Genomic DNA, 144,179 nt, shown 5'->3' on the forward strand with positions numbered 1-144,179 from the left:
TAACCGGGACCACCCCATCATTCTTTGACATGACACGTGCTACTTCTTGAGCTTGCGTTGGTTTTTCACTTGAAGAGGAAAGGGTGATGCAGCAAGGTAGAGATAAGTATTTCCCTCAGTTTGAGAACCAAGGTATCAATCCAGTAGGAGTATCAAGATGAGGCACCAAGGCACCTGCGCAAAAACAAATAAACTTGCACCCAACGCGATAAAGGGGTTGTCAATCCCTTTACGATTACTTGCAAAGTGAGATCTGATAGTGATAATAGGTAGATATAAATAAAGAAATAAAAGTGCAGCAAGATATTTTTGGTATTTTTGTATGTAGATCTGAATATATAATGTGTAAAATAGACCCGGGGGCCATAGTGTTCACTACAGGCTTCTCTCATGATAGCAAGTATTACGGTGGGTGAACGAATTACTGTCGAGCAATTGATAGAATCGCGTAAAGTCATGACAATATCTAAGGCAATGATCATACATATAGGCATCACGTCCAAGACAAGTAGACTGATACTTTCTGCATCTACTACTATTACTCCACACATCGACCGCTATCCAGCATGCATCTAGTGTATTAAGTTCATAACAAACAGAGTAACTCCTTAAGCAAGATGACATGATATAGAGGGATAAATTCATGCAATATGATATAAACCCCATATTTTTACCCTTGATGGCAACAACACGATGCGTGCCTCGCTACCCCTTCTATCACTAGGTGAGCACACCGCACGGTATGAACCCAAAACCAAGCACTTCTCCCATTGCAAGAATTATAGATCAAGTTGGCCAAACGAAACCCATAACTCGAAGAGAATTACAAGGATATGAAATCATGCATATAAGAAATCAGAGGAGACTCAAATAATATTCATAGATAATATGATCATAAATCCACAATTCATCGGATCTCGACGAACACACCGCAAAAGAAAGTTACATCGGGTAGATCTCCATGAAGATCATGGAGAACTTTGTATTGAAGATCCAAGAGAGAGAAGAAGCCATCTAGCTACTAGCTATGGACCCAAAGGTCTGTGGTGAACTACTCACGCATCATCGGAGAGGCAATGGTGTTGATGAAGAAGCCCTCCGTGTCCGAATCCCCCTCCGGCAGGGCACCAGAACGGTCCCCAGATGGGATCTCGCGGAAACAGAAGCTTGCGGCGGTGAAAAAGTATTTTCGTGGCTCTCTCTGTTGGTTTGGGGATTTTAGGGAATTTATAGGCGAAAGAGGTAGGGCAATAGAGGCACGGGGGGCCCACGAGCCTGCTAGGCGCCTCCCCCCTGGGGCGCGCCTAGGGGGCTCGTGGCCTCCTCCGTGGCCCTCTGCCTTAGTTCTCAAGTCTTCTGGATCCCTTCTGTTGTGGATAAAATCATCCCGAAGGTTTCATTCCGTTTGGACTCCGTTTAATATTCTTATCTCAAAAGGTCAAAAACACGGGAAAACAAAAACTGGCACTGGGCACTGAGTTAATATGTTAGTCCCAAAAATGATATAAAATAGCATATAAATGCATATAAAACATCCCTAGTTGATAATATAATAGCATGGAACAATCAAAAATTATAGATACGTTGGAGACGTATCAAGCATCCCCAAGCTTAACTCCTGCTCGTCCTCGAGTAGGGAAGTGATAAAGACCGAATTTTTGATGTGGAATGCTACCTAACATATTTGTTCTTTGTAACTTCTTTATTGTGGCATGAATGTTCAGATCCATAAGATTCAAAACAATAGTTTAATATTGACATGAAAACAATAATACTTCAAGCATACTAGCAAAGTAATCATGAACTTTTGAAATAACAATGCCAAATAAAGTTATCTCTACAAAATCATATAGTCTGGCTATGCTCCATCATCTCCACACAACGAATTTAAATCATGCACAACCCCGGTGTTGGCCAAGTAATTGTTTTTGCACCCTTACTTTCTCAAACTTTTTCAACTCTCAAGCAATACATGAGCGTGAGCCATGGATATAGCACTATAGGTGGAATAGAGTGTGGTGGAGGTTTTTAGGCAAAAAGGAGGAGATGGTCACATCGACTCGGCGTATCAAGGGGTTATGGAGATGCACATCAATAGATATCAATATGAATGAGTAGAGATTGCCATGCAATGGATGCACTAGAGCTATAAGTGTATGGAAGCTAAAAAATAAAAACTAGTGGGTGTGCACCCAACTTGCTTGCTCACGAAGACCTAGGGAAATTTTGAGGAAGCCCATCATTGGAATATACAAGCCAAGTTATATAATGAAAATTCCCACTAGTATATGAAAGTGACAAAACAAGAGACTCTCTATCATGAAGAACATGGTGCTATTCTGAAGCACAAGTGTAGAAAAAGATAGTAGCATTGTCCCTTCTCTCTTTTTCTCTCATTTTTTTGTTTGGGCTCTTTGGCCTCTTTTTTTCATTTCATTTTTTCCCTTTTTTTGGTGGGCATCTTTGGCCTCTTTTTTTTATTTAGGCTTCGTTGCCCTCTTTTATTATTTCCTCACATGGGACAATGCTCTAATAATGATGATCATCACACTTTTATTTACTTACAACTCGATACTTAGAAAAATAATGACTCTATATGAAATGCCTCCAGCAGTGTACCGGGATGTGCAACGATCTAGCTTAGCGTATGACGTTGAAACATCTTGCTAGCTATCTTATGATCATGCAATGGCAATATGAAAGTGATGGAACATGTCATGAGACGGAACGGTGGAAGTTGCATGGCAATATATCTCGGAATGGCTATGAAAATGCCATAATAGGTAGGTATGGTGGCTGTTTTGAGGAAGGTATATGGTGGTTTTGTGCACCGGTGAAAGTTGCACGACACTAGAGAGGCTAGAAATGGTGGAAGGGTGAGAGTGCATCTATACCTGGACTCACATTAGTCATGAAGAACTCATATACTTATTGCGAAAGTTTTATTAGTAATCGAAACAAAGTGCTAAACGCTTACTCCTAGGGGAAGGGCTGGTAGGAGTTAACCATCGCGTGATCCCGACCGCCACACAAAGGATGACAATCAATAAATCAATTATGCTCCGACTTCATAACATAGCGTTTCACCATACGTGCATGCTACGGGAATCACTAACCTCAACACAAGTATTTCTAGATTCACAACACCCTACTATCATAACTGTAATATTACCATATCCATATCTCAAAACTAATTGTGAGGAATCAAATTCTCTTACTAATCTATGCACTTGAATATGAAATTTTTTATTATATCCTCTTCGGATGCCTATCATATTTAGGACTAATTTCATAACACATGCCAATTACCAAGTTACTTAGAGAGAGCGCTCTCAAAATGATATAAGTGAAGATCGAGGGTTTTTATTTCTACAAAATATGACACCGTCGTTCTCTACAAAGATTTAAGTGAAGCACTAGAGAAAAATTATCTAGCTCAAAAGATATAAGTTAAGCTCATGGGAGCAAAATTATCTAGCTCAAAAGATATAAGTGAAGCACATGCGAGCTAAATTGCCTAACTCAAAAGATATAAGTGAAGCTCATTGAGTATTCTAACAAATTCACGATGAGTGCATGTTCCTCTCAAAAGGTGTGCATCAAGGATGATTGTGATAAAACACGACGCTCCAAGCAAAACACATATCATGTGGTAAATAAAAATATAGCTCCAAGTAATGTTACCGATGGATTGAAGACGAAAAAGGGGATGCCTTCCCGGGGCATCCCCAAGCTTAGGCTTTTTCGTGTCCTTGAATTTGGCTTGGGATGACTTGGGCATCCCCAAGATTAGGCTCTTTCCACTCTTTATTCCATTGTCCATAAGAACATCACCCAAAACTTGAAAACTTCACAACACAAAACTTAAACAGAAACTCGTGATATAATTAGCATAAGAAAACAAACCACCAACTTTTTAGGTACTGTAGTAAACTTAATTTCCATTTATATTGATGTTATATTACTGTATTCTCACTTCTCCATGGCTCGTTCCCCCCGATACTAACCATAGTTTCATCAAAATAAGCAATCAACACAACAAAAACAGAATCTGTCAAAAACAAAACAGTCTCTAGCCATCTGTATATTTCGTATACCTCTGCTATCCCAAATTCTGAAACAATTATGAAAATTAGGGCAATTTTCATATCAATCAGCATCAAAAACAATCAACTCAAAATATCTTTCTGGATAGGAATTAAAAATAATTTCGTGAGCACAAAGTTTCTGTCTTTTTTAGCATGATTAAACAACTATCACCAAAACTAATCATAAAGGTTCTACTTGGCACAAACACTAATTAAAACATAAAAACACAATCATAACAGAATCATGATGGTGTGGACTCAACAAAATAGAAAGTAAAAAGAAAAAATAAATTTATTCATTGGGTTGCCTCCCAACAAGCGCTATTGTTTAACGCCCTTAGCTAGGCGTGTGGCAATAGAATCAAGTATTGTCATATTTAGTGCTCAAACCACTCATACCATCATCATTACTAGGGAGTTCTTTAATTTTATCAATAATTATACTCCTAGGTAGGCAACAAAGATAATCATTAGTGATGATAGGTTTTTTAAAATATCAAGATAGGTAGGGTGAACACTCAACATTTTAAGATCTTCATCTCTCTTACTAGATGGTTCACCATTGTTTTTAGGAACATAAACAAGCTTAGTGGCCTTATTGTGGGCAAAATTTGGAATGTTCTGAACAGCAGCAAAAGCGGAACCCAAGTTGGTTATAACATCCTCTAGTTTGCCAATTCTAGCGGAATCATGATCTAGTTTTTCGTTAACTATGGGTTCCTTCTCCTTTAAATTTTTCAAAGTCATTCCCACCTTGGATCCATATTGAGTGATTTGATTGTGGATCTTTTTATCCAAATTTTCAATGAGTTCTATTGTAGCAACTTTATTTTCAATAATATCCAGCCTACGCATCACATGTTCCAAAGTTAAAGTAGTTCCATTAACCATGAGTGGGGGTGAGCCTAGCAAATTTATTAAAGCACCATAAGAATCAATGGTATGGATACCAAAGAAATTTACGCCTACGATGGTGTCAAGAACATACCTGTTCCAAGGGGAAATACCCACATAAAATTTTTGAAGTAAAACGATAATAGACTGCTTACGAGTAGATCTATTCTGAGCATTGCAAATTCTATACCAAGCATCTTTTAAGTTTTCTCCGTCATTTTGCTTAAAGTTAAGAACCTTGATCTTGGGAGTAATGATCATAGAGATAGGACTAGCCATAAGAATAAGTAGACTAACCCACACAAGCAAACAGAAAGTAAGCGAAAGAAAGGGGTGAACGAAAAAGGCGAAATAAAGAAAGGCAAATATTTTTGTGAATTTTGTTTTAGAAGTGGGGGAGAGGAAAACCAGAGGCAAACGGAAAATAATGTAATTGCAAGAGATTAGTTTGCGATAGGTACTTGCTAGATATGCTTCACTTGAATACTCCCCGGCAACGGCGCCAGAAATTCTTCCTGCTACTTCTTGAGCTTGCGTTGGTTTTTCCCTTGAAGAGGAAAGGGTGATGCAGCAAAGTAGAGATTAGTATTTCCTCAGTTTGAGAACCAAGGTATCAATCTAGTAGGAGTATCAAGATGAGGCACCCAGGCACCGGCGCAAAAACAAACAAACTTGCACCCAACTCGATAAAGGGGTTGTCAATCCCTTTAAGATTACTTGCAAAGTGAGATCTGATAGTGATAATAGGTAGATATAAATAAATAAATAAAAGTGCATCAATGTATTTTTGGTATTTTTGTATGTAGATATGAATATATAATGTGTAAATAGACCCGGGGGCCATAGTGTTCACTAGAGGCTTCTCTCATGATAGCAAGTATTACGGTGGGTGAACGAATTACTGTGGAGCAATTGATAGAATCGCACAAAGTCATGACGATATCTAAGGCAATGATCATACATATAGGCATCACGTCCGAGACAAGTAGACCGATACTTTCTGCATCTACTACTATTACTCCACACATCGACCGCTATCCAGCATGCATCTAATGTATTAAGTTCATAACAAACAGAGTAACGCCTTAAGCAAGAAGACATGATGTAGAGGGATAAATTCATGCAATATGATATAAATCCCATCTTTTTATCCTTGATGGAAACAACACGATGCGTGCCTCGCTACCCCTTCGGTCACTAGGTGAGGACACCGCACGATATGAACCCAAAACCAAGCACTTCTCCCATTGCAATAATTATAGATCAAGTTGGCCAAACGAAACCCATAACTCAAAGAGAATTACAAGGATACGAAATCATGCATATAAGAAATCAGAGGATACTCAAATAATATTCACAGATAACCTAATCATAAATCCACAATTCATCGGATCTCGACAAACACACCGCAAAAGAAAGTTACATCGGATAGATCTCCATGAAGATCATGGAGAACTTTGTGTTGAAGATCCAAGAGAGAGAAGAAGCCATCTAGCTACTAGCTATGGACCCGAAGGTTTGTGGTGAACTACTCACGCATCATTGGAGAGGCAATGATGTTGATGAAGAAGCCCTCCGGTGTCCGAATCCCCCTCCGGCAGGGCACCAGAACGGTCCCCAGATGGGATCTCGCGGAAACAGAAGCTTGCGGCGGCAGAAAAGTATTTTCGTGGCTCTCTCTGTTGGTTTGGGAATTTTAGGGAATTTATAGGCGAAAGAGGTAGGGCAAAGGAGGCACGGGGGGCCCACAAGCCTGCTAGCCCCCCTGGGGCGTGCCTAGGGGGCTCGTGGCCTCCTCCGTGGCCCTCTGCCTTGGTTCTCAAGTCTTGTGGATCCCTTCTGTTATGGAAAAAAATCATCCCGAAGGTTTTATTCCGTTTGGACTCCGTTTAATATTCTTATCAGAAAAAGGTCAAAAACACGGAGAAAACAAAAACTCGCACTGGGCACTAAGTTAATAGGTTAGTCCCAAAAATGATATAAAATAACGTCTAAATGCATATAAAACATCCCATGTTTATAATATAATAGCATGGAACAATAAAATATTACAGATACGTTGGAGATGTATCAACACGCACACACTTCCAATTCATGTGCACCGGCATCTCATCGAGTTGTTGGAACCGGAACGTGTCGTGGTTGTCATTGCATGCATGTTGCATTCATGGCATAATATCTTGTGTTACACGTATCTTTTAGACCGAAACTCCGTTGGAATTGAGCTATATATGTAAATCGACTAGAATGACGTGTAGTTGCATGTGCTACACTTTATTTTGCCGTTTAACAAACTTAAAATATGTTTAGGAAAGATCTAGACAGATTTCGAAGTTAATGTGTGGGGTCGTTTCGAAAATGCTATATGCCATTTCCGACCTCATTTGAAATACTTAGATAGGTAGTTTATTTCTGCTTCACCTCTTGTGATGCTTAAACAACATTTAATATTGTCGTGTACCTAAACGGGAGTGAACTAAATAATTTGTATGTGGAGTTTCTTCAATATGCATCTCGTTGCGTATTGAGCCTCACTTAATATGTAGTGTTTGATTGTTGTGAATTGCCATGCCATGCCTTGAATAATTAAACCGGACATGCATCATATGTGTTGGGCATCATACCGTGTGTTTGTAGTGGTGTTACCGTGTGTTGATTTTTGTTCCGGATTGTTTCCTCTCGATAGTGTTCCGAACCGCTTCGGAGTGTGAGCATCCATTCGACTATGTCGGTTCGTCTGCTTCACGGATTCGTTCTTCTTCCAAGCGTGATCTCATTCAAGATGACCATTTCCCTAGATGACATTACTATCAATGCCATGCTAGCTGTCCCATTTATTTCGTTATGTCTCGCTTCCTATCACCTGTTAAATCTCAGCCTCTCAACATTGACATGAAAACCTTCAACCTTTCTACAACCTAGCAAACCACTGATTGGCTATGTTACCGCTTCCTTAACCATTTGATAGCGTTTTTAGTTGCAGGTGTAGTTGCTTCCATGTGACAACAATGGTTCCTTATTATATCACCATATCAATGTTATTAATTTAATGCACCTATATACCTTGGTAAAAGGTGGAAGGCTCGGCCTTTCTAGCCTGGTGTTTTGTTCCATCTTACCGCCCTAGTTTTGGCTACCTGTGTTATATTACCTAATTAAGCGCTCCTAACACGCTCAGGATTTTATGGGGACCCCCTTGATAATTCTTCTTAGGTTAAAACTTCTCTGGCAGGGCCCAACTTACTAATAAACCACATAGGGTTTGATCACCCCGTGGATAGTTAATCAACCTCGGGCTAGTGCTTCTCATGAGTGATGGTCCAAAACAGAGCACCGTGCGGGGCCAACCCGGGGCAACTCGGGAGATGTCTATGAGGCCACCGTACGCTTCGCTTATCCGGTCGTGTCCTAAGAATGAGATACGCGGCTCCTGTCGGGTTCGTCGACACGTCGAGTGGCCTTGCTGGACTAGTTTTACCTTTTACAAAATATCTTGTGCATTAGGTTTCCGGTGATGCTTTGGGTTATCTTAGAGTTGAGGTTTTCCACTAAGGAATCCGAGGAGATCACGAGTTTCGTGATCGAGGCTTTCTATGCGGCTTGTGGTAATATGTGATGGACTAGTTGGAGCACCCCCAGCAGGGTTAAATCTTTTGAAAAGTCGTGCCTACGATTATGTGGCAAACTTGGAAACTTTGTTTAACATCCGATTCTAAATAACTTGAAGTAAGTTTAATTAAAATATGCCAACTGTGTGCGTAACCATGACTGTCTCTTCTCGTGAGTTGTGTATCCAAAAGAGGTCACGGTGGGGTTATGTCTGACATAAGTAGGTGTTTAGGATCATTCATTTGATCATCGTTAATACACGTCCGCTGTGTGTAGACCATTCCCCTCTTTTATTCTTGTACTCGTAAGTTAGCCACATCAAATAAATGCTTAGTCGCTTGCTGTAGCCTCACCACTTAACCATACCTCACCCATTAAACTTTGCTAGTCTTGATACCTTTGGAAATGAGATTGTTGAGTCCCTGTGGCTCACAGATTACTACAACACCAGTTGCAGGTATAGAAAAAGCGATACTTTTACGCGGGCGCAATGATTGTTCTATTTGGAGTTTCTTCTTCTTCTCCTTCATCGATCTAGGATGGGTTCCAGGCCGACAGCATGGGTTAGCAAGGATGGACGTCGTTCTTTTATCGTTTGTGTTATGTCCGTAGCCGGACCCTGTTCTCCTACATGGTGGTTGAATATGTTGAATTATTGATGTGATTTTGTTGTAACTTTGGTGAGTGTAAACCAATTCCATATACTCATATCTTCAGTACATGTACTTGTAACGATATCCATTCTTGCGAAACGAGGAGATGCACTTCTATCCCTGTCGAGGCGCTCGTGCCGAAATAAGGATAGGATCGCATCTTGGGCATTACAAGTTGGTATCAGAGCAGTACCGACCTAGGAGCCCCCTTGATTGATCGAACTTGGCCAAGTCGTGTCTAGTGAAAAACTACTTTGAGTCTAGTTATATATCGGAGAGTAGGATTATTTGTTTCTCCTCTTCTATGCTCTGGTGCGGAATCTTGACGTAATAATTTTAATTCTACTCCTCCTCTCACTCAAACTTTTTTAGGATCACACCGATATTTTTGGAATCTATATGACGTCGATGTGACAGAGTTCTGTCATGGTGCCTCCTGTCTCACTTGATTTCTTCCGAGGAGTTGAGCTCCAGGGGATTCTTGTGCACATCGTTATCATTCAGATTTCTTAGTATCTTGGGACGGAGGATGTTCGAAATTGCTTCAATACTAGTAGTGGCGAGAGGACTCCGGCATCCCAGTACTGGTGGAGAACGTTCAGATGTACTGCCATAGTTAGTGTCGTTGTGTTTTCGAGGGTTTGAGATAGAGGAGTTTTCGAGATCTTTGGTTATGTGTTGACGGATCTGATACACTCGACAGATAGTGTTATTGCTAGGAGTTGAGTGATGGATGTTACTCCCTGTATCCGTGGACCCGATTGCATGACGAGAAAATTTCAGAAGTTCTTACGTGGGAATTCAAGTAGTTACCTATAGGACAATCTTCCAACAGATGCATGATGTGAGGTTGGGGTTTGACATCTAGTTGATTCATTTGTTCATGGTCGTCTTACATCAGTTCTCGTTGTGTCTTAAAGAGTCCTTGTAGCTTGCTACAAATCGGGGACGCTTCGTATGTCGTGTGCACTGCCTTTTATATGATGGTTATTATAGGATAGAGCCCGTGTGGACCTTACCACAAAAATATCAAACCAAATCTTTGTCATGAATTTGTCCTGGCTTATTCTGCAAGCCTTATCCTTTGTTTTGTTGAAGTATGGTAATTCAAATTTCTTCGATGTTAGTTGGTGATTTCATATCTTTTCTAAGTGATGTTCTCACATTTCTATGAGAGTGGTAATTCTTTTTCTCAATCAATTTGTCTTATCAATTCTTTTCAATCACATACGCCATGTCAAATCTATCAATCGGTGCCCTTCTCTTCAAGTTAATCCTATCCTCTCCAAATTTGCAAGATCAATCTCTCTTTTCTTTCTAGAGTTCCTCTCATCTGTCGCAAGTTGGCTTTATTTTTTCCCTCCCTCCCGCCCTTTTCTTCATTGATTTAATTCTCATCTAAGTGCATTTCTTTTCATGATGCTTCCGCTATATTATATTTTGTATTCTATCTGGTGATTCCTTATGAATATTCTCAGGAGTTGCTAGTTCATCATTCCTTATTCTTGTTTTTTTCTTCCTGGTGGATTCAATTCAAGCTTTCGGTGTTCATCATATCCTTTTCATTCCTTCAATGCTTCCCGTATTGGAATTCTTATTCAAGCCTCTCTTGTTATTCATCCATCCCTGTTCTAGCCGGAGTGCTGAAGATGTCTTAGAAGTTCTTGTTTTCAATCATTTCAATTGTTTCAAGGCTCTCATCTCATCAAGTTTTTCATTTATACCGGTGCAATCAATCTTTCTTAGCAATCTTTTCAACGGTGTTTCTTTTGAATGGGCCCATAACCCACAAGTTTTCCGAGGATCTTTCCTCGCTCTTCTAATTTTTTCTAGAAATCTCTAGTTATTTTTAAATATGACGTAAGAATGGATTCCATCAATCATATTCCTTCCTCAAGGTCAATTTTAATTATTTCATCATTGGCTCAACTTCTCATATTCCTTATTCTGGAGTGTCTCAGTGGTTCATGGTGGTGTTTCTCGTCATCATTCTCAGCTTGGAAGTTCGAAGGAGTATTTCTCTCAAATCTTGTCCGTTCTTTTCAAGATTGTCATTCCAGCTTTGTGTTATCCTCTCAATTGTTTCCAATCATGAGTAATTCCTTCCTTATCTATCCGGTGCATTTCAGTGTTGTGTTCATTTCTCGATCCTCCGAAGGCCATCATTTCAGAAGACTTCTTCGTTCTCAACTTTCAGCGTTCATTCTCAAATTCTTCTCATTTGTTGTCTCTTTGTTCGTTTCTCAATTATTCCGATGGTTCATTCAAGTTTTCTCTCAGGTTGATCATGATCTCTTCGCTCTCTTGTATCTCCATACATTCTTTGAATCGCCATTCGTTTGAAATTCTTACCGATGGCTTGTTCAAGTATTCTCTAGTCCAATCATGCTCTTTTGCCCTCATGTACCTAGTTCACTTGTATTATCCTCTTTCATTCCAAATTCTTATCGGTGGTTCTTTCAAGACTTCTTCTGTTTGTGCTCCACCTCTCTCTCTCTCCAATCTTTTTCAAGAAGAATAAGTGGTATGCTAAATCCGTTGCTTGTCATCAATTTAAGTTGATGAAGGATGAGCATAGCATAATTCTTATTCCTGTTTCCTATTGTTCTTAATTCTTCTTATGGAGTGGCTCATGATATCAATTCTTTTCTCAAGTGCTTCATCTTTTCTTTTCCAGAGTTCCAAGTTTTCTATCTCTTCGTGAAGCTTCATCTAAGTCATGGACGGGCTTGAAACTTATTCTTTCCGTCCTCCATATCTTTGCATCAGTTTTTTGTAGACGGAGGTTCATCGTGGTGGTTCCTCAATGATTTCATTCATTCTCAGTGTTCTTCAATATTTTGTTGGAGGACCTCAAGTGTTCCTTATCTTGCATTTCCAAGTGCAATTCTTCCTCCTTTTCTTTGAGGTGGTGTTATAGCATTCTTGTTAATGGAGGAGTCTCGAAGAGATTTTGTTTCAAGAATGAGATATTTAAACCCACCAATTCCTTGATCATGAGTTATTTCAACCCATTATTTCTTCATTTAGCTAGCTTGGTTTAGATTTCACCTATAGCTTTTTCTAAGGATTGTTGCTATTATGGTGATTGTTATTGACCCAAGTTCTCAATGTATCCTCTTGGTGAAAGAAGTTTTCATATCTTGTTGCTCCCAATCAATCTTTGTTTCCGTTAGTAGCTGGTTGTCAACTCATTATTTGAGATAGTTTTCATAAGTCCACAAAAAGGTTTTTCTTTTCGTTGTTGGTTTTCCAACAACTCCGTTCTATTCTTCTTGTTAGGATGTTCTTCAATTCAATTGTGGTAGTAGTTGTCATTTTCTTCTCCATTCCTTCTTCCCAATGAGCTAGTTTCTATTCTCTTGTTCCGGGGTTGTTGTGATGTTGCTCTCTTTTATCCATTATCTAGTTTTATCAAGATCTTGTTCTTTCCTTTCTTATTCATTTAATCAGAGTGTTGTGTCTTATTTCATGTTCTTTCCTTACATATCAATTTAGTTGGTTTGTTGTGAATCTTCTCAATATCTTTCCATCTTATCAAAAAAATTGCCCTCTTTCCTACCGAAGTGCTGTCGAAATTTTTTTTGAATTCTTGCTTGTTTCTCATGCCATTCTTCATCTCGTTGCAACCTCTAAGAATCATTGGTTTCACTCATTTGTCAAAGAAGCAACTAAGTTTTACCTCTTGCTATTTCTCATCCTCTTTGTCACGCCCAAGATGCGACCCTATCCTCAATTTGGCACGAAGGCCTCGTCAGGGATAGAAGCGCATCTCGTCGTGTCGCAAGAATGGATATCGTTCCAAGTACATGTACTGAAAAGAAGAGGTATATATATAGAATTGGCTTACACTCGCCACAAGCTACATCAGAGTCACTGCAGTACAATACATATTCATCAAGAGTAAGGGCAGGGTCCGACTATGGACGAAAACAAACGACAAAATAAGAACGACGCCCATCCTTGCTATCCCAGGCTGCCGGCGTGGAACCCATCCTAGATCGATGAAGTAGAAGAAGAAGAAGCAACTCCAAATGAACAATCAACGCGCTCGCACCGAGTAACCTTTACATGTACCTACAACTGGTGTTGTAGTAATCTGTGAGCCACGGGGGACTCAGCAATCTCATTTCCAAAGGTATCAAGACTAGCAAAGATTAATGGGCGAGGCATGGTTAAGTGGTGAGGTTGCAGCAGCGGCTAAGCACATATTTGGTGGCTAAACTTACGAGTACAAGAAATAAGAGGGGGAAGATCTACGCATAACGGACGTGAACTACGAATGATCAAATGAATGATCCTGAACACCTACCTACGTCAGGCATAACCCCACCGTGTCCTCGATCGGAGAAGAAACTCACGAAAGAGACAGTCACGGTGACGCACTCAGTTGACATATTTTTAATTAAGTTAACTTCAAGTTATCTAGAACCAATGTTAAACAAAGCTTCCAGATGCCACATAACCGCGGGCACGGCTTTCCGAAAAGATTTAACCCTGCAGGGGTGCTCCAACTAGTCCATCACAAATTACCACAAGCCGCATAGAAATCCTCAATCACGAAGCTCGCGATCTCGTCGGATTCCCTAGTGGAAAACCTCAACTCTTAGATTACCCAAAGCATCACCGGAATCCCGATGCACAAGATATTTCGTCAAAGGTAAAACTAATCCAGCAAGGCCGCACGACATGTCGACGATCCCGATAGGAGTCGCGTACCTCGTTCTCAGGACATGACGGATGGGTCACACTAGGAGAACCAAACCTCGGGTTGCCCCGCGGTGACCCCAGAGTCTGCCAATTTGGACCAACACTCATGAGGAGCACTGGCCCGGGGGTTGATTAAATTAGTCCGCGGGTGCCGGCGGGTCCCTATGCAATTTTATTAGGTGATTAGGCAAATGTAGTACCAAAGTTGGGCCTTGCCAGACCAGTCTTAATCTAAAACGAATTATCAAGGGGGTCCCCATAACAACCCCGATCATGTTAGGAGCGCTCGTTTATGGAACATAACACCGGTAGCCGAAAACTAAGGGGGCAAAGGTGGAACAAAACACCAGGCTAGAAAGGCCGAGCCTTCCACCTTTTACCAAGTATATAGGTGCATTAAATTAAATAGCATTAATATGGTGATATAACAATGAACCGATGTTTTCACATGGAAGCATCTGCACCTGCAACTAGCAACGTTAAAACATGGTTAAGCAAGCGGTAACATAGCCAATCAATGGTTTGCTAGGTCGAACAGGTTGAAGGTTAACATGGCATTGTTGAGAAGGCTGATATTTAACATGTGGTAGGAAACGAGACATAATCGATAGAAGCGATAAAACTAGCATGGCAATGATAGTAATGGTATCTAGGGAAATGATCATCTTGCCTGAGATCCTGCTTGGAAGAAGAATGCCTCCGTGAAGCAGACGAACCGACGTAGCCGAACGGGTCCTCACATCCGACACGCTTGCGGAACTCTATCGAGACGAAGCAAACTGGAAACACAAATCAACACACGGAATTCACCACACGATGCACACACAAATGATGCATGAACAGCTGAAAACATGCAAGTCACGGCATGTCAATTCACACAATCAAACACTACACATTAAGTGAAGTTCAATATGCAACGAGAAGAAACTCACTTGCATTGCATATTGACGAAACTCCACGTTAATTATTTAGTTCTATCCTGATTAGGTACACGGCAATATTAAATGTGGTTAAACATGGCAAGAGGTGAAGCGTAATTAAACTACCTATCTAGGCATTTTAAATAAGGTCGGAAATGTCATATAGCACCTACGAAACGACCTCGCAAGTTAATTTACAATTCTGTCCAGATCTGAACTAATGCATTTATTTAGTTGTTAAACAGAAAAACAAATAGGTTCACGTGATTCTACGCGTCAAGGCAAGCAATCTACACATAAAGAACATCTCCAACGGAGTTACGGATCAAAAGTTACAAGCATCGCAAGATATGATGGCATGAATGCAATATGTGTGCAACGATGGCTACGAGCACTTCAAAACATACAAACAGCAAGACAACATGAAACTACATGAGATTCTAAGCATGTTTCATGTCGGACATGATCAGATCGGAGCTACGGTTCAACAACTACGAGCAAAACAAGAAATGACTACAATCTGCCAAAATCAGCCACATAGCATATTCTACGCCTCACAACTACGAGCTACACAACTCCGATAAACTCAAGCAAGGCATGGCACGAAAGAGGGCAAGACGCACTACTACAAACAGCTAACAACAACTAGCATGGCAGCAAGGGGCACTAGGAAAAGAAGACACAAAATGGCTTCCCACACACTATTTCAGAATTAGTGAAAATTACACCTCATGAAAGTGTTGACAGCAGCAAAACCTATAGCTACAGGACTCCAAATGGCATGAAAATTTACAGCATGCTAGAGAAACACAAGGGGTACAACTAACTCCATTGGACCAACCTCAAAAGAGCTACAGATCACAAGATGCAAGCAAGACAAGACAACAACAAAATATAACAGATTCCAGACTTAGAAATATTTCAGCACGTCCAAAACAGCACTATTTCTAGCAACTTGAGAGCAATCAAAACACACCTAAACATGCATTTCTATTGCAACTAAAAGTACCAGGGGCTAAACAAAACGTCCAAGATCAACTCTCTAGTTGACAACTCCGTCAATCGACGCACGGAATAAATCCTACGAATTAAACAAAAGGGCAACATGTCAAAATATCGCGCGAACTAACTTGCTCAAAAAAAACTAATTGCACAGAAAAATCCATGGGATTTTTCTACCCCGGAAACATACAAAATATGCGGGGTTTGCAACGCAAAATAATGCCACACATTAAAGCGGGAAAATAACCTATATACGGGAAAATATACTACCGGCAAACCCTACACGCAAAAATACAAATGACCGCTCTAAAATACACGGAAAAAAAGATCCTAAAACATAGGCATTTCTAATACGGCACTCGAGCAATCCGGACTTGCACGAAAATTAAATACGGGGCGTATCCTATTGAAACAGCACGCAAAACTAGGCGTTCGGCATGTTAAACTTCGTCAAATGATTATGCAAGTTTCAAAATCGTATTCTACGCGCGAAACTACCACAAAACCATATATAACACGTCTCGAACCGACTTACGGTTTAAAAGTTACGGGGGTTTAAATAATTAGCTAAATCGTGAAATATCTAAACCGATAATAATTCCTATAATAGCTACCGGGCCGAAACTGAGGCGTAAAATAACTAAGAGGCGCATATGCGTAAAATAACTAAGGGGCTGGTCACCTTAGTGGGCCTGGCCCATGTCGCGGGGAGGAGGCCGAGGCCTCGAGAGGGGAATGGACCTCGGCGCGTGAAGGAGGCACTGGCCCGGCGGTTGGTGGGCCGACTCGGGGGCGATGCGGGAGGCGGCCCAGGAGCGGTTGCCACCGCGGTGCTCGTCCCTCCTCGTGCAGTCTCGATTGGGACCGAGAGGAGGCAGCGGCTGGCGCTCGAGCTCGCTGGCCGGCTCGACGCGCAGGGGAGAAGACCGGGACGGGCCGGCGACTGGCCAGATCCGGCTCCTCCGGTAGGGGCGGTGCGGGAGCTGCCCGGCTTGGATCCGGCGGGGCAACGAACGGCGAGGAACGGGGCTCCCGGGAGGAGGACGGCCATGGCGGCGGGCTAGCGCTGCAGGCCACGGCGGCGGGGCTGGTCGGTAGCGGCGGCTGCTAGCCGGTGGCGGGGCACGGCTCCGGGGCGAGGCGGGGCTCCAGCCCAGCGGCGAGCGGGAGGACTCCGGCCAGGGCTGGCTCGGGCAGGAGGAGCAGCTCGGGATTGCGGGGAGGCGGCGCGCGGATGGGCTGCTCCGGGCCCAGATGGGCTCGGGCGGGCCCCGATCTGGGCTGGGAGGGCCGCGCGAGGAAGGAGACAGGGAAGGAGGCGGCGGGGAGCTGGTTGGCTGGGCGCGGATCCCAAGGAGGCTAGGGTTAGGCCAGATTAGGAAGGGGAGTGTGTCCATTTATAGACACGGGGCTAGGGTTGTCCGAATCCGGCCCCGTTTTCGCCCGCGCGATCGGAATCGTACGAACTCAAACGCGGGGTCGGCTAAGTGACCGTGTAGAGTAGGCTAGCCGGGGAAGAGAGGGAAACAGTGCGGCGCGGCAACGCGATTTTAAAACACCGAAAAATATGTCCGACGGTAGACCGAATACGGTGCCGCTACGGTCGACCGTTCGGGTACCAGACGGACTCCGATCGCGACGAAACTTGACAGGCGGCCTACCTATAACTAATTACGACCGCATGCCAAGTTTCACCTCAATCAGAGAAAGTGTTCAACACACTTTTAAAACAGGGTTTTGACGATGCCGCGGGCGCGTGCGTGTGCGGTCGGACTCAGAACGGACAACGACGAGAACCGGCAACTAACAACGGATGCAAGTTTTGAAAACGGGCGGCAACGGGATGCCGATGCAATGCTGATGATGCGCATGATGCGATGATGATGCGACAAAATAAAATAGACACACGACGAAAACGGAAAGGAAAGGGAATCTTCTGGGCGTCGGTCTCGGGCTGTCACACTCTTCCCCCCTTTCATTCTTAGATCTCGGGTCGAAATCTCTTGTTAGTGTAGGAGAGTTGTAACAGCCCGAGAGCATCGCTCTGGAATATTTCCCTTTTATTCCGTTGCCGCCGTGTGATTAGATTGTTTGTCGCATTCATCATCGCATCATTCGCATCATCCGCGTTGTATCGACACTCATTGTCATCAGTTTCAAAAATTGCATCCGTTATTAGTTGTCGGTTCAATCCGTTTTGTCGGTGACCATTTCGGGACCAATCACACACGCACGCACCCGCGACATCGTTAAAATACTTGTTTATAAAAGTGTGTATAAAACATTCTCGGATTGGGTTGAAACTTGGTGAGCGGTCTTATTTTAATGTAGGTAGGTCGTGTGCCAAATTTCATCCTAATCGGAGTTCATTTGATATTCGAACCGTTAAATGTATAGGGGCACTATAGCCGGTCAAATTATGAGAAGTTTCCGGTGTTCAAAAATATGTTGTCGGGAACCTTCGCCTACCCCCTCTACACAGTGCATAGAACCTTTGCGCAACCGAGCCCAAAACTCAGCCGGACCCGAAGTGGGTGATCGTTACCGTTGGATCCGGATAAACCCCGTTATACCCTAAACCATCATCGGTTTGTCTGCTGGCCTCGCTAACCTAGTTATTTTCAACCATCCGACTTAAGCGAAGGTTCTAGTTGTTCCTAGGCCTAATCCTAGCCCATCCAGCACATCCCAAGCAAACCAAATGCCTAGCAATTGTCGGAGCCGTTCGATTTTTGATCGGGAGTTGTAAACAGAGCAAAAAAAACCTAACCCCAACCCTAGATCAAACCCTACCTATTTAAACCCCCCTAGTTGGACAAGCCAAAAATTTAGGATTCATGTTCCGCAGCCGCCGCCGTCCCACCAAATCTCCCTCGGGTCCCAACCCGGATGTCAGTACTACTACTGTCAGTTAGGCAGTAGCAGGAGGGAGACGGCGATCAGGCTGCGGCAGCTGGCGCGCGATGGCTTATTTGAATCGGGCATGTACGTGATGCTGGGCTGGGATTAGCGTGGGTGAAAGGGGTGTGCATTGGGCCTGCTATATATAAAGCAGAGCGTTGTACTGATAGACATCATCGAATTTGAAAAGAGAATATTCTCCCGCATCCTCTCTCCTCTCTCCTATCTCCTGGCGTGCTCTCTCTCTCTCTCTACCTCTCGTTTCTCTCTGCTCCATTCTCCCTGGCTCGATCCTCACCGCCGGCGTAGGCACCACCTAGCACCGTTCCATTCACCGGCGATCAGCCCGCAGCGGGGACGTGACAATCTGGTATTCAGAGCCTCCGTGTCGCCGCGCGCTCCAAAAAAAATCTCCCGAATTGTTCCCGACAAATCCGAGGCGAAGGTTGCAGACCATACCTAGGGTTTGATCCGCCTAATTCCTGACCTGAGGTGGGTTGATTTGGGGGGACAGAGCAGCGATGACAGCGAACTTCAAGCCCAACCCGCAGTCGCGCTTCCTCGCGGACGAGATGGAAGCACTGCAGGAGCGGATGTTGCAGGAGTTTGCGGAGATTCGAGCCGCGCAAGGGAAGCTCACTCTGGTGGACGGAATTTGCGAGCAGTTGGCGGCACTCAACGCCAAGCTGTCCGAGAACACGGTACGCCTGGATCAGGTTCAGATGAAGGTAAACCTTTCATGTGATGCTCTCGGACAGGTGCAGCAACAGCAGCAGTTTCAGGTGGGGCAGAGAGCCAAACAACAGTCGGGGACGGAGAGTTCGTCACCAACGGCTTCGGATGGGTCTGAGGGAATACTGGGAGCAGCTCCACGCCTCGGAGTTGTCCCTCCTCCGCGTCAGGTTCATGTATCAGTAGTGCCACCCCTAGTGCAGACTGTTGTGCCTGTTACACGGGAGGAAGTTGGGGAAAAGAGACAGTGGATGCCCAAAATGGATTTCCCTAGATTTGATGGATCTGGGGTGAGGGTGTGGCTGGATAAGTGTGAGGCATTTTTCCAATTGTACCACATTCCTGATAATTTCAAGGTGGCTTCAGCTTCTCTGCACTTATCTGACAATGCAGCACACTGGTACCAGGCTTTCAAGCAGTCAGGTGGTTTTCACTCTTGGGAACAGTTTGCTGCTGCAGTGATCCAAGAATTTGATGTGGATGTTTACAGGCAGCACATGAAGGAGTTACTCATGCTGAAACAAACAGAGACAGTAGAACTGTACAAATAGAAATTTCTGCAGATAGTATACTCTGTTAGGTTGTATGAGCCTACAATCAGTGACACTTTTCTAGTCACTAGGTTTATTATGGGGCTTAAGGAAGAACTGAGAGCAGGGGCGGAAGTTCAAATACCTCAAAATGTGCAGATGGCTGCATTTTATGCTTCTGTTCAGGAAGGGTTACTGGCACCACAGAAGAGCAATAAGGTTCAGTACCCAAAACAGGCATATGCAAAATCTAACATTAGGCAGGGACTGGCACCAGGGGAGTTATGGAAGGCCAAACAGCTAAAAGAATACAGGAGAGCTAATGTTCTGTGTTTTAAGTGTGGAGAGAAGTTCATGCCTGGACATTTCTGCTCTCAACCTGGAATCAATAATCCTCAGCTTAAAGCTGCTGAGTTGGTGGATCCCCATGAAATTATATCTGATGTTGTATTAGATGCACTGGTGGGTAATGGTGCTGAGGCATGTGCTACAATTTCAGTGAATGCACTGTCAGGGGCAACCCATCCTAAGACAATTCAGTTAAGAGCTCTGATGGAAAACAAAGTGGTACTCATTTTGATTGATTCTGGGAGCACTCACACTTTTGTGGACCAGTCACTGTTGAGAAAAATTTCAGCAACCACTGTCCAGTTACAACAGCCAATGCATGTGAACGTAGCTAATGGGACAATCATACCTTGCACTGAGATGGTACCAGCCCTGAACTGGTGGATACAGGGGCATACTTTTAGTAATACTATGCAAGTGTTTCCCTTAGGGGGCCATGACATTATTTTGGGCATGGATTGGTTAGAAAAATGGGGAGTAATGAAGTGCCATTGGGCAGAGAAATGGATCCAGTTCCAACACCAGGGACAGGAAGTGAAATTGCAAGGGGTTTTACCTGCACAACAAATTCAACTGGAAGAAGTGTCTATGGAACAGTTACTGAAATTGGAGAAGGGCAATGATGTATGGGCCACTGCAGTACTGAACAGAATACTGATGGCTCCAGCTACATAAGTACATGAGGCAGTACAACAGGTGTTGAACAGAAACAAGGAAGTGTTTCAAGAACCCAACAAGTTGCCTCCCCACAAGGCTTTTGATCACCAGATCAACCTCAATCCTGGAGTTGTACCAGTAAATTGTAGACCATATAGATATTCTCCTCTCCAGAAGGATGAGATTGAGAAACAGGTTAAAGAAATGTTGGAGGCTGGTCTGATTACCCCTAGCATGAGTCCTTTTGCAGCTCCTGTGCTGTTAGTTAAAAAGAAAGATGGCACTTGGAGGTTTTGTGTGGACTATAGAAGGCTCAATGCAGTTACAGTTAAAAGTAAATTTCCCATGCCAGTAATTGATGAGATCCTGGATGAATTAGGAGGTGCTAAATGGTTCTCTAAGTTGGACTTAAGAGCAGGGTATCACGAGATCAGGATGAAAGAAGAGGATGAATACAAGACTGCTTTTAAGACTCGTCATGGCCAGTTCCAATTCAGGGAGATGCCTTTTGGTTTGGCCACTGCTCCAGGCACTTTTCAATGTGTCATGATTTTTTCCTTTGCAGGATCCAACAGAAAGTATGTTTTGATTTTCATGGATGATATACTGGTGTTCAGTGGTTCTTTAGAGGAACATGTGGAGCATCTCCACGCAGTTTTTGATGTACTGAAAGAAAATCAACTGTTTGTGAAAGAAAGTAAGTGTGCTTTTGCTGAGCAATGTTTAGATTACTTGGGTCACATCATTTCTGATAAAGGTGTAGCCACTGATCCTGATAAACTGAGGCTATGGTGCAATGGCCGACCCCTCAGAATGTTAGTGAGTTGAGAGGATTTTTGGGGCTCACTGGTTATTACACAAAGTTTGTGAAAAACTATGGGGTATTGGCTAAACCATTAACTGCATTGCTTAAGAAACAGGCTTTTGTCTGGTCACCTCAGGCTCAGATAGCTTTACAGTCACTTAAACAAGCAATGGTGAGCACTCCTGTGTTGGCTTTACCAAACTTTGAGAAGCCCTTTACTGTAGAAACTGATGCTTGCAACACAGGGGTTGGGGCTGTCCTGTCTCAGGAGGGACACCCTATTGCCTTCTACAGCAAAGCTTTGGGGGTTAACAGCCAGAAATTGTCCATTTATGAAAAAGAATTCCTAGCAATAATGATGGACATTGACAGGTGGAGATCTTATTTGTCCAGAGCTCATTTTGTGATCAAGACTGATCATCAAAGCTTGTGTCACTTGGAAGATCAGAATCTGACTTCTGATTTACAAAGAAAAGCTATGACAAAACTAGTGGGATTACAGTTCTCTACCCAGTACAAGAAGGGAGTAGAAAATGTGGCAGCTGATGCTTTGTCCAGGGTAGCACATTTGTTCTCCATCTAGCAAATATCATCCAGCAAACCTGTCTGGGTGCAGGAAATTTTGAATTCATATTCTCTGGATCCTGGGGCTCAGCTCATGTTGCAGAAGATGTCAGTCCATGCAGATGCTTGCCCTGGATTTCAGTTGATGGATGGCCTTATTAAACAGGATCAGAAGATCTGGGTGGGAGCTAACTCTGGTCTGCAAACTAAGTTGATCCAAGGTTTTCACTACACTCCTGTAGGGGGATATTCAGGGGTGTTACCCACTTATCACAGAGTCAAGCAGTTGTTCAGTTGGCAAGGGATGAAAAAGGATGTGGAGAACTTTGTGAAACAATGTGCAGTTTGTCAACAGGCCAAACATGAACTGTGCAAGAAACCTGGTCTGCTGCAACCTTTGCCTGTTCCTGACAGCCCATGGCAGGAAATTAGCATGGATTTTGTGGAAGGTTTACCTAAGTCAGAAGGATATTCTGCTATTCTTGTAGTGGTGGATAGACTGACTAAAGTAAGTCATTTTATTCCTTTAAGGCATCCTTTCACAGCTGCTTCTGTAGCCAAGGCTTTCTTACACAACATAGTCAGGCTACATGGATTGCCTCTGGTGATAGTGTTAGACGGAGACAAGATATTCACCAGTGCCTTTTGGAAGGAGTTGTTCACAACTTGGGGCACTAAATTGCACATGGGCACAGCATATCATCCTCAGTCTGATGGGCAAACAGAGAGAGTGAATCAGTGTCTAGAAATGTACTTGAGATGTGCAGTGCATGATTTTCCTCATAAGTGGGCAGCATGGATACCTCTAGCTGAGTTTTGGTACAACTCCACTTATCACTCTGCTTTAGGCTGCACTCCTTACAAGGCTCTGTATGGGCATGATCCAAATATGGGACAACTGCTGGGTCATCCTACCTCTCTAAACCCTGATGTCAATTAGTACACTTAAAGGAGAGAGGATGCGGGAGAATATTCTCTTTTCAAATTCGATGATGTCAATCAGTATAAAGCAGAGCGTTGTACTGATTGACATCAGGGTTTAGAGAGGTAGGATGACCTAGTAGATGTCCCATATTTGGATCATGCCCATACAGAGCCTTGTAAGGAGTGCAGCCTAAAGCAGAGTGATAAGTGGAGTTGTACCAAAACTCAGCTAGAGGTATCCATGCTGCCCACTTATGAGGAAAATCATGCACTGCACATCTCACGTATATTTGAACCAGATCGGGGCCTTGCCTCGCCAAGGACCCCGTCCCAGTGCCAAGGCTGCTCCAAGACAAGCCAAGGGCTAGGCTAGCATGCTTCCTCCCCAGCATCGCTAGCTGCTGGCCACAACAGCGACCGACCCAATGCATACCGTTGTAAGCAGTCCCGTCATTGCGAGAGCTTCGTTTTTGTTTTTCCTAGATCCGTTCTGCCACGCGAAGTAATAAAGAGTTGCCACTAGATTCATAAGCGATCACGCTAGCAGCCGAGCTGGTCATCCAAGCGAACCAGCAAGCTGGAGGTCCTCAGTTTGAATCCCACGCATAGCTATTTTGCATGTTGTTACGTTTTTTGGTTCATGGTTCATGCTTGTTGGTTAGCCTGATTCATATTGGGTAAAACCCATTTTTTTAACCACATCTACTTCCTAGCTCGACTAGTTCGTGCTTTCGTTTCCACCAGGGAGCTCCTTGGATAAAATCCCATAGAGACTGAATTATTTTGTGTTTTATTTTATTTTTTTATTTTATTTTTTTATTTTATTTTGCATGTGGTAGTATTTTGTTGCATGTAGCGCGTTATTTCTAACTCCAACACGTGGAAACCTGGTAACCAGGATCACCCCATCATTCTTTGGCATGATACGCACACGCTCTCAATTCGTGTGCACTGGCATCTCATCGAGTTATTGGAACCGGAACATGTTTTGGCTCTCATTGCATGCATGTTGCATTCATGGCATAATATCTTGTGTTACACGTATCTTTTAGACGGTAACTCTGTTGGAATTGAGCTATATATGTAAATCGACTAGAATGACGTGTAGTTGCTCGTGCTCCACTTGGTTTTCCATTTAACAAATTGAAAATATATTTAGGAAATATCTAGACAAATTTCGAAGTTAATGTGTGGGGTCGTTTCGGAAATGCTATATGTTATTTCCGACCTTATTTGAAATGTCTAGATAGGTAGTTTATTTGTGCTTCACCTCTTGCGATGTTTAAACAACATTTAATATTGCCATGTACCTAAACGGGGATGAAGTAAATAATTCGTATGTGGAGTTTCGTCAATATGCAACTCGTTGTGTATTGAGCTTCACTTAATGTGTAGTGTTTGATTGTTGTGAATTTCCATGCCATGCCTTGCATACTTAAACCGGACATGCATCATATGTGTTGTGAATCATACCGTGTGTTTGTAGTGGTGTTACCGTGTGTTGATTGTTGTTCTGGGTTGTTTCCTCTGGATAGTGTTCCGAAGCGCTTTGGAGTGTTAGGATTCGTTCGACTACGTCGGTTCGTCTGCTTCAAATATTCATTCTTCTTCCAAGTGGAATCTCAGGCAAGATGACCATTTCCCTAGATACCATTACTATCAATGCCATGCTAGTTGTTCCGTTTCTTTCGTTATGTCTCGCTGCCTACCACGTGTTAAATGTGAACCTCTCAACATTGCCATGAAAACCTTCAACCTTTCTACAACCTAGCAAACCACTGATTGGCTTTGTTACCGCTTGCTTAATCAGTTGATAGCATTGCTAGTTGCATGTGTAGTTGCTTAAATGTGACAACATGGGTTCCTTGTTATATCACCATATCAATGCTATTAATTTTATCCACCTATATACTTGGTAAAAAGTGGAAGGCTCGGCCTATCTAGCCTCGTGTTTTGTTCCATCGTTGTCGCCCTAGTTTCAGCTACCAGTGTTATATTCCAAAATTGAGCGCTCCTAACACGCTCGGGGTTGTTATGGGGATCCCCTTGATAATTCTTCTTAGATTTAAACTGGTCTGGCAGGGCCCAACTTTGGTAGTATATTTGCATAATTAAATAATAATACACATAGAGTTTGATCACCCCGTGGATAATTAATCAACCCCTGGGCGAGTGCTCCTCATGACTGTTGGTCCAAAATAGAGCATCTTGTAGGTCCGGGGCAACACAGGAGATGTCTATCTGGCCACAGTACGCTTCGCTTATCCGGTCGTGTCCTGAGAACGAGATACGCGGCTCCTATCTGGTTCATTGACACGCGAGACGTTTGCTGGACTTTTTTTACCTTTTACGAAATATCTTGTGCATCGGGATTCCAATGATGCTTTGGATTATCTCAGAGTTGAGGTTTTCCACTAAGGAATCCGAGGAGATCACGAGTTTCGTGATCGAGGCTTTCTATGTGGCCTGTGGTAATTTTGATGGACTAGTTGGAACACCCCTGTAGGGTTAAATCTTTCGGAAAGCCGTGCCCGTTGTTATGTGGCAAACTTGGAAACTTTGTTTAACATCCGGTTATAGATAATTTGAAGAAAGCTTAATTAAAATATTCTAATAGTGTGCGTAACCGTGACTGTCTCTTCTCGTGAGTTCTATATTCAAAAGAGGACACAGTAGGGTTATGTCTGACATAAGTAGGTGTTTAAGATCATTCATTTCATCATCATTAATACACGTCCGGTCTACATAGACAATCCCCATCTTTTATTCTTGTACTCGTAAGTTAGCCAGCTTAAATAAATGCTTAGTCGCTTGCTAAATCCTCACCACTTAACCATACCTCACCCATTAAGCTTTCCTAGTCTTGTTACCTTTGGAAATGAGATTGCTCAGTCCCTATGGCTCACAGATTACTACAACACCACTTGTAGGTACACATAAAGTGATACTTTGACGTGAGCATGATGATTGTTCTATTTAGAGTTTCTTCTTCGTATTTTTCATCGATGTACGATGGGCTCCAGGCCGACAGACTGGAATAGGAAGGACGGACGTCATTCTTTTATCCTTTGTTTTTCGTCCGTAGCCGGATCCTGCTCTTCTACATGGTGGTTGGATATATGGATGTATTGATGTGATTTTGTTGTAGCTTGTGGTGAGTGTAAGCCAATTCCATATACTCATATCTTCAATACATGTACTTTTAATGATATCCATTCTTGCGAAACAACAAGATGCACTCCTATCCCTGTCGAGGCCCTCATGTCAAAATAAGGATAGGATCGCATCTTGGGCATTACAACCACCCTCCAAAAGCTAATAGATGTGGTAGAACGATGAACTCCTTGCTCTTGTGCTTCAAAAGATAGTCTCCTCAACACTTAATCACTCTCTTACAGATTTGGCATGGGTAGGAGAGATTGATTTTTTGGAAAGCAACTTGGGGAGGCTAGAGATCGAGTTTCAAATGGTTGGATTGGAATCTCTTGATCTCAACACATGAGTAGGTGGCTCTCTCTCTCAGAAAAATGGATCTCACAAGTGTGTGTGTGTGTGTGTGTGTGTGTTATGAGTGCTTCCTCTGCGAAAGAGAGGTGGTGGAGGGGTATATGTAGGCATCCCCCAAAATCCAACCGTTACAACATTATTTCCCAACTCGGTGACACCTAAATGAATCTCGGTGGTACCGAGTTGCACTAAATGTGGCAACTTTTGAATTCTTGGTGAGACAGATATATAAATCTCGGCAGTACTGATAGGATGACCTAGGGCAATTTCCAAATCTCGATGAGATCGATTTCAAACTTGGAAATTCCAATGCTTGAAATCCGCTCAACAGAAAGTTGATCACATGCTTTCGGTGGCACCGATATGAAACTTGGTGGTACCGAGAGAATATGGCTTGGCAAAGGATCTGTCACTGGAAAATCGGTAGGTCCGAGTGGGAAAACTTGGTGGCACTGATTTTGCTGTTTTGGCTTGGGATAGAGATATTTGTGGGAGAATGACTGAATATTTTTGGTGGCTATCTCTAAGCACTTGAGCAACCAATTCATCATAATACCTCACCCCCTTTTAATAGTATTGGCTTTACTATGGACTCAAAAGTGATTTCTAACAAATGTAAAATGTAGAGGCCCCTTGCTTGAAGCTTGAGCCAATCATGTTCCTTGCAGCAAGGGGTTTCTCCTCACAATCCTTTGGTCAATGCTCTTTGTGGACTATACCTAAAATATACTAGGTAAAATTGTTAGACCAAGAGACAATGTATGTTGTCATGAATTATCAAAACCACCAAGGAAGCATATGTGCTTTCAACAAGTGTGAGAAAGGTCTAAAGACCTAACACATAACATAAAAATAAGATAGGCGATGATGTAGCTTACATGTTGCCTAAGGGAAAAGTGCAACTTGCATCAAAACACAAGCAATAAAAAAACAATAAGCACACATGGTTTCATATGAACCATTACACAGACTCCACTTCGCATGAGGGATACAAGACTTATCCTACCCTAGGGGTTCTCGGACTCAAGTGGTGGAGTGCTCGATCTCGTACTCACGCTCCTCTAGGTCTTCCCCCTGGTCATCATCCATACAGGCATCATCACCCGTTGAGGGGGTCGAAGGACGACGAGGTCCATCCCAACAATGCTCCTTCTGTGGATCGGTGAAGAGCGGACGATACTCCTTTGCACTCATGTGATGTCGAGGTGTGGGTGCATCTCTAGCTGGGTGTACTCCTCCTCTGTAAGCGATAGCTGGTCCTCCCTCGGAGGCTCCATCCTTCTTGATCTTGTCTAGCTTTGTGTTGGCTAGTCGGAGTAGCTCGCGAGTGTGTTGAAGTTCCTTACGAAGCTTCACAGACTCCTTAATAAGGTTGTGAGACACACTATTAATGGAGAGGCTGAAGTAGGGTGGTGTTCCATCCTCCGGGGAGGGGATCAACATCCATCTCTCGCCAATATGATCTTTCCCCAAAGGAAAGTGGCGAGTAGCCGGCTCGTCGGCCATATCTGGGATGATGTCTCGAAGGTGGATGAGTGTCTTCCGTGTGTAATGGAATCAGAGAATTTTCCATCTGTCAGTTCTTTGCCATCTGCCAGCAGACGACAAAGAAGATCTCAATCGTCAGCTTCCAAAAAACGGACGACAAAGAAGGGGCTAACAACAAATAAGGTATTTTCCATCAGGCCTTCTTTGTTGTTTGCTAGCTGATGGCAAAAAGACCTAAAGCATACGGCAAAGGGCCTAGATGGGCCCACTCGGCCATGGACCTGGTTAGGTCAAATGGGTGCCTTTTTTGCCGATCGCTAGCACACGTCTGTTAGTCGTCCCCACCCGATGTCGTCTGCCTACTTCCCCCACCCACAGACCGCCACACTGCCCCGAGACGATACCCCCTCCTTTCCCCCCTCTCTCTCCCCCTCTCCAGCGTCGCCCCACCTCCCCACGACGCCCCACATCCTCCCTCCCACCACGGCAGCACCCCACCATTGGAGCCAACCTCTCCCTCGGGGCGGCCCCCCTCCCTGCAGCGCCCCACCTCCTCCCTCGCATTGTGGCAAGCCCCCCTCCCGTGCGCCAGCCCTCCTCCACCGGCCCTCCTCTGGTGAGTTGTTCATCTTCTTCTTCTTTTCATTTCATTACATCTGTTAGTTTAGGTTACCATTAGTTTAGGTTGTTATTAGTATTAATTAGATTAGTGTTTATTCGGTTACTTTTAGTGTAGGTTAATCTGGTTAGTGCAAAAACATAATAAAATGAAGAAGAAGAATAGGAGGAGGAGAAGAAGAGAAGAAGAGGAAGAGGAGGAGGAGAAGGAGGAGGAGGAGGAGGAGAAGAAGAAGAAGAAGAAGAAGAAGAAGAAGAAGAAGAATAAAAATAAGAGAAGAGGAGAAGAATAGGAAAAAGGAAAATAAGGAAGAAGAAGAAGAAGAAACAGACGTGGATAAGAAGAAAAGAAGAAGAAGAAGAAGAAGAAGAAAAGAAGAAGAAAAGAAGAAGAACAAGAACAAGAACAAGAACAAGAAGAAAAAGAATAGAAGAGGAAAAGAGGAGAACAAGAAGAGGAGAAGAATGGGAAAAAGGAAAAGAAGGAAGAAGAAGAAGAATAAAAAGAATAAGAGGAGCAGAAAAGAAGAAGAAGAAGAAGAAGAAGAAGAATAAGAAGAAGAAGAAGAAGAAGAGGAGGAGAAGAAGAAGAGGAGAAGAAGAGGAAAACAGAAGACGAGGAGAAAGCTTAAGAAAAAGAGGAGAAGGGGAGAAGAAGAACAGGAAAACAGAAGAAGAGGAGAAAGGAGAAGAAGAAGAGGAGAAGAATAAAAGGAGAAGAAAAGAAGAAGAAGAAGTAGTAGAAGAAGAAGAGGAGAAAATAGAAGTGGAAAAGTAACTATATATAAAGAGATTTTTCTATCGGAATTGAATATTTGTGTTGATCGGGTGGATATAAATGTGCGGTTGTTTCGTCACTCGAGGGGTGTGGTGTTTGACGACCTCCCCATGCATTCGACGAGCGCTGCCCCTGCAACGGTGAGCACAAACGACCACTGCTCCCCCCTTCATTTGCTTTGTTCCGGTCTTCGTGCCGATGAAGCTTGCTAGCTATAGGTATATTAAATCATTAGTATGCGTGACCACTATGGGTATCCCATTCGAAAGAATTATAGTTATAAATATGCATGCATTTGCATATATTTATAACCGCGGTTCTTTCAAATTGTCCAGCGTTATCCATGGACAACCCGAGTATGTGTAGATTGGGTTCATGGTGGACTCTCATGGCAAAACTGGGTTGAAGGTTTATGGATGCACAAGTAGTATCTCTACTTAGTGCGGAAGTTTTGGTTGATATGAGGTGGAAGCAAGCGTCACATGCTAAGGGATCTCTATGTCATATAACATTGTTCGGAACCAAGCAAACATAATTTATTATGTTGTCTTCCTTGTCCAACATCTACTTCTAAGCATGTAATAGTTTAATGAGTGTTCACAATCATAGATGATGCCCAAGATGATAATATGTGAACCTCTCCTTCTTTATTACTTCTTATTAATTGCAGCAATGACCAAGGTCTACGTTTGTCCACCCTTAACAAGTTTCAATCAACATTCTTTTTATATGTGAAGCCATCACTTCCCATAAGATAATTACATGATCTTTCATGCTTTTATTCTTTCATCCTTCTTTCTTTAGATCATGGCATGAAGCAAGACCCTTAACTAGAACACTCTTTATTATATGACTCACGAGCTCGAATACATCGGGAGTGACACAAAGCAAAACTCAAGCCTAAAACACTAAGAACTTTATTCTACTAGAGAAAGATAAAACCAAAAAGGATCGAACTAAGAAAAGGTAAAGGCAAAATATGTGATGGTGATACGATACCGGGGCAACTCCCCCAAGCTTGGCACAAGCCAAGGGGATTGCCCATACTCGTGCATAGTTGTCTTCCTTTGATGGTGATGGTGGTGGAGTTGTTGCAACCTGGGTTTGATCCTCCCTCTTCCAAGGCATAGGTGCTCCATCATGGAAAGATGATCGAGTCTCCGGAATCCTCAAATCTGCAGCCAACCGTATTGATTTAAATCTATACTCATATTCATAGTTTTTGTTCTGCAGGTCGTAGATCTGGGCTTGGAGGTGATCAATTCTGTCATGGAGCCTGGAGAGGTGCTTCCCGATGTCATTGGCATCGATCTTGTGCTTGTTGGTGAACTCCGTGATCATCATGTGGTTCGCATTGAGTCCGCGTTCCATGATCCCTTGGCACCTGAAGACTTGCTGCTCCATTGCTTCGAGCCTCACTTCCATGCTTCTGGTCTTCTTGGGCCCCTCAACATCACGGATGTGCAGCACCCCCTCACGCATCTTGATAGATTGAGGGTGTTGCAGCACTCCCGCGAGGTAGGGATTGATGACCTTTTCGAAGAACTTGTCCTTCGGAGCTTTTGGGGACGCCATAGCGATCTAGATCTGTCTGCACAGCAGCTCGAAACGAAAACATAGGAAAATTGCGTGATACGAGGGTCAAACCTTTCGGGAGAATATATAATGATTTTTTCCGACCAGAAGGAGTACTCCGTAAGAAAACGGAGTCCGGGAGGCACACGAGGTGGTCACAAGCCCCCCAGGCGCGGCCAGGGGGTGGCCCGCGCCTGGCAGGCTTGTCGCCTCCTCGTGCGCCTTCCGGACTGCTTACATTTTTTTAATTTTCTAAAAATTCCAAAACGGAGAAAAATTCCTACTGAAAAAGTTTTGGATTCGGTTTACTTACCGAATCACATACCTCTTCATTTTCGGAGTATGAAACAGGCTGATAAATATCCCTTATGTACTCCTCCGGAGTTATGGTATTGATAATATGGCTTTCAACATTTATGGGAGTACCTGAGATATAATGCTTGATTCTTTGCCCATTTACCACTCTCGGAAAATTACCTTCCGTGTTGTTGATCTTGATGGCTGCGGAACGATACACTTCCTCAACAATGTAAGGACCTTCCCATTTAGAGAGAAGCTTGCCTGCAAAAAATCTTAAACGAGAATTATATAGCAAGACATAATCACCTACATTGAACTCATGTTTTTGTATCCTTTTATCATGCCACCTCTTAACCTTTTCTTTGAACAACTTGGCATTTTCATATGCCTGAGTTCTCCATTCATCAAGTGAGCTAATATCAAATAACCTCTTCTCACCAGCAAGTTTGAAATCAAAGTTGAGCTCTTTGATTGCCCAGTGAGCCTTATGCTCTAGCTCAAGAGGTAAATGACATGCTTTACCGTAAACCATTTTGTACGGAGACATGCCCATGGGATTCTTAAAAGCAATTATATAAGCCCATAGTGCATCATCAAGCTTCTTAGACCAATTCTTTCTAGACCTATTGACAGTCTTTTGCAGAATTAGTTTAATCTCTCTATTACTTAGCTCTACTTGACCACTGGACTGAGGGTGATAGGGAGATGCAACTCTATGGTTTACATCATACTTGGCAAGCGTTTTACGGAAAGCACCATGAATGAAATGTGAACCACCATCAGTCATCAGATATCTAGGAACTCCAAATCTAGGGAAATAACCTCTTTAAGCATCCTAATAGAGGTGTTATGATCAGCACTACTAGTTGGGATAGCTTCTACCCACTTAGTAGCGTAATCAACACCAACTAGGATATGAGTATACCCGTTGGACTTTGGGAAAGGTCCCATATAATCGAAACCCCAGACATCAAATGGTTCAATGACAAGTGAATAATTCATAGGCATTTCCTGACATTTACTAATATTACCTATTCTTTGACATTCATCACAAGACAAGACAAACTTACGGGCATCCTTGAAGAGAGTGGGCCAATAGAAACCTGATTGCAATACCTTGTGTGCAGTTCTATCTCTCGCATGGTGTCCTCCGTAAGCCTCGGAGCGACACTTCTGTAGGATCTGTCCCAGTTCATGCTCAAGTACACAACGTCTAATAACACCATCTACTCCTTCTTTATAAAGGTGAGGATCATCCCAAAAGTAATGTCTCAAACCAAAGAAGAATTTCTTCTTTTGCTGGTAAGTGAAACTAGGTGGTATATATTTGGCAACGATATAATTTGCATAATCAGCATACCACGGTGTACTACGTGAAGCATTGATGACATTCAATTGCTCATCAGAAAAGCTATCATCAATAGGTTGTGGGTCATCAAGAACATTCTCCAACCTAGACAAGTTATCTGCTACGGGGTTCTGAACTTTTCACATGCAAACATGACTACTAAAAATTCCATTTCAGTAGTAGCATAGTTTCTTTGGGCACTGTCTAGAGTTTTACTAGCATAGTGAATAACATTCAACTTCTTATCAACTCTTTGTCCTAGAACAGCGCCAACAACATAATCACTAGCATCACACATGATTTCAAAAGGTAAGTTTCAATCAGGTGGTTAAACAATACGTGCAGTTATCAAGGCCTTTTTAAGTATTTCGAAGGCTTCCTCAGAATCATCATCAAAAACAAAAGGAATATCCTTTTGCAAGAGATTGGTAAGAGGTCTAGAAATCTTAGAGAAGTCTTTAATGAACCTTCTATAGAAACCAGCATGACCAAGGAAACTTCTTATACCTTTGATATCTGTAGGGCATGGCATTTTCTCGATCGCATCAACTTTAGCCTTATCGACTTCAATACCTCTTTCAGAAATTTTATGTCCTAAGACGATGCCTTCATTAACCATAAAGTGGCACTTCTCCCAATTGAAGACAAGATTGATATCTTTACATCTCTGCAAAACTTGATCAAGGTTGTTGAGGAAATCATCAAAAGAAGACCTGTAAATGGAGAATTCATCCATGAAAACCTCAACAATCTTTTCACAAAAGTCAGAGAATATAGCCATCATACATCTTTGAAAGGTAGCAGGTGCATTACATAAGCCAAAAGGCATACGTTTGTAAGCAAAGGTACCGAAAGGGCAGGTTAAAGTGGTTTTCTCCTGATCAGATTGTGCAATAGGTATTTGGGAGAAACCAGAATAACCATCTAGAAAGCAGAAGTGTGTGTGTTTAGACAGTCTTTCTAGCATTTGGTCGATAAAAGGCAAAGGGTAATGATCTTTCCTAGTGGCTTTATTCAATTTCCTAAAATCAATCACCATCCTATAGCCAGTAATAATCCTCTTTGGGATCAATTCATCCTTATCATTAGGGACAACGGTAATACCTCCCTTCTTAGGGACGCAATGCACCGGACTTATCCAATCACTATGAGCAACATGATAGATAATACCTGCTTCCAGGAGATTTAGTATTTCTTTTCTTACTACCTCTTTCATCTTAGGATTTAATCTCCGTTGATGATGAGCAACTGGTTTGGAATCAGGATCGGTTTTAATTTTGTGCTGGCATAGAGTGGGACTAATGCCCTTAAGATCATCAAGAGTATATCCAATAGCAGCACGATGCTTCCTCAGAGTTTTTAGTAACTTCTTTTCTTCATGCTCTCAGAGGCTAGCACTAATAATAACAGCATATATCTCTTTTTCATCAAGATAAGCATACTTAAGAGTATCAGGCAACTGTTTAAGCTCGAACACAGGATCACCCTTTGGTGGGGGTGGATCTCCAAGCAATTCAACAGGCTAATTATTCTTAAGGATATGATGTTGTTCAAAGATAACTCTATCTATATCATTCCTTTCATCCATATGCATATCATTTTCATGCTCAAGCAAGTATTGATCTAAAGGATCAGTAGGAGGCACAGCAATAGAAGCTAGAGCAATAATTTCATCCTTACTAGACAACTCTTTTTCATGAGGTTGTCTACCAAACTTGGAGAAATTGAACTGATGTGACACACCTTCAAAGCCAACAGTGACAGTTTGCTTCTCACAATCAATATGAGCATTGACAGTATTGAGAAAAGGTCTGCCAAATATGATGGGACAAAAGCTATCTTGTGTGGTAGCAAGAACAAGAAAATCAGAAGGATACTTAGTTTTACCACACCAGACTTCGACATCTCTCACAATTCCCAAAGGGCAGATGGTATCTCTATTGGCAAGTTGAATAGTGACATCAATAGGTTCCATCTCGACAGGTGCAATCTCATCTTTAATTTCATCATATAAAGATTGAGGTATTGCACTAACACTAGCACCCATGTCACATAAACCATGATAACAATGATGTCCTATCTTAACAGAAACAACAGGGGTGCCAACAACAGGCCTATGTTTGTCTCTAGCATGTGGTTTAGCAATTCTAGCAGCATCTTCACAGAAGTGAATATCATGGCCATCAACATTTTCGGACAGGAGATCTTTGATAATAGCCATGCTAGGTTCAACTCTAATTTTCCTAGGCGGTGTAGGTTTTCTAATGTAGCCCCTACATATCACAGTTGAAACTTTAGAATGATCTTTTATCCTAACAGGGAAAGGTGGTTTCTCAATGTAAGCATTGGGAACAATATGATCATTATAAGCAATGACTTTATCTTCAACTGGATTGGGTTTAACTACATTGACTTCTAAGGGAGGATGATATTTAAACCACTTCTCTTTAGGGAGATCAATATGAGCAGCAAATGATTCACACAATGAAGCTACTATCTCAGAGTCAAGTCCATATTTAGCGCTAAAATCACAAAAAGTATTTGTTTCAACAAAGGATTTAAGGCAATCGAACTTAAGATTCATACCTCACTCCTTACCTTCATCAAACTCCCAATCTTCAGAGTTGCGTTTAATTCTTTCCAATAAATTCCATTTGAAGTCAATATCTCTCTTCATAAAAGAACTGCTACAAGAAGTGTCGAGCATGGTACGATTGTCATGAGAAAGCCGAGCATAGAAGTTCTGAATAATAATTTCTCTCGAGAGCACATGGTTGGGGCATGAATATAACATTGACTTAAGCCTCCCTCAAGCTTGAGCGATGCTTTCTCTGTCACGAGGCCAAAAATTATAAATATAATTCCGATCACGATGTACTAGATGCATAGGATAAAACTTTTGATGAAATTCCAATTTCAATCGGTTGGAGTTCCATGATCCAGTATCATCACATAGCATATACCATGTCAATGCTTTATCCCTCAAAGATAAGGGGAAGACCTTCTTCTTGACTTCACCCTCGGGCAAACCTGCAAGCTTAAATAAACCACAAACTTCATCTACATTGATTAGATGCAAGTCGGGATGTGATGTTCCATCTCATGTAAAAGGATTAGCCAATAGTTTCTCTAGCATACCCGAAGGAAATTCATAACAAATATTTTCAGTAGGTGCAGCAGGTTGAGGAGCAACTCCTTGTGCTTTCGTTCGAGGTGAAGATACCCCAACAAGCTCCTCAAAGGATTAGTTTCCATAGTGACAAGTGACAATAAATTTCAGCACACTATATAAATGTTTCCTTACCAAATTCCACTTACCAAAGGCGCTTCACGTCCCCGGCAATGGCGCCAGAAAAGAGTCTTGATGACCCACAAGTGTAGGGGATCTATCATAGTCCTTTCCATAAGCAAGTGTGTCGAACCCAACGAGGAGCAGAAGGATCTGACAAGTGGTTTTCAGCAAGGTATTCTCTGCAAGCACTGAAATTATCGGTAACAGATAGTTGTGTGGTAAGATGATTCGCAGCAAGTAGCAAGTAACAATAGTAACAACGGTGAAGAAAAGTGGCCCAATCCCTTTTGTGGCAAGGGACAAGCCTAAACAAACTCTTATAGGAGGTAAAGCGCTCCTGAGGACACATGGGAATTTCTGTCAAACTAGTTTTCATCATGTTCATATGATTCGCGTTCGCTATTTTGATAGTTTGATATGTGGGTGGACCGGTGCTTGGGTGCTGCCCTTACTTGGACAAACATCCCACTTATGATTAACCCCTCTCGCAAGCATCCGCAACTACTAAAGAAGAATTAAGGCAAAGTCTAACCATAGCATTAAACTAGTGGATCCAAATCAGCCCCTTACGAAGCAACGCATAAACTAGGGTTTAAGATTCTGTCACTCTAGCAACCCATCATCTACTTACTACTTCCCAATGCCTTCCTCTAGGCCCAAATAATGGTGAAGTGTTATGTAGTCGACATTCACATAACACCACTAGAGGAAAAACAACATACAACGCATCAAAATATCGAACGAATACCAAATTCACATGACTACTTATAGCAAGACTTATCCCATGTCCTCAGGAACAAAAGTAACTACTCACAAAGCATAATTATGTTCATGACCAGAGAGGTATTGAATAGCATCAAGGATCTGAACATATAATCTTCCACCGAGTAATCCAACTAGCATCAACTACAAAGAGTAATTAACACTACTAGCAACCTTACAAGTACCAATCGGAGTCGCGAGACGGAGATTGGTTACAAGAGATGAACTAGGGTTTGGAGATGAGATGGTGCTGATGAAGATGTTGATGGAGATGAGTCCCCTCCGATGAGAGGAGTGTTGGTGATGACGATGGCGATGATTTCCCCCTCCGGGAGGGAAGTTTCCCCGGCAGGACGACCCTGTCGGAGCTCTAGATTGGTTCTGCTCAAGTTCCACCTCGTGGCGGAGGCGATTCCTCCCGAAAGCCTCCTCTTGATTTTTTTCTGGAACGAAACCCTCCTTATAGCAAAAGAGGGGAGCCAGAGGGCCAACACGGAGCCCACAAGCCCCCTAGGCGCGGCTAGGGGGTAGGCCGCGCCTAGCAGGCTTGTGGCCTCCTAGTGGCTCCCCTCTGGTACTTCTTCCGCCTAGTATTTTTTATAAATTCCAAAATAATTCCTTGTTGATTTTCACGGCTTTTGGAGTTGCGCAGAATAGGTATCTCAAACTTGCTCCTTTTTCAGGCCAGAATTCCAGCTGTCGGCATTCTCCCTCTTCATGTAAACCTTGTAAAATAAGAGAGAAAAGGCATAAGTATTGTACCGTGAAGTGTAATAACAACCCATAAAGCGATAAATATCAACATAAAAGCATGATGCAAAAATGGACGTATCAAAGCAAAACAAACTTTCTCAATTCATGGGGACAACTTGCAACTAATGCACGTGAGCTCAGGGGGAGTCACCTCTTACACCTTACATATACTTCATGTACGAGACATAAAGATAGTGCTTATGAAAGTTTCCAACACTATCATAATGTTCAACAAATCATGGAAAGGATAAACAATGTTATCGATGGGCTCAACAACAGTTCCTCATGGTTTCCATATAAACGGAATTCCATAACAATGTGAACAATGTGGTAGCATCGGCCAGACCACCAAAAGATATAATGGTGTATGCTCGAGGAAAACAACCACGAGTAGGACAACATTAAGATCTTTGGTTCTGGTTTTGATTCGACGATAGCCCACACTCAAATCAAAAGATTGGACAAGATGATAGGTGCGACAATTGATCACAAGCACCTATCAATGAAGATATACTCTTTCTTCAAGGCTCACACAACACAAAAGATATCCCTTTGGGATAAACTAAGTCAGGCAAAGCTTTTATCTTCCAACTCTCCAAGTTATTGTTTAGCTTAACCAACTAGTTCAAGGGTATCCAACACAGATTCTTGGAGAAGGTGGTTTATTGGAAAATCAGCTTCATCTCAAATTCAACATAACGGTCAAGGAACACTTTGGTGATACTTCTGAGAAGGTATTCGGAAAATCACGAACCACCAGTATGTCATTGAGCTCGAGAACAAACTCGCTTTTCATGGAAAGATGATATGATCAATAGAGCGAGGGATTGCAATCCTAACTCACTCACCTGAAAGTGCACCAGGAAAAATGGACTAGGTTGCACAATCAAACTTCGAATGGTGATTCAATAACCAACACACTAAGAATGAATTTATTTTCCATTAACTTACAAGGCAACAAGGTTGCTAGGAGTATTGATTTCAAACAACATTATTTGCTTGTTGGCATTCCGGTTAACGCCAACATGGAGACTGAGAAATGAATAATTATGGCGAGAAGTATAACTACATCAATAATTCATAAGAGGTTGTGCAATTCTCATGACATTCATGACATAAAGAGGGTAATACTTCAGTGTGAAACAGAGCAAAAGCTGGATTGGCATTTGATCTGCAAAATACAACTTCATTGACCCAATCCCAAAAACGGATGAGGCAATGGAGTTTGCTTCTCCGAGTCATTCTGAAATAGAATTGCTTGACAGACCACAAGAATAATATGCATCAATGAATACGGATGCACAATACTCTTGACTATCCACTGATATCTAAATTAAGGTCAAAATACAAGTGAGGAGTAACAACTCAAAGAGCACATAATTTTTCTGAGTTGTGAATGCATAGATTAGCATGTCGAACGAGTTCGACATAATTCTTCCTAATAACCATGCAGAAAGGAAGAATTGGTAGAGTCAAAACTATGGAATGGAGAACTCATCACGATGTTGGAAATATGCCCTAGAGGCAATAATAAATTGGTTATTATTATATTTCCTTTTTCATGATAATCGTTTATTATCCATGCTAGAATTGTATTGATTGGAAACTCAAATACATGTGTGGATACATAGACAACACACAGTCCCTAGTGAGCCTCTAGTTGACTAGCTCGTTGATCAAAGATGGTCAAGGTTTATTGGCCATAGACAAGTGTTGTCACATGATAACGGGATCACATCATTAGGAGAATGATGTGATGGACAAGACCCAAACTATAAATGTAGCGTATGCTCGTGTCAGTTTATTGCTACTGTTTTCTGCATGTCAATGTATCTGTTCCTATGACCATGAGATCAAGCAACTCCCTGACACTTGAGGAATACCTTGTGTGTATCAAACATCACAACGTAACTGGGTGACTATAAAGGTGCTCTACAGGTATTTCCGAAGGTGTCTGTTGGGTTGGCGTGGATCAAGGCTGGGATTTGTCACTCCATGTGATGGAGAGGTATCTCGGGGCCCACTTGGTAATACAACATCACAATAAGCCTTGCAAGCAATGTGACTAAGGAGTTAGTCACGGGATCTTGTATTACAGAACGAGTAAAGAGACTTGCCGGTAACGAGATTGAACTAGGTATAGAGATACCGACGATCGAATCTTGGGCAAGTAAGATACCGATGGACAAAGGGAACAACATACGGGACTAACTGAGTCCTTGACATAGAGGTTCAAAAGATAAAGATCTTCGTAGAATATGTAGGAGCCAATAAGGGCATCCAGTGTTGTATAACGTTGCATGGGAAACAAAAAAATTCCTACACACACGAAAGACCTTTCATGGTGATGATCATCAACGAGAGGGGAGATCGGATCCACATACCCTTGTAGATCACTAAGCGGAAGCGTTAAGAAACGCGGTTGATGTAGTCGAATGTCTTCGCGATCCAATCATGATTCGTCCCACGAACTCCGTCCTGATCTAGTACCGAACGGACGACACCTCCGTGTTCAGCACATGTACAGCTCAATGATGATCTCCGCCTTCTTGATCCAGCAAGAGAGACGAAGAGGTAGCTGAATTCTTCGGCAGCACGACGGTGTGGCGGTGATGGTGGTGGAGCTAGTCTGGCAGGGCTTCGTCGTGCCGTACCGAACTAGCTACGGGGTGTCAGGAAGTAGTGGAGGGAGAGAGGGCTGCACAAAGGCTTGGGGTGCCAAAAGTCTCTCAAACCTCCACTATATATAGGAGGAACAAGAGGGAGGGTGGCTTGCCTCCTACTCCCAGTAGGAGGGTTCGGCCAAGCCCAAGAGGGAGGAGTCCTCCTCCAATTCGGTTTGGTGGAGGAGTCCTTCCCATCTTGTCCACCTCCTTCCTCTTTTTGCTTTCACCCGAAATAGGCTTATTGTGTTGGCCTCACCAGCCCACTAAGGGCTGGTGTGCCCCCATGGACCTACTAGGTCATCTCCCGAGTGAGTGGCCCCTCCCGGTAAAATCTCGGAACCCATTCGTCCCTCGCGGTACTATACTGGTAATGCCCGAAATCTTGTCAGAAGGCAAATGCAACAATCTATATATCAATCTTCATTTGCGGACCATTCCGGAAACCCTCGTGACGTCCTGTATCTCATCCGGGACTCCAAACAAAATTCGGTTACCAACATAAATAATTCAACTATATCGAAATGTCACTGAACCTTAAGTGTGCAGACCCTATGGGTTCGAGGACTATGTAGACATGACCAAGACACTCTCTGGTCAATATCCAATGGTGGGACCTAGATGCCAATATTGGATCCTACATATTCTACAAAGATCTTATCGGTTGAACCTCAATGTCAAGGATTTAGGTAATCCCATATAATGTTCCCTTTGTCCCTCGGTATGTTACTTGCCCGAGATTCGATCGTCGGTATCTCCGTACTTATTTCAATCTCGTTACCGGCATGTCTCTTTAATCATTTTGTAATACAAAATCCCTTGGTTAACTCTTTAGCCACATTGCTTGCAAGGTTTGTTTGTGATGTTGTATTACCGAGTGGGCCCCGAGATACCTCTCTGTCATACGGAGTGACAAATCCCAGTCTTGATCCATTCTAACTCAACGGAGATACGTGTAGAGCACCTTTATAGTCACCCAGTAACGTTGCAACGTTTGATACACATAAGGCATTCCTCCAGTGTTAGTGAGTTACATGACCTCATGGTCAAAGGAACATATACTTGACATGCAGAAAACAATAGCAACAAAATGACACGATCACATGCTATGTTTATAGTTTGGGTCTTGTCCATCACATCATTCCCCTAATGATGTGATCCCGTTATCAACTAGCAACACTTTTCTATGGCTAGGAAACCTTAACCATCTTTGATTAACGAGCTAGTCAACTAGAGGCTCACTAGATACATTGTTTTCTCTATATATCCACAGATGCATTTGTGTTTCCATTCAATACAATTATCTTGAAACAGGAAATATAATAATAAATGATTATCTTGAAACAGGAAATATAATAATAACTATTTTATTATTGCATCTACGGCATATTTCCCATAGTCTCCCACTTGCACTAGAGTCAATAGTCGAGCTTCACATCTCCATGTGATTTATAATGTAATGAATCTAACACCCATATAGATCTGGTGTTGATCATGTTTTGCTCGTGGAAGAGGCTTAGTCAGCGGATCTGCAACATTCAGATCCGTGTGCACTTTGCAAATATTTATATCCTCCTCTTTGATGTAATAGCGGATGGCATTGAAGCGTCGCTTTATGTGTCTGGTCCTCTTATGAAACCTTGGTACCTTAGCTAGAGCAATGGCACCAGTGTTGTCACAGATCAGATAGATTGCGTCGAGTGCACTTGGCACTACTCCAAGATTTGACATGAACTGCTTCATCCAGACACCCTCCTTAGCCGCCTCTGAGGCATCTATGTACTCCGCTTCACATGTAGAATCAGCTACGACGCTTTTCTTCGAACTGCACCAGCTTACCGCACTCCCATTAAGAATAAATATGCATCCGGTTTGTGACTTAGAGTCATCTGGATCAGTGTCGAAGCTTGCATTGACATAACCCTTTACGACGAGCTCTTCGTCACCTTCATAAACGAGAAACATTTCCTTAGTCCTTTTCAGGTACTTCAGAATAGTCTTGATCGTTGTCCAATGCTCCACTCCTGGATTACTTTGAAACCTGCCTTACATACTTATGGCAAGGCTGACATCCGGTCTTGTACACAACATTGCATACATGATAGACCCTATGGCTGAAGCATAGGGGACGTGATGAGGACATGACTACATTTGATATTATCAGAATCATTGCATTTGTGTATTTATTTGAGGTGATCTCTGATAAAACTCATGCAATAATTTATTTATGTTATCCGGAACAAAAATACTTCACCTGTTTTTATTTTATGCCTAAATGCAGAATGGCCGAACACTTGTATGAATCACGTGTGATGACAAGGGAAGAGGAAATGGTTGGATGCTATTCAAGAGGTCTTCTCATGTAAAAGTAAATAATTAGTTGTTGTTCAAGAAGTTCTCTCAAGTCACTTTTAGCCCAAGAGAAGATAGAGTCCAAGTCTTTCACGTTCTGGACTCAGATTTGGACTGCACAGACATACGTGTACCAAAACGCCTACAACTTTTTCATCCGGACTCAAAATTGTGTGATTCTTTTTGGGCTGCAAATTTGATTTTACTGGCTTTCAGACCCAATTGGAATCACCATCAAATTACTCCGGAGCATGGAGATCTCGACCGAAAACAATGACGTTGCACCAGAATCCGAGTCAAACAACAAATCCAAAGGTGTTGCACCACCTCCACTTGGGCCCATAGGCCTTGTACGACCTAGGGTTAGTTTTAGGCTGCCTTGGATGTCCTCCCACCTCCTTGGCCACCACCCATTGCTCCTATATAAGTAGATCAACCTAGTAGCTTTTTTGCTTGGGGATTTGTTTAGTTAAAAGTTAGCCATTGCAACTTCGTGTACTTCGTTTTTGTCCAACGACCAGACTAAGACCGCTTTCGGATCCCCACCCTTATCAATAATTCATCTATATTCGCAATATTTAGATTGCAATATCAAATTCTTGCTTGTTCTTCGGTTGCTTGTAGGAATAGACCTTCGTGGTCAGGTTGATTGTGCTCCGGCATGGTCAATAACCTCTCAGAGATTGGTTTAGCGAGTGCTAAGGCACAATGTCGTGCACGTTTGTAGTCGAATCGTCAAAGTCGTCTCCACCAAATCGATAGTTATCATCTCATCGAAAGATCGGACACCCTCGCCTCTATCAAGTGGCAACCGCTATCAAGTGGTATCAAGCCACAAGTGCAATATCAAGTGGTATCAGTTTTCAGGTTGCTCGATGAGAATTCCCAGTTATCCATAGATTAGATTTATTTTTCTTACCTATTACCCCAGAAAAAATAGTTAGATCTAGTCATCCCTTGTCCAAGACAGTCTGAGCCTTTGCAATTTAATTTTTTGTGCTTGCATAGTTGAATTATCGGTTGCATCGTCGTGTCAAGTTGCTGGTCTTAGCGTCTAGACTTTTAGAGTTTCGAGTTCTGTTGACAAGCTGTCACGTCCTCGCCGCACCATCCTCATCGCTGCTTCCATATACCACCACCAAGCCACCGTCATCCCTTCCGTTGTCGCCCACCACCATCCATCAATATTCACCACGTGCTTCAATTGTTCATTTTCATTATCATATTTGAGGTCATTCGCATATGTGCTTGATCCAATCTGCATCTTAATTGGCTGTTCGAGAGAAGAGAAAAAAAAGTGAGAGAAAAAAGTGAGAGAAAAAAAAAGTGCGAGAAAAAAGAGAGAAGAGAAAAAAATACAAATTTCGAATCTATCTAGAGTCAATCCCGTATGTGAATTCGCATTGAAAACTCTTTTGTGCACTGTTCGGTAAAACAGGTGTATCTTCCTCATAAGATGTCCGTTTTGGCTCCGCGAGTACTCAAATTTGAGCTATCGACGAGAAACACTGAATAGTTGATCAAGCTAGTTTATTATTGTCTCCTCCAAATCGGCTTCGAAATAGGACTTTTTGGCCTCCGAATGTCAGGAACACAGTTTGTCAATATTTTTCAGGTCCACTCCCGAATTTTTTGAGTCCTCATACGATCTCGGAATTGAGTGATTCTTTTTGCATTCGAAAGCTTGAGTCAGTAGCATTATTGAGAAAAAATATCATAAATTTCACACAATATTTTCAACAGGAAAGTTCTAAAGATAGTTTTGGTTTATCCTGCTTGGGGTCATTTATCATCACTATCTTTACTGCCATTGTGATCTTCACTTATATCTTCCTATCCAGAGCTACTTCATATCATCCATTGCTGCTATTTGTGCTTTGACGTGACTCCATTAGTGTTCTAGGCTCGCATCTCTAGTACGGTCTAGCCTAGGACCAGCACAGTATCGTCGTTGAGCGTTTATTCAGCATTGCATCTCTGAATTGATTATTGGTAATCTTTTGCTACCATACATTAAGCCTTCCTAGCTCCACATATTTCTACACCGTGTATACACACATTTACCTAGTAATCGCTTTACTCAATCTTCGAAGATATTGACACCGTCGGTTGCCGGTCACCGCCTGCTGCATGTTAAGAATTTGTAAGACATTGATATTTGCTTTACCGTGAGCGTTTTACCACCACATCCTCGTAGTTCATAAGAACAGTATTCTTGGATTTTTGTTTCTTGTTTCTACTAGTCATGACAGGATTCATAGTTGTCAGTTCATGGGCTTCTTCGATCGTGGGAGACGTGCCACCACAACAACTGTTACTAGAGGTGCAGAGAGATACAAATGCACATCATGAGGTTAATGTTTCTATACCACCATTTAATAGCCGTTTTAGACCTGCTTTATACATTAAATGGGAATTTGAAATAAATGATATATTTGCTTCCCATAATTTTGCTGAACATAAGAAAGTTAAGGTCGCGGTTGGTTCTTTCACCGGTTATGCTTCGGTTTGGTGGAGCGAATATTGTCGGTTACACCCTCATTATAGACCTACTACTTGGTATGATTTGAAACTTGCCATGAGACACGCATTCGTTCCTACTTATTATACTCCTGGCATGATTAAAAAGCTACAACATTTAAAACAAGGTAGTGACACCGTAACAAAATATTATGATGATTTACAAACAGCCTTGTTGCATTCCTCATTAGAAGAAAGTGAAGAAGATTTTATGGATAGATTTTGGGGAGGGTTAAACAATGATATTCAGGAGAGACAAATTCATGAAAAGTGTTATCCTATGGATCGTTTGTTTCGTCTTGCTTGCAAAGCTGAACTAGAAATAAACGACGTATTGCCCACAAGGAGAACGAGCGCATTGTGCTTATTCCAAGAGTTGATATGGTTGTTCCTTCAACTACTAGGCGTACGATGATAACCACATCAATTGTTGTGAGCGATACATCACCTTCACCATGTGACATGTTACCATCGAGAGTGCCTACATCATCTGAGTTGATCATAAGAGGTAATGAAAAAGGTACGTATCTTCCACCTCCACATGAGTATGATGAATGCCTTGTCAATTGCAATGTACCCTGTGATGAGCCACCTATTACTTTGATCACACCACCTATTTTAGAGAACTACGTTGATGATTTGACTTTGCCGTGTGATCAAACAACTACAATATCAACAATTTTGAGTGCGCCCATTGAATTAACTATTGTTGAGAAAAAACCATGTGAAAAAAGAGAATAAATCACATTTGGATCAAATATGTTTGAAAATAATTGTTCCAGGGGTGCGGCTAGTCAACCCTGACGTGGCCTGGTGAAAGCTCACATGTGGAGCTCATTAGTTACTGAAACAACTATTTGATCTAGTGTGGTTTTAATTAAGATTAATCTAATTACAATTAGTCAGGGGGGCGGTCCCACATGTCGTTGACCCACAGAGGTCAAATCCCTGGTCAATGGGATCAAACCAGTCGGCGTTTAGCCGCCGGTAGCAGCACACGTGGTGGAAGGCTCGGATTTGGTCCTCTGGCGACCAAATGAATGGCGGAGGGGCTCTTCATGGAGCTGAGACTCGCCCGCATCCATCGCGGTGGTTGGAGCACAGGCGCACTGGAGCGATGCCGACGATGAGCTCAGCGGCGGCCGGAGCTCGGCTAGCGCGGGCGTCGTGCTACAAGGCACGGGAAAGCAAGCTAAAGAGCCCCACTGGTTCCTTGGGCGACCAGGAGTGCAGCTAGGTGCTCGGGTGGGACTGGCGCGAGCTTAAACGACGGTGGCGATGTTGGGAAACTACGATTCTCTGAATTCGCTCTCAGGTAGACAGTAGTTTGCGTCGCGTGCAACTGGCGACTTTTGTCGTTTTTTCATTGCTATTTATCTGATTACAGATCGAAGGAAAAGGGGAGGTAGCGATCCTATCTACGTGCCACGATCCGCCTTGCTCGCGCCATCCCACGAGTGCCGATCGTGCCTCCTATGCCACCTGCTAGACTACCGGGCACGGCGTGGTGACCACGTCCGATCCGCCCCTGCTAGCTATCTTCACGGCGCGCACAAGTCGCGGCTCGTGGCCGTTATTTCATGTGCAGAAGCAAAACTAACCTACCTAAGCCAACGGCTAGATTAGCTAACAATCACCCCCCTAATCTTGGCGTTGGCGGTTTATTTCTACCATGCCGATCCTTCTTCTCAGCTCCTGGTACGCGAGACGCCCAAGTGCCTTCGTCGAAGTGTCAGCAAGCTGATCGCTGGTCCTGACATAGTCGATGTCGACCCGCCCTTGCTCCACGCACTCGCGAATGAAATGATACCTGATCTCTATGTGCTTGCTGCGGTCGTGGAACACAGGGTTTTTCGCCAGGGAGATCGCCGATTTGTTGTCGACGAAGAGCTTTGGCCGAGCCGTCTCCTTGCTTAGCATTTCGCCAAGTAGACGCCCCAGCCAGATGCCCTGGCATGCCGCGGTGGTAGCTGCCATGTACTCCGCCTCGCACGAGGAGAGCGCCACCACCCGTTGTTTCTGAGTCTGCCAGCTCACCGGGCTCTTGCCGAGGAAGAAGATCACCCCCGCCGTGCTCTTCCTGTCGTCCGTGTCCCCGGCATGATCAGAGTCGCTGTAGCCGGTAAGCCGTAGAGCTCCTTGCCCACGCTCGTACGCGCAGCCGTGGTCCAGTGTCCCCGCCACATATCGCGGAAGATGCTTGACTGCGCCGTAGTGATCGGAGGCAGGTTTCTCCATGAACCTGCTTAGATACCCGACAACAAAGGAGATGTCGGGTCTCGTGTGTACCAGGTATCGTAGCCCACCGATGATGCTACGGTACTCCGTTTTGTCCACCGGGGCGGCGGAGCTCTCCTTGCTCAGCTTGAGTCGTACCTCCATCGGAGCGTTCGTAGGGTTGCAGTCCTCCATCCCAGCACGCTCCAGCAGGCGCTTGGCGTAAGCCGCCTGTCCGAGGACGATCCGATCGCGCTCCTGGCTGACCTCGATACTTAGGTAGTAGCTGAGCTTACCCAGGTCGTTCATGCGGAACAGCTTGGTCATCTACTGCTTGAAAACGTTGATCTCCGCCGTGGCCGCGCCGGTGATGATGAGGTCGTCTACGTAGACCCCGACGAGTAGCAGGGAATCACCGGTGCCGCGTCGGTACACTGCGTGCTCCGACGGACAGCGTTCGAAGCCCAGAGCAACCAACTTTCGTCGAGCTTCGCGTTCCAGGCTCTCGGTGCCTGTCGAAGCCCATACAGAGCCTTGCGGAGGCGCAATACCTTGCCCTCCTGGCCGGCTACAGCATAGCCTGGCGGCTGCTGAACGTAGACCTCCTCGAGCAGGTCGTCATTCAGGAAAGCAGACTTGACGTCCATGTGATGGACCTGCCAGCCGTTGTGTGCCGCGAGCGCGATGAGAACTCGCGCCGAGTCCATGCGTGCGACCGGCGCGAACACTTCTTCAAAGTCCACCCCGTGCCTCTGGACGTAGCCCTTTGCCACCAGGCGCGCCTTGTGCTTCACCACCGCCCCCTGGGGGTTCTTCTTGAGCTTATATACCCATTTCAAGACGATCGGGCGGTGCCCGGCGGGTAGCTCGCTCAATTCCCACGTGCAGTTGTCGACGATGCTATGCATCTCTTCGTCCATCGCGGCGCGCCGACCTTGGTCCTTCTCGGCCTCAGTGAAGGAGGTCGGCTCCTCTCCCACAAGCATGCACACCTCGTTGCTGTAGTCTGCCTCCACCTCCTCTGATGTGTTCGAGACGTTCTCCAGCATGCGGTATCGACGCGGCGCCTCTGCGCCGACTGATGCTTCGGAAGCAACGGTGAGGCGAAAACGACGCCTTTGGGTGTTGCAATCGGCATGCCGAACGCCGAGGAGGAAGGCGATGGTGCCGCATCCACGCTCTTGGGTGTGGCCGGCTCGTCGACGGGTACTGGTGTGTCGCGGTTCTCGTTCGGCGCAGGCTGCTCCACCCGCGCGCTCGTCGTGGCCACGGGCTCCATCTCGATGGTGAAGGACTCCAGTCCCCCCCCCCTTGCACCTCTGATCCCGTGCTCCAATCCCACGGTGTGCGTTCATCGAACACAACGTCGCGAGACACGTGAGCGTGGCCGGACGGAGGATGGTAGACGCGGTAGGCGGCAGAGCCGGGTTCGTACCCCAGGAACACCATGGGCACGCTGCGATCGTCGAGTTTCTTCGGGTTCGGCCGTGTCACCTTGACGTGGGCGACGCAACCGAAGGTGCGGAGATGCTGTACGTTGGGCTTGCTCCCAGACCAGGCCTCATGTGGTGTCATCCCAGCGACACTCTTCGCCGTCGCCCGATTGAGCAGGTACACGGCCGTCGTCACGGCCTCGCCCCAAAAGCGCGCCGGGACGCCCTTTGCCTTGAGCAGGCTGCGTGCCATCCCCATGATGGTCTGATTGCACCACTCCACTACCCCGTTCTGTTGCGGCGAGTATGGGGCAGTGAGCTGGCGATGAACCCCCAGCTCGGCAAAGAATTCGCCGAGGCTCGTGGAGTTGAACTCCCCTCCGCGATCGGTGCACAGGGCCTTGAGACGTCGGCCTGATTCGCGCTCTGCTGCCGCCTGGAACTGCCTGATGGCCGTCTCTGCTTCATCCTTCGTCATGAGAAGCCGCAGCCACATGAACCCACTCTTGTCGTCGACGAGAAGGAGGAAGTATTTCTTTCCTCCCGGCGTGGCCGGCGTGATCGGCCCGCAGAGGTTGGCGTGCACCAGGCCGAGTACGTCCTCCGCGCGGTTCAGAGCTTTGCGAGGGAATGGATTTCGTCGGTGCTTTCCTGCAAGACATGCCTCGTAGACCCGATCCACCTGATCGAGATGCGGCAGGCCGTGCACCATGTCCCCCCGTGCTAGGGATTGGAGCGCCTGGAAGCCGATGTGGCCGTACGTTCGTGCCACAACCACGCGTCGTCGCCCGCGTGCATCGCCAGACAGACCGGGCGCGCCACACTCAGCTGCAGAACATACAACCGTCCATGGTTGCGCTATACTCGCGCGAGCAGGCGCCCGTCTTGGTCTCGTAGCTGGAGGACGCCCTGGTGGATGCGTGTGTCGTAGGCGTTCTCGTCCAGCTGACCTAAGCTCACGATGTTGCTGCATAATCTAGGTATGTAATACACCTCCGACAGGACCAAGCGCTCACCGTTGAGGCATTGGAACAGGATGGTCCCCCTCCCTTCGATCTGCACAGCTGAGCCGTCGCCCAGCTTGACGGAGCCGCGCACGCCGGTGTCCAGCTCGGAGAAGATCTCCCGTCGTCCGGACATATGGTTGCTGGCTCCCGAGTCCAGGAACCAGGAGGTGTCGCAGCCTCCCTCGTTCGACGTAGGGCGCGCCTGGGAGTGTTCTTCGTTGAGCATGACGTACTCCACGCCCGTCTCCGTGGGCGTGGTGAGCGCGTACAGGCTTGCCAGGAGAAGCGTGGACTCCTCGGTCCCGCCTTCCGCCAGGTGAACCTGCTCTTTGCGCTCGCGTCGGGGCTCGGTGCAGTCCCGCGAGAAGTGGCCCATCTTGTTGCAGTTGTAGCATTTTACCTTGGTCATGTCGCGCCCGCCCTTGCCGTTGCGGCCTCCGGTGCCGTTTTGCGGTGGAAGGGAGTCGTTCCTCCTTCCTTGGTTCTTTCCCCGGCCGGTGTTCTGGCCGGCGCCGCCGCCTCCAGAGCCTTGGCCAGTCTCCCGCCCTTGCTTGCGCGCCTCCCACTGCTGCTCGGTCAGGAGTAGGTGCCCCCCGCCCTGGGCCGGCGCTGGCGCCGCGCATCGTTCCTCGGCGGTCCTTAGGCGGCCGATCAACTCCTCAACCGAGATCACGTTCAGGTCGAGAAGGGTCTCGATCGCCACCGTGATCTGGGAGTAGCGGGAGGGAACGACGCGAAGGACTTTCTGAACAACCCGTACCTCTTCCAGGTTGTCGCCGAGGGTGCGCAGCTGGTTGACTAGGCCGGTGATGCGCATGCCGAAGGCGTCAAGGGTCTCGCCGTCGTAGAACGTGATCTGCTCAAACTCCGCGCGGAGCCGTTGCGTGGTCGCCTCACGTACCCGGTGCACCCCCATGCGCATGATCCTGACGGTGTCCCACGCCTCCTTCGTCGTCTCCTTGACGACGAGGACGCCGAGCATCTCCGGTGGGACGGCTCGGAACAGGACGCCTAGCGCCATTTTGTCGTCGCGCACGCATTGCGCGTTGCCTTGGATCGCATCCCAGAGTCCCCAGGACTCCAGGTGCACCTTCATTACCAGCGACCACTCGATGTAGTTGGTCGAGGTGAGCGTGGGAAAAGTGGTGCCGGCGCCCGGTACGAACGGCGCTCGTTCCGCCGCCGCAGCCTGGTGTATCACCACCTACCGCTCACGCCTGACGCGGCTTCGCCCGCGGCTACGGTCCCATGGTGGAGTCTGCGAGCAGGCCGGTCCGCCCGCGCCTCCGTTCAGGCCAGCCACGCCCGCCGCTGCAGGTGCGTCCGGCGCTGTCCCGAGCTCCGACATGATCGGGAACGCTCAAATGCCTGTGCTCTGAATACCACTTGTTGGGAAACTACGATTCTCTGAATTCGCTCTCAGGTAGACAGTAGTTTGCGTCGCGTGCAACTGGCGACTTTTCTCGTTTTTTCATTGCTATTTATCTGATTACAGATCGAAGGAAAAGGGCAGGATCGTGCCTCCTATGCCACCTGCGAGACTACCGGGCACGGCGTGGTGACCACGTCCGATCCGCCCCTGCTAGCTATCTTCACGGCGCGCACAAGTCACGGCTCGTGACCGTTATTTCATGTGCAGAAGCAAAACTATCCTACCTAAGCCAACGGCTAGATTAGCTAACAGGCGACATGGCCGTGTCGAGGAGCTCTTGGCTCCGGCAAGCATCTAACTAGGGGGCGCTTGGAGCAACACGTTAGGGGAAATGGAGCAGCAGCTCACCCCGGTTCTAGCAGAGGCAACGACATGCTCGGGGAGGCTCAGGATGGAGCAAATCGTCGACGGCATCCTGCGGTCACCGGCAACGAGGAGGAGCTCGATGCCTTTGATCCTGGGCATCCCGGCTCGATTCCTCTCGCATCGAGATGGGGAGGAGCATGGAGGAGCCAGGGGACACGTCAGTGGGCCTCGGCGAAGCTAGAGGCCACGGTGACAGCAGTCGGCAGCGATGATGGCGCTCGGCCATGGTCGGGTGATGCGAGAGAGAGGGAAGGGGGAGGAATGGATGGGGTCAGCGAGACGTGGACGGCTCTGTGGGGTTTATCCCTAGTGTCGACGTGGCTCGGGGCAAGCACGAGGTGGCCGGGAGCGGCTGCTCGCTCTACAGCGGCCTTTGTGCTCTTGCAACAGGAGGAAGACGATAGGAGCTGTGTGCGCTCGGCTAGGTAGGTGGGCCGAAGAGGTAAGGTTTCCTTTTTCTTTTATTTCTTTTTCTATTTTTGTAAATTTGTTTTAATTTAGTTTTCAAACCAGTGCTACCATTGTTTACTACGACAACATTTCAGCAGTCTATCTGGCATCTAATTCAGTTCAACATCGTCGCACGAAGCACATTGAGATCGACATCCACTTTGTTCGTGAGAAGGTGTCTCTTGGCGAGGTTCGAGTTCTACATGTTTCAACAAATGCGTAATTTGCTGATATCTTCACCAAAGGACTTCCCAATGCATCCTTCACCAACATATGCATATTAGAGTATATTCGGTCGTTTTAGTTTTGGTAGTTTGAATTCTAATCTATCTCTTCTATACTTGGACTCCAAGACTTTGTACTTCTATAAGCAGCCCACTAAGGCATCAATTAATACACAATTATTATAAAATATCATATCCTTCTTTGATCCGGGACATTCAAGATTTGTTTTTCATGGCAAATCATGTATGCAAAGCTTTTATATTTGCAATTCTTCATAACTATGACGTGTATTGTGACTGAGTTAGAGAAATGACAAGTTTTGTTTGGTCCAATGATGTGCTAGATGATGCAATTATAAGATAAGGAGCTGGTGCTACTCGTGCTTATGATGAGCTAATATGATGTGCTAGATGATGCAATTAGAAGATAAGGAACTGCCAGGGGTGATGATGAGCTAATACGTTCACAGATGAAGATCAGATGAAAAATGTTATTGATACTCTTCAAGAATGAGAAACTGGTATGTTTTATTGGCTATTAATTATGCATTTGTTAATGCATTTTTAACTGATGACCCCTCTTATAGAGTTAGCTTGAATTTGTTCAAATATTTATGTGTTAAGATCCATAAGAAAAAGTCAGTTACCTGTGATATATCCGAAAAAGGGTTTCCCCCATCTTTGTATTACAAAGCAACCAATCGATACAACCGACAATAGGTGCTGGGGCGGAAGGAGCACAATCACACCCAAAAGAAACGAAAAAGAACAACAAGAGAAAAATGCCGATAATGACGGATCGACGGAAACGAAGAAGCTTCACGACCACTGCGCCCACCGAAGATCTCCCACCAAGCTCCAAGGCTCCGAAGCACCGGTACCAATCAACACCTCCAAGAAGGACTGCGACGATGACGACGCTGCTGCCAAGGGTTTCCCCCGGTATGTGACGAGGCAAGAGGAAGGGTCGCCCCCGATGCCCTCTAGGAAGGTTTGGCGGCACCCACCGACGTCGCCGCATCGGTGTCGGCCAGGCCGACAGGGGTTTCCCCCGATCCCAACCTTCACCTCGGATGCTCCAGAGCCTGCCACCAAACCAACCACCATCTTGCGCCACTGCGGTCATGAAGCCTCCACGCCGTCTCACCACGGCACCATGAAGTGAGGCCTGCACAACGGGGAATTGGAGCCGGGACTAGGGCCACAGCACCGTCGGCACGCGGGAGGGTACAACCTCCACCGTCAACGACGGTAGCCGACCGGACACAATAGCAGGAGCATACCAGGCCCATAGGCCCAGTCGGGCCCTCCACGCCCGTAAGTGCCATCGCGCTGCAGCAGGCACGCCATCGGTGTCGCCGCCTCCAGTCCGAGCTGCACCTCCTCCTCACCACACAAACGACGACGAAGCCACACCGGTGGCCAGCCTGCTAGGACCCAGATGGGGCCAGCACGACCTAGATCTGGGTCGGGTGCGCACCGCCGGCCAACCTGCATCACCACGCCATCTCACTGCCAAGGGGCCACACCACCACCTCGCACGCCACCGGCCACTATCGTCGGGTCGCCGGGCCGTCGCCAAGCTGAGGAGCACCGCCGCCGCCCCCATGCCCCGGACAGGGAGCCGCACGCGGGGGGACAGGCAGTCCCGCCGCCGCCAACACCACCCAGCCAAGCGTCGGGGGCGACCGTCGGCGGCGGCATGGAGGGAAGGGGAAAGGAGGGAGGCCGAAGAGGGGAGGGTCGCGCGCCGCTCCGACCACCTCCCGAGGAGGCGACACAGGGGCGGATCCGGGAGGGGGAGAGGGGGAGGGGGCGGGGACGGCCGGCGACGGCGGGGATGGTGGGAGGAACCCTAGAGAGCGGGGTCGCTGCCGTGCATCAGTCGCGTCCCGGGCAGGGCAGATTGACTAGAACCATCCCTGCATCTGCACCCCTATATGACATGGAAGCCATAGATGAGTGTTAATTTTGCATTCATTGTTTCTCATTTGATGGGATACTACTTCTCATTATATTCTGTAATCCAAATACATATGCATCAACCAATGTACAGATCAGTGTTAATATTGCATTCATTGTTCCTCATATTTTCTTAAACGGAGAGACAAGCTTTGCCTCATCTCATTAATTAAGAAGAAGAGAATTGCCCTGTTGATTAACGAAAAACCGGGCGAATATCGTTACAACACGTCCACACAGGACACACAAGGCGACCTGACAACCCACATAAGAACGCACACACGTGTCGATGAGAGAACACCGTCGAGGCTGCAATCTGGTGTCATCGCCATCACACCTACACAAGGGTGACTCCGACTCCACCATCGACGACCATCAATATAGCCCTCACCGCAAGCAAACGCCGAGGCCCACGCCGGCCACTGCCAAATAGTCAACCGCACGCGCCAACTATCAGGCATTTCCGACTCTGTCGATGAGCATTGTAGGAGAAAAGCACTGAGCCTGAGTCGAGCCAACGCCACAACCGACCACCCGGCTCGCTTCATCGTCGCCGCAAGGCCCCGCCTCACCAGCTCCGACTCCAGGAAGACAAAGTGAGGTGCCGTAACCCCTCGAATGCGCCGGATGAGACCGACTACCAAAACTCAATAGCAGACAAACTCCGTCCGAAGCTGGCATCGTAACCACACAAGAAGTCACGCCAACCACATTGCCAGTCGGGCACCTGTCGACCCTGATGTCGTCTGTGTCTAGCTTCGGGAAAGCACAGAAGAGGCCGATGACCCTCAAGGCAACGCCCCCAAGGGGGTAGAACGATGTGGAAGAACGACGCCATCACCCGAGTCACTTCGGAGTCTTAGGCTTTCGCCCGATGTCCATGGTCCGAAGGTGCTAGGCAAGGAAGGGCTCCATAACGACCCCCAGGGAGGAAAAACAATGCCCACGAACGTTGTGCCGCCTAGGCTTTCACCCCAAGCCACCTCGTCCAGCACCCTCCACACAACCGGCGGCGTAGCACCACTGATCTGCAAGCCCGCTGTCCCACACACCTCCTGTGCAACGACGACGCCATCCTCACGCAGGAGCCACAAACCTGGCCATCTGCAAACGCCGGCGAGCCGGAGCCGGCCAAACCGACCAGATCTAGCACCCACCACCGCACTGTCACAGAGACCCCATGTCACCGCCACGATCCCAAGGCATGGCCAGCACCAGCGCCACATTGCCGACGGCCCCAGCACCAACCACATCTGCCACCTTTGCGCCCCGCCGCCAGATCCGTCGCGCACACATCGCACCATCCCGACTCAGGCGAGCGCGCGTGCGCCCACGCAGCCGCTATAGCAAGGACGCCCACCCGCGCCCCAAGCATCATCGTGTGCCTCGCCGCCGCCACGCCCCTTGCCGAGCGTCGCGCCCCCGCCGATCACCGCATCCCGTGCCGCGTCGAAGAGGAAGATGGCCCCGCCGCCGTCCACGCAAGCCAAGCTTTGCCTGGCCGCACACGCCGACGACGGTGAGGAAGAGGGAAGGCGGGGAGGGACCGCAAGCAGTGATGGCTAGGGTTTCGTCCTGCCGCTCGCGGAAGCGGGCGGGGCGAAAGGGAAGGTATGTTTAGCCTAGATTACGTTTTTTCTCAGGTATTCAGGTTTGCCCATTGTTCCTCATTTGATTTTTGCATTCATTGTTGCTCATTTGATGGGATACTACTTCTGTTACATTATGTAATCCCAATGCATGGGTCAACCAAACGTTGCATTGTATTGAGAATGCATCCCGTTGTTGAACCAAACAGATCACGTGTTCACTCAATACACCACCTAATACAGTGCATCCGATAACAAAGCTGCATACGTCACCATAGGTGAACCAAACGCGTCGTGAGAGTGCTTGTAATGCGTTGCGCTAAGACTAGAACACCAGCCATGCAAACAAGTACTAGAACACACATGAGGAAATACTGAAGTCCACAAGGGTAATAATGGGCGCAAGCTATAACAACACATCATTATATTACAATACAAAGCTTGTAGAATCTCAAGTCATAACCAGAACAATAACAACGGGAACTAAACACTTAACATCTTGCTTGAGCTTGTATGCAGGTCATACACAATTCGGAATTTTAGATGGGTCTTCTCAAACAACAATCTTCAAGCTGCAGTACCATGCAGTTCTTTCCTCGACACAAACCACCTTGAACCCGCATGGTAAACTTGACAAGCCGCAAAACAGAATGGAGAGTATTACAAATTATATTTGATCCAGGCTAGGATCTCCAGATAAGCAGCAAACAGCATGGAGAATATGCCATTGATATTTGATCCAGGCTATAATCTACAGGAGATCGATCTCTTTCGTCTTCAACATCTTCAGAATCCATCTTGTTGCTTCTTTTCGCGGCCAAGGCTTAAAATTTGCACAATGATGCGGCTGAATTACTAAATTATAGTAGTACCAAAGAACATTAGACGGATATCTTCTAAAGACTTGCCGAGAAATGTAATCTTGTATTAACTAATTGCTTGAATTTCTCTTGTTCTCATGTAAGTCATGAACTGCCCCGGTATTTCAGCAAGAAGTGACTGAACTATGGATATCCTAGAGCCTGGAAATACAAAGGGATGGATTATCATATTCCTTTACTTTCTATACTAAGTGAACGTCAAGAAAGCAAAATCATATACGGGAGACAGCGAACAAATATATACAGATGACAAGATACATGAAAACAGAATTTGTCTTCTAATGCCAAAATTACATCAAACACAGCTTTACTAAAACACATACCATGAACATCTTTCATTGGGGCGAACTGTATCACATCCCTTGATGCAACTCTCCCCGTTGAGCTTTCCAATCTCCCCCCTTTATTTGGATCCAGAAACTGCACAGTGAAATTTTTGAGATAAAACTGTGCTCACATAAATTAATACAATGCTAAAGAATCAGAAGTTTAAGATGAAACTGCCCACACAAATTTATATGATGCTAAACAATCAGCGACTTATCTGTTGTCCTAAGTGCTCAGGCTGGGATGTGGGCCAGTCCATCAAACATGGAGCCTTATCCCTTAATTAGAGTCCTAGTTGATTAAGCAAGTTTGTTAGCAAAGAGTGCAGTCAGTTTAGAGATTGTATTATAGTTTGAATACACTAACCAACTTGTCAGTCAAGTCTTGTATTATACTCCCTCTGTTCACCAATATAAGACGTTTTCGACTATTCATACAAATCTCTAAAACATCTTATTTAATGAACAGAGGGGGTACTATATAAAGGGGCTGACCCCACTCAATAAAGAGGAGAAGAATATTGTTTATACCTTTATATCAACTTTTATGTAATTAAGGTTACGTCAGTAGTAGATCCTTCCAATTTGGTATCAAAGCCATCGATGGCGGGCAAAGAAATCAAGATCGACATGGTGGAGAGATGAAAATCACTACGAAGCAATTGGAGGCCTTCACACGCCAACGAGCAGAGGACCAGGTGCTCCTCGCCAGGCTGGTGCAGTGCTTGACGGCCCTCAAGCAACAGGTGCCTACCCTGCCCCCGCAGCCAAATTCTTTAGCTGCAGCAACCGCCCAAGACGGCACCTCCGCGTCCCAGACCCTCCTCCCAAGCGACGACGCGTCCCAGGTGCTTCCCCTCACCAACAGGGGCTCTGGTGCCAAAACTCGGGGGAATCGACACCACTACCGCTGGCGGAACTCCCCGCTGGGCAGATTGCCCACCCATCCCCTTGCTTTCCCGCCTTCCACCGCCAACACGGCGCCGTAATACAATGCTATGTTGACCACTGCAACCACCACCAGCCACAATCTCACTTTTACCACCCCCAATTTGGTATCAAAGCCATCGATGGCGGGCAAAGAAATCAAGATCGACATGGTGGAGAGATGAAAATCACTACGAAGCAATTGGAGGCCTTCACACGCCAACGAGCAGAGGACCAGGTGCTCCTCGCCAGGCTGGTGCAGCGCTTGACGGCCCTCAAGCAACAGGTGCCTACCCTGCCCCCGCAGCCAAATTCTTTAGCTGCAGCAACCGCCCAAGACGGCACCTCCGCGTCCCAGACCCTCCTCCCAAGCGACGACGCGTCCCAGGTGCTTCCCCTCGCCAACAGGGGCTCTGGTGCCAAAACGCGGGGGAATCGACACCACTACCACTGGCGGAACTTCCCGCTGGGCAGATTGCCCACCCATCCCCTTGCTTTCCCGCCTTCCACCGCCAACACGGCGCCGTAATACAATCCTATGTTGACCACTGCAACCACCACCAGCCACAATCTCACTTTTACCACCTCCAATCTGTTGAGTCGAATGTGTTTGCCGTGTAATATCCAAATTGTATAAGGGGTTCCTGCATATTTACCACACATGTAACATGTATACATATCGTCCCATTGCCTCCTAGAAATACATGTCATATTTTCAAACATGGTATTGGAGCCATAGGTTATTTTTTTCGCAAGCACAACTCGAGCTCAGATCCCACCTAACGCCGCCGTTGTCCTCTTTCTGGCCATGCTGCTCCTTCTCCTATTTCACGCCGCCACTACACGTGACGGTTGTTGCTGTCCCGCGACACCCCCTTCTTCTCCTCCTACCCACGCCCCATGCTGCCGCTGCACAACTCCTGCCGGTCAAAGCCGCCTCCCCCCCCCACCCCCCGTCCCCCCCCCCCGGTCAACCGTCATCGCTTCATCCAGGAAGGTCAATGTCGCCGCCTCGACCCGGTCAACTCCTGCTCAGCCCCCGGTCTACTGCCCCTCGTCCTGATCCGTCGGTGGGTCAATGTCGCTGCATCGATGGACTGGCAGTTGTCAGGCCCACTCCGCCTGCCGCTCGATCCACCGCCCGAACCGCCTGCCGGTCAACGACCCCATCCCAACTTGCTCGTCTGATTCCCAATCGGGACATCAGACTTCCAATCGGCCCGCCTGGCTCTTGATCTGCTCGATCCGATTGTTAGAGTTATAATATAAGTCATGTACCCTTTTGTATTTATCCCAATATATAGTCCATCACCTGTACATGTATATATATCGGCCTATGGCCTCATGGGAATACAAGTTGCTTATTCCTAACATGGTATTAGAGCCTAGGTTTTCTTAGCACGCGCAACTCGTGCTCCTCCCGATCTAATTCCTTGCACACCCGCCGCCGCTCCCGTCTCTTCTTCCCTACTGGCTTTTTCTACCGCTGGAGGGAGCCCCGACTGCCTGGATCTCGCCCCGCCTCGACTGTTGCCTCGATCTCGCCCCGCTGCTCCCTCGATCTCGCCCCCGCCCTGACCGCTGCTTCGATCGGATCTTGTCCCCGCTCTAAACTCGCGGCGGTTCCCGGTATTGCGCGGCTCCAATCTCGCGGCAGCTCCAGGTCTCGCGGGTCTTGCGTGGCTCCAGTCTCGCGGCGGGTCTCGCAGCTCCTGATCCAGTCTCGCGGCAGCTCCAGAACTCGCGGCGGCTCTCCTGATCCAGATCGAGAGCTGTCGCCCTATCCCAACTCGTGGCGGCTCCTGATCCAGTCTCGCGGCGGCTCCAGGTACAGATTGAGGGCTGTCGACGCGAACGCGTTTTCAGACGCGGACGCTGTGCGTTGACTGTGATTCCAAAAAAAAATGTCTGCTGCATCCAGCTACGTTGCGGTTCCTCGTTGTCTGGTGATCTTTGATGGCACTAACTACACCGAGTTCATTGGCTTCATGCGCATTCACATGCGTGGCATCCGTCCATGGGGTTTTCTTTATGGCAAGGTCTGCTATCCGCCATGTCTGGTTCCTCCCGTGGCTCCCACTCCGCCGAACCCACCTGCTCTTCCTGCGGATGCTCTTCAGGCCACAAAAGATGCGGCTAAGCTTGCTGATGAGGCCGTTGTGAGTGCTTATGATGAGAAGGTTTAGGCTTATGAGGAGGCTCTTCAGACATATCATGGTGCTCTGTCTGCTTACACCCAGTGACTTGATGATGATGCTCGTGCTGCAGCTGTTCTCACTGCTAGCGTTCTGCCTCAGTTTGCCTCTGAGTTTCTGGGCCTTCCTACTGTGTTTGAGATGTGGACTCGCCTTCGCCGGCGCTATGAACCCTCGGGTGATGCCTTATACCTCTCTGTGGTTCGTCAGGAGCATGCTCTTCAGCAGGGTGACTCTACTGTTGATGACTTCTATGCACAAAGTTCTGCTAACTGGCGCCAGCTTGATTCTCTCCGCAGTGCAGGTTGTCGTAGTTGCCCCTGTTGCCAGGCTGTCCAGGCCGATTTGGAGTTTCATCGCGTCTACGAGTTCCTGTCTAGGCTCCGTAAGGAGTTTGAGCCTCGCCGTGCTCAGTTGTTTGCTCGTGGCCGTATTTCTCTCATGGAGGCGCTTTCTGAGATTCGTGCTGAGGAGACTCGCTTACGTGGTGCTGGTTTGTTGGAGGTTTCCTCGGTGCTCGCTGCTCGGGCTCTTTCTACGCCACCTGCTGCACCGACCCCTTCTCGCTCGAGTGCTCCGCCGCTCTTGCCCACTCCTTCTGGAGGCTCAGGTCGCCCCCGTCCACATTGTGGCTACTGCAACAATGATGGTCATATTGAGTCCAACTGCTACACGAAGAAGAAACACTTGCACAAGGCGCGATCATCATCTACAGCGACTTCGTCATCTACCTCGACAGCTTCAGCCATCGCTTTGACTGAGCAGGATATTCTGAGACTTAAGCGTCTGCTCGCTGCTTCAGGTTCTTCCTCGATGGGTACTGCTGGTTCTGTGACTGAGGCTTCTCGCACTGGGCAACCACCTTCTACACAGTCAGGTACATCCCCATGGGTTCTAGACTCTGGAGCTTCCTTTCATATGACTTCTAATTCTTCCACTTTGTCCTCTCTTCGATCGCTTGATTCTCCTGTTCATGTCCTCACCGCTGATGGTACTCCCCTTCCTGTCGTTAGTAGAGGCACTCTTACCACTCCTTATTCGGTTCCTGATGTTGCTCATGTTCCTCAACTTACCATGAATCTGTTTTCCGCCGGTCAACTTGCTGATTCTGGTTGTCGTGTCATCCTTGACCTTGACTCTTGTTCTGTCCAGGACCGTCGCACGCACACTCTGGTTGGGGCTGGTCCTCGCCGCCGTGATTCTGAGGGTCTTTGGGAGTTGGACTGGCTTCATGTTCCTTCCGCTGCCCACTCTATCGCCAGTTCTTCTGCTTTGGTCGCGTCGGCTACTGGTTCCTTCCAGCAGTGTCATCATCGACTTGGTCATCTGTGTGGTTCTCGTTTGTCGTCGTTAGTTCGTCGAGGTCTTCTGGGGTCTGTCTTAGGAGATGCCTCTTTAGAGTGTCAGGGTTGTCGTCTTGGCAAGTAGATTCAGTTACCATATCCATATAGTGAGTCAGTGTCTAAGCATCCTTTTGATTTAGTTCATTCCGATGTATGGGGTCCGGCTCCCTTCGCTTCGAAAGGGGGTCATAAATACTATATTATTTTCACAGATGACTTCTCTCGTTACACATGGCTTTATTTCATGACTTCTCGTAGTGAGGTGTTGTCCATTTATAAGCGTTTTGCTGCCATGGTTCATACTCAGTTCTCTTCTCTCATTCGTGTGTTCCGTGCTGACTCCGCTGGCGAGTATATCTCTAAGATGTTGCGTGGTGTTCTTGCTGAGCAAGGGACTCACTCTCAATTCTCTTGTCCTGATGCTCACGCTCAGAATGGCGTGGCTGAGCGCAAGCATCGTCATCTTCTTGAGACGGCTCGTGCATTGATGATTGCTGCCTCTCTCCCGCCTCATTTTTGGGCTGAGGCCGTCTCCACCTCCACCTATCTCATCAATTTCCAGCCTTCCGCTGCTCTACAGGGTGGTGTTCCTTTCGAGCGTCTTTTTGATCGTTCTCCCGATTATTCGATGCTTCGCTTGTTTGGTTGTGTTTGCTATGTTCTTCTTGCCCCCCGCGAACGCACCAAACTGACCGCTCAGTCTGTTGAGTGTGTCTTCTTAGGCTATAGTGATGAGCATAAGGGCTATCGTTGTTGGGATCCTATCGGTCGTCGGATGCGTATCTCTCGGGATGTGACTTTTGATGAGTCTCGTCCCTTCTACCCACGCCCATCTTCCTTGACTTCTTCAGTGGAGGATATCTCTTTCCTCACTTTCCCTGACACACCTATCACACCCGTCGAGCCTTTGCCTATTCGTTCTGCTCCCTCTGCTTCTCCACCTCCAGTCGATTTGTCGCCACCATCTTCCACGGTCTCCTCGTCTAGCATGTCACCGGATTCTACACCTTCATCTCCGGTGACTTCTTCGTCGCCACTCCCCGATTCTATCTTGGCGATTCCTCCTTCCATTGTTCCATCTTTTCCTCAGTGTTACACTCGTCGTTCACGTTCTGTGGATGCCTCTGTGGATGTGTCGTCATCCTCGTCTCAGCCTACTTATGGCTTGCGTTCTCGTCCTCGTCCGCCTGTTGATCGCTTTGGATTTTCCACCGATGGTGTTGTTGTTCTTGAGCCAACTACTTATCATCAGGCTGTTGTTCATCCTGAATGGCAGTTTGCGATGGCAGAGGAGATTGCTGCTCTTGAACGCACTGGTACGTGGGATCTTGTTTCCCTTCCTCCCGGAGTCCATCCCATCACTTGTAAGTGGGTCTACAAGGTTAAGACTCGCTCCGATGGTTCTCTTGAGCGTCACAAAGCTCGTCTTGTGGCTCGTGGTTTTCAGCAGGAGCATGGTCGTGATTATGACAAGACTTTTGCTCCTGTGGCTCATATGGCCATTGTTCGTACACTTCTTGTCGTGGCCTCTACACGCCACTGGTCTATCTCTCAGCTTGATGTTAAGAATGCTTTTCTTAATGGTGAGCTGCGTGAGGTGTACATGCAGCCACCACCTGGGTATTCTGTTTCTGATGGCATGGTATGTCGTCTTCGTCGCTCTCTCTATGGCCTTAAGCAAGCCCCCCGCGCCTGGTTTGAGCGTTTTGCCTCTGTGGTGACTGCCGCTGGTTTTTCACCAAGTATTCATGATCCAGCATTGTTTATTCACCTTTCTCCTCGTGGCCGGACTCTTCTTCTCTATGTTGATGACATGGTCATCACTGGGGATGACCCCAAGTATATTGCCTTTGTCAAGGCCCGCCTTAGTGCCAGTTCCTTATGTCTGATGTTGGACCTCTTCGCTACTTTCTTGGGATTGAATGTTGCACAAATAAGCTAGTTTTCAGTTTCGTCAGAGACGAGCGGACTGTCGATGGTCGCTGCAGTTCAGCTCCGTCAGTTTCGACAGTCCGACAGTTTCGCTGGTTAGTTAGGATAAGTTAGTTTCTCTCCCTCTCTCGTCAGGTTAGTTCAGAGCCTCCGCAAGACGCGCTCATGTGCAATCTGTGGAGCGATTCTAGGCCGCCGTGGACCTGGCACTCGATCGTGGGATGACACGATCCTGTAAGAGCGCTAGAGCCGCGGCACGAGCGATCACCACCGAGGAATAAAAGGAAACACAACCGGAAAAGCAGCTATGCAAGTTCGCTGCGCAAAACCTCTCTCTCGTGAGCTAATTCAGAGTGTGAGATCAACAACTGGTATCAGAGCTATGTCCAAGTCACCGACGGTCGACGGCGATCAGCCACGCGGGGACATGTTGGTGCAGCAGGTGGTGCAGTCGGCGCCCTCGAGCGGCGACTCCCAATGCTGTCGCGCTCGAATTACCCGGAGTGGTCCTTGCTGATGAAGGTCTACCTTCAAGCTCACGGCTGGTGGCGGGCTGTGTCGCACGGCGACGCCCCCTACCACGACGAGCGCAACGCCATGATCACAATACTCCGTGGTCTATCCACGGATGTACTCCTCGCCGTCGGTGAGAAGGAGAACGCCAAGGAGGCGTGGGACGCCATCGCAACGCAACGCCTCGACGCCACACGGGTGCGCAAGGCCATCACACAAAAGCTCTGTCGCGACTTCGAGGGCATCGCATTCCGCGACGGAGAAACCATCGACGACTTCTCGCTCCGCCTGTCCGGCATCGTCTCCGGCATGCGCGCGCTCGGTGACACCCTGGAGGAATCGAAGGTCGTGGCAAAGTTCCTTCGTGTCGTACCACCGCAGTTTGCTTAGGTGGCGATTGCGATCGAAACACTTCTGGACATCAGCGAACTCTCCCTGGACGAGGTCACCGGCAGACTGCGCATCGTGCAAGAGGGACTGGATGATGTACCGACAGGCACCGGTGGTCAGGGCGGGCGTCTACTCCTCACATGGGAGGAGTGGCAGGCCCGCTCACACGCCGGCGATCAAGGCGCGTCGTCAGGGAGCGACAACAACCGCCAGAGGGGCGGTGGCCGTGGTCGCAGAGGCAGCCGAGCGGGCGCTCGCGGAGGCAGGCGCGGGGGAGACTACCCCGACAAGAGCGGTGGCGACAAAGAGAAATGTCGTTACTGCGGTTTCAAGGGCCACTGGGCCCGGGACTGTAGGAAGAAGAAGAGGGAAGAGGAGGCCCTTCTCGTCAAAGCAGACGAAGAGGCCGATCCGCAGCTTCTGCTCGCCAAGGTGGTTGAGCTCGCGTTCCCCGCGAAGGTGGCGCCGCGGACCCAGGGTCACGATGATCCACCACAGGGCGCAGTCTTCCTCAACGAGGAGCAGGCCAACATCAACCCCGCCGGACACGGCGCCGCCCACGATCCGGTGTGGTACCTAGACACCGGTGCGTCTAACCACATGACCGGTGATCACGCGACCTTCACCGAGCTCGACACGGCAATCACAGGATCCGTGCGCTTCGGAGATGGATCGGTGGTTCAGATTCAAGGGCGCGGCACCGTTGCGTTCACCATCGACGGGGGAGTTCAGCGCGCACTAATGGATGTCTATTACATCCCCAAGCTCAGGAGCAGTGTGGTGAGCCTCGGCCAGCTGGACGAGAACGGCTGCGACATCAAGGTCCACCGTGGCGTCCTCACCGTCCACGATCGACGCGGCGCCCTCATCGTCAGCGTGAGGCGATCGCAAAACCGCCAGTACAAACTCTGCATCCAACCCGTGCGCCCTGTCTGCCTCGCGGCACGGGCGGACAGTGCGTCATGGCGCTGGCATGACCGCTTTGGACAACACCTGCACGTTGACGCGCTGCAGAGGATGGCGCGGGGAGGACTGGTGCGAGGGCTTCCCGGCATAGAGCACACCGGCGAGCTGTGCCAGGCGTGCCTAGCCGGCAAACAACGCCGCACACCGTTCCCTCAGACAGCAAAGTACAGGGCGGAATCACCGCTCGATCTGGTGCACGTAGATCTCTGCGGGGCCATCACGCCGGCGACTCCTGGAGGCCGGCGCTATTTCCTCCTGCTGGTGGACGATCAAAGCCGCTATACGTGGCTGACCCTCTTGACAACCAAAGACGAAGCGGCATCGGCGATCAAGAAGTTCCAAGCGCGTGCTGAAATAGATGCACGACGCAAGCTGGGCACGCTGCGCACGGACCGCGGCGGGGAATTCACGTCCACGACACTGGCAGAGCACTTCGCGTCCACCGGAGTCCAGCGTTATCACACGGCGCCATACTCGCCACAACAGAACGGCGTGGTCGAAAGGAGCAACCAAACGATGGTGGGCATGGCAAGGAGCATGATGAAGGCAAAGGGCCTGCCGGATTACTTCTGGGGGGAGGCGGTCACCTCAGCCGTCTATCTCCTAAACCGAGCATTCACGCGGAGCGTGGACGGCGCAACACCCTACGAAGCTTGGCATGGCAAGAAACCTGAGGTGAGCCACCTACGCGTCTTCGGGTGCGTGGCACACGTCAAGAGCGCGCGCCCAGGGCTCAAGAAGCTCGATGATCGCAGCACCCCGATGGTACTCATCGGGTACGAACCTGGCACTAAGGCGTACAGGGTGTATGATCCGGCCACGCGCCGGGTACATGTGTCCCGCGAAATCGTGTTCGACGAGGACGCGAGCTGGGACTGGAGCAACGAGGCCGCGACAACGGGCGGCACCTTCGTCGTCGACTTCACATCCTATGGTGGCCCCCGAGAGGACGCGGCCACGCCGGCAACTTCCCCAGCACGAGGGACACACGCACCTGCCGCCGCCGGAGGTGAACCGGACACACCTAAACCGACACATGTGGCCCCTATCACTGAAGCGGGGAGCTCGTTAGGAACAGGACCTGCTTCCCCCGACAGTTCACCCAGGCAGGATGTGCAGTTCGCCACGCCGCCACCATTTGATGCGGACATGTACGATGACGATGACGACCCGGACGCCATCCACCGCTTCCGCCGCCTGGACGAGGTGCTCGCCGATGGCGCGAGCCAACCTGTCAAGGCGGAGCAACTTCTCCTTCTGCCCGAACGAGAACCGGCGACGTTTGCTGAAGCTAAACCCCATGCGGCGTGGCAAGCGGCGATGGTGGAAGAAATGGCCTGCATCGAAGCCAACGAAACCTGGTCCCTCTGCGACCTCCCGGCAGGACACCGACCCATCGGCCTGAAGTGGGTCTTCAAGGAGAAGAGGAACGCCGTCGAGGAAGTGATCAAGCACAAAGCACGCCTCGTCGCCAAGGGTTTTGTGCAGCGCGCCGGCATCGATTTCGAAGAGGTATTCGCTCCAGTAGCTCGCCTCGACTCCGTGCGCGTGCTGCTGGCGGTGGCAGCCCAGGAGGGATGGGAGGTACACCACCTGAACGTCAAGTCCGCCTTCCTCAACGGCGAGCTTGAGGAGGAGGTGTATGTGGTGCAGCCCCCCGGGATTCGAACAGGCAGGCGCAACAAGCAAGGTGCTACGGCTGCACAAAGCTCTCTACGGCTTGCGCCAAGAGCCGAGGGCATGGTACGCAAAGCTAGACAGCAGCCTCAACGCACTTGGTTTCGAGAAGTGCCCCTCAGAGCATGCAATCTACACGCGCGCCAGCAATGGAGTCCGGCTCATTGTAGGCGTGTACGTGGATGATCTGATCGTCACCGGAGCTTCCACGACGGCGATCACCGACTTCAAGAGGGAAATGATGGCCCTGTTCAAGATGAGCGACCTGGGGATGCTGAGCTACTATCTGGGGATCAAAGTAGAACAGAAGCCAGGCCGCATCGTCATCGCGCAGCTCTCGTACGCCGGGAAGCTGCTGGAGAAGGCCGGTATGACCGACTGCCATCCCGTAGCTGAGCCGATGCAACCGCGTCTCAAGCTCAGGCAGGAGTACTACAAAAGCGTGGTCGGGAGCCTACGCTACCTCACCCACACGCGCCCCGACATCACCTATGTCGTCGGGTACGTGAGCAGGTTCATGGAGACGCCGACCAGCGAGCACTGGGCCGCCGTGAAGCAGATATTGAGGTACATCGCCGGTACACAGAGGTTGGGTTGTTGCTACTCCCAGCAGGCGCATGGCGCCGAGCTTGTTGGCTACAGCGACTCTGATCTTGGGGGAGATGTGGACGACCGCAAGAGCACCAGCGGGACCATCTTCTTCCTCGACGGGAGCCCGGTGTCATGGCAGTCAGCAAAGCAGAAGATCGTGGCGCTCTCCTCTTGCGAGGCAGAGTACGTCGCCGCGGCAGGAGCGGCGTGCCAGGGTATCTGGCTCAGGCGGCTGATCGGAGAGCTGTTCGGGCGCGACAATGGTGCCACCAAGCTCTGCATCGACAACAAATCTGCAATTGCACTGAGCAAAAACCCTGTCTTCCATGACAAGAGCAAACACATCGAGCTGCGCTACCACTTCATTCGTCAGTGTGTCGAAGACGGCAGCATCGACGTCCAGTACGTACGCACCGGCGATCAACTCGCCGACATCCTCACGAAAGCCCTCGGACGAACCCAGTTTCAGGAGATGCGCGATCGTGTGGGAATCATCAAGTACCAGGCAACCTAGCTTAGGGGGAGTTTGTTGCACAAATAAGCTAGTTTTCAGTTCCGTCAGAGACGAGCGGACTGTCGATGGTCGTTGCAGTTCAGCTCCGTCAGTTTCGACAGTCCGACAGTTTCGCTGGTTAGTTAGGATAAGTTAGTTTCTCTCCCTCTCTCTCGTCAGGTTAGTTCAGAGCCTCTGCAAGACGCGTTCATGTGCGATCTGTGGAGCGATTCTAGGCCGCCATGGACCTGGCACTCGATCGCGGGATGGCACGATCCTGTAAGAGCGCTAGAGCCGCGGCACGAGCGATCACCACCGAGGAATAAAAGGAAACACAACCGGAAAAGCAGCTATGCAAGTTCGTTGCGCAAAACCTCTCTCTCGTGAGCTAATTCAGTGTGAGATCAACATTGAAGTCTCTTCTACCTCTGATGGCTTCTTTATATCCCAGGAAAAGTATATCCAGGATCTTCTTGCTCGTGCTGCTCTTACTGATGAGCGCATTGTTGAGACTCCTATGGAGCTCAATGTTCACCTCTCTGCTACTGATGGTGATCCCCTGCCTGACCCGACACGTTATCGTCATCTTGTTGGCAGTCTTGTTTATCTAGTTGTCACTCGTCCGAATATCTCTTATCCGGTTCATATTCTGAGTCAGTTCGTCTCTGCTCCCACATCGGTTCACTATAGTCATCTCCTCTGTGTTCTCCGATATCTTAGGGGCACGATCTCTCACCGTCTATTCTTTCCTCGCTCCAGTTCTTTACAGCTTCAGGCCTATTCGGATGCTACGTGGGCTAGTGATCCTTCAGATCGCCGTTCACTTTCTACTAACTGTGTTTTTCTTGGTGGTTCTCTCATTGCCTGGAAGACAAAGAAACAGATTGCAGTTTCCCATTCGAGTGCAGAGGCTGAGTTGCGAGCGATGGCTCTTTTGACGGCAGAGGTGACTTGGTTACGGTGGTTACTTCAGGATTTTGGTGTTTCTGTCACTACACCGACTCTGCTCTTATCCGACAGTACAGGTGCTGTTAGCATTGCGCGCGATCCTGTGAAGCATGAGCTCACCAAGCATATTGGTGTTGATGCTTTCTATGTGCGCGCTGCTGTGCAGGATCAGGTTGTTGCTCTTCAGTATGTGCCTTTCGAGTTACAGTTGGCGGATTTCCTGATGAAGGCCCAGACTAGAGCACAACATGGCTTTTATCTCTCCAAACTCAGTGTTGTTCATCCACTATGAGTTTGAGGCGGGGTGTTAGAGTTATAATATAAGTCATGTACCCTTTTGTATTTATCCCAATATATAGGGGGTTTCCTGCATATAGTCCATCACCTATACATGTATATATATCGGCCTATGGCCTCATGGGAATACAAGTTGCTTATTCCTAACACCGATCAGCAAATTTTGCATGGCCTTTACACCAACTTGATGTGAAGAATGCCTTCTTGCATGGGGATTTGAAGGAGGAGGTATACATGGAGATTCCACCTGGGTTCTCAACTTCTGAGACTGTTGGCAACGTATGCAGGCTAAAGAAAGCCCTTCTTTTGAACTGCTAAAGAAAACCCTTTACGGTCTGAAGCGGTCTCCAAGAGCTTGGTTTGACAAGTTTAGACGGGTGGTGTGTGACATGGGGTATGGACAATGCGATGGTGACCATACATTGTTTTATACACTCCAAAGGAAAGATGATGAGTTTATGTTGATGAAATCATCATCACAGGTGATGACGACGTAGAGATAGCAAGGTTAAATGGATGTCTGAGTAAGGCCTTTGAACTTAAAGATCTTGGTCGACTCAACCATAAGTGACTCCCCAATCAGGTGATCTGGTTGATAAAGGAAAATATCAGCGATTGGTGGGAAGATTGTTGTACTTGTGTCATACACGACCAGACATTGCATCTGCATAAGTGTTGTCAGCAAATATATGCATGAGCCTAGAAGTGAACATCTTGAGGAAGTGTATAGAATCTTGAGATACTTGAAGGGTCCTCCTGGGAAACAAAGCCATGTCTCAGGGATTGTGTGAGTTGTTATGGACAAGGAATCTATTAGAAGAGCTGAAGATATTATAGACCAGTTGTATGAATGTACTGTGCGACAACAAGTTGGCAATTAATGTAGCAAACAACCCAGTTCAACATTATAGAACCAAACATGTGGAAATTGACAGATTCTTGATCAAAGAAGGCTGGGAACCAAAGAATGCAGTGTAGCGTGTCACAAGATGGGAATGATATATATTTTTATCAAGTGCCTCTGATGACGTAGAAGGAGGGCACGAGTGTGCCCCCTCACGCCGCAGCACACACACTATCACGAGCTGCTGCCTGCTGAGTACGTCTCCCTCTCTGCCTACACTTAATCAGTGCTTGGAGATGTACTTAGATGTGCAGTATCAGATGCACCTAAACAGTACGTACTTACATGTGCAGTATAAGATGCACCTAAACAGTGGCCTAGTTGGTTGCCTCAGGCTGAATTCTGGTACAACTCCACCTTTCACTCCTCTCTGGGTTCCACTCCTTTCAAAGTTCTCTATAGACATAAGCCTAACTTAGGTACATTTCCTCAAGCCTTACATACTGAGCATGTGCATCTTGACAAATGGTTGCAAGAACAGCATTACTCTGAATTTTTACATCAACACTTAAATAGAGCTCAAACCAAAATGAAGTCTGATGCTGATAAAAACAGATCACTCAGGGAATTTTCTGTGCGAGATTATGTGTTTCTGAAACTCCAGCCCTTTGCTATGAAATTCTTTGGACCATATAAGATTCTGGAAAGGATTGGACTTGCTGCCTGCAGACTGGAATTACCAGCAACCAGTTTGGTGCGTCCAGTTTTCCATGTTTCACAACTCAAAACTCATTTATGCTCATACTCCTGTGTTCACTAACTTGCCTGATCCTCCTTTACTTGATAGATACAATAATATGCTCCTACCAGAAACAATATTGGACGGGCGTTTGGTTAAGAAGGGCAATGCTTCTCTCTTGCAGGTGTTGATCAAATGGTCCAGTTCGCCTGGAGCTTCCGCCACCTGGGAAGATTATGACACTGTGCGTGTCACCTGCATGCGGACATGCTGGTTCTGTGCGGCGCGAGGGGGGGGGGGGGGCAGCACAACCTCAGAAACGTATTCCAGAGAAGCCACCAAGTGGTGAGGACGGCGGGAAGATTTAAATGAAACTTGGGGGTTCTTGTGTGCTGGGTTGTGTTAACCTTCAGGCCCGATGGCGTGTAACGCCAGGATATATAATGCGGGGCTACTATGTTTCCTTCAGCTAATGAAAAGAGACATTTTGTTCTCCTCTGTTCTTCTTCGTCTCCATGTCTCCTCTACCTCTCTGCAAATCCAAAATCCTCAAGCCCTAGACCCAAATCCCCAAGGAAACCTCGGCAAGGTCGTTACCGAGCGGCATTTCCCTCACCACACCAACCCCCCAAGGGTCTTGTGCCCCTCCAATCCTACTGCGGTCAACTCAACTCCGACACCTTCCCCACCAGCACCGCTAGCACACGTTCTGTCGTTGGCACTCCAAAGCTGTTGAACCGGTATGGGCCCAGAGCCCAGCCTCCTCTAGAACTTTATGATGCGGTTTGCATCGAATCAGGGCGCAAGTGGATTGCACGCAGGCGTGTGCTGAAACTGTTGGAAGGGCTCGGAGGTTGCTTTCATGGCAGGGGGCATCCCTGATGCACCAACCTCTCCTACCAACTATTGAGGAGACTATTGCAGCAATGTCTCAAGAGGAGGTGAGGCTATCTCTTGAGCATGCAGGTGTGAAGGCTGTGCCGGCTTCGACATTTGCAGTCACTGAGCGCATGGAGTGGGGAGATCCCAACAAATGTAATATCTGTGGGGAGGTAGGTCATTGGAAGAGGGAATGTCCAACTCGTGGTAGAGGCAGGGGATACAACAGAGGGAGAACTTGCAGAGGCAGGTATACTCGAGGCAGAGGCCGATACCCGGGGAACTCAGGGGGTCAACTTTCTAGGGGCAGAGGTGGCTACTCAGGAAATTCAGGGGTCAGAGTGCTCATATGGTAGTTGAAAGGGACACCGGGACGTCACAAGGTGAGGGAGTTGATGAGGCTGCCTATGGAGATTTTGCTCACTGGGCCTCCACTGATGAAGGTAATCCGACAAAGGCATCTCTTACTGCTAATGAGAGTGCTTCAGAGTGGGTCCTAGACTCTAGAGCATCTCAGCATGTTGCGGGTAATTCCTGTGTGTTTGAGTCTTACCATAAACATGCTCCTACTCACAAGGGCACCATACAAACTGCCGATGGTACAAATCAGCCTGTCGTAGGAGTTGACACAGTCAAATGCACTTCAACCATCTCTTTATCGTCAGTTTTACATGTGCCAGCTTTTCCTGACAATTTGGTCTCTTTCAGTGCTCTCATTGATCAAATAGACTATCCTGTGATTCTTGATAAGTTCGGTTGCTTGATTCAGGAGCGACGGACGAGACAGGCGGTTGGGACTGGCACCAGGCGTAGGGGGCTCTGGTACATGGACCAGGAGGTGCAACCGGACTTGGTGTGTGCTGCGACCATGGAGGACAAGGAGAAGCAGGTGATGATCCATCACTATAGGATGGGTCATGTATCTTTTGATAAGATGAGTAGAATATTTCCGGATGTTATGTGTGGAATAGGCAAGGGCAAGTTGACATGTGATGCTTGCGAATATGCAAAACACACACGAGCCTCATATGTGAGTAGGGGGCTTAGGAGCATATCTCCTTTATGATTATTCATTCGGATGTATGGACTAGCCCAGCAGTGTCAATGAACGGAAAGAAGTATTTTGTTACCTTCATTGACTGCTATTCTCGTATGACTTGGATTTACTTGTTGTGTCACAAGGATGAGGTGTTTAGCTGTTTTCAAAACTTCCATGCTCTTGTAAAGAACCAGTTTCAGATGCAGGTCAAGGTGCTCAGGACTGACAATGGTACAGAGTATGTGAACAATATTTTTGGGGCTTTCATGTCTGAACAAGGGATTCTTTATCAAACTTCATGTCCGGACACCGCACCGTAGAATAGAGTGGCTGAAAGGAAGAATTGTCATATTCTTGAGGTTGCTCGGTCGTTAATGTTTACCATGAATGTGCCTAAGTTCTTATCGGATGAAGCAGTTATGCAGCCACATACCTGATCAACCGGACACCTTCCAGGATACTAGGTATGAAATCTTCGTCTGAGTTGCTCCTTGGAGATAATAAGTTTGTTGTTTCCCCAAAGCTATTTGGCTGTACTTGCTTTGTTCGTGATCACCGACCATCTGTTGGAAACTTGATCCTCGCGCAGTAAAGTGTGTCTTTTTGGGATACTCTTCTAGTCAGCAGGGGTATAAATGTTGGTGTCCCTCTGAAAAACGCAGGTTTGTGAGTATGGATGTTACCTTCAGGGAGTCTGAGCCATTCTATGGTGTGCCGACTGATCTCAGTCTGCTGTTTGCAGAGCTTGACCACCTACATCATGTGCAAGATGGTCAAGAAGGGGAGAAGGATGTGTCTCATACTCAGGGTGATTCTGTGGGCACTAACACTGATAATGATATGCAAGTTCAGGTCCCATCAATAGTGGGAACAATTCCAGTTAGTACTCTCACTGATGATGGTGTGCAGGTTCATGTTGAGCCAACTGTTGATAGACTTAAGATTGGTGCTCTTCGGGTTCCTGTTCGGGATCGATGGCAGACGAACAGCCTGGTGTACTCTCGACGGCAACCACACGTGCAAGGAGAGCAGCAAGGCGGTGAGGCAAGAGTGCAGGGGAAGCAGCAAGGCAGTGAGGCAAGAGTGCAGGGGAGCAGCAAGACAGTAAGATAAGCTCATCTGACACAGTGGGGCTGCCCATTGGATTGCGAAAGGCTACACGTGAAGCGGCAATAAAGGGTGAAGTAGCAAGGAAGGCTCTACCAGAGGATGATGCATGTGATGATCTTGATATTGGCAATTTTGTGTCTTATTAAGGCTTTGCCACCCTTATATAAGGCATTTGTTGTCTCCCTTAAACTGTGTCAATTTCAAAGGATTGGAATGCTGCAAAGCAAGATCCGAAGTGGCGTGAAGCGATGATAGAAGAGTTGAAAGCACTGGAAAAAAACAAGACAAGGGTGCTCACCACATTGCCGGCAGAAAAGAAAGCAGTGAGTTGTAAGAGCATGTCCAACAGCCGCCCAACGCGCGGCGCGCTAAAAATAAGTTTGTGGCGCACCATTCGCCTATTTTGGCGCGGCGGCCAACGCTGGCTCCAGCGGCCGCTGTAAAATGCAGCGCGCGCGCCTAGCTCCAGCAGGCGCGCTAAAATGCAGCGCGCGCGCTCTCGCACAATACATAGATATACATAGATATTTCATAGATAGATAGATAAAACAATACATAGATATTTCACAATACATAGATAAAACGATACATCGCATAGATAGATAAAAAACTACGGTGCAACTACTAGAACCTATTCCCTGTCGTCCTCATCATCATCATCATCAACCTCGGAGAACGACGTCCCAACGTTCATCGTCACTCCCGAATTTCAACCCAACGTTCATCGTCACTCCCGAAGAACGACGTCCCATCGTTGTTGACGACCTCGCACTGCGATATGGCCAGTGCTTTGCGCCGACGCCTGTCATCCCGCTCCTCGCGACGCCTTGCCGTCCTCTCCACCCAGAAGGCGTTCTCGGCGGCGACGTCCTCCGGGTGGCGCCGGCGCCACTCCGCCATGGCTCCCTCGTCCTCCTCGTCGACGAGGAGGCGGCGCTGCCGTCGACGTTGGTCCTCACGGTCCTGGTTTGTTATCAGACGAGGCGGAGGGGCGAGGTCCTGCGCCTGCTCGCGCGTGTAGACGTCCTGAAAATTCATATGCGCGCGAGGCCTCCCTAGGCGCAACGCCGCCGCGTCGTACGCGCGGTGGCCTCGTGCGAGGTCTCGAACGTGCCGAGGCCGAGGCGGACGTCGCCGGACCGGATCTCGGCGTAGTAGGCGCCGGAGGGTCGCTCGCGGACGCCGCGGTAGCCCGAAGATCCACAGCGGCGCGGCGGCATGGTGGCCCGATGGGGGCGCTTCGGTGGCGGAGCGGCAGAGGCAGCGGCGAGGAAGCGCCAGAGCGCGCGTGGCAGTATTGAGGGCGATAGGCAGCCACGTGGCGAGCGCCGCATTTTATAGGCGCGTCGAAAGCGGTGCGCCAAATCTAGGCCGCTGTCGTGGGAATAAACCTGACAGTAGAGGTGTAGGTTACGAATGGAGAGGGCAGAGTCCTAGCTACGGCAAGCTTGTACACAAGATGTATGAGTTCAGGCCCCTCTCTTAGAGGTAATAGCCCTACGTCTCAGTGCTCGGGAGCTCTTGTAGTGTGGAATGTGTGTTACAGGGGTGCGAACCCTTGTGCCAGAGGGGAGGGGTGGCTTATATAGAGTGCGCTACCCCTCATCAAGGCCTCAGCATCTAAGGGCTCGATCAATATGGATTAAAGGTGTACGTTATCATATGTAATTAATGCTATTCATGAATATTAGTTGAACGCCTGTCCGTTGGCCTCCTGGAGGTGGCTTCTGGTCCTCTGTGTCGACTGGTATCTTCCGAGTGAAAGTTGGTTGTCGAGTGAAGGGGAATATCTTCCGAGTGACTTTTTAGGTGCCATGGCCATCCAGTCGGAATCTTCTTGGTGACCCTCCAGCTAATAATGAGGTATCCTTAGGTAGGACACTTAGGTCAGGCCTGTGACCCTACCCTAGGTACATATCTCCATCATTAGCCCCCGAATGGATCGGGGTTCGAGTGAGGAAGGGGTCGATGAGGATTCTGTCGAGCCATACTGACCTTGGACATTCTTCTGGGTTTGACAGAACTTTGTGTCGACTGAAATCTTCGTCATTCTCCTTGATCGATTTTGTTGCGAAGCATACCCGAGTGAATTTAAGTGCTTGAAGTTATTCCGAGTGATTGACGAGATCTTGGGATGTGACGGATCACTTCGCCAGGTCCGGATTTCACGGGATTCGAAATTTCGGTTTCCGCGCGCTGTGCGGTGATGACGCAACTGCCTCGATTATCGCGCCGCCATTATCGCCACGCGTCACATCTCCTCTGTTATCGGGATAGGCTGGGATCGGGGGGGCAGTCAACGACTCACTCGGGCGATTATATAAGTCCAGCCGGCGCTAGGGTTGAGGCCGCGTCTTCCTTTGATTCTTCCTCGCCTCCTCTCCACCTCCGTTCCGCAGGCTTTGCTTGGGCTCGTCTCCACCGCTGCGACCATGACGAAGAGCAAGGCCTCCAAGCTCGAGCGCGCCAAGAAGGGCGGCAAGACGAAGAAGACAGGCAGCCGAACTGCGTTGCCGCCGGGGTGGATTCAGGGGGATTTTCTCCCGTCCACCGTCAAGAAGGAGGACGTCCTGGAGCTCGTTGAGCACGGGATGGTGGCAGAAAAATCTTGGAGGTTGCCGAAGGGAGAGCTTGAGCCGGAGCCCCGCGAAGGGGAACGGGTCCTTCTCCTGACCCACATCGAGCAAGGTTTCTCTCTGCCTCTGCATTCTTTTATTCACGGCTTTTCTATTACTTCGGAGCACAACTTCACCATCTCCCTCCAAACACCATTGTGTATCTCTCTGCGTTATCACACTGTGCGAGTGTTTCTTAGGTTGTCCTCCTCACTGGGGGCTGTTCAAGCACATATTTTCTGTGCGATCCCAGATGGTGAAAAAAGCAAACCCGGGTGACAGTAGGACCAATGTTATCCAATTATACGGCGGTTTAGGGATTCAAAAAAGGGGTAGGAGTACTTATCCCCAAATGACCCTTCCTGAATCGGTCCGAAATTGGCAGTCGACATGGTTCTATTGCAATGACGTCGCGTCTCCGAACATGTCGACTGGCCTTCCTCCTTTCACCTTGGATCGTCCGAGTTCCCCTAGATCGATCAATGTATTCGAAGATGAGAAGGCCGAGGTGGAGATGTTGGTAGCTGAGGTGATCAACTTGGTCCGGAGTGGAGTGACGGGAATGGATCTGCTTGAGACATTCCTTGGCCGGCGCATCCAGCCCCTTCAGGCGAGGGACCACGCCATGTGGCACTACTCGGGGCCTGGGGATTCCACTCGGTCGCATCCTGAGGAAGTTTCGGAAGAAACTATAGTCAGTGGATCAAGAGCATCACCGGACCTTCTGACAATCCCGTGGGATCCAAGCAAGTTGCACCTTATTCTGCTGAGAATAAACCACGGAAATTAGTATGTTGTATCCTTTCCGATCGCTTTCATGTCTCTGTCGAGTGACTGAATATTTATCCGACTGATAGGAGTGGACGAACTTGCATTCTCCTGTACCCAACGGGGAGCAGTTTGACATCGGGGGGAAAGTGAAGGCGGCAGCATCGACAGCGATTACGCCGATGATAGCGAGGAGAGTGAAGATGACTCAGATGACAGTGAAGAAGAAAATCAGTCTCCTCCGTGCCCCGAACAGCGGTCCAAGCAACGCCACGACCCAACGGCTGCTCCGAGCAAGACCTTGGCATTCAGCAGCAGGAACGTGAAGCGCGACAGGGCTGTTGCGACAGACTCTGCGAAGAAGGCCGCCAAGCAGCCTAAGCCTGACGTGCCCAAGCCTCAGAAGGCTCTACCCCGCATGAGGATTGTCGTGCCAGTTGCTTCAGCATGAGTATTCGTCTCTTTCTTTGTTTTGTCGTTGTGGTTTTCTGTATCTCTGACGACCGAGTGAAATTTTCCTGCCAGAGCTGCTACCTCGGTGACGACACCTGTATGAGCCAAAGAAGATCCTATGGACTTGGACGCTGTGGACATGCCTGCTCCCCAACCAGGTATAATAAGTATTTGTCTTACTCTGTTTTCTAGACTTAATCTGTCGGCTGAACTAACCGACGTTGTCGATTAACAGTCTTAGATGTCATTCTCTTGGAACGCAGCATACGGCTGCGGAACAGAGTCAGGGCACTCCTGTAGCGCCCATGTCGAGTGTTCCTCCAGCCAGTTCGACTGCTTTGCTTACAGCTCCTCCGACTGGATCGATTGTCGTAACAACTGTGCCGACTGCGCCTCCTCTGGCAACTCGCGTTATCACTGATGCAATACCGACTCCTTCGATACTTGCATATTCTATGCAACATGTTCCGGAGGATCAGACTGGAGCCGCGAAAGAGGCTATGATCCAGGCTGGGCTGATGATGCAGAGGACCAAAGAAGCGTACGAGGCTAGTAAGTTGGCATATGATGCCAGCTCGGTGCTTCAAGCGAACATCCGAGTAAGTGCAACTGTAAGTTAATTTCCGACTGAATCTTGTCAATCTTGCTTTCCGATTGAATCTTGTCAATCTTGTTTTTACACCCACTGGGGGTACGTTGTATGGTAGTTTGTCTTCATTTCAGTGGGGGCACGCTGAGTGAACCCACTGGGTGTAGTCCGCGAGACCGCTGTCGAATGCTTGCATCGGCAGGGGTCTGATTTGAAGAGTTATTCTCCTTTTTTGACTCGGCCAGGCCGGACCTGGTCGGGTGGCTTTGTATCCAGTGGGGGCACGCTGAGTGTACCCACTGGGTGTAGTCCCCGAGACCGTTGTTGAGTGCTTGCCTCGGCAGGGGTCTAATTGGAAAACACTCTCTGTTTTTTTTGTTTTTTTCTTGCCTCGGCCAAGACGAACCTGTTCGAGTGTTTTCATATCCAGTGGGGGCACGATAAGTGCACCCACTGGGTGTAGTCCCCAAGACTAATGTTGATCATTTACGAAGGGCATTAGTCTTAAGAACTTGAGTGGGTGCGGCGGGCCGCTATTTAGTCGAATGAACTGTATTTCTCCACTCGGAAGTAGAAAAATTAGTAGCGTCGACTAAACTGTATTTCTCCACTCGGAAGTAGAAAAACACTAGTGTCGACTAAATTATTCCCTTGATGTTTTTCAGAAAGCCTGTGAGATTGGATCTAGGTACGCCAAGGTGGAATCAGAAAAGAACCAGCTTCAGCTGGATTTAGAGGTGAAGACCAATGATTTCGAGGCCTTGAAGAAGACACTTGAAGACAAGGACAAGGTCCTTGCAAAGCTTAAAGAAAGGTCCGAAGCTGCTGAGAAGAAGCTTGCGGACGTGGTAAGTTGGAGGATGAAAATGCGAAATTGAAGAAAGAAAGACTTGAATGGGAAAAAAGCTTGATTCCATGGCGAAGAGGGGAAACGTCGTGGAAAAGTTTGTGAAGGACTTCCTGACCGAGATGCTTGCGACGCTTATTGGTATGTTTCCTTCACCGAGTGGATATTTACGAACTTCGTCGAATGAATTGTGGCTGATTCTTCGTTTTTCTTCTCACACAGAATTCTGCCCGGACTTCGAGAAGGAGACTTTCGAGGTGGAGCCGCATCTGGATCCCATCAAGACGCCTGTTCCGGACGCTATGGCCGTAGACATGTTTTGTCTCAACTCTCGCCTCCTTAAGGTTCAGGGGTATATTGCTCGGCTGCGAGCTGCTGTGGGGAGAATTGACAAGGACTTATGGCCCGAAGACACTTTCCAGATTGATCTCGAAGCTGTGATGAGCCGCCTGGGTCAGATTCCCGACAGGATGCGGGCGTGGAAAAAGTCTGCCGCGCGGTGCGAAGCTGATGTCACCCTCTCACTCGTCAGAGTCCATTGTAAGGAGGCAAGAGAAGACAAGTTGAAGGCACTCCAGGTGGCGAATACGAAGAAGCTCCAGTTTGAAAATTTTATGGAGACCTACATCAGTGCAACGACTCGCATTGCTGATGGGATCGATCTTCATACCTTCGTCGAGCCTGCAAGTCCTGGGGAGCCTTGAGATGAACTGCGGTCACTACCAAAACTTTAATTCGCCTCGGTATGCCGAGTGTTTATGTACCGTTAAAACTTCGTTCGGGTGTGGAACCCGAGTACTTTCCGTCTGCATGGATGACTTTGATCCGTGCTGAATTCCTTTGAATTTATCTGCATTTGAGATTTGCTTGATTTCTGAATTTCTCGAGTGAATAGGTTGCTATTCATTCGGAAAAGTATTTTTTTAACTTAGGCGATTTACTCGCGGCTAAGCCCCCGGGTGAAAGGATTGCCTTTCACTCGGAGTTTATGTTCTACTTAGGCGAAGACTGGTTCGCAGCTAAGCATCCGAGTGAGTACGTTGTTATTCACTCGGAAGGGTTTTTTAACTTAGGCGAAACATGTTCGCAGCTAGGCCCCCGAGTGAGAGGATTGCTCTTCACTCGGAGTATGTTTTGTACTTAGGCGAAAACTGGTTCGCAGCTAAGCATCCGAGTGAATAGTTTGTCATTCACTCGGAAGGGTTTTTTAACTTAGGCGAAACAGCTAAGCCCCCGAGTGATAGGATTGCTCTTCATTCAGAGTACATTATGTACTTAGGCGAAAACTGGTTCACAGCTAAGCATCCGAGTGAATATTTTTTATTCACTCGGAAGGGTTTTTAACTTAGGCGAAACATGTTCGCAGCTAAGCCCCCGAGCGAGAGGATTGCTCTTCACTCAGAGTATGTTTTGTACTTAGGCGAAAACTGGTTCGCAGCTAAGCATCCGAATGAATAGTTTGTTATTCACTCGGAAGGGTTTTTTAACTTAGTCGAAACATGTTCGCAGCTAAGCCCCCGAGTGAGAGGATTGCTCTTCACTCGGAGTACGTTTTGTACTTAGGCGAAAACTAGTTCGCAGATAAGCATCCGAGTGAATAGTTTGTTATTCACTCGGAAGGGTTTTTTTTAACTTAGGCGAAAGATGTTCGCAGCTAAGCCCCCGAGTGAGAGGATTGCTCTTTACTCGGAAAATGTTTTGGGTGAGAAACTGCTCGATCGGAATCGACACAAATCGAAGAAGTTATGACTTCGACAAGCAACATTGTTTAGTAAACTCTCTTATTACATCAATCTAACCAGTTGTCAAGCATAAAAACGTCGAAGCAGGTCTGCATTCCAAGCTCGGGGTTCATCGGTTCTCTTCTTGCGGTTGTAGAGATGATACGCTCCGTTGTTCAGTACCTTGGTGACGACGAATGGTTCCTCCCACGTAGGGGCTAACTTGTGAGGTATTTGTTGATCTACCCGGAGTACCAGATCGCCTTCATGGAACGCCCGACTCCTGACATGCCTCGCATGGAAGCGACGAAGATCCTTTTGATATGCAGTCGACCGAATCAAGGCCATCTCGCGCTCTTCCTCCAAGAGACCCACTCCATCTTGTCGTGCCTGTTCAGCTTCAGCTTCTGAGTACAAGTCCACATGAGGGGAGTTGTGAAGGATATCACTCGGCAGGACACCTTCAGCTCCATACACCAGGAAGAAGGGTGTGCGTCCAGTCGATTGGTTAGGGGTTGTACTCAAGCCCCATAAGACAGACGGCAGTTCAGTTACCCAGGCTCCAGCTGCATGTTCCAGGTCCCGCATGAGTCGCGGTTTCAGCCCTTGAAGGATACGGCCGTTTGCCCGCTTAGCTTGTCCATTGGTTTGGGGGTGTGCGACGGACGCATAATCCACCCGAGTGCCTTGAGCAGAGCAAAAACGCCTTAACTCTTCTGAATCGAAGTTGGAGCCATTGTCTGTTATGATACTGTGAGGAACTTCGTACCGAAATGTTATGTCTCTCATGAACTTGATGGCGGTGCGTGAGTCCAGCTTCTTTATTGGCTTGGCTTCAATCCATTTGGTAAACTTGTCGATTGCAACAAGCAAGCGTGTAAATCCACTCTGACCTGTTCGGAAAGGGCCGACCATATCCAGACCCCAAACAGCAAACGGCCAGACAAGTGGAATGGTCTTCAAGGCAGACACAGGCTTGTGACACAGATTGGAATAGAATTGGCAACCTTCGCAGCGATCAATGTTATCTTTGGCCATTTTCACTCGGCGTCCGACGCCTAATGGTATACGGCGACTCATATTTGGTCATACGCAACCCGTAGAGGAGAGCTTCATACTCAGCCTCATTGTTGGAGGAATCGAAATGAATCTGGAGGACATAATTAAGCTTGTCGCCTTTTGGAGACACCAACACCACACCAGCACCGGACCCATTTAACATTTTGGAGCCATCGAATAACATAGTCCAGTGTGCCGAGTGAATCTGAGCTGGCTGCTGTTGTTCCACCCACTCGGCCATAAAATCAGCAAGGGCCTGAGACTTGATGGCTTTCTTTGCCTCAAATTTGATGTCCAAATATAGCAGCTCCATGGCCCATTTAGCCACTCGACCTGTTGCGTCTCGATTGTGAAGAATCTCTGATAGTGGGGCATCAGTGACGACTGCTATAGAATGATCTTGAAAGTAATGTGCCGCCTTCTTTGCTGACAAGTATATTCCATAAGGAAGCTTCTGGTAAGGGTACCTTTGCTTCGAAGGGGTCAATACTTCAGAGATGTAATAGACTGGGCGCTAGACCTTGTAGGCTTTGCCTTCTTCTTCTCTCTCGACGATCAGAACCGTGCTGACGACCTGATTGGTGGTTGTGATGTATAAGAGTAGTGGTTTTTTGCTGTGCGGAGCAGCAGGCACCGGCTGGGTGGAAAGCAGGGCTTTGAGCTCTACAAACGCTACTTCTGCTTCGTCATTCCACTCAAACACATCTGATTTTTTCATCAGTCGGTATAAAGGCAATGTCTTCTCACCGAGACGAGAGATGAACCGACTCAATGCTGCCAGACAGCCTGTGAGCTTCTGTACATCGTGCACCCGCACAGGGCTTTGCATCTGGACGATGGCGCCGATCTTCTCGGGGTTAACGTTGATCCCACGTTCAGAAAGAGGAAACCGAGTAACTTGCCGTCGGGGGCTCCGAAAGTGCACTTAGCTGGGTTCAGCTTGATGTCATACTTCCTCAAATTGGTGAATGTCTCTGCCAGGTCAGTCAACAAGTCGGAACCTTTGCGTGACTTGACCACAATATCATCCATGTATGCTTCAACGTTCCGACTGATTTGGTCGAGCAGGCACTTCTGGATCATACGCATGAAAGTTGCACCGGCATTCTTCAGACCAAAAGGCATGGTGATATAACAAAAACACCCGAAAGGGGTGATGAAGGCCGTTTTTATTTCGTCTGGACCAAACAGACGGATCTGATGGTAGACAGAATAAGCATCAAGAAAAGATAAACGCTCACACTCCGAAGTTGAATCGACAATTTGATCAATGCGGGGGAGCGGGAAGTGGTCTTTCGGGCAGACCTTATTAATGTTTTTTAAGTCGATACACATACAAAGGGATTTGTCCTTGGAAACCATGACGACATTCGCAAGCCACTCGGAGTGGTAGACCTCGCGAATGAATTTGGCCTCCAAGAGTCGCGCCACCTCTTCACCGATTGCTTTTCTCTTCTTAGTTGCAGACCGTCGCAAACGCTCCTTGACAGGCCTTGCCTTCGGATCCACTCTCAAGCGGTGCTCAGCCAGCTCCCTGGATACACCCGGCATGTCAACAGGCTTCCATGCAAAGATGTCCCAGTTCTCACGGAGGAACTAGGTGAGCTCGGCTTCCTATTTGCTGTCGAGTGTTGTGGATATGTTGGTCGGAGCAGCATTCGGATCCGTCGGGTGGATGTTCACTGGTTTGACCTCGCCTACCGACTGAAAAGAGGACTCAGAAGCGGGCTACTTGGAGCGCATCAGGTCAGTAGGGTTGGCATTTTTCTGATACTCTTCCAGTTCGACCACAGCCATCTGTTGATCTGCATTTTTTGAGCCTTGTTGCAAGCACTCTTCAGCTCTCTGCCGATTGCCTAAGACAGTGATGACTCCTTTGGGCCCTGGCATCTTCATCTTCAGATACACGTAACATGGTCGGGCCATGAAACGAGCATAAGCGGGACGACCCAAAATGGCATGATATGCACTCTGGAAGTCCACCACCTCGAACGTCAGCTTCTTTTTGCGAAAGTTCTTATCGGAGCCGAAAACAACATCCAATGCAATCTGGCCGAGTGACTTGGCATTCTTTCAATCTGGCCGAAAACAACGCCAGCTTTGAAGGCACAGACTGTCGGGTGCTCAGAAACATTATCCACCGTGTGATGAAGGGTGGACGCTGAATGTAATCTCTCAATGACTTGTTTGATTTTTGCACACAAAGCTGCAGCTCGGACAGACCAGCTGGACGCTTGCATGTGCCTTCGAATGTCTTGATAAACACTCGGGCGAGATCCTCCCAGTAGTAGATGCTAGCAGGAGCCAACTGATTCAGCCACGCCCTGGCCGAACCATCCAACATCAGAGGCAAGTGCTTCATGGCGAGGTTGCCATTGCCTCCGCCAATCTGCACAGCCACTCGGTAGTCATCAAGCCATGTTTCGGGCTTGGATTCTCCTGTGAACTTGCTGATTCCAGCCGCCAACCTGAAGTTGGGGGGAATATCGGCAGAGCGGATTGCTCTGCTGAAACACTCGGGACCGGAAACTGCAGTACCACTTCCACTCGGACGATCTCTGTCTAAACCATCTCTGTGAGCTCTGCCCCGGTCGATCCTTCTCTGCGCAAGTTCATTTCTCGCATCAAATCCTGGAGCCCGCTCATCACCGAACGGGCGCCGGTCATCGTAGTGTCGAGACACATACGTACCGCTCCGTGGAGGAGAATGCACCCGACGGCGGTCATCACGGTGATAACGAGGAGGCAACTGGTTCCGCCCCTGGTCTCTGTGATGATTCTCTCGGTAACCCCCGTCTCTGCGACGCAGGGCGACCCTGGACTGTAAACTGAGCGGACTGTATCTGCTCTGGGTGAATTGTTGTGTAACCTATTGAGCGACTGCGATACATCTGAACTTTGTTGTTGCGCTGCTTGAAGCAAAGTGTGAATCTGCTCTAAGCCTCTACCAGCCTCTGAATCTGATGGCTGAATAGAATTTGCTATCTTAGCTGCGGCTGCAACATTAAGTAACAGAGTACGATATACCTCAATGTTGTCCTGTCGACCGCTCGAGAAGAGTTGTCGGTGACGCCGACTGGAAGTTGGGGACGACGACGGCTGTGTCCAGTCGACGGTTCGCCGACCTCGTGTTCGCCGCGACCGAGCCCGAGTGGGCTCTCCGAAGAACCCGCCATGAAGACCTCCGCTGCCGGATTGCAGCTCTCGCACTCGGAAGGAACATCAGACTGATCTGATGCTGAGTGGATCGGGTCCCAAAGAGGTACAGCAGGCTCGATGGCAGCGACCTGAGGAGTCGACGGAGATGACGCCCGGCGAGCCACCGCATGCTTCACCCATCGCTGGAGTCGTGAGCGACCGGATCACTTGTGACGACGAACAGCAGAGTGAACGGTCGACAATGGAGTCAACGGCTGCCGAAGGAGTACGCCAAAGGAGCTTGCACGGAAGTGCGTCGCTCCACGGATCGGGAGCGCCTCGATGTCGAGTGGCGCTTCCTGAAGCCATGCCGAGCCATCGGCGACGAAGATGAACGCACCGAAACGGATCTCGCCGTCCATGAACGAATCGCAGCCGGAAGACATGACGGAGAGTGAAAAATGCAAACTTGCCGTAAGTCGCTTAGACGCCTGCCCCACGGTGGGCGCCAACTGTCGTGGGAATAAACCTGACAGTAGAGGTGTAGGGTACGAATGGAGAGGGCAGAGTCCTAGCTACGGCAAGCTTGTACACAAGATGCATGAGTTCAGGCCCCTCTCTTAGAGGTAATAGCCCTACGTCTCAGTGCTCGAGAGCTCTTGCAGTGTGGAATGTGTGTTACAGGGGGTGTGAACCCTTGTGCACCCTTGTGCCAGAGGGGAAGGGTGGCTTATATAGAGTGTGCTACCCCTCATCAAGGCCTCAGCATCTAAGGGCTCGATCAATATGGATTAAAGGTGTACGTTATCATGTACATATGTAATTAATGCTATTCATGAATATTAGTTGAACGCCTGCCCGTTGGCCTCCCTGGAGGTGGCTTCTGGTCTTCTGTGTCGACTAGTATCTTCCGAGTGAAAGTTGGTTGTCGAGTGAAGAGGAATATCTTCCGAGTGACTTTGTACCGAGTGACTTTTTTTTAGGTGCCATGGCAATCCAGTCGGAATCTTCTTGGTGACCCTCCAGCTAATAATGAGGTACCCTTAGGTAGGACACTTAGGTCAGGCATGTGACCCTACCCTAGGTACATATCTCCATCAGCCGCCCGCTTTCTCCCGCGCGCGTGCAACCGTTTGCAACGCGCGCTAATTTCCCGCCTCCGATGGAGCGCGCGTTTCCATCCCACGCACGCTAAAAACGCAGTTGACCGCGCGCGCGCGTTTTTTGGCACTGCTGTTGGAGATGCTCTAAATGGATCTATACAATGAAGCAGAATCCTGAAGGGAAGGTGGAACGATATAAGGCCAGATTGGTGGCGAGAGGATATAGTCAAATTTATGGAATTGACTATGATGAGACATTTGCTCCCGTGGCAAAGATGAGCACAGTAAGGATGTTGGTCTCTTGTGCTGCAAACTTTGGATGGATGTTGCATCAATTAGATGTCAAGAATGCCTTTTTGCACGGTGAGTTGCAGGAAGAAGTGTACATGGAGATACCATCGGGTTTTGGTACTTCAGAGACTACGGGGAAGGTATGCAGGCTGAAGAAATCCTTGTATGGACTGAAGCAATCACCAAGGGCATGGTTTGATAGGTTCAAACGTGTTGTCCGCGGTAGGGGGTATGGTCAGTGTAACGGTGACCATACGATGTTCTACAAGCACTCTGATCGGAAGATCACCATTTTTGTTGTTTATGTGGATGACATTATCATCATTGGAGATGATAAGGAGGAAATAGAGAGATTGAAGGGCTGTTTGAGCAAGGAGTTTGAGGTAAAGGATTTGGGTAACCTAAAATACTTCCTTGGCATTGAAGTGGCTCGGACAGAGAAAGGAATCTCTTTGTGCCAACGAAAATACATCTTGGATCTCTTGAGTGACATGGGCATGATGGGATGTCGTACTGCCCCTACTCCGATTGAACAAAATCGTCAAGTGACAGCACAATCAGGAGAGCTAGTCAATAAGGAAGATTATCAAAAATTGGTTGGGAGGTTGTTGTACTTGTGTCATACCAGGTCTGACATTACGTATGCTATGGGGGTGGTGAGCAAATACATGCATGAACCAAGGAGTGGACATCTTGATATTATGCACAGAATCCTGATATACTTGAAGGGGACTTCGGGTAAAGAGTTGTGGTTTGGGAAGAGTGGACATCTTGAGGTGGATGGCTACTGCGTGTTTGTAGGAGGAAATTTGGTGTCATTGAGAAGCAAGAAACAGCCGGTTGTGTCTAGATCAACAGCAGAAGCTGAGTATAGAGCATTGTCTCAAGGGTTGTGTGAGATGCTCTGGGTGAAGTACCTGCTGAGCGAATTGAAACTTCTGAGGAAGGGACCCTTGAAGGTGTGTTGTGACAATCAGTCAGCTATAGCTATCGCTAATAACCCAGTTTAACATGATAGGACAAAGCATGTGGAAATTGATCGCTTCTTCATTAAGGAGAAACTCGATGCCGGGATCATCAACCTTACTCATGTCAGCTCTGGGCGGCAGTTTGCAGATTGTTTGACAAAGGGACTGGGAACAAAGGAGTGTAACTTGCCATGTGACAAGATAGGAATGATAGATATCTACCACCCATCTTGAGGGGGAGTGTTGAACCGGTATGGGCCCAGCCTAGCCTCCTCTCCCTTAGGGCCCAAGCCCATGTAGAGGGACTGACCTAGAAAGGAGGCACCCAACCATCCAGCTCCCAGCAGAGCCGCCACACACATATACACACGTGCTGGAGGTACTCCTCTCTTCCCCTCCCGATTCAACAAAAGCCAACCCTGCCACAGTAGGTTCGGTGCTTCACCCCAGTTGAGTCATCAAGGCATTTGCTTCAGCTGCAATGAGATCTATTTTCAGGGCCACCAGTGTGTGCGGATCTTATTTATCGAGGCTGGCGACGACGGCCAAGATAGCTCCACAACTTGTGGCACCCAACGTCCCCTGGCAGTCAATTGACAGGCTAAAGCTTGCGGACGAGCTGTTTTTCGATAAAGGGAGAGATGTTATGTGGGCCAGCCCATCAAACAGGGAGTCTTAGCGCTTAACTAGAGTCCTGGTTGATTAAGCAAGTTTGTTAGGGAAATGTCCAGTCATTTTAGAGATCGTATCAGAGTACTTAATAGACTTACAGGCTTGTCGGTCAAGTCTTGTCAACTATATAAAGGGGCCAGCCCCTCTCAATAAAGCAGAGAAGAATATTGTCGTCTAATTTTATCTACTTTTCAGTTATTAGGGTTATGTCAGTAGTAGATCCTTCTAATTGGTATAGAACTGTTACTTCAGCATTCCACTTTTATGTCTAGAAGGAAATATACAAATGAATTTACACAAATAAAACTGTGAAAACTTGTCCAGCCCAATTACCTCCATTTCCTTGAAGTCAGCCCCACCAACTCCAACAACAACGATGGACATAGGAAAATCGGATGCCTTTATGATTGCATCAATAGTCTCCTGAAAATCAGTCACTACACCATCCTGGACAAAAGATTAACAGGTAAGAACGAAAAACATGGTGCAGTTTTTAAAGATGGGCCTAGAGGTATTACATACCGTTACTATTAATAGAATAAAGTATTTCTGTTGATTGCTTGTAAGGGATTGGCTTGCTATTGCTGTAGCGGTGCTAATTAGAGGACCAAAGAGTGTAGGACCAGCCAATGATACATTGCGTAGCGCACTGATATAAGCTGACATAATTCCCTGTATTCCCTCAACCTGAGGAAGATGATATGGGTAGGCTATGAATAAATGGAAGCTAAAATCTCAAGAAGCCACCCAAAAAAGATGTGCTGATACCATTTAAGTTGATAAGTGCTGTCATTTAAGTTGAAATAATGTAAGATACCTCAGGCTGATAAGTGCTGCCATTTAAGTTAAAACAGTGTGAAACAGGACCGTCAATGGGTCTTGCTCCATAGCCCCAAGAGGGGATACGCTTAGCTGGGTCATAGTACTGTAGTATATCCCCAATCTCCAGTATTACCTGCCACAAAAACAACAATGGAAGAACCTAACATCAATTTGTGCTCAATGGTTCATCAGAATACAAAACTAGAATGATAAATCAGTTGCCCACTCTTTGATATGCATTTGGCCGTCCGGAGGGGTCAATATAATGCAAGGAATCTGGAAGCCGAGGGTTTCCATTTGAAGCTATAAAGCATAAACATTGACAGTAAAATATAGGAAGCGTGCTGTTACAAATTAGTGAATGGGAATTGAGCAAGGGCAGCTTGCAGTAGCACATCCGTGCATACCTGTGTAGTCTATGGCTACCATCAAATTCAATTGACACCCAGCAGAAATATAATCAATAAAAGTATGTCTACTATTCTCAAGATATTTCTCCACATATACCTGGCTCTTCAATACCTGCATGTCAGAATAAAATTCGGTTAAAACAGTATAACAGTTCCAGAGGTTCTACAAAAGAAAAAAAATATTACCTCCATACTATGACAATCATGTGCATTGCTGGCAGGAACAAAGAAATTTTCACCATTCCCACTATGGTACAAGTTTTCCAAATCGGCGACTGATTTTACTATCTTGCTGTCAAATTACAAAGGGTATCTAATCAGAAAAAAAATTGAATTTTAGAATTAATGACATATGTTCTAAGGCACCATTACATGCTAACAACTAATAAACAACCAAAAAGGCAAAATGTGCAGAAACACATATACAGCGAGTGCAGGTAGCATGTTGAGTAACAAAAGGGGACAATTACCCAACTAGGTCATGTTTGCCATTGCTACTGAAGTTGAAGCATTCTATCATGAGGGGGCTCTCCTGAAACATAATACAGACACGAGAAAAGAAATGCACACGGATTAGACATATAAAAATCTTTGGCCATTAGGCAACAAAGAAAGTTGGTTTTTCATTATTCATTTTAGAGCAGCCGCCTGTGATTCCTGTCCAAGAGTTATCTTTCAAAGCGGACCGTCCGATGAAGATCTAACGCCGGCTACCTAACTTGCTGCTTCGTGCATGCTCCAGTGAAACTCAGCCATAGATTCCATATCGGATGACTCCATTTAAATTACAGTTTTGGGCAGCTCGTTGCTGTCAAGCTCTGCGCCCTTCTACTGTCTTCTTTTACCTTTTATTGCTTTACTTTTCACATGCTACCTTCTGAATATATAAGCCTAGATTTAGGATTGTAAGGGCATGTTATTTTGCTAGGGTTTCCCCTTAAGCCGCCGCTGTTCGCATGCCGGCAAGAACTCCTCTTGTAAGCGCTCCTATTGAGCAAACTGTGCCTCTGAAAGTAGCTAATATAAGCGAGTTTTAAATCTTCTGAATTTTCTGAGTTTCCTGAACTTGTCAAGCCAGTCCCTGTCACTGCCCATGCACTTGGAGAGAACTAACAGGACCAGCTAGTGGTTCAAAACTTCAAATAAACATATGCATAATGCTGCCTCGAGGGGCATGAACGTTCATATATATAAGCTCTGATTGCGCCCTAAACAGAAAGTGGAAAAGAAAATGGAAGTGGAAAGATCTCATGCCTTACTTCCGACCTGTTGGAGATTCAAAATCACTGGCTTCCACTTAGGATTGAGATCATTCTTCCTTACTTCTGTCTTGCAAATCGGAACAGGTGTTCCGTTCTCTGACATTCTAGATATTAGCAAGAAAGGATCCTGTAATAAGCATGATTAGAAAAGTGAAAAACTATTTTAGACTTCTGCAACCAACAATCCAGATGTGAAGCATATATAGGCATTCACCAAACTACAAATGCAACAACAGTAAAACAAGTACCCAGCAAAAAAATGAAAACAGAAGCTTACACTTTTTGAGAGAAGATCCTTGATTTCAAGATCTGAACAGTGGAATACCATTTCCATTAATGCTTTTGAACCAGCACTTTCTTCGGCCTGAACAGTTAACTCACCAAATTTACTAGGATTTGGTAAGTTTTGCTCAGAAACACCAAGCTTTATGGTGAACAATCTATTCTGTTTGGTGACAACCTACAAAATCAACCTTGATCACAAGAAACAAAAAATGCAAGTGCTCGCCACACTACTTTGCAACCACAAAATAGTATGTTTATGATGAACCTGGGATAATATGTCATAGAACTGGAACTACCAACCAGTTCTAGAGTTGAAAATCCAGATGATAATGCTCGCCAAAAAAAAAAAAGATGATAAGATAAAGTTGGTCACTAGATTAGTACATGCAGGATTCGTTTTACTTTGCCCTTCCCTCCCTTCACCACTTATTTTAAGTTTTACAGCACAGTTTGACGTATTCATTGCAGAAGGTCCAACATAGTTGCTGTTTCCTCAACACAAGTATGTTTTGTGCACTGAAGTATTTAGTCAAGGAAAGAAACAATAGCCACAAAAAACAGCAATGATTTAGCCATAATAAACATACATCAGATAAATTACAGATGGCTTCTCCAAGAAACTGTTGCTCCTCCAATTTAAGCATCTGCATTTCAGGTCAGGCTAACATTAGAATTGTAATGTACAGATGAAAAGAGCAATGAGAGAAAACTTTCCAATATATCATATTTACCAGCATCCTCGCCGAAACTAGTGTGTGCAATAGAATGTAGATTAGGGTTGTTCATAACAGCAAACAGAAATGGTAGAGAAAAAAAAAGAATAAAGTGAAGAAACAAATAAAATGAACTGACAGTTATCGGTGTTAGGAAGTATTAGTATTGGTCTAGGAGTCTTATTAGTCTATGTTTACTTTCCTTGCACCTCAAGTCATGTGTAATATATATATGCCCCTTGGGCCTTCAATAAAGATAAGTTGCTTTCCTAACATGGTATCAGAGCCTAGGTTTAGGTCACCTTCGGCGCCGCAACTCGCCTCCTATCATTTTTTTTACGGTCTTCGTCTTCGTCGATCTATTCTTGGATCGATTTCATCCGCTGCTACCTACGACGTGCCGTTGCGCGTCACGGCTGCCTCTGCCCCAGCCCCAAGGTCAACGCCCACACGTCAAGCTCCAGATCTGGCTGCCCCGTTGCAGTCCTCATCGGGCCGCAAGTCCTCGATCCAGATCGGGCTGGGACACGAGGTAATCGCCGCCAACCTCTGCATGTATGCCCCCGCCCACGCTCGCGATGCCAGGCACCACCCCATCGATGTCTCCTCATCCAGATCGAGCGACACACCATCTTGTCAGCCTCCTTGCTCTCTCGGGCCAGCGCTCGGCTGCGCATGAAGGCGGCTGCTCCAGCCGAACGAGATCAATCTGGATGGACACGGTTAATGCCCGCGGCTGCTTCTCGTCGTTCTGCCAAAGCGCTGCTGCCTTACGCCAGTGCCCATGCGTGCCTTTTGCCACGCCTGTGCACAAGGTTGCCTTCTTCCAGCATGTATGTCTGCTGCTACCTCTGCCCAGTGCTTGCGTTATGCTGCTGCTCGTGTGCTGCTCCGTGCCTCCGTCTACCGCCGCTAGCTGGTTCTGTGCTGTGTGGTTCTAGCTGGGCCTGATTATGTGCTGCTGCTAGCTGCTTACTGTTGCTACGTGATGCTGATGCTCCTGTCTAGCTTTTTTTTTGTTTTCCGCTGCGTCCATCAAATCCGTCGATGTTTTGTGTTATCATGCCATGTGAGTCCACCATACCTTTGTCCGTCGGCCTTTTATTTGATCCTGATCCTTTGTATGCAACTTTTGTGACCTACTTGCCCTTGTTGTTTTCTATAGGATTTTCTGAACTTCTTTTGCAACGTCGATCTACGTCCATCGTGCCTTAACCGTCGAGCTTCCTTCGCCGTCGGTTGTCGTGGACTACGATTTTCTGCGCAATGCTTCATTCACTTGATGTGCCATCTTCTTTTGACAACCCATCTTCTCTTGATACTTATGTTGTATCTTCAAGTGATGTGGTGTCTTCCTCTGATGTGACATCTCTTCGTTATCCCCTTTCGCTTGACTCGACAGGTCTTGAAGACTCTTCATGGTACAACGACACTCTCAAGACGCGGATTTGGATTATCATTTTTTTAGCATTACACCTCTTCAAATGCAATGCTATTGCATTTGAGGGGGGGGGGGGGGGGGGGGGGGGGGTCGGAAGTATTAGTATTGGTCTACGAGTCCTATTAGTCTATGTTTACTTTCCTTGCACCTCAAGTCATGTGTAATATATATATATGCCCCTTGGGCCTTCAATAAAGATAAGTTGCTTTCCTAACAATCGGAACATAGTACTGATACCTTTCTTTTACTTTGGGAAATCTACGCAGAATCACAATTTTAAGATACTTTGTGGTTTCTAGAGAACTTCAGTAACCAACAGACTAAAAAACATGGAACAATTAAATATTTCTTTTTATATAATTTACACCATTATAAATGAAAATTTAACTAAACCTACTGCTACATAATCCAATTCGGGACAAGTGCATAAAAGTAAAGTGGTCATGAAATGTGGGCTTTCACATCGAAGGCCTTCTCTAGCAGAAAATCATTGGTACGAGTATTTTGAGAAGAAAAATGAAAACAATGACAAAAACATAATTACCTTTTCACTGACATCATGAAACTGCGGATCAATATCATAAATATGAAACCTGTGAGGAAACATATCTATTATAACCGAGGATCGACAAGATGTAAAATTCACTCTTAACACTAGTAGTCTAAGATAGAAACAAGGGAGAATTAAAGTGAATTAGTGAATTACAGTAGAATCTTACACCAATGGCTGAAGAACTTCAAACTGGTATTGCAAAATGATCTTTGCATTCCAAGACGGGCTCGATGAGTTTACAATTACTTCAGTGCGCCCGATTTCTTCAAGCGCTCCGTCATTGCTCGAATACACAACGACTATGGGATTGCTCTGCAAAAGAGAGAGGGAGATTGAGAAGTGTAACACAAAGTTGGATGAGATAATATGATATAATAGGTTTGTTTTGGACATGTGTCCACAGTATCAAGGCAAGAGTAGCAGCATGGGAGGAGTCCATGAGAGAGAAGTATCCTAAGAGTCCACTAGTAAAGTATTGGATTAAGAAAGAGTCCATTAGTAAAGTATTAGGAGAGGTCAAAGGCCTCAGCATCCGTTATATAAGAATGACATATGTATCCACGTTTGAGGCAAGCAAGAACAACCAATTTATTCTCCCAATTTATTCTGTCCTCTAAACCTATGTCTACCCAATCCCTCGCAGCCATGCCGGTTGGCTTTCTTCAGCATGGTAGTTATCCCTTTGTGAATCACAACATTTGGTATCACAGCCGACCACCATGGCTACTAGGGGCTGCTTGAGTTCGGCCTCTGCTAGCCACGGCAAATGGTTGGCATGCCAATTTATTTGCAGATGTTTTCACCGCCAGCTTCTCGCCGACAAATTGGCGTGAAATTGAACTGCAGCCACTCATCCAAACAGACACACAGCTGAAAGTCAACGCCAATTGTTCGGCTGGGCAGGTGTTGGCTCAAATCCAAACAGACCCCTACTGCCGACTCTTTCATGGAACAGTTCAAGGCCTCCATCTGATCTACTTTTGACGAATTCAAGATTCTACCTTTTCAATGAAATGAAACGCAAGCGCTCCTTGCGTTTTCTCGAAAAAAAAAGTACTTGAGATTGATACAGAAAATAGAAGGACAGCGATGGCTTCAGCAGCAAACATAGTGAGCATGGTAGCAACATCGTTAGTGCAGCCGGAAGTTGACACAGCAACAGCGGTTCGAGAAAAACTGTCAGAGGCGCACAAAGAAGCAGCAGCAACAGTTACTACGAGATATCCAGATGTGACAGCTTCAGATGCAGATAGAGAAGCGACAACAGAGCACCAGGTGCACATCCACTCGTAACATCATCAGCAAAATCCTCTTCAGTGATAGGATTGGTAGCTGGCTGGAAATTCCTCACGTGTGGTGTGCTACAGCCCTGCCCCTAAAGTGGTGGTTTTGCGTGAAAATTGGCAAAGATAGTGGTTAAGTGATAGCCTAGCCCCAAATGTGGAAGCAGAAAGAATCCTAACTGAAAGCCAGTGACATAATAAGGGGCATTCCAAATATTCTTAGGAGAGGATCTCGGGCAGAAGTTCTTCTCCACTGGAAAGAATTTTGTGTGGCCTTAAAGGAAACAGAAAAATCAAGGAATTCCTTCAGTGGTGGTTGCAGTTTCCTTCTTTTGCATTGAGAGAATCAACATCCGAAGGAGTCTATGCTGGAAACAGCACGCATGTTGTACATGAAGTTTGTATCTCTAGAAACTGAAAATCAGGTTGGCCTAGAGATATATAAGTTGTACTTGAGAAAATCAGCAAAGAGCTCTAGCAAAACGTGGAGCTGGAGTTGCATCACATTGATACGGGGCTATGAAGGACCTCAGCCCTGGCCACCACCATGCAGCTTGAGGACAAGCTGCTTGTCCTGGAGGGGTGTAGTGTTGTGAGGAATGCATGAGAGAGAAGTACCCTAACAGTCCATTAGGAAAGTATAGGATTAGAAAAGAGTCAAATTGTATAAGGAAAGAGCTATGCCTAATTGTATTATGAAAAGTTCAAGAGCATACATTACTCCCTATGTTCCAAAATAATGGAAGTTCTAGGTCTGTCCAAAGTCAAAGTTCTTTCCCCTGCCCCTAAATTTGCACATTTTTCTATCTCTACCTAATAATAAAGCACAGACTGTTTTTGGTCGTCCGTCATTCAAATTACCCCTAAAGTTGTCGATAATTACCCACCATGCCACCGATAAGTGGAAAAAAACCAATTCACGCCGAAGAATCCCCGCATGGGCCGGCCAATGTAGTAGATGTCCTATACTGCATTCTGCACACTGGGAGAATTCACACCTTTATTTTTCGTTTTCCTTTTCCATCTTTTTTTCTACTTTAAATAATTTGATAATTCAAAAAAAATCTCAAAAATAAAAAAATAAATGAGAATTTTGAAATAAAATGTTCAACAACTCATAAATGTGTGTGGGTTCAGAAAATGTTCGCTGTTTTTGAAAAATGTTCGCATATTCAACAAATTTCGCAATTTTGAAAACAAATATTCAAGAAGTCAAAAAACGTTCACGATTTTTGTAGAAGTTCGGGTATTAAAAAATGCAAATGAAATTGAACCAAATTTTGCCAATTCAAAATGTTCATGAATTGAGAAAATCCTAAAAATTCAAAAACTGCATGACTTATAAAATAGTTTTAATTCATAAAATATTCACTGATTCGAAAAATGATATGCATTTCAAAAAATGTTCATGAATTTCAAAAATTGTTCGCTGAATAAAGAAAAATGGTTTAAGAAATGTTCACAATTTAAAAAAAATGTTTGCAAATAGTATAAAATGTTCATCATTTCAGAAAAAATCGAAAATCTGTGAAAATGTTCGCGAATCTGAAACAAATTCACGATTTCAAATATGTTCATGAGTTACTTTTTTCATGAATTGCAAAATTTGTTCACGATTTTACAGAAATGAGAGTGATTGTGTCTTGCAGCAAAAGTATGGTCATGGCCATTCAAGATTACAAAAAAAATCAGTTGCAAAGCACGGGCCGTTTTGCTAGTACTTATACAAGTTTGACTTAGGTTTGCTAGTACTTATACAAGTTTGACTTAGGACAAACCTAGAACTTCAATCATTTTGGAACGGAGGGAGTATACAAGGATGATAGGTGTTGGAATAGCAACTTGCATTACTAGGAGGCGAAAGCCACCATGTTAAGCTTCAAAAATTGCTGCCGCACCCTATGTATCCACGTATAGGCCTCTTGAATCATACGTAAGTTTCACGCGTCGTCGCTCTCTTCCGGTTCCACGTGTTGAATTGTCTTCCCCGTCACACGTGAGAGGGGATGTTACAGTATATGTGGATTGCACTAGCCCTTTTCATCAGTTCGGACTTTTGGTTGCATTGACTAATGCATGAAGATTAACAATGTACATGAGGATGCCAAAAGGCAAGAATACAAAAGGCCAAAGGCCATCGTCAATATAACTCTACCCCCCCCCCCTCTCAAACTCATGGTAGTTCCACAACATTGAGTTTGGAGAACTGAAATCTATGTTGTGCTCTAGTTTGTGCCTTCATGAAGAAGTCCGCTAGCTGTAACTCAGAAGGCACATACTGAAGAGCAATAACATGATCCTGCACGACAGCGCGCACATAATAAGCATCAACACCAATATGTTTGGTAAGCTCATGCTTCACGGGGTCCCGCGCAATAATGATAGCACATGTACTGTCAGACAAGAGGATGGTAGGTGTAGTAACAGAAACACCAAAGTCCTCCAATACACATCATAACCAAGTCACCTCTGCCGTCAGAAAAGCCATAGCTCTGAACTCGGCCTCTGCACTCGAACGAGAAACTGCAGTCTGTTTCTTCGTCTTTCAGGCAATGAGAGAACCAACAAAAAAAACATGGTAAGCAAAAAGTGAACAACGATCCGAAGGATTAGTGGCCCACGTAGCAGCCGAATAGGCCTGGAGTTGTAATGAGCTGGAACCAGGAAAAAAGAGACGATGAGAGATCGTGCCACAAAGATATCATAGAACACGAAGAAGGTGACTATAGTGAACTGAAGTGGGAGCGGAAACAAACTGACTCAGAATATGGACACTCGGAATATGGACAGGATAGGAGATATCCAGACAGTGACAACAAGATAGACAAGACTCCCAACAAGATGGTGATAACGCGTTGGATCATACAAGAGCACACCATCAAAAGCACGAAGGTTAACATTAAGCTTCATAGAAGTCTCAGCAGTGCGCTCATCACTAAGAGCCGCACAAGCAAGAAGATCATGAATATACTTTTTTTGGGAAATAGAAAAGCCATTAGAGGTGAAGGAAACCTCAATCCCAAGAAAGTAACGAAGGGGACCAAGATCAAACATAAGAAACTACTCGCTGAGACGGGCCTTGACAAAGGCAATGTACTCAAAATCGTCGCCGGTGATGATCATGTCATCAACATATAGAAGAAGAGTACGACCACTAGCAGAAAGGTGGACAAACAGTGTTGGGTCATGAGCAGTGGGCGAAAAACCAGCTATAGTGACCACAAAGGCAAAACACTCAAACCAAGCGCGCGGGGCTTGCTTAAGGCCATATAGAGAGCGACGAAGACGACAAACCATGCCATCAGGAACTGAATACCTAGGTGATGGTTGCATATAAATTTCCTCGCGCAATTCACCATTAAGAAAGGCATTCTTAACATCAAGCTGAGACACAGACCAATGGCAAACAGAGGCCACTGCGAGAAGTGTGCGGATAGTGGTCATATGGGCCACAGGAGCAAGTCTCATCATAATCACGACCATGCTCCAGTTGAAAGCCATGAGCCACAAGACGAGCGAGTCTTAATCTTATAGACCCACTTACAAGTGATGGGACGAACACTCGGAGGAAGAGAAATCAGGTCCCATGTGCTGTTGCGCTCAAGGGCAGCAATCTCCTCCGCCATCGCAAACTGCCATTCAGGATGAACAATAGCATCTCGATAAGAAGTTGGCTCAAGAACGGTCAAGAGACCATCGCGAAAAGGAGAATATCGGTCAGGGGCGGACAAGGCCGAGAATGAAGACCATAAGTTGGCTGAGAGGAGGAAGACGACACACCTGAAGTAGAGGGCACATCGATAGACTTGCCACAACACGTGAATGACGAGTATACTGGAAAGGAAAGGACACAAGTGGTGGAATCACTGGAGGTGGAGACGGGGAAGGTATAGGTGATGAAGGTGAAGAAGGGGAAGGTATCGGTGATGAAGGTGGAGATTCATTCGATGAGGGAAGAGAAGAAACCATAGGAAAGGAAGGCGTCGGATCTGCAACAACGGGACGAGGAGTAGGAATACTGGGCACAGAGCGAGGTGTATCCGGAAACGTAAGAAAAGAGATGTCATTTGTGGAAAAGGCCGAGGAGGATGGACGCGGGTAGAAGGGACGAGATTCATCAAAGGTCACATCCCAGGAAATACGCATCTGACGACCGACAGGATCCCAACACCGATAGCCCTTGTGCTCATCACTGTAAACGAGAAAAACACACTCAACGGGCTACGCGTGATGAAGGTGGAGATTCATTCGATGAGGGAAGAGAAGAAACCATAGGAAAGGACGGCGTCGGATCTGCAACAACGGGACAAGGAGTAGGAATACTGGGCATAGGGCGCGGCCCGGAGGTGGTTTGTGGCGGCGGCGGCAGCTGCAGGGTCGGCTGTGTTAGGAAGTATTAGTATTAGTCTAGGAGTTCTTATTAGTCTATTAGTATTATTAGTCTAGGAGTCCTTATTAGTCTATGTTTACTTTCCTTGCACCTCAAGTCATGTGTAATATATATATGCCCCTTGGGCCTTCAATATAGATAAGTTGCTTATTCCTAACATGGTATTAGAGCTAGGTTAACTTTCGCACGCCGCAACTCGTGTTGTTGATCCGCTCCTCCTCGTCATCCTCGTCGCCGGATCCCGTTCAGAACCGACTCTGCTCTCGCGGCGGTATCCAGCCGGTATCCAGCCTCTACTCCGTCTCGGATCGATCTCTGGGAAGGCCGTCTCTTTTTTCCCAGCGACGTTGTTCCCTCCCGTGGCTCGCCAGATCGAGCGGTCCCTCCCGTCGCTCACCAGATAGAGGTTCCCTCCCGCCGCTCGCCAGATCGAGCGGTCCCTCCCATCGCTCGCCAGGTCAAAGCGGTCCGATCGAGGCGGTTGCTCCCGTGCCTCGCGAGCCTCCCGATCGAGCGGTTCCCATCGACGCGGTTCCCATCAGCCGACGCAATCGCCAGATTGAGGCGGCTCCCTCACGCGGACGTGGTTCCCATCAACAGCTCGAGGCGGTTCCTAGCGGACGTGGTTCCCATCCACAGATCGAGGTTGTTCCCAGCGGACGTGTTCCATCAGCAGGGACGTGTTCCCATCAGCAGATCAAGGTTGTACCAGCGGACGTGATTCCCATCTCCAAATCGAGGCAGTTTCCATCAGACGGCTCCGCAAGATCTCACGCCTCATCTCGCCATACCACGTCGGCTCCAATCCTGTTGTCAGACGCGGACGCGGCTCGCTGACTGAGTTCCAAAAAAAAAAAGAAATGTCTGCTGCATCCGGCTACGTTGATGTTCCTCGTTGTCCGGTAATCTTTGATGGCACTAATTACACCGAGTTCATCGGCTTCCTGCGCATTCACATGCGTGGCATCCGCCTATGGGGTTTTCTTTCTGGCGAGGTCAGTTGTCCGCCATGTCCGGTTCCTCCCGTGGCTCCCACTCCGCCGACCCCACCGGCTTTTCCTGCGGATGCTTCTCAGGCCGCAAAGGATGCGGCTAAGCTTGCTGATGAGGACGCTATCCGTGCTTATGATGAGAAGGCGTTGGCTTATGAGGAGGCTCTTCAGACGTATCATGGTGCTCTGTTTGCTTACACCCAGTGGCTTGATGATGATGCTCGTGCTGCAGCTGTTCTCACTGCTAGCGTTCTGCCTCAGTTTGCCTCTGAGTTTCTAGGCCTTCCTACTGTGTTTGAGATGTGGACTCGCCTTCGTCAGCGCTATGAGCCCTCGGGTGATGCCTTATACCTCTCTATGGTCCGTCAGGAGCATGCTCTTCAGCAGGGTGACTCTACTGTTGATGACTTCTATACATAGAGTTCTGCTATCTGGCGCCAACTCGATTCTCTCCGCACTGCTGGTTGTCGTACTTGCCCCTGTTGCCAGGCTGTCCAGACCAACTTGGAGTTTCATCGCGTCTACGAGTTCCTGGCTCGGCTCCGTAAGGAGTTTGAGCCTTGGCGTGCTCAGTTGTTTGCTCATGGCCGTATTTCTCTCATGGAGGCGCTTTCTGAGATTCGTGCTGAGGAGACTCGCTTACGTGGTGCTGGTTTGCTGGAGGTTCCCTCGGTGCTCGCTGCTCGGGCTACTTCTACGCCCCCTGCTGCACCGACCCCTTCTCACTCGAGTGCTCCGCCGCTCTTGCCCACTCCTTCTGGAGGCTCAGGTCGCCCCCGTCCACATTGTGGCTACTGCAACAATGATGGTCATATTGAGTCCCACTGCTACACGAAGAAGAAACACTTGCGCCATGCGCAATCATCATCTACAGAGACTTCGTCATGTACCTCGACAGCTTCAGACATCGCTTTGACTGAGCAGGATATTCTGCGACTTAAGCGTCTGCTCGCTGCTTCAGGTTCTTCCTCGACGGGTACTGCTGGTATTCTGACTCAGGCTTCCCGCACTGAGCAACCATCTTCTACACAGTCAGGACCGTCTCACGCACACTCTGGTTGGAATTGGCCTTCGCCGCCATGATTTTTTTTTCTTCCGCTGCTATCATCCCTAATCTAGTGTGTGTTTTCTAGTTTTCTATTTTTTCTGCTGCGTCCACCAAATCCGTTGATATTTTGTGTTTTCTCATGCCATGCGAGTCCACCATACCTTAGTCCGTCGGCCTTTTCTTTGGTCCTGATCCTTTCTATGCAACTTTTGTGGCCTATTTTCCCTTGTTGTTTTCTATAGGATTTTTTGGACTTCTTTTGCATTGTCGATCCACGTCCATCGTGCCTTATCCGCCGAGCTTCTTTCGTCGACGGTTGTCGTGGACTATGATTTTTTGTACAATGCTTTATTCTCTTGATGTGCTATCTTCTTTTGACAACCCATCTTCTCTTGATACTTATGTTGTATCTTCAAGTGATGCGGTGTCTTCCTCTGATGTGCCATCTCTTCGGTGTCTTCCTCTTGATGTGTCATCTCCTTTTGACAACTCATCTTCTCTTGATACTTATCTCGTATCTTCAAGTGATGTGGTGTCTACCTCTGATGTGCCATCTCTTCGTTATCTCCTTCGGCGACTCGACAAGTTTTGAAGACTCTTCATGCTACGACGACACTCTCAAGACGCGGATTTGGATTATCATTTTTTTTAGTATTACACTTCTTCAAATGCAATGCTATTGCATACGCTTTGCATTTGAGGGGGGGTGTTAGGAAGTATTAGTATTAGTCTAGGAGTTCTTATTAGTCTATTAGTATTAGTCCAGGAGTCCTTATTAGTCTATGTTTACTTTCCTTGCACCTCAAGTCATGTGTAATATATATATGCCCCTTGGGCCTTCAATATAGATAAGTTGCTTATTCCTAACAGGCTGCAGCGGCCCGGCCAAGGGTGGCGGAGGCAGCTGCAGTGTTGGCTGCTGCGGTCAGGCGAGCGCGGCGGTTGCCGCCAGCAGCGGCTGCTGCCAGGGCGGCCAGGACGGGTCGGCGCTGGCTGGTGGTGGCACGGCTGGCTGCGGCCCGTAGGGCGCGGCCAGGTATAGCCGAATGCCCTGGACAACGGTAGCCAGGTCGCGGATCGCGCCGGTTAGCTCCTCCGGGGTGAGGACGGCCGGAGGCGGCGCGGTAGAAGAGGCCGGCGCAGGCAGGTGCAGCCCACCGGCCGTGGAGATCATCGGAGTGGTGGTGGGGGACGACGGCGCAACGGTGGAGACGGGCGGCGGTGATGACATGATCGAACCAGAGCCTCGTGATACCAAACTGGTAGAAACTAGGGTTCTACCGGCCCTCTGCCTTAGGTTATAAGGATAGGAGGGAGGTTGGAGGAGACGAGGGCGCTGCGGCCGGCGCGACGGCGCCGTCCCGATGTAGGGAGGAGGCGACGGCGATAGAGGAGGCGGTGGCTAGGGTTAGGGTTCCGGCTCCTCTGGGAGTCGGGCAATAGAATTGTCTTATTGCTTGATTCCAAAAGAGTTGTTTACATCGGTTTATATAATCTCGATAACTTGAACTCTAAGATAACTAAGATAACTTGGACTCTAAGATAACTAAGATAACTTGGGCTAAGCCCCTAATATTATTAAGATAACTGGGCCTCTGATCATAACACATAGAGCATTGCTTATAAGGCGTCTCGCCTTGGACGCTTAGGCCACAAGGCGCTCTAGCAGTGCCTTACAATTATTCCCGCTTTAGGGGCCCTGGCATCCGCCTTAGGCGCTTAGGCATCAAGGCGGTTGTTGCTCGCCTTTGGTCACCTTACGCCTTATAAACAATGGCATAGAGATGCTAACCCGATAGTGGGGACTGTCGAGTCGAACAGATCCACTTTGAGACGCAGTAAGACATCATCATATGTTAGTCTCGAGTGCAATGTATATGCCATCTCCTAGACAAGGTCTTCACATGTACTCGAGATGTGGATCGACTTACTTAGGGTCTATCAAACGTTACCCTGTAACTGGATATTTATAAATAACTTTCAAGTTAGTCGTAAAACATGTTATGAGACATGGTCGACCAAGACAGGATCTGCCCCTCCAACTCGATTTATCGGATTTGGAAAGCATGGCCATCAACTTGGGTTAAGTATTAACCCGGTTCGGGAGTCTATCATGGTTACGAGAAGAGAGGTCCAGCTAACAACAAGGATGACAAGTACTTGCCTAGAGCTCGACAACATATATGAGGCAAAAGGAATGTTGCATAGAATCCAACTAGAGCATCTCCATGCATGTTCAACCATCGTTTTGAAGTAAATCCATTTTAACTTAATTATGCATGTGAAGTTCTTTCAAAAACAATTGTAGCTTTATTCAGCAAACCAAAACTGACGTGCATCATTTGCCTGCGCATTGCACTAGTTACTTATGTTTCTTTACATTCTTGCCGGATTTGCTTCTTCTACTAGATTCGGTCGACGAGCTTCTTACATGCATGTTTGTGATTCGTCTTCTGACACCATTCTGAGAATATGTTGCAGTACCATGCTATTACAACCAAAGGCAAGCAACCCCCCCCCCCCCCCCGCCCATCATACCTTGCACAGGGCCTTTACAATGCTTTAGTGGTTATCGTATCGATGCCTATTCCTCTTGCATAGCATGATTTTGATCCACCATTATATTGTCTCGGTATTAGTTGTCCTAGCATGACCTGTTTGATTGATTTAGAATCCATGTTCAGCCTGCCTTGTCGTAGCATGTATGCTTAGAATCTTTATGCCTATCAAGTTATCATATGTTTATCTCTTCTTGATGGCTAGTTGAACCTGACTTTTCTTTTATGCTATGGATATCAATGTTGTCAAACTTGTAATCAAAGGCAAAGGTGAGAGGGCAGCCTTTTGCTTCTGTGTTGCATTCCACTTGAGCCGCCTTAGGACCCAAGTTCTTGGTACTTTGATCCAAGTTGAGTGTCCCAACCTTCTGTTGGCCTCTTTCACGACCTACTATCCAAGACTACAAACTTGACCAAGGAACCATAAATTTGGCTTTCCATTTGGCATAGGCATGTCGTGTATTTTTATTAATGTTACGATCTTTACATTTACGATGACGATTGTGATGTTTGGTTTCGCGCGCCGTAGCATAAATACAAATTGTGGAGTGGCAGGGATTTTTCAGCAGGAATAGCCCTAAGTAAGTTCACCTTGGTGTTGCATGTGTACCACACAAGTGTTGAAGGAACAACTTCCGCGAGTTGTCCTAGATATCTCTGTAGGCGGAGATATAGCTGATATGGCAGCAGGAGTTCAATCCAAAACTCCTAGAGCACAAGATCTAGTCCAAGATCTTAGAGAAGAACAACAAGTTATATTATAGGTAGTGGGTACATAGTCTGCCTTACAAACTAGAGGTGAGGACCTCTATTTATAGGGCTTTGGGAAGCCTTCACATCTCACTCAACTCATATCCACTTATAGCAGGAGCACTCTAGAAAACATTATTTAAGACTCACCATTCTACTCACAGCTACTCATAACTAGAGGACTCTAGAAAACAGTAGGTAGGGTATAAAGAAAAGAAAAGAAATACTACACTAGAGTGGAAGTATCTAGAATTACCAAACAGATCTGAGATATGATTTTATTTTTATTTTCCTCATCTATTGTTCCTCATCATGATGGAATAGACAAGGTTGCTTCTCCGTGGACACTTCGTGGGTTGAGCCCTCCGTGAACTCTCGCGGCCGTTACCCTCCGTGGGTTGAAGTCTTCATCAATGTGGCCGTACGATAGCACCACCTATTGGAACCACACCAAAAATCATCGTGTCAATCTTTGCATTTGATCTTCCTATACTCTACTTCTTACTTTACATGTGCATGTCTTTACTTTCCGCTGCTATACTCGTAGACTTGCATGTGTAGGGTGTGTATGACTTGTTCTAAAAGCTAAAATCTGCCAACAATTAAAATTGGGAAAAGGCTAGGTTTTTATTTGTTAGTCTATTCACACACACACACCCTTCTAGACATCCCTTCTAGTGATCCCTCGATGGTGGTGTCAGATCTGCAACTGCCGAAGAAGCAGGGGCGGTAGGACAAACGGGCAAGGGCTTAGCGGGAGTGATAGGTTTGTCAGGAAAATTGAGGAAAAATATATCCTCCATTGTAAAGGTCGAGGAAGATGGATGTGGGTAGAAGGGACAAGACTCATCAAAAGTCACATCCCAAGAAATACGCTTACAACAACCGATAGGATCCCAACAACGATAGCCCTTATGTTCATCACTATAGCCTAAGAAGACACTCAACAGACTGAGCGGAAAGTTTGATGCGTTCATGAGGGGCAAGAAGAACATAGCAAACACAACCAAACAAACGAAGCACCAAGTAGAGAACAATCAAAGAGACGCTTGAAAGGAACACCATCCTGCAGAGCAGTGGACGGCTGAAGGTTGATGAGATAGGTGGAAGTGGAGACAGCCTCTGCCCAAAAGTGAGGCGGAAGAGAGGCAGCGATCATCGTCGCACGAGCTGTCTCAAAAAGGTGACAATGCTTGCGCTCAGCTACCCCATTCTGAGCATGAGCACCAGAACAAGAAAACTTAGCAAGAGCACCCTGCTCAGCAAGAACTCCACGTACCATCTTGGAGATATACTCTCCAGCAGAGTCAGCACGAAACACACGAATAGGTGTAGAGAACCGAATGTGAACCATGGCAGCAAACGACCTCACTGCAAGAAGACATAAAATATATACAGGTGTGGTGAGAGAAATCATCTATAAAGATAATAGAGTAGCGATGACCCCTTTCGTGGTAAAGGGAGCCGGACCCCAGACACTAGAGTGAACAAGGTCAAAAGGACAATGAGACACGGCGTCGCTATGAGGATAAGGTAACCGGACCTGTTTACCAAGCCGGCAACCGTGACAGTCTAAAGACACACCACCGGAGACGAATCCAAGAACACCACGTCGAACTACGGATGAAAGATGAGAGCTACACAAGTGACCAAGGCGATGATGCCACTATTGAAAAGAGCGGGTAGACAAGGCAACAGAGGGGGGAGACTGGCGACAGTGGCAGCGGATGGAAGATGAAGCCGGTCAAGCTCCTAGATGCTCTGAGAGTCACGACGTCGGAGGCCAGCACCAAGGAGAGCACTAGTATGACGGTCCAGAACGAAACAAGAGTCAAAGTCGTGAATGACACGACAACCAGAGTCTGGCCACCAGAAATGAGTTGCATGGTAAGTCGAGGAACATGAGAAACATCACGAACATGAAAAGATGAAGTGCTAAGAATGCCTCGGCCAATAACCGGGTGAGAGGTACCATCAGCAATAAGAACATGAACAGAAGAATCGAGAGGTCAGGTAGAGGACAGAGTGGATGAATCATGAGTCATATGAAAAAATGCTCCGGTATCAAGAATCCACGGAGATATATCTGCTTGTGTAGAACGTGGTCTCACAATGCCAGAAGAGTCAGTAGCAGAACCAGCAGAACCTGTCGATGGAGAACCGGATGATGGAGCTAGCAGGCATCAAAGTCGCACATCTCCTGCTCGGTTAGGAGCTCAATTGAAGAGGCCGACGTAGATGCACCCGACAATAGAGAGTCGGAGGCAATCAGCAGGGTGCGAAGTCACGCAATCTTCTTCTCAGTGAAGTTCTAGATCTTGGCTAGAAAAGCTACATTTGGAATAGTTCTACATTCAGGGCCTGACAACAAACTTGCCATAGCAACTGAAACAAAGGCCTTGCTTGCGGCGTTCGACAATCTTTGTGGCGGAAGACGACGCGAAGTTCGGCTAGAAGGTGAAGATGTTGTAGGCATCGTAGAAGTCATGCGACACCCACTAGACCTGATTTGTCCATGGGCGCTAATGCAGACGGGCACATGAATAATCAATAGGAAGTTGATCGCCTCATCCAGATTAGCTAGGTAGGCGAGTTCCACGTTGGTGCAGATGGGCTCAGGGACCATCATGAACAACTCGACTTCATTTTCATCCGATCGTGGAGGTGCCCGGTGCAGAAGATGGGAGAACTGTTAGCTGTTGTTGGTAACCCTGTTGAACGAGCAACGAGCAACCGAACCCAACTTGTTGCTACACCTAGTCAGACAAATTTTCGTGGTGCGGAGCTTCTTGAACGGTTCACATGAAGGTCTTCACTTGGCTTTCGCATACTTGTGGTACAAAAGATGGCATCTCCGATCAGATGGAAAGAAGGAAGGAAGCAAGCCATACTTGGCTTTCAAGAAGGAAGCACACTCGAAAAACTGCTTACAATAGATCAGCCAGGCGAAGGGATCCTCTTTGCCATCAAACAGGGGAAACTACAATTTTGCAAACTTGGGCACCGCCAGTGTAGAAGCAAGATCGGCATGTAACAAAGGTGTGGTAATGAATTGAGGAACGGAGGTGGCAATTGGTGGTAGAAAAGTAAGCGTTGGGGTAGCAAATGGTGGTGGTTGGTGTATGTGGTATGCATGAGATGGATAGGGTAGTGGGTGCGTGTAGTAGTTGTATGGTGGTATAGGGATTGTGGCAGCGGCTGCAAGGCGAGCGAGTGTGAGTTGGGCGGCTACGAGGCAAGCAGGTGTGAGGCAAGCGGCTGCAAGGGATATAGCAAAGCCCATAGATGTTGGTGGCGGTGTAGAAAAAATACATGATCCAAGCGGCATGCCATGGACCGAGGTGGAGGCGATGCTGGCCATGATTACCAGGGCTTCGGAGGTCTTCGTGTGGACGCCGAGTCTCATACGTCGCCATCCGAGTCGACATGTCCCAAAGCTGCTCATGCTTGGTCGCGAGTGCTTGCCCCTATTGCTGGATGGTTGCAAGGTCTTGTACCCAAGGTGCAGCGGCATTCGGTAGGGTCGGCCTTATCCCCTGGATTAGACATGGAGATATCAAATTGGAAGAGCCTTGTTGCGCAGGACAATCCCGTGAGCTGGAGGTGTTGCGGGAACAGTGAGGTTCTGGCGAGGAGGAGCCATTAGTAGTTGTAGCAGAAGGTAACGGTAAAATATCTTTTATGCTTTCCTGATAGTGATCGTTGATTCATCAGGATCGTTGATTCCTATAAGTACACAACTAGGGCTCTCCAGAAGTGATTATTACTTCCTTTAAATTACTAGGATCGAAACCCTGATTGGATCGGCTGCCAGCCATAGCCTAGCTCGTTGGCTTCCCCTTACGCCTATAGGGGATGCCCCACATGACTATTAAGCTTCATGCACTAGCCAACGCAACCAAAAGTCCGAACTGATGGAAAGGGCTGGTGTGATCCACATATACTGTAACGCCCCCTCTCACGTGTGACGGGAAAGACAAGTCAACACGTGCAACCGGAAGAGAGAGACGGCGCGCGAAACTCACGTATGACTCAAGAGGCCTCTACATGGACATAAAGGGGGGCCAGCAGCATTTTTTAATAAATTGCGAAAGCCAGGACTTGAACTCAAGACCTCAGGCCCTGATACCATGTTAAGCTTCATGCACTAGCCAGCGCGACCAAAAGTCCGAACTGATGGAAAGGGCTAGTGCAATCCACATATACTGTAACAATGACAATAGCATTCTTCAATATACATGCAAACTTCGCCCAATGCTCCTCCCAATGGAATATGTATAGACACATAACTATAGCATCATATTATCAAATTTTATAGAACTTGATATTTCGGGGGGGGTGTATTTTCTTTGAAGAGCGGGCTAGCATTAACTAATATTTATGAGCAGTGTAGTGTTGCTTCCTTAAAGGATGCTTATTGTTACAGTATATGTGGATTGCCTAGCCCTTTCCATCAGTTCGGACTTTTGGTTGCGTTGGCTAGTGCATGAAGCTTAACATGGTACCGGAGCTAAGGTCTTAAGTTCAAGTCCTGGCCAAGTTCGGACTTTTGGTTGCGTTGGCTAGTGCATGAAGCTTACCATGGTATCAAAGCCTAAGGTCCTGAGTTCATGCCCTGGCTTCGCAGTTTATCTAAAAAATTGTTGTTGCCCCCCTTTGTCCATGTATAGGTCTCTTGAGCCATACCTCTGAGACTGTCCACATGTTGACTTTCCGTGTCACACGTGAGAGGGGGTGTTAAAGTGTACATGTGGATTGCCTAGCCCTTTCCATCAGTTCGGACTTTTGATTGCGTTGGCTAGTGCATGAAGCTTAACATGGTATCAGAGCTAAGGTCTTGAGTTCAAGTTCTGGCTTTCGCAATTTATTTAAAAAATTGTTGGTAGCCCCCTGTGTGTCCACGTAGAGGCCTCTTGAGTCATACGTGAGTTTTGCGTGTCGTCGCTCTCTTCCGGTTTCATGTGTTGACTTGTCTTCACTGTCACACGTGAGAGGGGGTGTTACGGTATATGTGGATTGCACTAGCCCTTTCCATCAGTTCAGACTTTTGGTTGCGTTGGCTAGTGCATGAAGCTTAACACTTATAAGTAACATGCCACTCTTCTCTATATTCCATCATCTAAATATCACATGGATTTGTAAAAGGTCTAATAATTTCACCTTATTTCATTAGGGTAATTGTACATATACCACTAGTGTTTGTTGGTAGTATAAATTACCACTGGATCTTGGAAGTGATGTAATTGCTCTGGTAACACTGAAAACATGGGGGATACATTTTTCTTTATTCTGACAAGTGAACGAGCTTGACTAAATCTTTACCTTAAGTTTTACATACATTTGTAGTTAGATCACCATGTTTTCCTTGTAAAGTTGCCACTATAATCAGTGTGATTTCTATGTTAACACTATTAACAAGTGAAATAATCAAAGTTGAACACTTGACATGAGCAAACAAGTTTGACCATGGTCCAATCTTAGGGCTCATTCTGTTTGCAGGATTCCAAATCGAAGGAATAGAAAACATAAAGTATTAAGATGCCCTCTCCACTCCAATTCTTAGGAATTTCCCATGAGGTCGCACCTAATACTAAGAATCCTTGGGAATTAGGCCAATATGGACATAACCCTAAGAAATCTAGTACCCCCATTCCTATAAAACGAATGGCATTCATAAAAAAAAACGTAGGAAGAAATCTTATGGACTCCAAAAAACCTACAAACCAAATAAACCCTTTATGAACCATAATGCTCTCAAAATTTCAAAAAAAAAAGGAAAATTCCCTAGATATGCATAGTGCAATAATGTGTAAAACTGCAAATTTTGTGCGAGAAGTATGTCCATCCATGTGATGCGGGAAAAAAATGTGTAGACACATTTGTGCGTTGGACCCTCCATTCTTTCCTACTTTTGTACACGACACAAATTACTTCTGCTCAAATTACTTGTTTTTTTTAAGTTTTGCTAATTGTTATACTTGGACATGTCCTTTTATTACCGTAAGTCAGCATTTTCCACCTTGAGGATAAATTAAACAAACTGAGGCTAGCAATGGAAAATAAACTGTTTCATCCCTTTCTACGATGTAATTGCAAGTGTAAACTTATAGTTGCACACATTTGCAGTTGTGGATATACAGTATCCCTAGTACTTAACTAACTAGAGATGGAATAGAAGTACTTAATAGCGAATCATTTCAAGTATTCAACATGTGATATGCCATAGCAACACATTTGAGATGCCAATGACAGAATAGAATTTCAGACAGGGCAAAATCACAATTGCGAGAACAATAAAAAGAAGTGTACCTTGAAGAAATATTCTTGATCCCCCAAATTTGATGCAGAGAGAGATAACTATTTCAACATGTCACATAGAGCCAAGGTTAAAAAAAATACAACACAAGTTAACAGGTCCGATCAATTCAGAAATTGAAATTCTACTGCTACAATTGACAGATTAAGCGATAAAGCAAAACAACACATAAAAACAGACATAGAAATTTATAAGGTGAAGGTGGATCTCCTCCCGCTTGGTTTCGGTGTTGCTGCTTCATCGTTTAGTGCAACTCTCCGGTCTCCTTGGCCTCATGTTGGTATTCGCGGTGAGACTGCGTGGATGGTGGCGCAACCGTGCTGGCGCGTGGGGTTTGGCTGTGGTTTGGTTGGTCGGCTTCGGATGGACGGTGGGGTGTGGAGTGCAGGAGAAATCCTTGCCGGTTCGTCCGGCTCCGATGCGGTGACACCGGCGGGTGCCACCGTTCCTTCCTGAAGGGTGTCGTGGTAGCCATCCCCTACCTCCTTCCACATGCCGGGGGAAACCCTAGGACTCGTCCGGGCAACAGCGTCGTCGACGTCGCATCCCTTCTTGGAGGTGTTGCTTGACACGTGGTGGATCGAAGCCTCGGGCTGTGGGGGTTTGTCTCCGGAAGGCGCGGCAGTGGCGGATCATCCGTTCTTTGTCGAGCTAACGCTGTTGGCATTTGTTTCTTTTTCGTTTTTTTAGGCTTGATGTGTTGTTCGCCCCAGCAATGATCGCTGTACGGTGTTGGTTGCTTTGTATACAAAGCGGGGAAACCCTTTTTCGAAGAAAAAAAAACAGGCATGTTTCTCCACCCCCAAAAACACACTTAAGAACGTTCAGGATTAAATACCAAATACCATGACATGTCTAAAACAAATGTATGTACTGGTTTGCCCCATGGCTAAAAGCATCCCAATCTGGAGCCCACGAACAAGGTAGGGAACCAGTTATCGATTATCACTGGCCTTAGATACAACATGCAGTATATTATACACAACCCTACATAACACAATAGCAACATTCAGTGTAGGTTTAAACTGGTGAAGCCTTCGATTAGAACATCAGAAAATTGCAGAATGCAAGTACAAATCTGGCGTAAATCATATTCGTCGCATTTACCCTAGCATATTGTAACGGCGACTCTACCACATTAAGTCTCCAAGGGAAGCTTGTAGATTGCATAACCCAAATGATATAACATCTTTTTTTGTAGAATTCCCCGCCCAAGAAAAAAATGCGAACACAGCACCAAAAAAAGGGGCGATAGTGGAGTAGCATCAACTGACTTATGCCAAACGGGAATTCCGATCCCACCAAGCACACACCACTTCAGCCCATACCATACACAGGCAAGAGCACCAGAACCAGAAGTACCGAACCACGCCGCGCGCAATGCCACAACATCCACAACCCACCGAACGAGGTCGAACCAAGAGATGTTAGCAGACTAGGAGTGCATAGGCCCCGTACCTCGATCTGCGTGGATGCCCCGGCGCCACGGGAACGGAGGAAGCGATCAGCCGCGGCGGAAGCGGCATCCGCGGAGGAGGAGGCGGGGCCGACGGAGTGGCGGCCGGTGCCAATCTCGTCAGAGCAGCAGTTCCCCATGGCGTCCTTCTGCTCTCCCGCTTCGCTGGCGAAGCCAGATCTATCCGTGTATCGATCTCGGCGAAGAGAGAAAGGAGAGCGTGCTAATGGGATGGTAGCAGCAGTACCAACTACAGCAAGTGGAGTCGTGGAGACGACGCGGATACTTGGAAAAGGGACGGCTAGTGGCAACTCCAATCGCGGATCACCTGGTTGACGGCTCAAACGCTGTCCGGACAGTTTCGGTCATTCAAGCAGGGCCAACTCCACCTCGCGACTTCATCGTGTCCGGTCCTATTGGTTTGGAATAAAAAGAACAAACCGGTTGGTCCAGCGCGAGACGGTTCGAATCCATCTTGTCTATTTTGTGTCCGGGGCGATCCATTTCGAACGCAAACTTGCGCGGGGTTTGGATCGCGACGGACAGCAAACGGACGTCGAGGCCGCGTGGGAGGCGGCCATCTACCTCCCACCCGCCCACATTAATGCGCACGAGCGGTCGGGCCCGCCTATCATCCGCCAAGGGAACGGTCGCGGTCCTTCTTAAATGGGAAGTCGTGGACAGGTCGTCGTCCACACTTCTCACTACATCCCGCGGCCTCCTCGAAATCCGACACCCCAAACCCTATCCTCGAACTCCTCCCCCGACCGCCTCGCAGCCATGGGGATCTGGAACTACGGCTGCAAGGGGAAGCACGACCACGAGGCTGGCTCCTCGTCGGGACGCCGCCGCGGCTCCGTGAAGGAGGAGGCCGCATCGCCACCATGCCGGGCCTCCACGCATGTTCCCTTCACCATCGGCCTTAGGCCCGCCGGCCAACGCGACCGGCAGTACCTCAGCGCTAAGGTATGCTGGCGCTAATGGGAGACGAGGACGCCGGTCCCGTGGAGCGACGTCCACCTCCCGAACAACTGGCATCTCTCCGCCGACCGGGCCCCAATCCCGCCGGTGCCGACGAGCGCTCGTGCACGCCGCGATGAGATCGAGCGCCGCCGTCGCCTCCTCCCCGACGACCTCTACTACGACGACAGGTACGCCCCCGATTCCGTGCTCTGGGACACGTGGCTCGGGGACGAGCACGACATGCGTCGCGCCTCGTACTTCGCCGGCACAGTGTCGGGGCCGCCGCGGCCATGTCGGGAGGTGCGCGAGCGTACACGGGTGCGCGGCCTCACGCCCACGCCGTCGCCTTCCCCATCTCCGTCACCACCTCCACCTCCTCGCATGACAGCGCAGGAGGAGGCCCGGCTCATGCAGCGTGTCATGGAGGACTCCATGATCACGCATGATGAACGCCAATAGTCGGGCCTAGAGGACACGATGGCCCTCTCTGCGGCCCACGACGTCGCCATCCCCGAGCTGATGGAGGCGGATAAGGTGATGGAGGACGCCCCGGTGGCCGCGTTCCACCCGGATCTGGTGGGCCAGTAGTGGAGCTGGTCGTGCACGGCTCCAGAGATGGCGCACACAGTGGGCGGCGTGAATTGGTGCCCCACACCGCCGCGGTCACCGGAGCGGGACACCTCGCCACGGGAGGAGTTGCTGCAGGCACCTGCCAGCTTCCAGCCCGCCCCCGCGCACCACGGACCGCCGGCCCACCTCAGGACGCCGCCGGCCTACGTCAACCTCGTCAGCGACGACGACGACACCGGCGGCCACTGAAGACGGCGACGGCCACGGCATCGACGGGCATTTTTTTAATTTTTTTTTATGTTAATTATGTCAACGACGGTGAAACTGGGTCGTTTTGTGGCTGTGACCCTTAATTTTATGTTTTAAGTTTTTTTAACCGCATTTATTTACTTTTGATTTAAGTTTTTCTATTTTTTTAATCACGTCCAACATGAACATGATTTGGGATGCAGTCGCGCAGTGAGAGCACGCACGACCCAACGGACAGAAGCGAACATGGGCGAACTAGTTGCCGCCCCAAACGGACGAAATCCGGCCAAACCGGACGTTCGTTTGGCGTCGTGCGGTGGAGTTGGCCTAATGGGATGGTAGTACCAACTATAGGAAGTGAAGTCGTGGAGACGGCGCGGATACTTGGAAAACGGACGGCTAGTGGCAACTCCAATCGCAGATCACCTGGTTGACGACTCAAACATTGTCCGGACAGTTTTGGTCATTCAAGGCGATTCAAGGGATCACTCCGCGAACACGAATGCGGAAAGACATCATCCAATCATGTTCATATAGTTTTGATTTTTTTTAAATCCGTACGATCAAACTACCACTTGCAAAGGTACAGTTATTAAAATTATACCTGGCCAAACAGGTCGTACTTTTTGGACCGGTCGAAAAGAAAGGCGGTGGCACGCTTTAATCACGCCGTGCCAGGCACGCAGCCCGTCTCGGGTCGTGCGTAGGCCTAAAGGCTAGGCACGCGAGCCGGCACGGCACGACCCGTTTACATTTTTATTTTTTATTTATGTTTATATTTATATATATAACATATAAAATAGCCCAACATACCAAAATCAGCCCAAAAATAACCTAAAACTAGTCCAAATCGGGCCTATCGTGTCGACGGGCCGGCCCGTATAGCTCCCGTGACGTGCCTGGGTGTGAAGGCTTCGCACGTGGGCCGGCATGACACGTCCCGACTAATATTCATGCACAAGCGGGTCATGTCGTGTCGGGCCTATTTACGGCCGGGCCGGGCCGTGTCGTGCCGGGCGGGCTTGTTTGGCCAGGTATGATTAAAATAGCCACATGCAACACTAGTTTAAATTTTAAAAAGTTTAAATATTGCATTCTAACATTGTTGTCCCTTTTAACCTCCATTGGTGCTTAATCAAATCTTTTTTCAGTTGCTCTTGAGTTGATCGATGCTGAATTTGTTGATGCATTTTAATAAACTCTTCAAATGTGGGTGGATTCTCTTTCGGAAGTTGGATAGGATCACTCGTGTTCTCATATTTCAAAGTTGCGGCATCATCGTCACCATCATCCTCGACGATCATATTGTGCATGATCAAAAAACATGTCATCATGTCCCACGAGGCTTCGGGGCGCATTGTTTTGCAGGTCCACGAGCAACTACAAAACACACATATGTAGAGCTTCAAATTCCCCTCTCGACATCCTTTTTAGTTGCTTCTTGTTTTAGGCAAAGTGGGATTTTTTTTGCCTTTTGGGTTAGCGATGGTGCTGACAAAGGTAGACCATGAAGGATAGATACCGTCAACATGATAGTAATCCATGTTGTACTCATGTCCTTTCACAGTACAGTGCCAATGTCACGCCCAAGATGCGACCCTATCCTTAATTTGACACGAAGGCCTCGTCAGGGATAGAAGCGCATCTTGTCGTGTCGCGAGAATGGATATCGTTACAAGTACATGTACTGAAAAGATGAGATATATATTTAGAATTGGCTTACACTCGCCACAAGCTACATCAGAGTCACATCAGTACATTACATAATCATCAAGAATAAGAGCAGGGTCCAACTACGGACGAAAACAAACGAGAAAAGAAGAACGACGTCCATCCTTGCTATCCCAGGCTGCCGGCCTGGAACCCATCCTAGATCGATGAAGAAGAAGAAGAAGCAACTCCAGATGAACAATCAACGAGCTCGCGTCAAGTAACCTTTACTTGTACCTGCAAGTGGTGTTGTAGTAATCTGTGAGCCACAGGGAACTCAACAATCTCATTTCCAAAGGTATCAAGACTAGCAAAGCTTAATGGGTGAGGTAAGGTTAAGTAGTGAGGTTGCAGCAGCGGCTAAGCATATATTTATGGTGGCTAACTTACGAGTACGAGAAATAAGAGGAGGAGGATCTACGCATAACGGACGGGAACTACTGATGATCAAAATAAATGATCCTGAACACCTACCTACGCCAGACATAACCCCACCGTGTCCTCGATCGGAGAAGGAACTCAAGAAAGAGACAGTCACGGTTACACACACAGTTGGCATATTTTAATTAAGTTAACTTCAAGTTATCTAGAACCAGTGTTAAACAAAGTTTCCACGTTGCCACATAACCGCGGGCACGACTTTTCGAAAATATTTAACCCTGCAGGGGTGCTCCAACTAGTCCATCACAAATTACCACAAGCCGCATAGAAATCCTTAATCACGAAAGCTCGCGATCTCGTCGGATTCCCTAGTGGAAAACCTCAACTCTGAGATTACCCAAAGCATCACCGGAATCCCGATGCACAAGATATCTCGTCAAAGGTAAAACTAATCCAGCAAGGCCGCCCGACGTGTCGACGATCCCGATAGGAGCCGCGTATCTCGTTCTCAGGACACGACGGATGGAAAAGCCTACAGGTACCAAACCTCGAGTTGCCCCATGGTGGCACCGCAGTCTGTCCAGTTTGGACCAACACTCATGAGGAGCACTGGCCCGGGGGTTGATTAAATTATCCTCGGGGTCCGGAAAGTCCCTATGCAATTTTATTAGGTGATTAGGCAACTGTAGTACCAAAGTTGGGCCTTGCTAGACCAGCTTTAATCTAAAACGAATTATCAAGGGGTTCCCCATAACAACCCCGAACGTGTTAGGAGCGCTCAATTATGGAACATAACACCGGTAGCCGAAACTAAGGGGGCAAAGGAGGAACAAAACACCAGGCTAGAAAGGTCGAGCCTTCCACCTTTTACCAAGTATATAGGTGCATTAAATTAATAGCATTTAATATGGTGATATAACAAGGAACCCATGTTAACACATGGAAGCAACTACCCTGCAACTAGAAACACTAACAACATGGTTAGGCAAGCGGTAACATAGCCAATCAGTGGTTTGCTAGGTCGAACAGGTTGAAGGTAATCATGGCATTGTTGAGAGGCTGGTATTTAACATGTGGTAGGCAACGAGACATAATCTATAGAAGCGGTAAAACTAGCATGGCAATGATAGTAATGGTATCTGGGGAAATGGTCATCTTGCCTGAGATCCCGCTTGGAAGAATAACAACTCTGTGAAGTCGGCGAACCAACGTAGTCGAACGGGTCCTCACATTCCGACACGCTTGCGAAACTCTATTGAGACAAACAAACCGGAAACAAACATCAACACAGATATTCACCACGACAAATGCACGACATGCAGCACAACCTAAGATGATGCATGATGAGAACAAAAATGCAAGGGATGGCATGGCAATTCACCTCACGCAAACACTACACATTAAGTGAAGCTCGATATGCAACGAGTTGTATATCGACGAAGCTCCACGTTTAATTATTTAGTTCATTCCTGTTTATTAACACGGCAATATTAAAAAATTGTTAACATGGCACGGGGTGAAGCACAAATTAATCTACCTAGCTAGGCATTTTAAATGAGGCCGGAAACGTCATATAGCATCTCCGAAATGACCCACGTGTTAAATCTTAATTCTTTCCAGATTTGTCCTAAACACATTTAGGTTTGTTAAACGGCAAAACAAAGTGGTTCACGTGATTCTACTTGTCATTCTGCTCCATTTACATATGGCACATCTCCAACGGAGCTACGGACAAATAGTTACGACCTAACCGTTTTCAACACATCGACACGCAAAACAAATGTAAACAACACACTAAACAGTTCTAATTATGCATGAGAGTTGGAAAATATTAATCTACGCAAAATCTTGCACGTCCTACATATATAACTCGTTCCGGACCATTGAGCGGTTACAAAGTTACGGACGTTTGAAGAACATGCTATTTTGTGAAATCTAGCAAATTCGCTAGTTAATAGCAAAAACGTAGACAGCGAAAAAATAGCTATGGGCTGAATTGCAACATAGTGCAACAGGCCATAATTGAATAAGCCCGAGGGGCTGAGTGTGTGTGTGTGCAAAAAAAAAGAAGCGTAATCTGGTGGATTTGAACCCAAGACCTCGTGTGTGGAGGCAAGCCATGATGGCCAACCAGGCTAGGCCTATCTTTATGATACTTGAGCAGACTAACATGGGATAACAAGTCCCACCGCAGGGTGCAACTAAAACAAAAACGAGGCAAAATTGGGGTCGTTGAGACTCGAACCCAGGACCTACTGCTAGGAAGCGTTGTTGGTTGACCAACTCAGCTAAGCCATGAGTTCGATCCAAGATGGATATCCACGCAATATGTACCATACCTTAGCGCGGATCTGACTGAAAAACAGAACCAGCGATGGTTTGCTGTATGGCCGACGGACGCGAGTTGCGGGTGCCTGACGCGATCTCCGGCGAGCCTGGGGGCGGAGATGAGGCGACCGAGCGGCGGATCTGGGCGCAGGATTCGATCCGGACCCGTTCCTGCTTGATCCACGCAGTGATGGGTCACGTCAGGTCCCGGTTCAAACGAAGCTACTACGCTGCTGCATCCCCCAACTTGCTCGAGGAGGAGCACAACAGGAGGAGGAGGGGCGAGCTCGGGGCAGAACCAGGTAGCCCCGGCGAGGCACACTGGCGCTGCCCGAAGGTCGGAGGCGCGGGGCACCGGCGGTGGCGCGGATCCGGGCAAGGGCGGCTTGCACGGGCGCCCTCCATCCTGGCGGGTTCCTGCGAGAGGAACGGGAGGGAGAGATTAGAGGGAGGCGCCTTTAGGAGGAGGAGAATGGAGGAGAGGGCAACGAGCGCGGGAGTGGACCTTGCTGCTGCTCCGCCGGCAGCCTCAGGCGGCCCTCCGATGGAGGCGGGGACTCGGGCGTAGGCAGCAGGGAGCCGCACTGGGACGGTGTAGGGCCACGACGGGCATGGCGCTAGGCAGCTCTAGGATGGATGGTTGGATTTCGGCAAGCTTCGGTTAGATGCGAGGGGATTGGGCACGGGAGGATCTCGAAGTGGAAGATTGGCTGCCGGGTGGATCTGGCTGGCGGCGGCTGATAGATGGATGGGACAGACGGAGGGGAATCCCTAGAATTTAGGGTTGGGTCTAATTGGCATTTGGACCCTTTGATTAAATCGGACGGTCAAAATGACTAGTTTAGGGAGTCTAGTTGACAAATCGGTGACGATTTGCGGTAAAACGGGGTTGATCCGGACCCCATGGTCACGAGCGTACTTTCGGGTCGGGGGGGGGGGTCGGACTGGGTTGCGCGTAGGGACGGAGCAGTGTGCACAGGGGCTAGGCGGAGATGAGAGGGAAAACGCCACCCGACAACGTATTTTTAAAACACCGAAACACGTCCGACGATAGACCGAATACGGTGCCACTACGGTCGACCGTTCGGTTACGAGACGAACTCCGATCGCGACAAAATTTGACAGGCAGCCTACCTATATTAAAATAAGACCGCACGTCAAATCTCAACCCAATCAGAGAAAGTTTTACGCACACTTTTAAAAACAAGGATTTGACGACGCTGCGGGCGCGTGCGTGTGCGGTCGGGCTCAGAACGGACAACGACGAGAACCGACAACTAACAATGGATGCAAGTTTGAAAACTGGCGGCAACGGAGATGCCGATGCAATGCAGATGATGCGCATGATGCGATGATGATGCGACAACAGAAAATAGACACATTACGAAAACGGAATAGAAGGGGAATCTTCTGGAACGTCGGCACCGGGCTGTCACAACTCTCCTACACTACAAGAGGATCTCGCCCTGAGATCCAAGAATGAAAGGGGGAGAGGATGAGAAAGAACAAGAGGTAAGAACTTCGTCGCTTCTTTGACAAACGAGTGAAACCAACGATCCTTGAAAGTTGCAAAGAGATGAGTAATGATATGGGAAAGAAGCAATAATTCACGGAAAATTTCGGGAGCACTTCGGTAGGAAAATGGGACAAAAATTCAATAAGATGGAAGAATTAGACAATACACATATCAAACAACTAAATAGAACAAGGGAACACCATGATCTTGATAGAACAACAAGATTGACCCAAAAGAGCAACATCACAATGCCTCCGGAACAATAGAATAGGAACTAGCTCATACGGAAGAAGAGAATGAAGAGAGAATGACAACTACTAACTCCAATGAACTTGGCAAGCATGCTTGCAAGAAAAATTGGACGGAGTTGTTGGAAAAACAACAACGAAAAGAACAAGATAGTAGTGGGCTTATGAAAATCATCTCACATTTATGAGATGACAACCACCCACTAAAAGAAACAATGAATGATTGGGAGAAACAAGATATGAACAATTCCTTACACCAAGAGGATACATTGAGAACTTGGATTAACGACAAGCACCATGATAGCAACAATCCGTACCAAGTTAGCTCAATGAAGAAATCATGGGTTGAAAATATCTCATGATCATAAAATTTGTGGTTTAATATCTCATTCTTGAAAGGAAAACTCTTCGAGGCTCCTACACTAACAAGAATGCTATAATACCACCTCAAGGAATAAAGGAGAACAATTGCACATAGAAATGCAAGAGAAAAGATATTTGAGGTGCTCCAGCAAGAATCTTGAAGAACACTTTAGAATGAATCACATCCTTGAAGAACCACCATGACGAGCCTTCGTAACAAAAGGATGATGCAAAGATAAGAAGGATGAAAGAATAAGATTGAAGCCTTGCAAAGACTTCGATTAAGCTTCACGAAGAGATACTTGAGAAACTTGGAACTCCAGGAAAAAAAAGAACACTTGAGAAAAAGGAATTGATAATATGAGCCACTCTGGAAGAAGAATGCAAATTACTATGAACAAGAATAAGAATTATGTTATGCTTATCCTTCATCAAGTTTAATTGATGACAAGCAACGGATTTAGCATACAACTTATTCTTCTTGAAAGAATCTTGAAGAGATAGAGAGATAAGCACCACTTGAGGCACAAATGAATGAAGCACCGGTAAGAATTCACAATTGAATGGGAACACCACGAATTAATGGAGATACATGAGAATGAAGAGATCGTGATCCACCTAACAGAAAACTTGAACAAGGCATCGGATAATCGAGAGACGAACGAAGAGACAACAATTGAGAAGAATCGAGGATGAAAGCTGAAAGCTGAGAACGAAGAATCTTCTAAAATGATGGCCTTCGGAGGATCGAGAATGAAAACAACTCAGAAATGCACCAGATAGCAATAAAGGGATACTCATGATGGAAAACAAATTCAAAATGATATCACGAAGCTGAAATGACGAATCTTCAAGAGAATGAACCAAAATTTGAGAGAACCACTCCTTCAGACTACAAGCTGAGAATGATGACGAGAAACAACACCAAGAATACCGAGACACTACGGAATAATGAAGAATGAAATGTTGAGCCAAATATGAGAATTAATTCGAATAGATCTTGAAGAAAGAATATGACTGATGAAATTCATACTTACGTCATAGTTGAAAGAATTAGAGATCTTCGGGAAAAGATTAAAAGCGCCAGGAAAGATCCTGGGAAAGAACCTGTGGGTTATGGGCCCACTCAAAGAAACCACCGTTAGAAAAATTGCTAGAAAGAGAGATATTGCACCGGTAAAAAGAAAACTAGATGAGGTTAGCACCTCGAAATAACTGAAGGATTGAAACCCAGAACACCTGAAATATCTTTAACACTCCGCATAGAAAGAGAGAGGAATTAGTAACAAGATAGGCTCAAAGAATTTCCAACGTCGGAAAGAATTTAATGGTTGAAAAGGATATGATGACCATGGATAACCAAACTGAATTCACCGGTAAGGATGACAAGAATGCATAAAGATGAACATGAAGCTCCTGAGAATCCTCACAACGAATCACCGGGTAAGAGAGAAAATAACACACAGCGGAAGCACAATGAAAAGAAAACTCTTGGATGAAAATTGAGTCACTGAAGAAAAGGGTGGGAGGGCGGGAAAAACAAAGACAACATGGGACAGATGAGATGAACTCCGGAATAAAATGAGAGAATGATCTGCAACAACTGGAGAAGATTGAATCCACTTGGAGAGAAACACGCCGGTTGGAAAAGAATTAACATGACAACTCCGGTTGACAAAAATGATATGACAATTGAACGAACAAAAGAATTTGCATTCTCACATAAAAATATGAGAACACCTCTTAGAGAAGATCTGAAATCACCATTTGACACCGAAGCAACTTGAGTTACCATATTCCAACAAACAAAGGGTGAGGCTTATGAAACAAGCCAGAACAAACTCATGAGAAAGATTTCGTCCGATATTTTCGTGGACAGGAATCCACTAGATGTCGAACCCCAACCTAACATCATGCATTTGTTGGAAGATTGTCCTATAAGTAACTACTTGAATTCCCACCTAAGAATTCCCGAAATATCTGGTCATGCAATCTGGTACACGGATACAAGGAGTAATAATCACACAACTCCTATACTAACCCGTCACTTGTATCACATCCGTCAACACATGACCAGAATCTCGGACCTTCATCTACAACAGACCCTCGTGATCACAATGATACAAAGTATGGCAGTACTCCCGAACAATCTGCACCAGTACCGGGGACATCGGGGTTATCTCGCCACTACTAGTATTGAAGCAATTACGAACATCCTTCGTTCTGAGATACTAAGAAATCTGAATGATAACGATGTGCTCGAGAATCCCCTAGAGCTCAACTCCCCTGAAACTCAAAGCAGATAGGAGGCACCAAGACAGAACTCCGTCACATCCGCATCATATAGATCCCAAGAATATCCGCGTGATCCTAAAATTTTTTTGAGTGAGAAGAGGAGTAGAATTAAATTATTACGTCAAGATTCCTCACCAGAGGATAGTAGAGGAGAAAAAAGAATCGTACTCTCCGATATATAACTAGACTCAAAGCAGTTTTTCACTAGACTCGACTCGGCCATGTTCGATCAATCAAGGGGGCTCCTAGGTCGGTACTGCTCTGATACCAACTTGTCACGCCCAAGATGCGACCCTATCCTCAATTTGGCACGAAGGCCTCGTCAGGGATAGAAGCGCATCTCGTCGTGTCGCAAGAATGGATATCGTTACAAGTACATGTACTGAAAAGATGAGATATACATTTAGAATTGGCTTACACTCGCCACAAGATACATGAGAGTCACATCAGTACATTACATAATCATCAAGAGTACGAGCAGGGTCCAACTACGGACGAAAACAAACGAGAAAAGAAGAACGATGTCCATCCTTGCTATCCCAGGCTGCCGGCCTGGAACCCATCCTAGATCGATGATGAAGAAGAAGAAGAAGCAACTCCAGATGAACAATCAACGCGCTCGCGTCAAGTAACCTTTACCTGTACCTGCAACTGGTGTTGTAGTAATCTCTGAGCCACAGGGGACTCAACAATCTCATTTCCAAAGGTATCAAGACTAGCAAAGCTTAATGGGTGAGGTAAGGTTAAGTGGTGAGGTTGCAGCAGCGGCTAAGCATATATCTATAGTGGCTAACTTACGAGTACGAGAAATAAGAGGAGGAGGATCTACGCATAACGGACGGGAACTACTGATGATCAAAATAAATGATCCTGAACACCTACCTACGCCAGACATAACCCCACCGTGTCCTCGATCGGAGAAGGAACTCACGAAAGATACAGTCATGGTTACGCACACAGTTGGCATATTTTAATTAAGTTAACTTCAAGTTATCTAGAACCAGTGTTAAACACCTACCTGCTAGTTTGGACCAACACTCATGTGGAGCACTGGCCCGGGGGTTGATTAAATTATCCTTGGGGTCCGGAAAGTCCCTATGCAATTTTATTAGGTGATTAGGAAAATGTAGTACCAAAGTTGGGCCTTGCCAGACCAGCTTTAATCTAAAACGAATTATCAAGGGGGTCCCCATAACAACCCCGAACGTGTTAGGAGCGCTCAATTATGGAACATAACACCGGTAGCCGAAACTAAGGGGGCAAAGGTGGAACAAAACACCAGGCTAGAAAGGCCGAGCCTTCCACCTTTTACCAAGTATATTGATGCATTAAATTAAATAGCATTTAATATGGTGATATAACAAGGAACCCATGTTAACACATGGAAGCAACTAACCTGCAACTAGCAACACTAACAACATGGTTAGGCAAGCGGTAACATAGCCAATCAGTGGTTTGCTAGGTTGAGCAGGTTGAAGGTAATCATGGCATTGTTGAGAGGCTGATATTTAACATGTGGTAGGCAACGAGACATAATCGATAGAAGCGGTAAAACTAGCATGGCAATGATAGTAATGGTATCTGGGGAAATGGTCATCTTGCCTGAGATCCCGCTTGGAAGAAGAACAACTTTGTGAAGTCGGCGAACCAACGTAGTCGAACGGGTCCTCACATTCGGACACGCTTACGGAACTCTATCGAGACGAACAAACCGGAAACAAACATCAACACAGATATTCACCATGGCAAATGCACGACATGCAACACAACCTAAGATGATGCATGATGAGAACAAAAATGCAAGGGATGGCATGGCAATTCACCTCACGCAAACACTACACATTAAGTGAAGCCCGATATGCAACGATTTGTATATCGACGAAGCTCCACGTTTAATTATTTAGTTCATTCCTGTTTATTAACACGACAATATTAAAATGTTGTTAACATGGCACGGGGTGAAGCACAAATTAATCTACCTAGCTAGGCATTTTAAATGAGGCCGGAAACGTCATATAGCATCTCCGAAATGACCCACGTGTTAAATCTTAATTCTTTCCAGATTTGTCCTAAACACATTTTAGGTTTGTTAAACGGCAAAACAAAGTGGTTGACGTGATTCTACTCGTCATTCTGCTCCATTTACATACGGCACATCTCCAACGGAGCTACGGACAAATAGTTATGACCTAAACCATTTTGAACACGTCGACACGCAAAACAGATGTAAACAACACACTAAACAGTTCTAATTATGCATGAGAGTTGGAAAATATTAATCTACGCAAAATTTTGCACGTCTTATATATATAACTCGTTCCGGTCCATTGAGCAGTTACAAAGTTACAGACGGTTGAGGAACATGCTATTTTGTGAAATCTAGCAAATTCGCTAGTTAATAGCAAAAACGTAGACAGCGAAAAAATAGCTATGGGCCGAATTGCAACATAGTGCAACACGCCATAATTGAATAAGCCCGAGGGGCTGAGTGTGTGTGTGTGCAAAAAAAAGAAGCGTAATCTGGTGGATTTGAACCCAAGACCTCGTGTGTGGAGGCAAGTCGTGATGGCCAACCAGGCTAGGCCTATCTCTATGATACTTGAGCAGACTAACATGGGATAACAAGTCCCACCGCAGGGTGCAATTAAACAAAAACAGGGCAAAATTGGGGTCATTGAGACTCGAACCCAGGACCTCTTGCTAGGAAGCGTTGTTGGTTGACCAGCTCAGCTATGCCATGAGTTCAATCCAAGATGGATATCCACGCAATATGTACCATACCTTAGCGCGGATGTGACTGAAAAACAGAACCAACGATGGTTTGCTGTATGGCTGACGAACGCGAGTTGCGGGTGCCTGACGCGATCTCCGGCGAGCGTGGGGGCGGAGATGAGGCAACCGAGCAGCGGATCTGGGCGCAGGATTCGATCCGGACCCGTTCCTGCTTGATCCACGCGGTGATGGGTCACGTCGGGTCCCGGTTCAAATGAAGCTACTACGATGCTGCATCCCCCAGCTTGCTCGAGGACGAGCACAACAGGAGGAGGAGGGGCCAGCTCGGGGCAGAACCAGGTAGCCCCGGCGAGGCACACCGGCGCTGCCCTGAGGTTGGAGGCGCGGGGCACCGGCGGTGGCGCGGATCCGGGCAAGGGCGGCTTGCACGGGCGCCCTCCATCCTGGCGGGTTCCTGCGAGAGGAACAAGAGGGAGAGTTAGAGGGAGGCGCCTTTAGGAGGAGGAGAATGGAGGAGAGGGCAATGAGCGCGGGCCTGGACCTTGCTGCTGCTCTGCCGGCAGCCTCAGGCGGCCCTCCGATGGAGGCGGAGACTCGGGCGTAGGCAGCAGGGAGCCGCACTGGGACGGTGTAGGGCCACGACGGGCATGGCGCTAGGCAGCTCTAGGATGGGTGGTTGGATTTGGGCAAGCTTCGGTTAGATGCGAGGGGATTAGGCACGGGAGGATCTCGAAGTGGAAGATTGGCTGCCGGGTGGATCTGGCTGGCGGCGGCTGATAGATGGATGGGACAGACGGAGGGGAATCCCTAGAATTTAGGGTTGGGTCTAATAGGCATTTGGACCCTTCGATTAAATCAGACGGTCAAAATGACTAGGTTAGGGAGTCCAGTTGACAAACCGGTGACGGTTTGCGGTAAAACGGGGTTGATCCGGACCCCATGGTCACGAGCGTACTTTCGGGTCCGAGGGGGTTTCAGACTGGGTTGCGCGTAGGGACGAAGCACCGTGCACAGGGGCTAGGCGGCGATGAGAGGGAAAACGGCACCCGACAACGTATTTTTAAAACACTGAAACACGTGTGACGATAGACCGAATACGGTGCCACTACGGTCGACCGTTCGGTTATGAGACGAACTCCGATCGCGACGAAATTTGACAGGCAGCCTACCTATATTAAAATAAGACCGCATGTCAAATCTCAACCCAATCAGAGAAAGTTTTACGCACACTTTTAAAAACCAGGATTTGATGAAGCCGCGGGCGCGTGCGTGTGCGGTCGGGCTCAAAACGGACAACGGCGAGAATCGGTAACTAACAACGGATGCAAGTTTGAAAACTGGCGGCAACGGAGATGCCGATGCAATGCAGATGATGCGCATGATGCGATGATGATGCGACAACAGAAAATAGACACACGACGAAAACAGAATAGAAGGGGAATCTTCTGGAACGTCGGCACCGGGCTGTCACAGCCAAGGAGGAGCTTTTCCTTTGGTCAGCCTCGCAAACAATGGAGATCGTTGCAGCACATTGATGTCATTGTGATACCCAGACATGCCAAAGAAAGTGTGCCAAATTTGAAGATCATGTGATGCAACTGCTTCAAGAATGATGGTGGGCTTCTTAGTATGACCCTGATATTGCCCTTGCAAAGCCTTCGGGCAGTTCTTCCATTTCCAGTGCATGCAGTAGGAGATCCAAGAAAACTTGACCACCCTCTTGCTTCTGATACTATCAAGAGCCTCTCGGTGCCTGCCACAATTGGTTCTCTCAGGTATTAAGGTACAAACACCTCGACCATATGAAAGTGCTAGTTATCGACAAGAGGGTGGTGAATAGGCGATTTTTATGAAAAGTTTCAAAACAGTAAATGTATTCAAAGTATGCGGAAGAGAAACAGGATCAAGTAGGGATATCAATCAAGGATCTAAGCAAAGCATAGAATACTACAAAGACATACAGGCAGGTATAGCATAGTCATCATGCACACTAAGATGTATGGAAGATAAGCTTAGATAGAATGAATATAAATGATAGTTAAGGAATGTCTTCGGTGTATGCCTTCAAATGAAGATGACCAAGCAATGGCTTTACAGTACAGTACAGAAAGTAAGAGAGTGAATAATAGAACTAGTAGCTTGATGAAGACACATGATTTGTTGGACCAGTTCCAATTGATGAGACAATTGTACGTCTGGTTGGGGAAGTTGAGATTGAACTCTGAAGACCTCGTCTTCACCTTGTTCCCCTTGAGCAGAGGTCACTTAGGCCACGCCCAATGACTTAAGTAAGTCCTCAGGGGAGACTTCTGAAACCCGTACAAACTTAGTCACCCGGCAATCCACAATGACTCTTGGATGCTCTAAACCACGACGCCTAACCGTCTGGAAGATCATAGCCTTCACGTGTAACAAGCCTTCAGTTCACTTAGAACAGAATGAATTCGGTGATGCTCAAACACTCTGGCTCTAGGTGTTTGGGTTTATCCTAATAGGATAGTTTTATCTCTCAATGTCTTCGAGATGGGTTGCTCCAAAACGACAACAGTCGTATCTAACTCTGAGCAGCCACCAACTTATGGTGGAGGGTGGGCTATTTATAGCAAACAGGCAAATCCACATGATATGACCAAAATGTCCCTAGGTCAATGGCCAGCCAACACGTGTTCCAACGGTCGGATTTCAAAGAATCACACAACAATACTACTTGGGCTATAAGTAATGCTGACTCAACCAACTCTGGAAAATATTTCTTCTCATTGTCTTCACTCAAAGACATAGGTGTTCTGGGTTGAGCATCACGTCAGCATCTGACTTCAATCACCTTGACCCCACATAACAGTACGATCGTCCCTATGACTCAGGAAGGAAGAAACAAAACAATTGAAAGACTTCGTCTTCGTGTTTCATTATCTTCAAGCCATTATATTCGGGTACCACCAATGGCTTTGGCCATCATCAATGTCTTTGGACATTTTTAGGGGTCGTCTTTGACTTTTAAACCGAATCTTTAGGGACTTGTATCTGTGTTAACTTGTGAACTCTCACATACACATTAGTCCCTCAACTATGTTTATCTTTAATACTCCAAAACCAACAAGGGGTGGCACTAGATGCACTTACAATCTCTCCCTTTTGGTGATTGATGACAAATTGGTTGAGGTTTTCAACGTCGATAAAATATATGAAGATAAAGACTTGGAGATTATGATTGAAAGAAAAAGAGAGCTTGATATGTCTCCAACGTATCTATAATTTTTAATTGTTACATGCTATTATAGTATCTGTTTTGGATGTTTTACATGCATTAATATGATGTTTTATATTATTTTGGGGACTAACCTATTAATCTAGATCCTAGTGACAGTTTCTGTTTTTTTTCATGTTTTTGAGTATTGCAGATAAGGAATATTAAACGGAGTCCAAACGGAATAAATCTCCGGAATGATTTTTCTTGGACCAGAAGAAACCTAGAGGACTTGGAGTAGGGGGCAGGGCACCTGCCGGGAGGCCACAAGCATGTAGGGCGCGTCCTAGGGGGGTGGTCGTGCCCCTCGCTTGTGGGTCTTTTGCAGGTCTCCTAACCCTATTCTTCGGCCTATAAATTCCCAAATATTCCCCCATCGCTAAAAAGAGCCACGAAAATACTTTTCCGCCGCTGGGAGCCTCTATCACCGTGAGATCCAATCTGGGAGCCTTTTCCGGTAATCTTCCGGAGAGGGAATTGATCACGGAGGGCATCTACATCAACTCCATTACCCCTCCGATGATGTGTGAGTAGTTCACCACAGACCTACGGGTCCATAGCTAGTATTAGATGGCTTCTTCTCTCTCTTGGATCTTCAATACCATGTTCTTCATGATCTTCATGGAGATCTATCCGATGTAATACTCTTTTGCGGTGTGTTTGTCGAGATCCGATGAATTGTGAGTTTATGTTCAGATTATCTATGAATATTATCTGAGTCTCTTCTGAATTCTTATATGCATGATTTCATATCTTACTAAGTCTCTTCAAGTTATTGGTTTGGTTTGGCTAACTAGATTGGTAATTCTTGGAATGAGAGAAGTGCTTAGTTTTGGGTTCAATCTTGCGGTGTCCTCGCCTAGTGACATAGTAGGGGTAGCGAGGCACGTATTGTATTGTTTGCATTGAGGATAAAAAGATGGGGTTTTCATCATATTGCTTGATTTTATCCCTCTACATCATGTCATCTTACTTAATGCATTACTCTGTTCTTCATGAAGTTCATACTCTAGATGAAGGCAGGAGTTGGTCGATGTGTGGAGTAATAATAGTAGATGCAGAATCGTTTCGGTCTACTTGACATGGACGTGATGCCTATATGCATAATCATTGCCTTAGATATCTGCATAATTATTCGCTTTTCTATCAATTTCTCGACAGTAATTTGTTCACCCACCATATTATTTTCATTTATGAGAGAAGCCTCTAGTGAAACCTATGGCCCCCGGTTATATTTTCCATATTATACTTTCAGATCTATAAACCGAAAATACGAAAAATACCTTGTTGCAATTTATTTACTTTTGGTTCCACAATCTTTTATATCTATCTCTATCATATTTCATCCTTGCAAATAACTTTGAAGGGATTGACAAGCTTTTTAGCATTGTGTGCAAGAGTTTGATTCTTTGTGTAGGTACTACGATTGGGCCTTGCTTGTTCCTCCTACTGGATTGATACCTTGGTTATCAACAAACTGAGGGAAATACTTATCTACTTCACTGCATCACCCTTTCCTCTTCAAGGGAAAACCAACACAAGCTCAAGAGGTAGCAAGAAGGATTTCTGGCGCTGTTGCCGGGAAGGATACATAACAAGATCAAGCCTACCAAGTACCCATCGCAAACTCATCTCTTTCATTTACTTTATTTTCCATTTGCCTCTTGTTTTCCTCTCCCCCACTTCTAAAATGATCTTCGGAAAATACCAAAAATATTTGTTGTTTTATTAGCCTTTTCTCGCTGGATCTCCTTTTGTCTACTTGTGTTACCATGTGCCTTCTATTCGCTTGCATCTTTGCTTGCTAAAAATCTATTGATATGGATCCTCATCCACTTGCTAATCTTTTCAAAAGGCCAAATTATGGTGAACCAATTGCTAGTGATTTGAGTGCACTTGATTATCTCTATGAAGTTTTGTTTGAAAATCATGAATCTGGAAATTTTGATGAAGGGTTGAAAGAAGAAATTTATAAAGTGATTCATGATAGTTCCTCGATTAAAAAGCATGATTGCAATGATGTTACTATAACTTCTATTAATGTCAATTGTGCTAATAATATGCAAAACCCCAAGCTTGGGGATGCTAATTTTGCGATGCCCACTGCTTATTGCAATGATCATGATTGGGGTGATTCTTCTTATGATCTGGAAAATTTATTTAAGCCTCATGATGAATGTCGTCTCGATAATAGTGTTTGCAATAATAATGAAAGTGGGTTTGGAAGAGTGTCAACTTTAGATCCCACATATTTGGAGAATGTTCAATTTTATGAATTTTTTGATAAAAGTGAGTTTGGAGAGGTCATGACTTTATTTGATGATAGTCCCACTATTTTGGAAGTGTCAACTTTGCATGCGTGTAGATCATGAAGAGAAAAAATTATATTATAGCTATATTGTTTAATTTGAGTATGATCTTACATGCAATTATTATCATAGAGGAAAATATGTTCCTAGAAATTTTCATATTACTAATTTACCACTCCTTACGTTGAGGTTGTCAATGCTTTATTCTTCTCCCTTGCATATGCTAGTTTTTCCTTACCTTGATAATTTGTTTGCTTATAAAATGCCTATGCATAGGAAGTATGTTAGACTTAAATGTGTTTTTCACATGCTATATGATGCTTTCCTTGTGCTTCAATTCTTGTCTTCCTGAGAGCATCATTACAATTATCTTTGCCTAGCTGGGGGCGTTAAACAATAGCGCTTGTTGGGAGGCAACCCAATTTTTTTTATGTTTTTGTTTTTGCTTCTGTTTTTGAGTGCTGCACAAATTATTACCGCCTGTAATAATTGTGTTTTCTTGTTTTAGTTACTGTTTGAGCCAAGTAAGACCTTTGGGATGGTCTACGGTGTTTGCAAGTTGATTTTGCTGAAAAACAGAAACTTTTTCTCTAGGTCCAGGAATTTTGTAAATTCATCGGAACGTGCTTTTGATCTTAATTTTTTACACCAGATTGATTTACAAATTTCTCAAATTGTCCTAATTTTTCAGAATTTCTGGAGTTATAGAAGTATTCTAAGTAAATAGATTGCTACACACTATTCTGTTTTTGACATATTCTGTTTTCTTTGTGTTGTTTGGTTATTTTGTGAATCTATGCGTTTATCGGGGGTATGAACCATGAAGAAGTTGGAATATAGTAAATATTACATCTCTACTATTAAAGCAGGATCGACGTGATGGTTCAACCAGCGATGGTTCGACCTCTCGATCCCACCTCCCTTCGTTCGACCTCCTCCTCCCACGTAAAGAAAAACAACAAGAAAGAAAAAAACATCGTACGATCCCACCTTCCTTCGTTCGACCTCCTCCTCCCACGTAAATAAAAACGACAAGAAAGAAAAAAAACATCGTACGATCCCACCTCCCTTCGTTCGACCTCCTCCTCCCACGTAAAGAAAAATGGCAAGAAAGAAAAAAAAACATCATACGATCCCACCTCCCTTCGTTCGACCTCCTCCTCCACGTAAAGAAAAACGGAACGATCTCTGATACGTCTCCAACGTATCTATAATTTTTGATGGTTTCACGCTGTTATCTTGTCAACTTTGGATGTTTTGTTTACCTTTTATATCTTTTTTGGGACTAACTTATTAACTCAGTGCCAAGTGCCAGTTCCTATTTTTCTGTGTTTTTGACTCTTTTCAGATCTGATTTTGGAACGGAGTCCAAATGGAATAAAATCCCCAAAATGATTTTTTCTATAACAAAAGAAGATCGGGAGGCGTGAGGGCCAAGAAAGTAGGCCCAGAGGGAGCCCACAAGCACATTTGTCGCGGCCAGGGGGGAGGCCGCGACAACCAAGCTTGTGGCCTCCTTGGCGCCCCCTGCCCTAGGTCTTTGGCCTATAAATTCCCTAAAAATCCAGAAAAAATCAGGGCATCCACGAAAACACTTTTCTGCCGCCGGAAGCTTCCGTTTCCGCGAGATCTCATCTTGAGACCCTTCCCCGTGCCCTGCCGGAGGGGACTTTGGAGTTGGAGGGCTTCTTCATCAACATAATCGCCCCTCCAATGACTCGTGAGTAGTTCACTTCAGACCTATGGGTCCGTAGTTAGTAGCTAGATGGCTTCTTCTCTCTCTTGGATATTCAATACAAAGTTCTCCATGATCTTCATGGAGATCTATCCGATGTAATCCTCTTTGTCGGTGTGTTTGTCGAGATCCGATGAATTGTGGATTTGTGATCAGATTATCTATGATATATATTTGAGTCTTTGCAGATTTCTTATATGCATGATTTGATATCCTTGTAAGTCTCTCCGAGTCTTGGGTTTTGTTTGGCCAACTAGATCTATGATTCTTACAATGGGAGAAGTGTCTGGTTTTGGGTTCATACCGTGTGGTGACCTTTCCCAGTGACAGTAGGGGCAGCAAGGCACACATTGTGTTGTTGCCATCAAGGGTAACAAGATGGGCTTTGTCGTAGATATGAGATTGTCCATCTACATCATGCCATCTTGCTTAAGGCGTTACTCTGTTCTCATGAACTTAATACACTAGATGCATGCTAGATAGCGGTCGACATGTGGAGTAATAGTAGTAGATGCATAAAGTATCGGTCTACTTGTTTTGGACGTGATGCCTATAGATATAATCATTGCCATAGATAACGTCACGACTTTGCGCGGTTCTATCAATTGCTAGACAGTAATTCGTTCACCCACCGTCTACTTGCTTTCATGAGAGAAGCCAATAGTGAACACTACGGCCCCCGGGTCTATTCACACCTATCGTTTCCACTTTCGCTTTTACTTTGCTTTGTTACTTTGTTGCTTTTAGTTCTCACTTGGCAAACAATCTATAAGGGATTGACAACCCCTTCATAGCGTTGGGAGAAAGCTCTTTGTGTTTGTGCAGGCACTTGTGATACTCCTTCACTGGATCGATACCTTGGTTCTCGAAACTGAGGGAAATACTTACCGCCGCTGTGCTGCATCACCCTTTCTGCTTCGAGGGAACACCAACGCAAGGCTCCAAGTCCACGGGGGAATCCTTCGCATATTTGCCTAGGAAGTCCCTAAAGGCGTAGCCGTAGCAGAAGGATTCCTCGTGCCGTTGCTGAGGAGAATCAAGATAAGAATAGTTTCCCGTCAGCACGCTTGTTTCTGGCGCCGTTGGAAGGTCTTTTGTTGCACTAGCAAGAAGTATTTATGGCGCCGTTTGTCGTGGTTTTGTCACGGCAGATGTCCTCGTGAAAGGACTTAGTACTGGAGCTATCGCACCTTGGCGGCGACTCAAAGGGGTTAAGCGGGAGAGACACGACGATTTACCCAGGTTCAGCCCCTCGTGAGGAGGTAAAGGCCTACGTCCTACTTTGGTTTGTATTGATGTGGTTTCGATTACAAGGAAGGCGTGACTCGCCAGACCTAGCTCTTGATGATTTCTAACCTCCCCTCTCCTTCCCTAGGGCTCGCCTTTATATATAGGTCGAACCCTTAGGGTTTACAAGGATACTTTCCTTTCTACAAATCGTGACCCCTGTGGTCTCTAAGTCGCCCTCCTTCAAAGCTTGGAGACTTTCCAGAAATCATAAACCGCCATAGGACCTTCTGCTGATAACGCCAAGGCCCAAATCATTGTTTAGGTGAATCGCCTAATTTGGTGACCCAACCCAACTAGGGCGGGTTATTAACAGGTAATATCCCCAACATTAGGCCCCAGATTGACTTGAATTCTTTTCACGCCAATATTTCTGCTCAGTTAAAGGCGATTCATTCCTTTTTCTCCATACGTCATAAATTGTGACCCGCCATCTAGCACTGAAATTTTTTAAGTCGCCAAACCATTTCTCGTCGGCATCTTCTTATCCCTCGAATTCCGGGAAGACTGACATAATCCCAACGGATCCTGGTGCATCGTTATCCCAAAACTTTCGGAACGCCATTATGGCGAATCTTTTTATTCCCCAGCGGTTCCCGCTCACGGTGCCTCGATTCTAGCGCCCGCCCTGTTAAATAGATGGGAGGGGACAAGACTGGCGCTTCCCACCTACCAGTCTCGTCAACCTCCTCCCCATTATCATAGCGAGGAAGTCTCATCGCCTCCCGAGGGCTCCGCCGTCGTCCGTACTTCCCGTCTTCTCCCGAGAGGCTTCGGCGTCGCCCTACAGATTTTCGCCGTCGTCAAGCTCCGTGCCGCGGCCGCCCCGTTCGCCGCCATTGACCACTGCGTCGTCGTTGAACACCTCGCCGCTCGCCGAAAACTCCGTCGCCGCCGAGGATCTCCTTGCTCGACCGGACCTCCGCGCTTCTCCAACAACCTCCGTTGTTGTCGACTACTTCCGTCCGAAAGCATCAGGTTAGGCCACCGCCCATTTAAGAACAGATCTACTCTTTGTTCGAAGCTCCAATACTGCCATGTTCTTGATGTTCTTTGCGAGCATTCGTCTCCTGTCCTTGATTAATTAACACAAACGTCTACAAGATAGCCAATGCTTTGTATACCTTCATTTATCCGCTCCCACTTGCGAATTCAGAGTAATGTTTTGTCAAGCGGAGGACATCGCCTTGCCCTGGTAGTAAATTGCGGCATCCAGCCATTTTTCTCATGTTTTTTCACCTGTCCAGTAGATCCATAATTTTCCTACTGATTGCAAAAAGCTGTTTGTAGTCTTCACACTTTGCCGTTTTGAACGAATGTTTCCGAGACCTTTAGAACGCAGCTCTCGTGAATAGAAAATTTTCGTAAGTCGCCATAGCAACCCAACTCGGCCCTTAACATGGCGGGTCAAGGTTTTCTCTTCAGTCCGCAAGCAAATTTATTTGGCGAGTCAAATGAACTTATTTCACCTTTTACAGTAGATGTTCGAGGCGCGTAAATTCATCCGTACTTTACTTCTTTGTAGCATGGGCACCGTCTTCAAAAGTGACTGGCTTCCCACCAAAGTCGACGACACCATACTAGCTGACTATGTGAAAACGGGCAACTTGGACCCTCAGAATGTTATCGGCTGGAGGTAAGTCCAATTCCTTCCTTTCCTACAACTAGTTAGCAAAGTCACCTTTCACAAGTTTAGGAGGAGGACCAACAGGATTAAGACGAGGTGCGAGAACGGGTCCTCCATAAGTCATGGGAGGTGGAACAGAGGCATGTGTTCCAGTCCCATCCTTTTCGTGAGGTGAAGCAGTTTGCATACCTTTAGCCGCTTCCTTAGAGGAGTTGGCCTCCGAATCGGAAATGGTGGGTTTAACCACTAAAGCCGGTTCGGGTGAACTTCTAAGACCATCAATTAATTCCTTAAGCATGGTTTTGACTTCGCTCGTCAAGGACGTCTTGAGGGCTGCCATAGCCGTATTCAAGTCGTCCCTTGTGACCGAAGTCAAGTCCATGCCCTCGGGTTGCCCATGGTTCACTTCCTCTTCGCCTTCCATACTCTTCGGGTGGTTAAACCCTTAATAAAGAGACGTGGCTCTGATACCAATTGAAAGGATCGATATGGTTGGCTAGAGGGGGGGGTGAATAGACAACGACCACTTTTTAATTAATCTTAGCAAGTTAAGGTAAACACTATACGGGTTCACAAATAATATGACAATGAGGTGAACCCTATAGAAGCTAACAACGAGAGCTATTAAGACTACTAAGATATAGTCACAAGCGAAAGCAAATACAAAGTAAAGGATAGAGATAACCACAAGTGGAACCGATGGAGACGAGGATGTGTTACCGAAGTTCCTTCCCTTTGACAGGAAGTACGTCTCCGTTGGAGCGGTGTGGAGGCACAATGCTCCCCAAAAAGCCACTAAGGCCACCGTATTCTCCTCACGCCCTCGCACGATGCAAGGTACCGTGATTCCACTATAGGTGCCCTTGAAGGCGGCGACCGAACCTTTACAAACAAGGTTGGGGCAACTCCACACAAAGCTTGGAGGCTCCCAACAAAACCACGAAGCTTCACCACAATGGAATATGGCTTCGAGGTGACCTCAACCGTCTAGGATGCTCAAACACCCAAGAGTAACAAGATCCGCAAGGGATAGGTGGAGGAATCAACTTTTCTCTCGGTGGAAGTGTGAATCTAGGCCTTCTCAACCAATCCCTAAAGAATCAACAAGTTTGATTGGCTAGGGAGAGAGATCGGGCACTTTTCAGCTTGTGGAGCAACAATGGAGCTTAGAGAGGTAAGAGATAGGGTTCCTCAGCTAGAAGAACCCTTTATATAGTGGGGGGAAAATTCAGACCGTTTTCCCACTCTCTGCCCGAGATCCAGCGGTACTACCGCTGGGAAGGAGCGGTACTACCGCTGTCTGGCGGTACTACCGCTGCATGCAGCGGTACTACCGCTGGGGCTTCCAGCGGTACTACCGCTGGAGCAGCGGTACTACCGCTGGCCCTTGGTAGTGTATAAACACTACTACCGCCGAGAAAGTCTTCGCAAAAGGGTCCGTCCACGAACTACCGCTAGGCAGGTGGAACAGGGCACCTGGAGCGGTACTACCGCTGACCAGGGGCGGTACTACCGCTGGCCAGCGGTACTACCGCTGAAACAGGGGCGGTACTACCGCCAGCCAGCGGTACTACCGCTGGATACAGCGGTACTACCGCTAGTAGTCCAGCGGTACTACCGCTGGGACCAGCGGTACTACCGCTGGGGACCATTTTGCCGAGACGCAAAGAACAAACAGGCGAGGGCCACTCCAAGGATAAAGGAAAGGGAGAAAATAGAGGTGTGCGTGTGCAAAGATAGATTCCACCCAAACCTTTCCACTACGGATCCCCTCTTAATAGTACGGCTTTCCTATGACTCAGATGAAGAGAATCTAGGATAGCGCCGTGCTTCCGTTCCCGAAGGGAGGAGTCGTGTCGTCTTGTGCCGTTGACGAATGTTGCCTGAAACCTTGACACACACGATTAGTCCTGTACGGTACTGTCATCAATCACCAAAATTACTTACGCATAAATTATGCCTCAACAGTCTATCCTTCCCATATGGTAACTAACCTTCTTCTATCACGTCTATGCACAAAGGGGAACAACCGATTGTGCATCTCTGTCAGGGACTACTACTGCTATCGGCTACAGACACGCCCTGCGATATTCAACCCCATACTTCATGGAGCTCACCTGTTCCAGTAGTGGGGTGTGGACATGTTCATCAAGATTGAGGGTTGTAGGCTGAAGTGGATCAGGGACCACCAAACATAGATACATGCCGGTCTATATCAAGGCCTTGTGGATAGCACCGCGGTTGGGGATGTGTGAGCGAGCGCTATTGGCAAGAGGATCGTGCTCCCAGGCATGCATCAGGGGAGCAATCGAGACATGAAGGGGAGGCATATGGACGCTATGGCACTGGTGCAGACCTATGGGAAGCCTGACGTCTTTTTGACTATGACGTGCAATCCTAGCTGGGCGGAGATATTGAATGAGCTACTTCCTGACGAGACACCCCAGGACCGACCAGATCTTGTCGCACGCGTGTTTAGGGCCAATTTGGAGACCATGAAAGAGTTGTTGTTCAAGAAGCATATCCTGGGTGTCGTGGTGGCGCATGTGTATGTCGTCGAGTTCCAAAAGAGGGGCCTCCCCCACGCGCACTTCCTGTTGATCATGAATAAAGAATATAAACTTGTGGTGCCAGAGCAGTATGATCGCATCATATCCGCAGAGCTCCCGGACAAGCATAAGTATCCAGAACTCTATGCCATGGTCGTGAAGCATATGATGCATGTCCCATGCGGTAATCTAAATCCCAAAAATGTGTGTATGCAAGACTTGAAGTGCAAGAGCCAGTACCCACGACCATTCAACCAGAACACCTTACACGGGAAGGATTCATACCCTGTGTATCGACGGCAGGACGATGGTCGTCAGGCTAAGGCCCGATGTCAGATGCTGGATAACAAATGGGTGGTGCCTTACAACCCTTATCTGTTGTGGATGTTCAACTGCCACATAAATGTCGAGGTGTGCTCCAGCATCAAGGCCGTCAAGTACCTTTACAAATACATATACAATGGCCATGATCAAGCTTCAGTCAGCATCGACCAGCCTGACGAGAAAGGGGTTGTAGACAATATTAAAAGGTACATCGATGCGAGATGGGTTACTCCACCGGAGGCGAAGCGAAGGATATTCGGCTTCAATCTTTCCGAGAGTTTCCCGTCAGTCCTACAGTTGCCGCTTCATCTCCCAAATATGCATAGTGTCACGTTCAAAGCAGGAGAGGACCTGACTGATATCGTCGCCCGTGATAAAGCATCTAAGTCAATGCTGAGAGAGTATTTCCTCTCTAATCAGCAGCATGTTTGGGCTCGAGACATCCTGTATAAGGACTTTTCGGGAAGTTTCACATGGCAGAGAGCAAAGTACTGGAGGCCGAGGCAAAAGCAACACCAAGTAGGTCGAATCGTGTCAGCACATCCAGCCGAGGGGGAGCGATACTTTCTACGAGTCCTGCTCAACCACGTAACAGGCAAGACATCCTTCGAGGACCTGAGGACTGTGGACAGTGTGCTATGTGATAGCTTCCGTGAGGCTACCGAGAGATTGGGCCTCATCGAGGCCGACAACACGCTTGACGAGTCTCTTATAGAGTCAACACAATTCGCGATGCCAGCCTCGCTCAGGAGGCTCTTTGCAACAATCTTGGTATTATGTGAGCCCGGTGACATGCACGGTCTATGGGATAGGCACCTAGAGGCGATGTCTGATGACTACCGTCGATCACACACCTGCTCAAATGCAGTGGAGCAGATGGTGTTGCTAGACATCAGGGGCATGCTACAGTCAATGGGCAAAGACATAGCGTCGTTCCCTCTTCTAGACATCGACTAGACCTATGACACTACTGGAGGCGAGGCCAGAGAAGTCACAGAGGAGTCCACCATCGAGGTAGACACACACGACGCTGCTTTAGCGTCCTCGCTAAACCATGAGCAAAGGCTTGCGTACGACGAGATCCTGGCAGCAGTAGATGCCGGTGATGGGGGTGTATTCTTTGTCGATGGCCCGGGAGGCACCGAGAAGACCTTCCTATACAGGGCACTGCTCGCAAAGGTTCGAGGGGAGGGAAAGATAGCGGTGGCTACGACGACGTCGGGCGTCGCGGCTTCCATCATGCCTGGAGGCAGGACAACCCACTCGAGGTTCAAGATCCCATTCAGCATTGAAGATGGGGCGTCGTGCAGCTTCACCAAGCAAAGTGGGACGGCCAAGTTCCTGCGCATGGCTTCCCTCATCCTATGGGACGAGGCCAGCATGACAAGGCGACAAGCTGTTGAGGCACTAGATAATAGCATGCGGGACATTACGGGACGATGGCACCAACCGTTCGGGGGGGGGGGGAAACTGTCGTGTTCAGTGGGGACTTCAGGCAGGTGCTTCCAGTCGTCATGAAAGGCTCACAGGGTCAGATAGTCGATGCGACCCTACGGAGTTCGTACCTTTGGAAGGGTATGCGCCAGCTAAGGCTCGTCACGAACATGAGGGCGCATAATGACCCGTGGTTCATAGATTACTTGCTAAGGGTAGGCAACGGCACAGAAGAAACCGACGAGGAAGGCAACATCAGGCTCCCCAAGACATTTGTGTGCCGCCAAAGGGAGATGGCGTTGACCTAGAGAAGCTAATCGACCATGTATTTCCTGCTCTAGACCACAACATGTCTGATCCTAATTACATGACATCTCGAGCGATCCTCTCCACCAAGAACGACAATGTTGATAAGATAAACACACACATGATAGAGCGCTTCCAGGGCGAAGAGAAGATCTACCATAGTTTTGATAGTGCAGAGGATGACCCACATGGCTACTATGCCACCGAGTTCCTCAACAACCTTACTCCCAACGGGCTGCCTCCGCATGCCCTCAAACTAAAGATAAATTGCCTCGTTATACTATTGAGAAACATAGATCCAACTAATGGGTTATGTAACGACACAAGGCTTGTGGTCCGGGGTTTCGAGAGGAACGCCATCGACGCAGAAATCGTGCTAGGACAACATGCTGGTAGGAGGGTGTTCCTTCCTGTGATACCTCTGTGTCCATCCGGTGATGATATCTTCCCTTTCAAGTTCAGGAGGAAGCAGTTCCCTATTAGGCTCAACTTTGCCATGACGATCAACAAGGCGCAAGGACAAACCATACTGATTGTCGGGGTGTACCTACCGGACCCGATTTTCTCTCACGGTCAGCTCTACGTTGCATTGTCTAGAGCCACCACGAAGAGGAACATTAAGTTTCTCGCCATCAAGGATGACGGCAAGGGTAAAGTAAAGGGCAAGGAACAAAGCAAGAGTTCAAAGAAGCGAAAAAGGTCTGAGCCCTTATTAACGACCATGAAGAACATAGTATACAAGGAAGTCCTTAACACATAAAGTAGTCGAATCAAATTATACCAACTGAAGGTAAAGTATGTTCAGATGTGCATTACAACGACATAACTATTGTAGATCTTAATGCACACTGACCTGAGTTTTTTTGCTGTGTAGTACTCGAGGGAGTTTGTTCAAATGGGTTGACCAAAAAAATATAAACCTACAGTTACCTTAATATAACTAACAGCTAGAACCAAATGACTGAGTACTTGGTGTTTAAATTGGCTACTTGTGCACAAAAGACCAGTCAATGTGGAGATGATTCCATATTATTCAGGCTCAATTCTCTCAGATGCGCCCTGTACCAATGGCCCCTTCTATGACTCCTCGACTCCACATGTACCCTCCTATGCATACTCTTGGGCAACAACTCTTCTATGGGCAAGCTCCAACTGCTATGATGCCCCCTCAGGTACTTGTTGTAAGCCATATCAGTTTCATTTTGATGTGTTACATTCAGGTTTTCCTGATGTGAAAAAGGAAAAGCAACATTTTCCCATTTGTTCATCTTATTGTGAAAAGAGCTTTCTTGCCGAACATCGATATGAATGCCTCTCCTGATATATATTTTTAGAACAAGTTATATATTTCAATATTGTAGCTACAAATTCTTGTGATGTTTAATTTTCACTGAAGTTTAGCTGCACTTTGACAGTAGACTATGTGATGATTTGTAATAGAGTTCACATAACCATACAGTTACAAAACTGTGCCCTACACTATAACCAAAATAAATTTTGTGGTGCATTATGGAAAGAATTTGTGTGGGGTGCAGTTGCAGGCTCAATTGGAAAAGGCATGACGCATACAGTTGACTCCCAGAAAGAAGGTTTTGGAGTCAAGCTATAATAACAGGGGCTCATAGTGTGAGCTCGCTTCCTAAAAAATTCTAATCACTTGACATGGGCCTGGACTGTAGGGATTCTTATTTTATCTAATGGTGTTGACACATGGATTCCGTATTTTTATTTTCCTGTCTAGAAGAGATTCAGAAGAATGCTTTTAGGCCATCAGAACAATTTGGGGTGAAATCTGAAACACTGCAGTATTAGCTTTTGTAAATGGAAAAAATTCATACTTCAAGAGACCTGAGGTTTAGAATGTCCATTTGATTCAACTTGTTCACAACATCAACAATAATCTTGAACATAGTATTCCTAACCTATTATTTCTTGATGTTTCCTAGTGTTGACTTAATTGTAGGTTTTTACAAAGGAATTAGTCCATGTGTCACTGCTTTACTCTCTACAACTGCAACATATTTATTTTGTTGTTATTGCCATTGATTCAACTAGGACATGGTTGAAGCACACTTATCCCAATCAAAGAGGTCATTGATCTATCTTTATTGCTGGAGGAATTGGTGAGAAATATTCTATATCTACTATATTTTCATTCCAGAATATCTAAATGATGCTGCATAAAATCCAGACTGGTTCTCAACATGTTACTACATAAGCATGTTGTAGCTCATTCCAAGAGATACACTTGCATCCTTTATCTATGCTCCTTTGTGAAGTTATGAAACTATAAATGTATGTCCAAGGCTACATCAAACCATTATCACAAGCATTAAATGGTACATAAGGAAATGTTCCGTGCCAACGATTCTATCTAGAGAGATCATGGTGTGAAGGCACTCAATGTAGGGTACTTGCACTGAGTGTTTGTTGCTAGAATAACATATTTCTTCTATTTTCTAATAGACAAAATAAATGAGTTTTTTTAGCCCAACAAAATAAAACATATAGTATCTTCAAGGAGGCAACTTGTTGAGTTCAAAACTTATTTACCCCCATGTCAAACCCGAATGGAAGTATCATACTAGAATACTATGATATGAGTAGGGGTATCTAATCACAAGAAATTTCTATTTTCATGCGCACATTTCTTAAGCATGAGTGCATGTTCATGGGGAAATTATGATCGATTTTCGTGAAAAAACCCGATAATGTTTAGTACATGTTTACCATCTGCAGCCATATGTTCTTGTGAATTATTAAATGTGTGGGTAATTCATCTAATAGGCATTAAGGGATGATGAAGAAAATGAGGTGGATGGAGAGGAGGAAGAATAAAATGTTGAGGGTGGTCAAGTAGACACGACGACGGTTGAGGAGGAAAGAAGTGTGACACAATTGCAGTTTTTTGCAATATAAACTATATGTTCAATGTAATACACATTTTTTAATTAGTGTGTATAAATGATTGTTTTTTTCATGGCAACTCCCAATATCCAACTTTATTCTGCATCGAAGCCTGTAAACTTTTCTGAGGGTTTACGGAAGCAAAGTTCTTTATTACTGTATGAGACAACTTCCATGGTGGGTGAGGTCCTCTACCAGCAGCGGTCTCTGTATCTGTGTCCATTTGCTGAGAGGAGGAAGATGGGTTGGTCCACTTATCCTTGATGCGCAGCTTGATTGGGTCATGCACAATATAGTCAGACTGTGCGAAGAGCACCTCACCCGGAAATGCCTGTTGCCACTTGTGGCAGATGTAAGCAAACAGGTAAGGCCCGTAGATAGGGACCTTACGGTTGATGATGCAGTTCCATAGTTCTGTGAACATCACATCTGCAATATCCAATTGAGCAGACTCCACAGACATAGCCTCCTCACATAGTAACAACATCTCAGCCAAGACGCCATGGACCTCATCGAAGTTACCACTCCGAGG

At 46.8% G+C, this 144,179-nt stretch overlaps 1 protein-coding gene and 1 long non-coding RNA gene across 6 annotated transcripts; one reads left to right on the top strand and one right to left on the bottom strand.

The window, feature by feature from the left end:
* Positions 1-51,389: 51,389 nt before the first annotated feature.
* Positions 51,390-53,021, top strand: LOC123403167. 2 transcript variants are annotated; one of them, XR_006611419.1, is made up of 2 exons: positions 51,390-52,190; positions 52,294-53,021. It is a non-coding gene; the product is annotated as an uncharacterized LOC123403167 (long non-coding RNA). The 2 variants fall into 2 exon arrangements; XR_006611418.1 differs by having other exon boundaries at positions 52,297-53,021.
* A 3,324-nt stretch (positions 53,022-56,345) lies between these two features.
* On the bottom strand, positions 56,346-112,932 carry LOC123402654 (protein BONZAI 1). Of its 4 annotated transcripts, none has more exons than XM_045096585.1 (16): positions 112,569-112,921; positions 111,104-111,151; positions 93,940-94,085; positions 93,765-93,813; positions 91,654-91,710; positions 91,059-91,241; positions 90,774-90,908; positions 89,990-90,051; positions 89,706-89,811; positions 89,517-89,631; positions 89,336-89,412; positions 89,105-89,242; positions 88,810-88,974; positions 88,621-88,734; positions 57,178-57,274; positions 56,346-56,796 (listed from the first exon to the last, which is right to left on the bottom strand). In XM_045096585.1, the coding sequence occupies exons 1-16, from the start codon at positions 112,704-112,706 to the stop codon at positions 56,657-56,659; spliced, it is 1,770 nt and encodes a 589-aa protein (XP_044952520.1). In that variant the 5' UTR covers positions 112,707-112,921; the 3' UTR covers positions 56,346-56,656. The 4 variants fall into 4 exon arrangements, with proteins under 4 accessions (XP_044952520.1, XP_044952521.1, XP_044952522.1 ...); XM_045096586.1 differs by having other exon boundaries at positions 56,346-56,995; positions 112,569-112,918; XM_045096587.1 differs by lacking the exon at positions 111,104-111,151.
* Between the last annotated feature and the right edge of the window lie 31,247 nt (positions 112,933-144,179).

This window comes from Hordeum vulgare, chromosome 6H, assembly GCF_904849725.1.
Source record: "Hordeum vulgare subsp. vulgare chromosome 6H, MorexV3_pseudomolecules_assembly, whole genome shotgun sequence".
NCBI classification, from domain to species: domain Eukaryota; kingdom Viridiplantae; phylum Streptophyta; class Magnoliopsida; order Poales; family Poaceae; genus Hordeum; species Hordeum vulgare.

Bases quoted from the DNA above. Each gene is read 5' to 3' on its own strand.
- LOC123402654 (XM_045096585.1), bottom strand. From the start codon at position 112,706: ATGGGGAACTGCTGCTCTGACGAGATTGGCACCGGCCGCCACTCCGTC. The intron at 90,909-91,058 runs GTAAGCTTCTGT...TGCTTATTACAG, and splicing joins AGGATCTTCTCTCAAAAAGT to GATCCTTTCTTGCTAATATC. The intron at 88,735-88,809 runs GTATGTAATACC...TCTTTTGTCCAG, and splicing joins TTATTCTATTAATAGTAACG to GATGGTGTAGTGACTGATTT.